Source organism: Macaca fascicularis, chromosome 11 (genome assembly GCF_037993035.2).
Source record: "Macaca fascicularis isolate 582-1 chromosome 11, T2T-MFA8v1.1".
In the NCBI taxonomy this organism is placed as follows: Eukaryota; Metazoa; Chordata; class Mammalia; order Primates; family Cercopithecidae; genus Macaca; species Macaca fascicularis.
Genome location: NC_088385.1, coordinates 132,224,586 through 132,348,983, shown reverse-complemented (window position 1 = coordinate 132,348,983; position 124,398 = coordinate 132,224,586). Strand labels below are relative to the sequence as shown.

The 124,398-nt window shown below is 50.7% G+C and overlaps 1 protein-coding gene across 6 annotated transcripts; it reads right to left on the bottom strand.

Moving 5' to 3' along the window:
* Positions 1–38,123: 38,123 nt before the first annotated feature.
* On the bottom strand, positions 38,124–120,139 carry AACS (acetoacetyl-CoA synthetase). 6 transcript variants are annotated; one of them, XR_012420828.1, is made up of 18 exons: positions 119,875–120,139; positions 111,329–111,432; positions 107,834–107,954; positions 96,737–96,850; positions 90,753–90,850; positions 79,804–79,918; positions 79,215–79,296; positions 75,044–75,191; positions 67,854–67,934; positions 63,695–63,819; positions 57,416–57,480; positions 57,161–57,283; positions 53,724–53,875; positions 52,576–52,701; positions 47,900–47,969; positions 47,141–47,199; positions 45,099–45,301; positions 38,124–39,355 (listed from the first exon to the last, which is right to left on the bottom strand). XR_012420828.1 is itself a non-coding variant. In XM_045366345.2 (18 exons), exons 1-18 carry the CDS (start codon positions 120,005–120,007, stop codon positions 39,218–39,220), a joined length of 2,019 nt encoding a protein of 672 aa, XP_045222280.2. In that variant the 5' UTR covers positions 120,008–120,139; the 3' UTR covers positions 38,124–39,217. The 6 variants fall into 6 exon arrangements, 5 of the variants coding, with proteins under 5 accessions (XP_045222280.2, XP_015286210.2, XP_065381094.1 ...); XM_045366345.2 differs by having other exon boundaries at positions 53,762–53,875; XM_015430724.3 differs by lacking the exon at positions 45,099–45,301 and having other exon boundaries at positions 53,762–53,875.
* Positions 120,140–124,398: the final 4,259 nt, after the last annotated feature.

The following is a 124,398-nucleotide window of genomic DNA, read 5'->3' as shown; positions in this document are numbered from 1 at the left end:
AAAATAAAAAAATAATTAAAAAAAAAAAACATATACACAGAATGAAAGCTATGCAAAGGGATTTATTAGGGGCATCAGCTCACTTGATTGTGGAGGTGGAAAAGTCCCATCAGAGGCCATCCGCAAGCGGGAGACCCAGGGAAGCCCGTGGTGGGGCTCAGTCCCAATCCGAAAGCCTCAGAACCAAGGAAGCCGATGGTGTAACTCTCAGTCCAAGCTGAACATCTGAGAGCCTGCAAGGTTGGGGGCTGGTGTGAGTTCCAGAGTCCAAAAGCTGGAGGACCTGGAGTTCGATGTCAAGGGCAGGAGAAGAAGGCAACCCAGATGTGGAAGAGACCAAGCATTCACCCTCCCCCTACCTTTTTACTGCATCTGGGCCCCCGCCAGTGGAGGAGCTTCCATACTCAGGTCACAGACTCACATGCCAGTCCCCTCTAAAAACATCCTCACAAGCACACCTGGGACAGCCCAATCATCCTAATCAAATACCAAACCACCTGGGCTTCCCTTTCAGCAGAAGAGGGACAGCCCCAGTCCCTGCAGGAGCATTGAGGATAAACAGTGCTTTCCCAGCTATGTGGGCACCCCTTCATCCAGGCAAGTGGACAGCCAAATCAACCATCATGGTGGGTTCAGGAAAAGCCCCAAGTGGACTGTTATATGCATTTCTCCCATCAACAAGACAGCCTGAGACCTTAAGTCAAATGGTTAAAAAAAAAGGTAGAAAATTCTATTTCTTTTAAACTGATTTTGTGAGAGTTAAATTATTATTATTATTATTAGTTCTGATGTGGCATAAATCAATATTTTTCAAATTCTTTGATCCTCACAGAAACTCAAAGATACAAATATTCAAAAAAGCAAAACTGCCATCTTTAAAAGATAAACACTTCTAATATTTTAATGTATTTCTCCAGTCCCTTTCCTATGCATACTTGACATGGTTTTTTTATTAAAAATGGGTTCACATGATATGTACTGTTTCAAATTGCTCTTCATATGTAATTATATATTGTGAACATCTTTCCATGGCATTTAAATGTTTTTCCATATGATAATTTTATGATGTTGTACAGTTATATCATTGGATATGCTGTAATTTGTTTAACCAATTTTTGTGTTGCCAAACATTTGAGGTCATTTACAATTTTTCATTGTCAAAAAGCAACAGTCTTATCCCTGCACCATTATACATGTGCAAGATTAGTTCTTCGGGATGTATTCCTAAAAAATGAATTGTCAAATGAAAAGATACGCAGTTTAGAAATTTCACATTAACTGGCTCTCCAAAAAGTTATGCTGATTCAAATTCCTGTGAATATAAGGCAATGCCATTTGCTCAAATCTTTATTCAAGGTTTACAAACTCCACCTGGTTAATTGATTCATTTAAATCTACACTGTCTGCATTATGCAACTATTAAAAGATTAAAACTTCAGGTATTCATTCTATATCAAGAATTGGCAAATATCAAGATAATTCAATAAAATCTGAAAAATCAGTGAAATCATCACTAGTTGTAATTTTATCATTACTTACTACACTTTTTTTTTTTTTTTTTTTGAGACAGAGTCTCGCTCTGTCACCCAGCCTATAGTGCAGTGGTGCGATCTTGGCTCACTGCAACCTCCACCTCCTGAGTTCAAGCAATTCTCTTGCCTCAGCCTCCTGAGTAGCTGGGACTACAGGCATGCACCACCACACCCAGCTAATTTTTGTATTTTTAGTAGAGATGGTGTTTCGTCATGTTGGCCAGGCTGGTCTCGAACTCCTGACCTCAGGTGATCTACCTGCCTCGGCCTCCCAAGGTGCTGGGATTACACGCGTGAGCCACTGCACCCGGCCTTTAAGTCCACTACCCCTTGTTAAAAATCTGAAGACCTGCCGGGCGCGGTGGCTCAAGCCTGTAATCCCAGCACTTTGGGAGGCCGAGACGGGCGGATCACGAGGTCAGGAGATCGAGACCATCCTGGCTGACACAGTGAAACCCCGTCTCTACTAAAAAATACAAAAAAACTAGCCAGGCGAGGTGGCGGGCGCCTGTAGTCCCAGCTACTCGGGAGGCTGAGGCAGGAGAATGGCGTGAACCCGGGAGGCGGAGCTTGCAGTGAGCCAAGATCATGCCACTGCACTCCAGCCTGGGCGGCAGAGCGAGACTCTGTCTCAAAAAAAAAAAAAAAAATCTGAAGATCTGTCCAGGTGTAAAGGGCCATAATTATGCCATCGTTGAGAAAATCAGTGGCTTGTCACATCTGCATAGCTCTTTCTCTTGACCACATTTGCCTTTGTATGCTTATAAATATTTTTTATTTCTCTTGCAAATTACATTCATTCTTTAGTCCTTTAGGAGAGCTTCCTGTGGGAAAATTAGAGCACATTTAGAACCATACCAGGATTAATGTTAATTAGGGTTCGCAAAGCACTACAGCTCCATGGAGGTACAGGAAGTGATCCCTTCGGCACGGACAGGATGGAGTGGAATTACAGAATTGTCATGGGGAGGTGAGACAGCTGCTTGATGGATGTGGTCCTGCACATCCTCTCAGAGGACTTGCCTTGGAGTTGCCTGACTTGCTAAGTCACTACATTTAGCCTACAAGGGGCCAAGAGTTTTCTTCTTCTCTGGAGCCACAGGGCTCAGAATAGTGTTCTATTTTTATGATGACAAAAAAACCTAAGTCAAAAGGGATTTATTGACTCACATACTCAAAGTCTCATGGCTTCAGGCTTGGCTGGTTCCAGGGGCTCAACAAACTCCCGATTTAATCTCAGCAGGAAAGTGGCAGGAAAGAAATATTATTGGCCACAGTGAGGTCACATGCCTATCCCTGGACCAATCACTGTGCCCAAGGGGATGGACCATAGTAATTGCCCAGGCCTGAGTTACATGTGCAACCTTGGGGCTGGGAGGGGATCAGCCCTGTCTAAACCACACAGCCTGAGAGTGGGGAAGGGTTGCCCTCCCAAAATGCAAGTGTTAGAGCTCAGTAAACCCTGATTTTGTTGTTGTTGGGTTTCTTTTTTTGTTTTGTTTTGAGACCGGGTCTTGCTCTGTTGCCCAGGCTGGAGTGCAGTGATGCAATCTCAGCTCACTGCAACCTCCACCTCCTGGGTTCAAGCAATTCTCCTGCTTCAGCCTCCTGAGTAGCTGGGACTACAGGCACCCACCACCATGCCCGGCTAATTTTTGTATTTTTAGTAGAGACGGGGTTTTGCCATGCTGGCCAGGCTGGCCTCGAACTCCTGACCTCAAGTGATTCACTTGCCTTGGCCTCCCAAAGTCTTGGGATTACAGGCATGAGCCACGGTGCCTGGTCTGGGGTTTTTCTTGTTTTTTTTAAGAAAAAAACAAGCTCTCACTCAGTTGTCCAGGCTGGAATGCAGCAATGCAATCATAGTTCACTGCAGCCTCAACCTACTGGATTCAAGCGATCCTCCCACCCCAGCGTCCCAAGTAGCTGGGATGATGGGCATGCACCACCACACCCAGCTGGTGGATTTTTCTTCCAGCATGTCCAGATCTTGTCGTTATGCTTCTGTGGCTTAGAGGAGGAAACCTCACCATTATCAGTGCAGGCGTCCCACCATGAATACTCTCTTACACCTAATAAAATGACTATGATCACTGCTTAATAAGATCTTCCAAGGTGACAAACCCATTAACCATCCCAGGAACACTGAAGGAAGTATTTTATCCCCATTTTATAGATGAGAAAACTGCAGCTCTAGGGTTTAATCAGTTTGCCCCAGGTCATCCAAATGGCAGAGTCAGGATTTGACCTGAGACCTAGCTGTCCCCAGGACCCTCTCTGAGCCACCACAGTGCTCTTCCTCCATCTCTTGAGAAGGGGATTCCAGATGCCAAGACCCAGAGCCAACTACAGAGGGACAGAGCACTGTCACTGGGTGGCAGTCACCCCTCAGGAGCTGCCTTCACAGGAGCTGTATCCATGGTGTGGCCCACACCATTGTTCAGCACTGAGTATTATGTAACTCCCTCCATCCATGTTGAAAGCAAACAGGGAATAACAACCAGGCTATTAGAGTTGATGATGGAACCTCAGGAACAGAATCAGATTGGCTGGGAAAGCCAGGACCTGCTGAAAACACTGGGATCCCTGCCATGAAAATTCATGTGCATTAAAGATGCCAAGGTGCTCAGGTCTGCATCAGCCCCCAGGCAGACCTCACATCTGTTCTGGAACAAGGGACGCCACTGCATTTATTAAACACAACTGTTGAAGTTCCCCTGGGTACAGCATCCTAGAAACCACACCATCTATATTTCATTGTGATCATCTCCTTGACGTTTATAAATTCATAAGGTATAATGAACTAACCTGAAATGGAAATCTCTTAATTGCATAAAACAGAGAGTGTACATTAAAGATGAATAAATAAAACAAGCAAGATTGAGTCTGTAGACCTCTAATAAACTGGCCATGAAAAGAGCCTTTGTCCACGTGACTCCTTGGGATCTGAGGACTCGGCTGGTGGCTGAGATGGCTCTTGGAGAGGCCAGTGGCTTCCCTCATCATGGAGGAGGTCACACAGGCAGGTGCAAGAGCTCCCACCAAGATTGTGGACGCTGTGAGGTGTGACACCTTTTGCTGATGTCTGCTGCAGATTTCAGAAACACAAGTGAGTCTCCGAGCTGGACATGCTTGCATTGCCTAAATTTCCAAGGCACGTTGAGATGCTCTGGACACTCAAGGACATGCATGCCCCTGGACTCAGCAGTGTGTGCCGTCTCCCAGAGGCCAGCTCCCGCCTCTGCTAACCATCAGCATCATCTCAGGGTCTCCCTAGTATGTACCATCAGCAGGTTCCTGGGCTGGATGGAAACACACCTAGAGCTTTCCTCTACCCTCTGTCTTCCTTTCATGGCCATTGCAAAGGAAGAACATCAGAGTCACATCACACGTGACTTCTTTCCTTTCTAGTCACAAGTCCTGAGAGAATTCAGACAAGAGTGATGTAACTGAGGCAGCAGACAGAAACTCCAGGCCGAGGAGCCCTGGAGTCTGGAAAGTGGGCAGGGTTGTTCTCTGTAACCTTGAGTTTGTGAACAGGAGGGGTGATAAGCAGGGAGAGTTGCTGGGCAGAGGCTCAGGAGCAGTGGGAGGGGAAAATGGAGAGACACTACCATCTAGTTCTACTAAAGGATGAGAGAACACTATCTGCCAGCGATGGCCACAATGATGCTGTGTAACAAACCACCAGGAAATTCAGTGGCTTCCACAATGACTAATTCTTGCTCACACAGCTGCAGTTTGGCTGAGGATCCACTGATCCAGGCCAGGCTCAGCTGGACTTTTCTACAAGCTGTGGGTTGGTTCCAGTGTCCAAGTGTTTCTCCTTCTCTTTGGGCCAGCAGATGAGCCATGGCAGGGTCGTCTCAAAGCAATGATGGAAACACAATAGGGCAAGCCCAACCACACAACCAGATTTCAAGGGTGTGCTTGCATCATGTCTGCTAATATCCCATTGGCCAAAGCATGTCACATGGGCAAGTGCAAAGCCAAGGTGAAGAAGGACCTTATGCCCTTAGTAGGAAAAACAGCAACATCACATGGCAAAGAGTGTGAATACAGAGAGAGATGAAGAATTGGGAACAACAGTACAGTCTACCAGAAACATATCCATACCATCCCTTGCAAATCGCCACCAAGGCTGCAGCAGCTAGGATTTGGTTTAGCTATCAGTAACCAAAACAAAAAAACAAAACAACAACAACAACAACGGCTTAAACAAGGTGCAACTTTGTTTCTCACAAATTCTTAAAGTCCAGAGGTGGCCAGTATAAGTGGGTATGGTGCTGCATGGTGTCAGGAACCCAGATTCCTTCTATTTTGTTGCCTCACTATGACTGGCCTTTATAGTCCAAAGTGGCTGCTGAGCTCCAGCCATCACATTCGGATTCTAGGAACCAGGAAAGCAAGTAGAGAAGGGCATGCTTTCTCCATTTAAAAACACTTCCTGGGAGGGTAACACACACACACTTTCATTTCCATCCCATTGATCAGAACTTAGAACACGGTCGCAATAAACAGCTGGGAAGGCTGAGAGATATACCTTTCTTTATTCTGGGTGGCCAGTTAGAATTAGGTTTCTGTTCATGTGCAAAAAGGAGAAGAGAGATTGGGAGAAAACACAATCTTTGTCACAAAGGCCAGTAAGTAGGGCTGCCCACTCCCGAACCTGCGTCTTGGCCGTTTGTGTTAATTAAAACACTTTGGTCTGCAAGTAGAAGCAGCTCCGTGAAGCGAAAGACAGGAATTTATTCCATGAGCCAGGGCTGCTTCACCAAACCCAAGGGCATGGGCACAGCTGGGTCTCCGAAGTAAGCTGGAAGCCAGGACTGGCTTTGTAAGAAGCACAGAAAGCCCACTCTCTGCTTCTCCTCCGACACCAGTTCGTCTTCCGGCTGGATGCAGATGGCCTTTTTCTATGTCTCCATCCATGTGGCAAAGAAAACGGCCAGCAAGAGGCCAGAGGTAGCCACCCCTCCGGTCAAGAGAAGGCTGAGGCTGCCATCTCCTGGTCCTGGGGAGGCCACTGCAGGGTACATTCATTCCTGGCTAGCCAGTGGCATCCTCCTCATCTCTGTATCAGAGCTAAATCCCTGTGGAGAATCACCTCCCTCGGGACTCCCTGCACGTTCCTAGTCAGGGGTGGGCAGGTAGCCAGGTCAGACCCATGAGACTCTCCCTTTCAAACACATCTATTGTAAGCAGGGATGCAGGAATAGGGCAGGAGGAGCAAGCTTGCCTGGCACCACCCACTTCCAGCCTGGCTCTCGGTTTTACAGATGAGTTTTACAGCAGGTCTCCTGCTGACTCCGTGAGCTTCCCCATAGCTTGCCACCATGATCCATAGTTTGGTTTCTGTCACTTGCAACCAAATTATCCTGTCTGGCACAGATTACGCCACCCTCCCTGAGTCAGGTATGCTGGGGACAGGGTCACTGTTCCAACAGTTTCTGCGGTGACCACAAGGATGGGGGAGGAGGGGCCAGACAAGTCAATGGATGTCACACAGATGTCCCTCTCCATGTCCTTTGATACTGCCTCTTGGGAGGCCTTGGGGTAAAGGGGAAACAACATAGGCTCCCATGTCAGAAACTATCACAGTTCAAATCTCAGCTCTGCCCCTCACTGGCTGTGTGATCTCAGGCAGGCAGTTCAACCTCTCTGAGCCTCAGTTTCACCATTTAGATAATGGGATTGGTGATGACTGTTACGCCTTGAGTTGGGCGGGCTGAGGTTTGGAATATGTCTGTAGATAAAGTGCTTGGCATATACTAGGTGTTGGGAAAGGAGCAGCCATTATTAACTTACTGGGTTTTACAGTGGGGGGCAAGGGATACCCACACTGGAATTTACTTTGGGCCTTACCCTTCCCCCACCAGCCCACCCCCCACTCCCACTGCACTCCATCCTCTAAGGCATCGGTCAGCCAAGTTTTCCGTAAAAGGCCACATAATAGGAAATAGTTTAGGCTTTGCAAACCATACAACATCTCTATTGTAGATTCTTCTCTTTCTTCCATTTAAAAATGCGAAAACCATTCTTAGCTCAAGGGCCTTTACAGAAACGGGATGGGCTGGACTTGGCCCATGAACTGGAGTCTGTTGGCCCCTGCCTAAGAAATGGCTCTGCTCATCCCAAAATAACACCTCCAAGCAAATCCATGAGAGCTCCCTGGACATTAAGGAGCAGCAAGCGCAGCACGAAGAACAGAGAACACCTGGGGGTTTGTCATCAGTCACCCCCTGGGGTATGGGTCTGCCATCCAGTCACCCCCAGGGGCGTGGGTCTGCCATCCAGTCACCCCCAGGGGCTTGGGTCTGCCATCCAGTCACCCCCAGGGGCTTGGGTCTGCCATCCAGTCACCCCCAGGGGCGTGGGTCTGCCATCAGTCACCCACAGGGGCGTGGGTCTGCCATCCAGTCACCCACAGGGGCGTGGGTGTGCCATCCAGTCACCCCCAGGGGCTTGGGTCTGCCATCCAGTCACCCCCAGGGGCGTGGCTCTGCCATCCAGTCACCCCCAGGGGTGTGGGTCTGCCATCAGTCACCCCCCAGGGGCGTGGGTCTGCCATCAGTCACCCCCCAGGGCTGTGGGTCTGCCATCAGTCACCCCCCCAGGGGCGTGGGTCTGCCATCAGTTACCCCCAGGGGCGTGGGTCTGCCATCAGTCACCCCCCAGGGCTGTGGGTCTGCCATCAGTCACCCCCCCAGGGGCGTGGGTCTGCCATCAGTCACCCCCAGGGGTGTGGGTCTGCCATCAGTTACCCCCAGGGGCGTGGGTCTGCCATCAGTCACCCCCCAGGGCTGTGGGTCTGCCATCAGTCACCTCCTGGGGTATGGGTCTGCCATGAGTCACCCCCAGGGGCATGGGTCTGCCATGAGTCACCTCCAGGGGCATGGGTCTGCCATAAGTCACCCCCAGGGGCATGGGTCTGCCATGAGTCACCCCCAGGGGCATGGGTCTGCCATGAGTCACCTCCAGGGTTATGGGTCTGCCATCCAGTCACCACCAGGGGCATCTCAGATGTACCTGCTCCTTCTTCAGAACCAAGCAAGGGGCCTCTTAGAACACAGCTAAAAATAACTGATTGGTGAAGTCCCTATCCTGTGTAAGACACTGCCCATGAATGATTTCACTGAATCAAGATATGCTGTATCTATCCCCATTCTGCAAATGAGGAAGGTGAGGCCCACAGAGGTTAAGTAACTGGACTAAGACCACACAGCTAACGAGTGTCAGAACCAAGATTTGAACGCCAATCAGTCTCTCTACTCCCATCCTTGGTTTCTCCTATCTCTGTGATTTACAGGAGAAATTCACCTTCCATCCTTGGATGTGGATGCTCTGAACCGGACACTGGTCACGGGCTGACCCTGAGGTTAGGGCTGCTTGGCTACTGCCACCAACGAGTGCCCACCAGCCCCCGGGGCCCCCTTGGACTGGGCCAGAAGCCCTCTCTCCCTATTGAAGCAAGGCCTAATTTCCAGAGCTCTTCGGGAGATCTCATGCAGCTAAAAGGAGAGGCTGTAAACACTAAATATAACTGCTTGAAGCGGCGCTGACAGTTCCTTGCAGAACAGGGCCCTGATTATATAACGAGGCTGCCTCGGGAAGGGAGACTTGTGCCTGCTCAGGTTTTTCCAAAAAGAAAAAAGAAAAATCAGATAAAGAAAGTTAAAACTGTGATCCTTAAACCTCATTCATTCATTCCCTGGACTGAAATTTACTAAGCCCTGACTGTGAGCCAGGCACTATCACAGGCACTGGGGATGTGACAGTGAATCTCACAGACAAAATTCCCTGTACTTGTGAAGCCGCCAGCCTAGTGCAGGGAGACAGACCATAACCAAATAAATAAGTAAACTACAGAGCAGGGCGGGTGAAAACACCGCAAAGTCAAACAGGCAAAGGAAGTATTTTTAGAGAGGAAGAGGATGATTTTAAGCAGGGGAGGGAATCTGAAAAGATGACATTTGAGCAAACACAGAGAGTGAGAGAAGGAGCCACTCAGGGGTCTACAGGGAGAGGCTTTCGGGCAGTGGGAGCAGAACGTGCAAAAGCCCTAAGGTGGGACCATGCACCAGTTACAGAGGCACAATTGAAGACCCACTTACACCTGTCATTAGGTTGTTACAGGGTATAGTTGACCCTGAGAAAGGGAGATTAGCCTGGCTGACCCCTTAAAAGACGCTGAACTCTTTCTGAAGTCAGGATTTGAAGTGTGAGAGATTCAAATTGAGGGAGGTTCTCCGCTGCTGGCTTTGAAGATGGAGGAGGCCAATGAGAAGACATGTGGGGGCCTCTCGGAGCTAAAAGTAGCCCTGGCGGACAGCCAGCAAGGAAACGGGGACCCCAGTAGGACCACCACAGAAACTCAACCCCCACATGACACAACTACATGAGCTTAGCAGAGGGTCCCAAGTTCCAGATAAGGACACAGCCCAGCCAACCCCTTGATTACAGCCTCGTGAGACCCTGAGCAGAGAACCCTGCCAATGCCATGCCTGGACTCCTCATCTACAGAACTGGGAACTCATAAGCGGGTTTTGTTTTCAGCTGCTAAGTTTGCAGTAACTTGTTACATAGCAACAGAAAACAAATACATATTCATTAAATATCTTTGAGCACCTACTATATGCCAGGCCCTGTTAGGTGCTGGAGACGTAGCCATGAGCAAGACAGACAAGACTCCTGTCCATACAGAGCTTACATTCAAATTAGGAAAATGGACAATGGGCAAGAAATACATACTGGACACAATAATTCACAAGATAATGTGAGAGGGAGGTAATGCTGGGACAATGGCCTAACGGGCTCTTTCTTTTTCTTTTTAGGGTCTTGCTCTGTCACCCAGGCTGGAGTGCAGTGGCGTGATCATAGCTCCCTGCAGCTTTGAACTCCAGGCTCATGTGATCCTCCCAACTCAAACTCCCAAGTAGCTGGGACTACAGGTACTTGTCACCACTCCCCACTAATTTTTTTTAATTTTTGGTAGAGATAGGGTTTTGCCATCTTGCCTGGGCTGGTCTGGAACTCCTGGGCTCAAGTGATCTGCCCACCTCAGCCTCCCAAAGTGCTGGGATTACAGGTATGAGCCGCCACGCTTGGCCAATGGGTTAAGTTTCAATGGCCCAGGCCAACAAACCAGCCCCCAACAGACAGAATCTTTAGCCCAGTCACCTCTCCAAAGCCCTGTGTGATTTGCCCCACCTATCTCCAACCTCATCTCCTGTTCTTCTGCCCTCTCTCCTTGTGCTGGAGCCTCCTGGATATCCTTCTCTTCCCCAAACATACCATGCTGTTCCCACATCAGGGCCTTTGCACCTGCTGTTCCCTCTGCCCAGAACACCCTTCCCCCAGCTGGCTGCATGGCTAGCTTCCTCTCATCTTTAAGGCTTCTCCTGAAATACCACCTCCTCTGAGACCTTGGCTGACCACCCCATTTAAAGAAGACTTCCCACCCATGAAGCTATTGATCTACCATGTTTTATTGTCTTTATAGCATGTGTCATTCTCGTAAGTTATTTATTAATTCACTTGATGGCTTACTTCCTCCCCTGGAATACAAGCTCCACTGCCGCACAAACTGTCTTTTCATCACTATTTCCCTGGGACCAGAACAGTTCCTGGCCCGGCACAGACACTCAGGAAATATCTGTTGACTGAATGACTGGAAAATTCCTTTGATCAGCCAGTGGTTGTTTTTATTTCTTCCATGGGGAATAAAAAAAGCACTGAAAAAAGGAATAATTCATAGAAAAATGAAAATCCTAAGCAATAGTGAGACATCCATTTGCATAATGACAAGCATCTGATTTTTAATATAATTCCACCTCCAAAGTGAAATGTTCGCTATTCAGATGCAGCCAGGCCCCATGAAAGGGCTCGGATACACAGGAGCGGTAGTTACAAGGGTGGGAGTCAAAATCCTCCAGCGGCTGCTTCCCCTCCATCGCAACAGTCTCAGCTGCTGCCGTCTAGAACTTGCCAGCTCTTCCCCACACTGTCAGCTGTCTAATCCAACACCCGTTCCCAACTTCTTTCTTTCTCCCTTGCCTCCTCGCTCTAGAAGGGGTGGGAAAGCTAAATACCCCCTGCCCCGGACTCTCTTGCAGTCCTACTTCTGTCCCGTGAGATGAAATAAAACAGTCTGGAGATGATCTGGGGTTCTCCGCTCCTGGCTTTGAAGATGGAGGAGGCCAATGAGAAGACATGTGGGGGGCCTCTAGGAGCTAAAAGCAGCCCTGGCAGACAGCCAGCAAGGCTACCTAAAAAAAAGAACAGTGGTGCCTGACCAGGCCCTATCCCTTTTTCTTGCTTAAATGTAACCTGGATGGCTGGAGTCACAGCAATCATTTTGTGACCATGAAGAGAAAGGGCAAGAGAATCACAGAGATTTTTGGTCCTTATGTCACTAAGCAGCTTTATCATTACCCATAAATAACCACCTCTAGAATTCTTGGTATATGAGAAAAATAAATCCTAACTAGGCCACAATGGTGGGGCTTCCTGGTGTTTGCAAGCAAAAACATTTCTTGATAATATGCTGACTGTATGGGTACAAGCAGCTTCATTTAAGTGAATGAAACTTTGTCTTTTGCCCAAAGCAATTGCATACCCATTATCTAACCTCATCATGGCAACATCCCCTGAGAGTCTGCATGGGCAGACTTGAGGTCCCCCACATGTTAGGCAAAAAATCCGAGATTCAGAGAGGTTAAGGGACCTGCCCCAGCATCACACTGCTATGCAATGAAACTTGAAACTCAGAACTAAAACCTGGGCCAGGCACAGGCATTCATGCCTGTTATTCTGGCATTTTGGGAGGCCAAGGTGGGAGGATAACTTGAGTCCAGGAATTCAAGACCAGTCTGGACAATATAGTGAGACCCCATCTTTACAAAAAAATATATAAAAATTGGCTGGGCATGGTGGTGCACGCCTGTGGTCCCAGCTACCTATAAGGCTGAGGCAGAAGGATCACTTGAGCCCGAGAGGTGAAGGCTGCAGTGAACTATATCATGCCACTGCACCCCAGCCTGTGTGACAGAGCAAGACTTCGTCTCAATACATACGTAAATACTAAAACCTGGACTTCCAAATTTCCAGAGTCCAACTTATGGAGAGACAAGAACCCATAATATAAAACAAGGGGCAGCTCTAATAAACCTAAAAACAAAAACTTTCGTCGTAGATTTCTGCTTTAGGCTAAGAGAAAACTGTCATAACCCACTTAGAAACCCAGGACCCAAGTATTCCAGTCTGGAAGTAGTGTTGTGGTCAGTATAACACTGTCCATCAACTACAAGGGAACTCCAATAAAACTTACGGTCCTTATTTGCATTTCTTGAATGCCATAAAGGCAACACATGGTCCACAGAAATATTTCTTAAAATTCTCCTCCCCTTGCTGATCTATGTCCTTCACACTCCATACCTCCTCTCATTTCTCCAAACTCTCCCCAAACCTCTCCTCCCGGCCTCTTGTATCCTTCTTCCCGTTCCACTTGTCAATTTATTGTCCCTCAGCTCCAAACCCACCCTTCTTTGCCATGTTTGGTGATCCTGGAGCTGGGCCCTGGAAACATTTCTCCTTTGCCAGCTGGTGTCATGTTCGGCTTTGTCCGTAGAGGGCATGGGTTACACTGTGCAGCTATACAGCAGGAGAGCCCGTCCACTCTGGGTTCCTGTCCTCCTCTCCTACTGCAAGCAGCTCTTCTACCAGCAGCTCTCAGGTCAGCTTCAGCAACCCTCTCAGGCCACACTCTCCTCACTTGGTGGCCATTTCCACAGTAGCCTTGAGGGACCCTCAGCTACACTCTCCCCACACAGTGGCCACTTCTGCGGGAGGTCCAGCCATCCCCTCAGGCCATCCTCGCCCACCCAGCAAGCAGCTTCAACCAACCATCTTTGACTCTGCCCTTGAACCATGTTCTCCCCACCGGGTGGGCATTTCTTAGAGAACAGCTGTGGCCACTCACATGGTCTGGCAATGGCAGATGGTGTATATGGACCAGCTTCAGGCTTCGTCATCTGACAGTATCTTCATCCAGCAAACTGCATGTTCTCATAGTAGCTACATTCTCTTCAGAGAGGACTGGTTCTTGGCCTCAGGGACTAGAATAGTTCCATATTCTTCACTCTCCATTTCCCTCAGTCTAGAGGGAGTAATAACCCCCTTTTTTTTTTAGACAGAGTCTCGCTCTGTTGCCCAGGCGGGAGTGCAGTGGTGTGATCTCAGCTCACCAAAACCTCCACCTCCCACGTTCAAGCGATTCTCCTGCCTCAACCTCCCTACTAGCTGGGACTACAGGCACACACCACCATGCCCGGCTAGTTTTTGTATTTTTAGTAGAGACAGGGTTTCACTATGTTAGCCAGGCTGGTCTCAAACTCCTGACCTTGTGATCCACCCGCCTCAGCCTCCCAAAGTGCTGGGATTACAGTTGTGAGTCACCACTCCCGGCAATAGTAACATTTTTATACCTGATATTTCTAGACCCCTTAGAGTCCTCTTTGACCCCATTAGTAAGTTAAGCATGTCTTACTAGTTAATAATTCTTTTTTTGTTGTCATGTGTGTGTGCGTGTGTGTGTGTGTGTCAGTCTCTCTTTGTCACACAGGCTGGAGTGCAATGGTGCAATCTCGGCTCATTGCAATCTCTGCCTCCTGGCTTCAAGAGATTTTCCTGCCTCAGCCTCCCCAGTAGCTGGGACTACAGATGGGTGCCACTATGCCCGGCTAATTTTTTTATTTTTAGTAGAGATGAGGTTTCACCATGCTGGCCAGGCTAGTCTCAAACTCCTGACCTCAGGTGATTCACCTGCCTCAGCCTCCCAAAGTGCTGGGATTACATGTGTGAGCTACCATGCCCAGCAATAATTCTGTATATTGGACTTTCCCAGTTCAAATTCCCGACGTGGAATCAGTCAGGGTCTCCTGATTGGACCCTGGCTGATACAGAACTAGTTAAGAAAGTGGTTCTAAATACATACAGATCTCCAGGAGTGGGATTTGGAGACTCGCCATGCCTTTGGAGTTGAGTGTCATGCTGGGATTTTGACCATGTGAAATGGGGCACCAGTGACCCACAGCAATGCAGTCCCATCACAGCGGATCAGTCACACCATCACCTGTGGTTGGTCCTGACAAAGTGCTGACTGAAGCACATGCCTTGGGAAGGCAGGTGGCTGAGGCACTTGACATGATGCCCATGACGATGGCCTCAAGGGCTGTAGTGTGGGGACAGATGCTTCTGTGTGCACTGGAGCACCTACAGGAAAATAAAATGGAATCTCAGGTCCCTTAACTCATATCAAAGCACAGTCCTAGAGCCAAAAAGCTTCCATCATGCCCTCAATGAAAATTCTTATTTATTGTAGCTGGCTTATTTACATTAGCCAGGACTAATGCTACTGAAAATAAAAAACGCAATTGAATTGTATGGGTTATAGAATTCCACCAGGTGGATTCACAGCCTCACTACATTTCTCATGTGAAAGGTAGGACATTAAGGCCAGGCACGGTGGCTCATGCCTGTAATCCCAGCACTTTGGGAGGCCGAGGCAGGCGGATCACCTGAGGTCAGGAGTTCGAGACCAGCCTGGCCAACATGGCAAAACCCCATCTCTACTAAAAATACAAAATTTAGCCAGGCGTGGTGGCAGGCACCTGTAATCCCAGCTACTTGGGAGGCTGAGGCAGGAGAATCACTTGAACCTGGGGGGCGGAGGTTGCAATGAGCTGAGATCACACCACTGCACTCCAGCCTGGGCCATAGAGCAAGACTCCATCTCAAAAAAAAAAAGGTAGGACATTAAAAGGGATGCTGAAGCTTAGAATGGGGACATCTGGTGGGACTCAGATGAAACTGAGAATCTTGAACCCACAAGTCACTCTGAGCCTCTGTTGCCAAAGGAAGGAGCTTTCTCTGTTGTGTCTAAGGAGACTAGCTGTCCTTTTCTTGAAAACTGTATGACAATCTCACATGAGGAGATGCCCATTCTCCTTCAGACCCACCACAACTACTCCCTGTTGGCACCTGACTCATACGTAGAATCTTAGATTTTTAGTACCCACTATGGCCTCAAATGAGATAGCTTTTATACCACGAGAACTGCAAGATTTTGCCAACATATATTGGCAGAGACCTAAGGAGTGTGTGAAGGTGTCAGACCAAGGCAGGCAGAAGAACAGGAGTAGACTGAACTCACTGACCAAGGTGCACTAAGATTTTGGATATCATATGTTAGTTTCCTTAGCTGGAGGTGGCTCTCAAAGCTTATTTGGTTGGTGGCTGGAACTAGGACTCCATGGTGGCCTAAGTTTAGTTAGCATAGATGCCAGAGCTACCCTGGCACGCTATGGCATGCAAAGGCTTAGGGAGATCGGAGTGTTGAAAGGATTTACCATGGCAACCTGCATACCCACCCACCAACTACATACCCCAGGAGACCCCAGAAAATGCTTTCTCTGTGAAACAGCTGAGAAATACATTCATGGGGAAAACAGCTGCATCCTTAGAAGGTCTGTGGCTTTCTCCTTTGTAGGCCAGGTATGATGGATCGGGGGTGTGACCACCATTGATATTGATGGATCGGGGGTGTGACCACCATTGATATGAGCTTCCAAGAGCAGAAGCCAACAGGCAGTGCCCGACCTTCAGGCGCAATGCAAGCATACCCGCCATAAAGGACGGCACCACATGCCTGTGGTCAGCAAGCCCTGGCCTGTAGGAGGTTTGGCAGAGGCTAACTGTCCCAAGGTCCCTGGGACTGAAATAGAGGAGAAGCCCGCTCAGGTATTGCTTGGGGACTCATTTCACAACAAAGGAAGTGGAGCAAGGGGTTCAGGCCCATAGAATTAACTTCAAGGAGAAGGAAAAGAATCAGAGGCACAGACGACAGGAGAGGCAAGAAACCAGCAGTCCCAGAGAAAGCAGCAAAGAGACAGCAGGTGCTGTTGACTGTCTAGTTCCCGGGAGGCTGAGCTGCGTGTCCTGCACTGGGGCCCCATGTGAGACCCCAATATCCTCCTGAGGCTGTGTAGTATCGCGTGGGCTTTGTATTCTTTCCCCTGTCTAGCAGATAATAGATCTGTAATTATTGGCTCGGGGCAGGGATGTGACTTTCACAAAAGCAGATACAAAAGCCTTTAAGGTTTTTTGTTTGTTTGTTTTGTTTTTTGTTTTTTTTGAGATGGAGGCTTGCGCTGTTGCCCAGGCTGGAGTGCAGTGGCACAATCTCAGCTCACTGCAACCTCTGCCTCCCTAGTTCAAGCGATTCTCCTGCCTCAGCCTCCTGACTAGCTGGGATTACAGGCGTATACCACCACGCCCAGCTAATTTTTGTATTTTTACTAGAGACAGGGTTTCACCATGTTGGCCAGGCTGGTCTCGAACTCCTGACCTCAAATGATCCACCCGCCTCGGCCTCCCAAAGTGCTGGGATTATAGGTGTGAGTCACCATGCCCAGCTTCCTTTTTTCTTTGTCTTTCTTTCTTTTTTTTTTTTTTTTTTTTTTTTTTTTTTTTTTTTTTTTTGAGACAGAGTCTTGCTGTCTTGGCCAGGCTGGAGTGCAGTGGCATGATCTCGGCTCACTGCAACCTCCGCCTCCCGGGTTCACACCATTCTCCTGCCTCAGCCTCCCAAGTAGCTGGGACTATAGGCGCCCGCCACTACACCCGACTTTTTAAATATTTTTAGTAAAGACGGGGTTTCACCGTGTTAACCAGGATGGTCTTGATCTCCTAACCTGGTGATCTGCCCACCTTGGCCCCCAAAGTGCTGAGATTACAGGCATGAGCCACCATGTCCGGACTTCTTCCTTTTGTTTTTCAAAGACCCTAGCTCTTAGGTTCTGGAATCATAAAGTGAAATGTCCATGGGAATCAGGCTAAGTACCATGTGTGAGTGAAACAGGGCCGGTGTAGGGCAATAGGGAGTGGACTAGACTGCGGTAAACTGGAGAGTGAACGCTCTGCTTCAAGACGTTCCAATTTAATTTTTTAAAAACAACGCTAGGGAACAGGTATTGGACTCCAGATTGACTGGGATTTTTTGAAATCACAGAGGAATCAGGGCTCAAAACAGAAATAAATCTGAGTGGTAGAAAAAGAAACGGGAATGGCTGTGGTAGACACCTGTCTTGTGTGTACCCCTCCGTACATTTGGAGAATCCCCCACTGTCTGAGTCTTCATGAGAAACGGCAGCTGCCTCGCACAATAAACGCCAAATAATTTTAAAATAATAATGGTAGGCCGGGCACGGTGGCTTACCCCTGTAATCCCAGCACTTTGGGAGGCCAAGGCGGTGGATCACAAGGTCAAGAGATCGAGACCATCCTGGCCAACGTGGTGAAATCCTGTCTCCACTAAAAATACAAAACTTAGCTGGGCGTGGTGGCGTGCTTATAGTCTCAGCTATTCCAGAGGCTGAGGCAGGAGAATCGCTTGAACCCAGGAGGCGGAGGTGTCAGTGAGCCACAATCGTGCCACTGCACTCCAGCCTGGCGACGAAAGAGACTCCATCTCAGAATAATAATCATCATAATGGTAATAGCTGAAACTTAAAATGCTCACTCAGTCACCTCTTCTACATGCTTCACATATATTCTGTTATTTAGTTCACGCAGCCCCCTCCCCCACAGAGGTGGGCATGACTACACTATCCCCATTTTGTAGATGAGCAAGCTGAGGCATGCATGGCGTCCAAGCTCACACAGACATGTGGCAGAGCCTGGATTCAAATCCAGTCTGGATCCAGCATCCACGCACTTAATGCCTTGCCACCCTTCCAATGAGGGTATTAGCTTGTGACAGAGCTCGGCCAACTAGACTTGGAATCTGGAGCAACTGATCTGAAGAAGCAGAGACAGGGAGAAGCTAATCCAGTGGCAGCAACAATGTCGAATATCCAGGGACAGCAGGGCGGCAGTGACGATCGGCTCTGATGTTCTCTGACTCTGTCGCCCATTGCCCGGCAGCAGTGGTAGCGATGGCCTCATCAGGCAAATTCCATGGCATGCTTCCCTTTGTCTGCACGTCCTCTTTGGAGTCTATTTTTGCAGTTTCTCAACAACTCTGTGAGCTCTCCAGGTGTTGTTTCAATAAATTCCTTTTCCACTTGAGTCAGCTGGAGTCCACCTTTGTTGCTCACACCCAGGTATCCCAACTGATGGGCCCCGTTTGATGCACACCTGTGTCTGTGATCCCAGCTCTGTGGCTGCAGCACTTACAATAAGCTCTCTTGTGACTCAAGCTTCTGTGGGAGGGATTCTGGCCTTTGCAGCTCTCCAGCCCTGTATTCAAATAACCCTGACTTTCCAGACTCTGAAGCCACACCAGGAGGGGAGCGAGGCTGCAGGGCTACCAGCTCCAGTACAATCACATCTGTTCAGGTGACAGTGGCCAGGACTGCTGCAGATAGTGCCATTATGGCCAGGTATTGAGCTGACCCAGATGAGGGGTTTTTTTTAATCACATTTCATCATTATTAAGAATTAGCTCTGTGTCATTAGCACACCAAGCTATCAACTCAAATCCGTTCTACCATCTGGAAGAGGCTCACACGAACAGCATGGAGCCCAGATGGATGCTGTTAGGAGAGCTGTGAGCAGAGATCAGCAGAGAAGGAGGGAGGGAGAGACAGAGAAAGAGCAGACACAGAGAGAAATAGAGACAGACAGAAGTAGAGAGACAGAGAGAGAGAAATAGAGAAACAGGGAAAGAAAGGGAGAGACATAGAAAGAGGGGAAGGGAGAAAGAGATAGATGGTGAGAAATAGAGACAGCGATAGAAGAACAGAGAGAGACTTACAGAAAAGGGAAATCAAAGAGGAGAGAGAGATACACAGAGAGAGAGAAGAGTGGGAAAGAGAAACATAGAGACGGGGAGAAGGGGAGAGAGAGACAAAAAGACAAAGAAAGAGATGGAGAGTGAGCAAGAGAGTTGTAAGGAGAGAAACTGAGAAACAGGGACTGTAAGAGAGACAGACAATGTCGAGGAGACCCCGTGACAAGGAGAGATGGGATGTGTCAGGGCACCCTGGGACAAAGTTCCTGGGACAGATAAAGCCACAGCTGTGCTTCCCTCTCTCCCAGGCACCACGCCCAACCTTGCAAAGGAAGGTGGGGCCCTCCTATTAAGGGGTCAAAGGTGAACAAGAATGAGGAACAACCCAAACGTCCATTAATAAGGGAGGGGCATAAATTACACAAGATTCATACAATGGAATACTATAGAGAAACTGAATTTTAAAATATTGTTTTTAAAAACACACAAAAAAACACAAGTTTCAAGGAAGAACTCTCCTTAGGAGATATGTTAGTCTATTCAGGATGCCACAACAAAATGCCTTAGTGGGTTGTTTATAAGCAACAGAAATGTATTCCTCATAGTTCTGGAGGCTGGACAGTCCAAGGTCAACGTGCCAGCAGATTCCATGAGGGCCCACCCTCTGCATCACAGGTGGCCCCTTCTTGCAGCATCTTCGCTTGGTGGAAGGGGTGAACAAGCTCCCTTGGGCCTCCTTTAAGAGGGCACTAATCCCAATCATGACAGTAGGGCCCTCATGACCTCTCACCTCCCAAAGGCCCCACCTCTTGCTACCCCCAAGGTAGGGATTAGGTTTCCACATAAGAATCTTCAGACCATAGCAGGAGACAATAGTCCTAATTATGCACATTTGTTTCAACAGCTTCCCCAGCTCCATCCTCAGCTTGGCATTGCTGGCAGGTGACCTAAGACAACAGAAGAGTGTCACTAAATCACATTTGGGGCTGTCACCATGGTTTCCAGAAGAACATTTGTGAAGCACACCCTTCCGTCTCCCTCAGTTGAAGCTGGCCTTGAATCAGGGGCCTTTGGAGGAAGGCAAAAGGTTCTCATGTAAGGAGGTGAACCCCTTTCCCTCTCACCTGCCCCATCCTCATCTCTACCCACCCCCCAACACACACACACACACATAGCCGTGGCTGGGACAGTTAGCAAGTCCTTCTCCCAGCCTGGTCAGACCCAGAGCAGGAAGAGCACTGTGCCAGAGTCCCCTCCCAGAGCCATGCCTCAGCAGGCTGTTCCCAGGCTGCTCACAAAGGCTCCATGAAGAACCCGGGCAAGAATCCATTTGCCATGTGCCCCATTTTCTAGACGTGAACACTGAGTCCCAGTGATAAGCTGGCCAAGGGCCAGGACTTCTGCACTCACAGTCTGCCAGGGGGGCCAAGGGGGAGCCACGGTTTCTGCCTGCACAGCGGCCGTTCCCTTCCCTGCTGAGAGGAGGAGGCAGCTCTCCTTTGGTGAACTACAAAGGCATGTTGTTGACAAGGGATGCTCCCTACCATGAGTGGTCACATGACCCAAGCCTAGCCAATCAGATTCACAGGGAGGGTTTGGGACAAGCCGGGTACCCTAATTTCCACCGATGAGAGTCAGGCCTGAGAGTTTTGCTGGAATCCCTGGTTCCGAGAAGTCCAGCTTCTTGGAAAAGGCCCCTGGAGTGTTCTTGGGTTGCTGAGAAGCAGGCCCTGGGAGGCCAGGAGGACAAGGGATATTGGGGGTGACTCCTATGAAAGATAAAAGGTGGAGGAAGCAGAACTGGGAAGAAAAGCCTTCAGCCCCTGACACGAATCTCACGGCAGCCATCACAGCAAGGTCCAGTAAATTTATATTTATATTTATATTATTAGATATAATACTCATCATCTAAAATATTTTGAGTACCACACTTAAACGTTTTTGTTTTTCCAAACTTGACCTATATACATCAAAGGAGGCTTCTTTCCACCCTGCACAGCTTGGATGGAGCCAGTGAGCAGAACTAGGCCCAGCCACTGCCTTTGGTTTGTCTTCCTCTGAAGGAAAAATACACCAGCAAAGACGACGTTCTATCACCCAATTTGAGTGTCTCATTACAATTACATAATGCTAATTGCCAGCTTTGTGTTCCATATGGCAACTGGTTTTTTTTTTGTTTGTTTTTGTTTTTGTTTTTGTTTTTGTTTTTCAGACGGAGTCTCGCTCTGTCACCCAGGCTGGAGTGCAGTGGCCGGATCTCAGCTCACTGCAAGCTCCGCCTCCCGGGTTCACGCCATTCTCCGGCCTCAGCCTCCCAAGTAGCTGGGACTACAGGCGCCCGCCACCTCGCCCGGCTAGTTTTTTTTGTATTTCTTAATAGAGACGGGGTTTCACCGTGTTAGCCAGGATGGTCTCGATCTCCTGACCTCGTGATCCGCCCGTCTCGGCCTCCCAAAGTGCTGGGATTACAGGCTTGAGCCACCGCGCCCGGCCGGCAACTTGTTAAAGTAATTGAACAAAATATAACTAATGAACAATTATAATGAAGTTCATAATTAGGTCCTTGAAACACTTGATACAAAAAATATTTCAGATTCTTTTTCAAAAAAACTGTACTCAAGTGAGGTGAGGTGAGGCTGACCCAGGAACTGAAGAAAGCTATGAATGGCTCCTCTGGTTTGAAAGCAATAAAATCCCCCGAATCATTACCCAGGTAACAGCACTGGCCTCCCAGAGCTGATACACTAATTTGAAGGAGATGGTGGATGTGAGTGGCTAACTCGAGGCTTTGGCAGGTAGTAGGTGAACAAGAAATACTTGTTCCTTCCCTCCTGTTGGGCAGGAAGTTCACTGAGGGGAGACAATGCTATCCATTACTGTCTATATTCTGTGGGGCCTTGTCTGGGAGCCTGACACCCAGAGGTTCTTCGAAAGTGGAGCTAAAAAGAGAATATTGAATCTGCTGCTTCCTGAAGACGTCCTCCCCCGCCACTCAAGATGAACAATAACAGAGGAACCACAGGTCACACACTCAGATCAGCAACAGTATAGCGGACTCTGTAGTTGGCAACCCAACAGCCATTACCACAATCGAGGTGGAAAATTCAATATCTAAATAGTAACTTCACAGTGGAGGAGACTGGAAGCCCCACCTTACCCAAGCAGCCAAAGTTAACATCCCCAATAATGGGACTAATGAGCATTAGTCCCATTATTAGTAATGAGCATTAGTCCCCTTATTAGTAATGAGCATTAGTCCCATTAATAATAAGCATTAGTCCCATTACTGGGGCTCTGATGTGTAGCCTCTGATATGACCTACCTCAAGAAGGCCTCAGCACCACCTCCACACAGTCCTGCCAAAAGTTCCTAACTGAATCCAAACATCAGGAGCCATCAGACAACCCAATGTGAAGAGCATGCTGCAAAGTCACTGGCCTGTCCTCTCGAAAACATCAAAGCCATGGAAGGCAAAGAAAGTCCCAGGAAGTTCTTCTGATTCACGGAGAATAAGGAGATGTTTCAATAGAGTGCATTGTGTGATCTGGGCCTTTATTCTGCTATAAAGAACTTTTTTTTTTTTTTTTTTTTTGAGACGGAGTCATCTGGGCTCGCTGCAAGCTCCGCCTCCCGGGTTCACACCATTCTCTTGTCTCAGCCTCCTGAGTAGCTGGGACTACAGGTGCCTGCCACCATGCCCGGCTAATTTTTTGTATTTTTAGTAGAGATGGGGTTTCACTGTGTTAGCCGGGATGGTCTCAATCTCCTGACCTCGTGATCCGCCCGCCTTGGCCTCCCAAAGTGCTGGGATTACAGGCGTGAGTCACCGTGCCCAGCCAAAGGACATTATTAAGACAAAGGCAGGATCTGAAAAAGGTTAGTAGATTAGATAATAGTAGTTTCCATGTTAATTTCCTGATGATTGTGCTATGGCTATGTAAGAGAATATCCTCGTTTTTAGGAATTCACAATGGAGTATTTAGGGACAAAGGGACATTGTGCCTGCAGTTGACTCAAACCACTCAGAAAAAAAAAAACCCACATAAGTGTGTATGTATGCATGTGTGTGTATGTAGGGAGAGGGAAAAAGATTAAACAAATGTCACATGATGCCAACATTTGGGCAGTTTGAGTGAAGAATATCTAGAACTGTTTATGTTATTCTTGAAACTTTAATTTGAAATTATGTCAAAACACAAAAAGGAAAGGAATACTGCTTCCCAGTTTCCTCTAGAGCTAGGGGTGGCCAAGAGACACAGTTCTAGCCAATGAGTTGGGGGAGAAGGCTGCTGAGGCTCTTTCTGGGGATAAATTTGCCTCTGGTAAAATAAGAATGGGCTTCAAAGAGACTTCTCACTGCACTGGCTGGCTCACTGCTTTAAGAATGTGAGGATGTGGTGCCAGAGCTGCGGCAGCCATCTTGTGACCATGAGGAAAAGGCCAAGAAACTCACAAAGCTTTCCCCATGTATGAGTTTCCCTGATACTGTTGCCCCACTTATTAGGTTACATAAGATCATTCAATTCCTGTACTCCTTCAATCCCATTCATCATTCCAGGCCCAATGTCAGAACCTGTATCACTCAGGACCAGGCGGACAGGGCAGCCCCCATGTCAAATATTACCAAAGGGGAAAGACAGCTCCGGAGACCTTACATCGGCAATGAAGTGCTGTGGCCTAGAAACGACACATCCTTTCCAATCACAACTCATTGGCCTTCATAGAATACAGGGCCTGGCACCGATTCCACAATTCTTATTCTTGAGGGGTTTGCATGCCAAAGTTTTGCCCCTTTTCCTCAACTATAAATTCCTCATCGTAAGTTTTTAAAGATAATGATGCCCAGACTTTTCCCCCAAACTATTCAAATCATCACCTGAGGTCAGGAGTCCGAGACAAGCCTGGGCAACATGGTGAAACCCCGTCTCTACTAAAAACACAAAAATTAGCCAGGCGTGGTGGTGCGTGCCTGTAATCCCAGCTACTCGGGAGACTTAGGCACGAGAATCACTTGAACCTGGGAGGCAGAGGGTTGCAGTGAGCCGATATCGTGGCACTGCACTCCAGCCTGAGTGACAAAATGAGGCTCCGTCTAAAAAATTTTTTAAAAATCAGAATCCCTGTGAGTAGGGCCTGGAAATCAGTATTTTACAATTCAGGTATAACATACATTTATAGTCCATAGCAAAAATTTTAACTGTACATCTCAAATATTTTTATTATGGTAAAATATACATAACATAAAACTTGCCACTTTACCCATTTTTAAGTGTACAGTTCAGTGGCATCAAGTACATTCACGGTGTGACACAAAAGTCACCACCATCCATTTATAGAACCTTTTTATCATCCCAAACAAAAACTATGTACCCATCAAACATGCTCTCCCCATTCCTTCTCTCTCCCCATCCCTGAATAATCTCTGGTCTACTTTCTGTCTCTATGAATTTGACCATTCTAGGTATTTCATGTAAGTGGAATCATACAGTATTATTCATTTTGTGACCAGGGTCTGTCACTTATGATAATGTGTTCAAGGTTCATGCACATTGCAGCATATGCCTGTGTGTGTGTGTGCACATGTATGCGTGTGTTCATTCCTTTTCATATAATATCATGAAATAAAATGTGTTCTGGCCGGGCGCGGTGGCTCTAGCCTGTAATCCCAGCACTTTGGGAGACTGAGACGGGCAGATCACGAGGTCAGGAGATCGAGACCATCCTGGCTAACACGGTGAAACCCTGTCTCTACTAAAAATTACAAAAAACTAGCCGGGCGAGGTGGCGGGCGCCTGTAGTCCCAGCTACTCAGGAGGCTGAGGCAGGAGAATGGCATAAACCCAGGAGGCAGAGCTTGCAGTGAGCTGAGATCTGGCCACTGCACTCCAGCCTGGGCGACAGAGCGAGACTCCGTTTCAAAAAAAAAAAAAAGTGTTCTATCCCTACAATAGAATATTATTCAGCCATAAAAAGGAATGAAGTTCCTCTATGTTCTACAGTATTCTATTGCAGGGATCGAACACGTTTTGTTTATCATTCATCAGTGACAAACTCTTGGGTTGCCTCTGCCTTTTGGTGATTGTGAAGAACGCTGCTACAAACATTAGCATACAAGCATCTGTTTGTGTCCTGGCTTTCAGTTCTTTTAGGTATATACCTAGTATATATACCTAGTATATATACCTAGTAGTGCAACTCCTGGCTCACAGAGTAATTATAAGTTTAACTTTCTGAGGAACCACCAGCATGTTTCCACAACAGATGCACAATTTACATTCCCACCAGCAAGGTACCAGGGTTCCAGTTTTTCCACATCCTCATCAAAGCCCAGTTGTTTGGTACACATACATGAACTCAAGTAACCACCATGTAGATAAAGACATCTAACATTTCCTGCACCCCAGAAGGTACCCTCATGAGAACCGGTATTGTTGCAAGCTCCCCGGCAGCCAGGGTCAGGAACCATGCCCTAAACTTTTAGTGGTTCTATCTCTGGCAAGGCTGGCTAACACTCAACCTAAAAATAAACCTCGAGTCTGAAAATGGAACATTAAAAATGACATTGTCACCTTGACAGAGTGGCTAATAATGCTCCAGCGGGCAGGAGTCCATCAATCATGGGCCTCTGCCTTCTGTTTGGAGAGCTGAGGAAGATGCCAAGATGGAAAAGAGGGATGCAGCACAGGACAAGCCAGGGTGGGTGCCTGGGCACGGAAATCCCAGCCCACACCTCCCCAGGCCTCTCCCCAAACTGGGAACAAGAAATCTAGCAGCCAGACAGAAGCACTGCCTTCCCTGAATTCAATTTGCAAGGTCAATCATGTAAGAACCCAGGCCTAATAGAATTGTCACATCTGTGTCACGGTCATTTACAACGCACTCTTGCCACATCTGAACATGAAAGCAATTATGTGATATATACTTTGGCAAGAACCTGAGGTTCCCATCAAGAGGGAGAGAAACACTGTCAAGTCAGGTTATTTAAAGAAATAAAGAACGAAAAGAAGGAAAGCTACAAAGACACATTCATTATGAAAATTTGAAAATTTCCACTTCCCTAGAAATCACATAAGAAGACTTAAGAGTCGGAATCCTTTTGAAAGCTCCATTGTCTTAAGAGTATAAATAGCATCTTTTTAGAAACACACAATTTCAATCAAGCTGGAATAATGGGAAGTACCATTCATGGAACGTTGTCTTTTAAAATTTCATGACACATGAAATGATTCTCACTCCAAATCTAATTAGAGGCTCAGGCATATGAGAGTTTGTGACAACGTCAAAGCGCTTGGAAAACGTACATGTAATTGATCTTCTTCACTGGGGTATGATTTCTTTTAATCAATCTAGAGATTCAGGAAGTACCCAAAGAAAGGACCACGAGAAATCCTTCTCGTGAGCTCTTTCCAAAAGGGCTGGCCCTAGCCCATGGGACCTTGGGCAAGTTCCTTGAACCTGAGCCTTATTCCCCATCTTCAAAATAGGGATAATGATGACACCTACCTCCTAGGGTTATAGTCAGGATCGTGGCCCTGGAACAGCGCCCAGCATACAGTGTGTACTAGAGCAATGTTAGCTATTATTGGCACCAAGTGGCTAAGCCCTAACGGCTCAACAGAACCCAGCCCAAAGCCCACACAACTGTGACTCCAGCCCCTGAAGCCAGTGGTCTCAGGCCCTGTTGCAAAAGGACAGCTCAGCAGACCACACAATAGGAGCCATATCCTTTAGCCACCAGACAGCCCAGGCTGACAAAAATCTTTAGTAACAGGCACAGAGGGGACCCAGTAGTCATTATCAAAACTACAGTTCCCTCTGCCCCAGCCTGGGTGAGACATGAGCACCCACCACCTCCCTCTTCAAATGCCTTCTTTCAAGTGCCAGTTCCCACCAGCAGTCCTTCAGCCCTGCTTGCCTGCAGGCCAGGGACTCCTGCCCCAGGCCACTCAAGGTTTCCATCCTACCTGGGGCCTCTGATGGACCATAGAAGGGCACCGTCTCTGCTCTCCCAGGATATTTTTTGGGGAAATGGGCCATTGACGAAGACAGGTGGCACAGCACGCTGCTCACAGAGTCGGCAGCCAGGATTCCCGGGCTCCAGTTCCCAGTCCACTACTGTTGGCTGGGTGGGTCAAACTCTCTGCACCTCAGTTGTCATCCTGTAAAAACAGAGATCATAAAAGCATCTTCTTTGTGGGACACTTGTGAGGGTTAAACGAGTTGATGCTTTACGTGCTCAGGACAGCCTAAGAGCCCACTGAAGGTTTGCTCAAGGAGTGGTTTCCACTCTGCTCAGCCCACACTGTAGACTTTGCAGAAACATGACTATTTTTCAGTAACCAAAGTTAATTTTTTATGAACTCCCACTCTTGTAGGGATGCTGAATCTGCCATAGGTGAGACTTTCCTTCTTTCCCCAGCATTGTGCCTATATTTGGGCAGGAGTGTGTCTCGCCATAGCAGGGGATGGAGGGGACATGTTCTCACTATCGCCTCCCAACCGCAGTGCCCACTGAGGTGGCCTTATTGCTCTCTGGATCTAATCACTGACCCAGGGAGGCCCTTCTGGCAGAGCCTGGGGATGACGATGATGCAGACCCCGCAGGGCTGTCTGAAGACTAATGAATCAATGCACATGTAGCCCTTAGAACAGGGCCCAGCCCATGCTGGTGGTCATTCCATGTTAGCCACTTTGACCTGGCCATCGGGGACCCAAGGAATGTGGGCCCAGCCTTGCCTCATCTTCCCTTTTATTCCAAGAGAAGCTGAGAAATCTCCCAATTTCTAAATTGGCATTGGATCCAAATAAACAGTGATTGTGAGAAGCAAGCAAGATACAGTTGAGGGCTACATTTGAACCCTTGGCCATTAGTTTGAGATGTCTGTCCCTTGTGGCTAAGTTGGCCATTCATGGCTAGTCCCATTTTACAGATGGAAGAGGTAAGGCCCTGAGTGGTCGAAAAACTTGCAGTATGACGCAGTTGGCTGAGCCAGGACTTTAACCCAGACTGTTGGATCCAGAGTCAGTCCTCTCACACTTGTGCCTTCCATTAACATCCATGGCCTTTAGACAGAGCAGGCTCCTGTTGTCCTCAGCTTCCCTGTGGCTGTACCCGACCTTCTACCTGTATTTACATCACCAAATCCCTGTTCCAATTACGACTGCTGTATAAATATACCGAAATTTAGTAGCATACAACAAAAGTGATCTTATTATATTTCACAGATTCCATGGGTCAGGAATTCAGTCAAGGCTTGACTGGGTGATTCTTCTGTTCCACGTGGTGTCAACTGAGGTTACTCAATGATATGCAGCTGGCAGATGGCCGATCCAGAGGCTGAAAGATGGCTCCATTCATATGCCTGGTGCCTTGGTGGGGATGGCTGGAAGATGGGGCTCTGCTGGGACTTCTGACCACAGCGCCTCCACGTGGCTCTTCCAGCATGGTACCTCAGGGTATGAGACCTCAAATGGTAGCAGACTCCTGCCAATAAGCATCCCCAAAAGAACCAGGCAGAGCTACCTGGTTTTCCTGGTCCAGGCTATAAGTCACTGAGCATCACCTCTGCTATACTTTATAGAACAAACCAGTCACCAGCCCACCTAGATTGGTGGGGAGGGGATATAGACATGCCCCTCACCAAAAGAAGTGTCAAAAATTGTGTGGCCGTTTTTCTTTAACTGCCACAACCCCTGAGGTAACTGTAAAGTTCAAGAGCACAACAATTTTATAAGATGGATTTATCCCGGAAGGGGCTGCTTCTTCTCAAAAGGTGGCCTCCCACTTAAATCCCACGGATCCTCAAAACCCAGTTCTTTCATCTGCATTTTGTGCAAATAAGCCTCATTTGTCTTCATGACCCGTGAGCATGCAGACCTAGAAAAACTTTTTTTTTTTTTTTGGAATTCTGATTGGGAATTCTTCCAGGCCAGAACCAGGCAGTTCTTTAAAACAAGGCCTGGCTTACCGATTTGCATGCATCCACCATCACTGGGGACCTCATTGCCTGAGGCAAAGGTCCCCAACCTTTTTGGCACCAGGGAACTGTTTCGTGGAAGACAGTTTTTCCATGGGGAGAATTGATTGTTGCAGGATGAAACAGTTCCACTCATCAGGCATTAGCTTCTCCTAAGGAGCGCACAACCTAGATCCCTGACATGACTGAAGTTCACAACAGAGTTTGAGCTCCTGAGAGACTCGAATGCCACGGCTGATCTGACAGGAGGCAGAGGTCAGGCGGTAACGCTCTCTCGCCTGCTGCTCACCTCCCACTGTGCGGCGCAGTTCCCAGCAGGCCACGGGCTGGTACTGGTCCACGGCCTGGGGCTTGGGGAACCCTGGTAAGCCATCTAGAGTCAGGCAGAGAATCAAGCAGTGACCTAAGCTCACAACTCAGCCGCGGCACTTCTTCCTCACCTGGAATTCTGCCTCTTCACAAAAGCCCCATGACTGCTATTAGGTGGAGGTGCTTGTCACGCCTGAGATCCATCCTCTCCCGGTTCAGCCTCCAAGCCCTGATCTTTCCCTGAGGCGCCTCCATGCCCCAAGCTCAGGTCACGTGTTTCCAGTTGAACTGGCCCCGCCTCCTGCCGCAGGGCAGTCACATGATCCAGGTGCCACCAATGAGAACCTCCCATTCCCCTGGTCTCCATGATTGGTTCAGAGATGGGCACATGACCTGGGCCAAGCCAATGGGACTCCTCTTCAGGCTTTTGTTGGAACTTCGGCAAAAAGTCAGACTGAAGCCTACGCAGGAGAAAGAAGGAAGGTGAGATTGTAAAAGAATAGGAGATAGCATTTATTGAGCACCTGCTATGTGCCCAGCACTATTTTATTGGCAACATGGTTATTTCACTACCATCACAGCCCCATGAAATACATAGTATTCTCTTTTTTCTCTTTTCTTTTCTTTTTTTCTTTTTTTTTTGGAAACGGAGTCTCACTGTGTCACCCAGGCTGGAGTGCAATGGCACAATCTTGGCTCACTGCAACCTCTGCCTCCTGAGTTCAAGCAATTCTCCTGCCTCAGCCTCCGAGTAGTTGGGATTACAGGTGCCCACCACCACGCCCAGCTAATGTTTGTATTTTTAGTAGAGATGGGGTTTCAGCATGTTGGCCAGGCTGGTCTCGCACTCCTGACCTCAGGTGATCCACCTGCCTCGGCCTCCCAAAGTGCTGGGATTACAGGCATGAACCACCACGCCCAGCTGAGATGCATAGTATTATTAATCGCCACATTTCTAAATGGGAGAAAGGAGGTTCAAAGAGGTTAAGTGAGGTGTGTGGTCACACAGGAAGAGGCAGAGCCATCACTCACATCCAGGCACTTGGTTCCAGAATAGTGTTCCAGATTTAAGAAACCTTCGGGATATTTGGTTACGTTTTAGTTTCTGATTAGCAATAAATACTTTTTGGTATAAACGCATCCTATGCAATATTTGGGACGTTCTTACACTGAAAAACTAGCTATTCATTGTTTTTCTGAAACTTACATTTAACTGGGTGTCCTGTATTTTATCCAGCAACCCAATTCCAGAGCCCATGGTCTTAACCACTATGCCCTACTGCCCATACAGATGTCATGAGAGATGTTGAATCCTGATTACATTGACCCAGCCCTGGATCCTGCTGTGCCTGAAGCCAGTGATGAGAGATGGCTTTCTGTCACTTGCATCTGAAGAGTTCTGACTGACATAGTGCTATGCCAAAGCCAAATGAGCACTTTATTGAGCCCTACTCTGTAGTTGGGACCAAGGGGTGGGAGATACAGAGGAGGTGAAGGAGGAAGATTGCCATCCTCAAGGACCAGAGTGGGGCTGAGAAGACAGAACTCACATGTCTGGAGGTGCTAAGTAGAGTGTGCCGCACACGGAGGCCTGGGCCACTGGCCGAGTGTGTTAGTGCTCTACTGCTGCATGGTAAATTATCACACACTTAGCAGTGGAAAACAGACCGAGACTCTGTTGTGCTGGGGTGGGAGCAGGAGACAGGCACAGGGAGGCTGCAGAGAGAAAGAAGGGGCAAGGGAGGAAAGGAGAGAGGGAGCCAGCACCTGTGAAAAGAGGAAACTAAACAGGGCTGGTTGCTGCCTCCTGCTTCTTAAAGGAAACCACCTGCCCATCCAGGGCCCACCTCCCCAGCCCTCAGTCCTGTTACTGTGTGCAGCGGGTTCCACACCTGAAGGGGCTATATGACCCAGGCCTAATCAATCAGCATATTCCCTCCTCCTGGCCAGTGATTGGCTCAGGTTTGGTCATATGATCCAAATAGCCAATAAGCTTCAAGATGGGGACTCAAGTTGAAACTACTTGGGGGAAATCTTTCTTCCCGTCTTAACACTGTGAGGACATAAGCCTGGAGCTGAAAGAATTCATCTTGCCATCATTAGAGGAGAGTCCATCTGAGAATGTCAACACAGAGGAAGGCAGAGATGAGATGGAGAGAGAGAACACTGATAATGTCATCAGAGCATCTGGATCCAGCCACACCTGAAGCTAATCCTAGCATTGGAGTTTTCAAAATGGTGAGCCAATTACCCCTTTTCTGCTTGAGCCATTTGGTGTTGGGGTTTCTGTTACTAGTAGCCAGCAAAATATTTAGTTATGATTGAAAAAAAAAAAAAGTGGATGCCAAAAACAAGGGGACCAGGCCCCGGAGGTAAATAGTGAGCAGGGTTGGTGAGACTGATAAGCACAGAGCCTACAAAATGGAAACTGGGTCCAAGCCTCGTGGTGCCACTTGACAACCACTCCCTTTTACTCTCCCAAAAACCCAACATGACTTGTGATCTCAGTGTTTGAGCCAGGGAAAGAAAGAAAGAAGTAGGAGGGAGTCCCAAGATGAAATCGTTTGGAAATAGTCCCAGAGCATAATGAATTGACTAACACCTGTTTCTCCCCTGGAAGTCATCTAATGAAATTATTAGACCATCAATTTACCACCGTGATGGCCAAGAGTGCTCTTTAATGGGATAAACCGTGACAACAAAGCCAGAATTCCACTTGTAATATGCCTTACACACCTTTATTTTTTGTTTGTTTTTGTTTTTTCTTCACTGCAACCTCCGCCTCCCGGGTTCAAGCGATTCTCCTGCCTCAGACTCCTGAGTAGCTGGGATTACAGGTGTGCACCACCATGCCCGACTAATTTTTGTGGGTTTTTTGGTTTTTTGGTTTTTTGGTATTTTTAGTAGAGATGGAGTTTTGCCATGTTAACCAGTCTGGTCTCAACCTCCTGACCTCAGGTGATTTGCCTGCCTCAGCCTCCCAAAGTGCTGGGATTACAGGTGTGAGCCGCCATGCCTGGCCATTAAACACCTTCTTTAACAGGCCTTTACTTATGATTCTCTTTAAAGTTTGGACACACATTGGCAGGAAGCTTTTAGAAATCATTTGCACTAATCTAAAATGCAGTCATGGCTCAGAGTAAAAGAATCTCAGCTCCTCAAAGCCAGCTGAAGCTTCTGAGGCCTAATCAGACAGGCTCCTGATCATCTTTGCTGTGTGTTCACTGCCTGTCTGCTGGATGGTCAGAACCCTTCTCATGTTTTGCGCACACATGGTGCTCAGGCACAGTGAGAGAAGAGCAAGAAGGGAAGGAGGAAGCTGGTGAGCCAACGTCCTGTAGTCATTGGGCTTTCACCAGCCAGCGCCCAATGCAGACCCACCTGCCGCCCCTACTGAGCCCAGCAAAAGGAGCTGCCCTCGGCACGATCTTCCAAATCCTCATCCAATGATGTCACTGCTCTGGGCACCCTTAGAATGTGGTCCATGCCCAGCACTGCGATCCCACCTGCTCTCCCACTCTCTTGCCACCTGTATTAGTCAGGGTTCCCCAGAGGGACAGAACTAAGAGGATAGGTAGATATAAGGGGAGTTTATCTTAAAGTATTAACTTACACAATCACAAGGTCCTACAATAGGCTGTCTGCAAGCTTAAGGAGCAGGGAAGCCAGTCTGAGTCTCAAAACTGAAGAACTTGGAGCGTGATGTTCAAGGGCAGGAAGCATCAAGCGCGGGAGAAAGACGTAGGCTGGGAGGCCAGGCGGATCTCACCTTTTCACGTTTTTCTGCCTGGCAACTGATTAGATGGTGCCCACCAGAATAAGGGTGGGTCTGCCTTCCCCAGCCCACTGACTCAAATGTTCCTCTCCTTTGGCGACACCCTCACAAACACACCCAGGATCAATACTTTGCCTCCTTCAATCCAATCAAGTTGACACTCAGTAGTAACCATCACACCCCCATATTCTCCAAATAGCCTTTCTCGTTCCTGTAGTTCAGTTCATTCCCGTCTCAGGACCTCTGGCTGGCTGGTCATCCGACGATCTTCACATGGCAGTGTCAGGCCTCCCAGGCTTCGGCTTCAGTGTCACCTAAAGGAGGCCCCCGACCACTGTGGCTAAAGAGCATCCTGTCCCATCGGACCTCCTCTTGTTTCCTGTTGGCCATCTGTCCGCCTCCATGAGGCATACCCTCTGTGGTGCAAAGAGTTCAACTACCCTGGTGATCACTGGGTCCGAGGATAAGCACAGATATATCCGTTGGACACCTGAGTTAGTACCTGGTCCCCGGGCTCTGCAGAACACTGAAGAAAAGCCACTTGATTGGGACACAGAGCTGTCACTGAACTGAAAACCACTGAGGGCACAGGCTGAGGTCCGGTGGCCATGAGCAGCTGCACTTGGTCAGTGTTCTGTGAGAACAGGGAAATCGCCCTGCTTGCCTGCCTGTCTGAATGGGCATTGGGCTTTCGGGATTCAACTTGGACTAGAATAGAAACTACATTCTGACATCCTCACAGCTCTGTTCTTTGGGGTTTGGGGATTTGGGGTTTGTTTTTTGAGACAGAGTCTTGCTCTGTCACCCAGGCTGGAGTGCAGTGGTGCAATTGCAGCTCGCTGTGGCCTCAACCTCCCAGGCTCAAGGGATCCTCCTGTCTTAGCCTCCTGAGTAGCTAGAACTACAGGTGCACGCCACCACACCCAGCTAATTTTTAAAAAACTGTTTGTAGTCAGGATCTCACCGTGTTGCCCAAGCTGGTGTCAAACTCCTGGACTCAAGCAACCCTCCTGCCTTGGCGTCCTCCCAAAGGGCTAGGATTACAGGCGTGAGCCACCATGCCTGGCTCTTTCGGGTTTTGATAGGCATGCATTCTCAGCTGTAAAGGCACATACACACACTCATATTCACACACATATGTTCACACACGTACACATACATTCACATACACACATAAGGCCAAAGTTGTAAAAACCGACACGTTTGCCTCACAAACCTCACAGTCCACCCTTCAAAATACAGAGATGCAAACACAAGCAGCATCGCCTCTGCACACGTGTACACGCATGCTCCACCCCAGCCGATTTTCCAGCTCCCGGGCAGCAGGACCCAGCGGGGTAACCCCCATCCCAGGTCAAGCGAAGCAGCAGCCACCCAGGAGTCAGGCACAGAAGCAGCCAGATTCCTTCATTCCTGTGGGAGGGGCTGCAACTGTCCCCCATCACCATTCCCCACCCTTCCTTGTCACAGAGCCATCTCTACCCACCACGAGAGTTCTGGGAGGGCACCCATCACCCTGCTGGGCAGCACATCTCCCCGCCTCCTACACAGCTGATTGCAGTCGGGTGACAAGGTTGTGGCCAAGGGGGTGAGGGTTAAGGTTAGGTCACCTCTTCCATGACTGTGATGAGCCAGCATCTTCCAAGTGGACAAGACCTGCACACCAGTGGGGGAAGCAGCCATTTGGAAGCCCAGGTCCTTGGGTGACCTTGCAAAACAAAGCCACCTGCCCACCCCGGCCCACCCATTCACCTGAGTGGTGACAGGAGGGAAGACACGTTCCTGATTGAGCCAGATTTGGGGACACCTGTTAGAGCAGCCCAGCTTGAACCTAGTGACAGATTATCCCCATAAGTCCGCACGTGACAGTCCCTCTGAAGGCTTGAGCCTATCACGGGGTAGGATGCGGCTGGGTCCTCAAAGGCAGTTTTATTCCCCATGAGCCCTTCTCCTGGGCGTTTGCAGACTCGAGGGAAGGGGCTCTTCTGCTCACCTACAGCCATGGTGCCAGGGGTGTTACGACATCAGGAAGATGCCTTTCCTAAGGAGTGTGGGTTTCAGGCCGTCTGTTTGAGAAACAGATGAGTGAGCCAACCGAGGCGCTATCCTAGAGGGCTCAGATGCCACTGCGGGGACAGGTCAGTGGCTGCCTGCAGCTGGAGTTGATCAGTTCAGCTCCAGTTGAGAATCCTCCCAGGCGAGAAGGTGGAGCTGGGCAGCCCGAGCGTGAGAAGGAGGCCTCCAGCCTGGAGAAGTTTCCTGGAGGTGGGCAGGAAGGACCTGGAGGAGGACCAGCTGCTCAGAGACCTGCTGGCCGTGGGAGACAGCAGAATCCTGGCAGCCCCAGCCAGGCTGCGTGGCAGATCCTGATGCCTTTAGAAGCTCCTGATGGGACAGGCCTGGTGGGGAGCTGGAAGAGACGAGAAGGCACGGTGCAGCCCACGGCCATCTCAAAGATGAAAAGGCAGCTGGCTGGCAGGTGGTGGGTTTTTGAGAGTAATGCTCAGGCCAAGGAACGTCAAAAGCAGCCTCAGCACCACGTGCACTCAACTGGCTGTTGTTCCAGACCATCTGTTTCTCATTAATGAAGTTGTCCGGCAGGGCTTATTAATAAGGATGCGTGGGCTTATTCAGCCTGGGCCGTCTTGCTGGAACTAAAGGGCATACTGATTAAGCTGTAATGACTCCTCAGGCACTGTCAACATGAAGGGAATCTCCAAGCACCCGGTGAGAGGAGAGGACCTTGCAGGCCCCAGGCCCGACCTGAACCCTAAGGCCCCCAGGCCACTCACAGGGGAGGATAATCCCAGCCCAAGTGTCATCAACCAGGGTTCCCTGCTGCTCCCAACAACCACCATCCACTTCTTCTTGGCCAACAGGACCAGACTGTGTTTGCAAAGTGAGGTCAGCAGAATAGCAGCCCCCGAAGATACCCACATCCTAATCCCTGGAACCTATGAATGGGTTAGGTTACACGGCACTGCGTTAGGTTACATGGCTCTGTGGGTTAGGTTACATGGCGCTGCATTAGGTTACATGGCGCTGCATTAGGTTACACGGTGCTGTGGGTTAGGTTACACGGCGCTGACTTAGGTTACATGGCACTGTGCGTTAGGTTACACAGCACTGTGGGTTAGGTTACAAGGTGCTATAGGTTAGGTTACATGGTGCTGTGAGTTGGATGTGGCTTGTCCATGCCAAAACTCATGTTGACATTGATACCCAATGTAGCAGTGCTGGGAGGGGTCAGATCCCTCCTGAATACATTAATGCCCTCTGTAGGGGGTGAGTTTTTGTGGTCACTTGTGCCTCGTGAGAACGGATTAGTTCCCAAGGGCGCGGTTGTTGAAGGGTCTGGTTTCCTCTCACCACGTGATCTCTGCATGCACCTGCTCCCCCTCCATGTTATTCCCTGAGTGGAAGCAGAGTGAGGCCCTCACCAGATGCAGCTGCCCACTCTTGGACTTTTCAGCCACCAGAATCATGAACCAAATGAACCCCTTAATAAATTATTAACTTATAAATCACCCAGCTTCAGGTGTTCTGTTGAGCAAAACAAAATGGACTAAGACGTGGTGAGGGGGAATGAGGGCTGCAGATGGAATTACGGTTGTTAATCAGCACATATTAAAATAAGGAGATTATCCTGACTTACTCAAGTGGGCCTGCTGCAACCACAGGGGGTTCTTACATGTGAACATGGCAGGTGGGAGTGTCAGCGTCAGAGAGCTGCAGCGGAAGGAGGGTGTGACCGGCCACTGCTGAAGACTAACAGGACACCACCAGACAAGAAACACAGTGGCCTCTAGAAGCAGGAGAAGGCAAGAAAATGGATTCTCCCCTGCAGATTCCTGAAGGAACACAGCCCTGCTGTCACCCTGATTTCAGCCCAGTGACACCCACAGCCGACTTCTGACCTCCAGGACTGTAATTAGGGCTGTGTTAAGCCACTGCCTTTGTGAAAATTTGTTACAGCAGCTGTCGGAAACTCACAAAAAGGGAACAGGTCCTGTTTGAAATACTCAAGACCCCCAGATGCCCTTGCAGCAAAGGTGGCCTCGTGCCCCCATGCCGGCTGGTGAGCCCCAGCAGATACTGCTGGCTTTCCAGAAAAGCCCTCATTTTGTGGATAAAAAGGGATGCACTCCAGAGCTGCAGCTTTCTGCCTTTACCCAGCCCCCTTCTCACTCCCACCTTCTTCCTGCCTAGAGCACGGATGAAAGACTAGAGGTGGGGCAGCCACCCAGGGCCAAGATGATGACTGCCACATCCTGAGGACAGCAGAGTACGACAGACAGGAGCCAGGACTGCTGCACTGTGGAGTCGCTGCCTGGCCCCAGGAGAATGGACTGCCTCCAACTTCCTGTGACGTGAGAGCCATAAACGCTGCTGGGCTGAGCCTGGATTCCATGGCATGCAGCCAGACACAACCAAGTGACATGCAGCTCTTGCGATGACAAGAAAGGAGCTGGCGTCCAGAAACCTGGCTGGCGCTGGGTGTTGGGGAGTCTCAGGGTGAAGGGGGCCCAGGGTGCTGGCTTCACACGGAGCAGCGCCCGGCCAGTTGGTCACAAGGGAATGTGGGTAAGTACCAGGGCCCTGGGAAGTGCCCCCAACAATTCGAACCACACAACGCCAGGGCATAGCTGTTGGCGGGCGCACAAGCACCACCAGCCTCACACACGCACATGCAGTCTCCCCCATCAGAGAAAACTTTGCACAAGCACACTGCACACGCATTGTGGGTGCACGCGCACATCTGTATATATTTATTGCATAAAATTCATCATAGCACTTTACCCCGTATTTTTATAATCCAAAAGGAAAACGATTCAAGAAAGGATTTCATTGTGCTCAGTTTCAAAAAATATAAAAATGAACATCAGATTACAGATACAAGTTCATATGCTGAACTGAATGGTACCTACCAACTGCCTGGCTATGGAAACCCGTGACTTGACTTAGGGGTGGGGTGCTGATGACATGATCTCGACAGGGACCCCCTAGCGACTCTCAGGCGGAGGCAGCGCAGGGATGCGGTTCCTGGTGAGGAGGACCCTCGGTGACCGCGCTGCCTGGGCTCACGGCTGGAGGGCTCACCCATGAGGGACACAGGTGGACACCCGCTGCGTCACACGCCTAAGTCACATTAGAAACATGTAAAGCCATTCAAAGTCTGTGCAATGAAGAGATCCTGTATGAAATCCACTCGTTCCTCGGAGGGAAGCTGGCCCGGAAGCGCGCGCTCGTTGAAGAGTGACGCACGGTCCTCCAGGGCCTACATTCCATCCGTGACACAGACGCACGAGCACCCAGACCACCGGTCCTAACAGCAGCTGTGAAAAGTTGTGTCAAGTCACGGGGGTTCCTTTGTAACAGCTAAAGCCCAAAGGCATGCTGGACCCTGAGGGAAAACAGGAGAGCCTGAGACGGGAAGGGAAGAAAGGGATTTGCACCTTCACAGAGCAAAATGGGACGACGGGAGGGGGAGGCTGAAGACAAGACCTTGGCTCAGGAGTATGTGTCCTCAGCACCAACCAGCCGCACTGTTCCCACTGCACTGTGTGTGCAAAGACACACACTCTCACCACGGTGCCACACGTGCAGCCCAGACACTCCCTGTCTGAAGGCCAGAATCCCGCTCCAGCGTGCGGAAGATCCCCGTACCCACCAGATTTAACGACAAAACAGAGAAACGATCCCTCCCCAAGCCTACAGAATACTTGGTGCAAACATCCTTTTACAACAGCTGTAGGTTTCTATGTAATTTCTTGAGCACACAAAAGGAACAGTACACACAGGTACAGCTGAGTGACACGCCAGCCAGTCCGACTCAGAAGCCCTGCAGCTCAGGGATGTCCCGGTACAGATCCAGGGTCTCAGGGTTCGAGAAAGCACCTCCTTGCTCCACAGCTTTTCCAGCGATGATCTGTTTGACGGCAACTTCCACTTTCTTGCCATTGAGCGTATACTGAGAGGGAAAGGTAGAAAAACAAGAAACGGCATTTAAACCTGAAGAGGGGAGAATCCACAGCCCTGGGTATATCCAGGCCCCAAAGGCCCGGCTCCACCTGGAGCGCCAAGAGCAAATGGGTCTCAGCTCCCAGATGCCCCTCTTCCCACCAGGTCTGCAAACATGCACCGAAGTACGCTGAACTCTGTGTGTGGGGGATAAAACCTGCTCTGAAAGGCAATTTCGAGGCCCGGTGCTGAAACCCAACGCTAACCCCCTCCAAACCCCGCCCCCCGCCCCCCCGCTGCCACTGGCATGGCTGTTGAGAAAGTGCGGCTATTTCAAAGATGCCCAGAGGTCACCATGAGCATGTTCATTTTTCTAACGCTGCACACTCCACTGGGCCCCGTTGGGACCCGCCACGTGCCACATCCAAGGTGGCCTCGAGAGGGCCCTCCAGACACCCCACTGACCGCGGCAGTGAATATTCCAGATGGGAGTATTAAAAAAGAGTGTCTCTCAGGGTTCAGGGTCTGCCTGACCAGGATAAAAATGCAGGCATAGATCATTCCTAAATCCCAGCAGGCACCCTGGGCAAGAAAGTTTTCAGGGAAGATGTGGCTTCTGCCACCCCATCTGGGGGATGCTGGGTGAATTCCTGAACCTGAGTTCATTTCCTTGAGTGAAAGGGGGAGGTGCCAGCACTGAGGCTGTAGGGCTGTGAGTCAGGGTGAATCAGTCAGGGCACACACAGCTTCACAAGCGCCTAGCTACTACGTTTTATGATTTTACTTTTATTTGTACTTTTTTATACTTCTCTATATATTTTATCACGTTATTCTATGATAAAGACCAGTTATTGCCATTACTTCAGAAGTGGCCCAGCTTCCTAGAACTAGAGGCAAGAGCGTCCTCAAGGTACCAAGAACTCCTTCTCCTCGAAGCCAGCCAGCTGCACGGGACAGCGCATTCCTTCTTCTCACAGTCGGGCCCTTTCCAAACACTCAGGGCTCCCTCTAAGATTCATGGCACATGTATTTCACCTTGAATCCAAATGAGCCCTTGGCAGTGTTGGTGTGTTGTGGGCTAGGAAATCTCAGGAGCAACAGAGCCCAGTAATGCTCCTCTGCCCAAGCCCTCGATCACTGGCGCCTTTTTTTTTTTAACCTGAGATATAATTAAAATTCATTCACTTGAAAAATTCAGTCGACGTGTGAACTAATTAAGGATCTAAGAGCCGACTTCCTCCCAAGGGCCTGCCTGTCACTTCATGTGGTGTCGCTGGCCCTCCCACCGTGAGACGCAAATGTCTTGCCTGCTCTGTGCCCCACTACGCTTCACGCAGGGGTCCACGTGCAGCTCACAGGAGCTAATACCGCCACCTTCCACCCACTGGCCAAATACAGCAGCATCCTCTTAAAAGAAATCCTGCTACCGTTTCCTCTGGGGAGAGAGGAAAGGTAGAGGAAAGGGAAAGAGAAAGGAAGAAGCCGCTGTCCCCCTCTCCCCCTGCCCCCCTCCCCCCAACCAGCTCCTGCACGAGGCCTCCCCAGGTAGACAGGAGCCCAGCAGCCTCCTGTCAGGAAGGGCCAGACATCCCAGCCATGACCCAAGCAAAGGCCAGCTGAACTTGGGACAGCCATGGCTGTCTGAGGGCTACAGGTGGGAAGCCCTCAAATGCCAGGAGTCCATTCCACTTGGCCATGACCCTCCCAGGGTCCCCAGGTCTTTATTCTGGGTGAGCAGAAGGCGGAGCTGACTATGGACACCACTTCCTTGGGCAGGACCCCTCATCTCTCTGGGTTTCCTCATCTGTAAGATGGGTGTGAGGAAGACAAGCTTGTCCCACCTCACCGGGCTCAGAGGACTAGCCTCCCACGCCCCATTCACTCACCAGACACCAAAAGCACCTGCTGTTTGCCAGGCAGTCAGCTGGGCTCCGAAGAAAAGGAGGTAAACCCACAAGGTTCCTGTCCTCAAGTGGCCTCCGCTCCACACAGAAAGATGTGAACATACACAAGAACTCACCCTCAGTCCCCCCATGGCAAACACTGTCAAAGCTAAAGATGGATGCCAGGACATCGTTCAAACAGGAAATGCAGGGAAAGCCTCTCTGACTTTTGCACAGAGGGCAGCTGAGATCAGGTGTGTGGAAGGGCTTTGCAGGGCACGCAGACCTATTCTGAATGAAGGCTGACGGTGAGCAGAGGCAGCACAGAAACCGAGGCATGGGGACTGCATTCTGGGCACCCTGTGGCCCACGGCACCCACCAGAGAGGCTCTGTTGTCAACCCATCTTAGAGATGGGGAAACTGAGGCTTGGATGCTGAGTTGCCCAAAGTCATGCCTCAGGGGTAGAGGGGGGGGCCAGGGCTACGTGACAGAGCCCCTGTGCATAAAGACCCTCAGAGGACCCGCTGTGAAGGCTGGCGGCAAGGACTGTGCCGGCCAGAGCCTCCCGAGTCCCCCGGGGCCGCTCACTCCATTAGTGCCGCATCACCACCCTGAGCTGTGGCGGGTGGGCGAGGGGCTCCTCTCCCTATGTCACAGGCCAGAGACAGGACCGGTCTTACTCAACACGAGGAGTGGGGCTGGCTCTGGGCCCAGATCTCTCCTGAGCACTCGCCAGGAACCCCTTAAATGCTGAAAATGGCACTGGCTTCCCAGGGAACAGAAGCGGCAGTGTCTCTCCATGCAGAGACAGAGATGGGCCGCCACTTATTCCCACCACTCGGATGCGCCCCGGGCTTAGGCTATTCTCGGGGTGGTGAGGGAGGGTAGCCCACTCCCCACAAGCACCATGTGAAGGGTCAGACCCGCAACAGGCTCTCCTGCCTCAGCAAGGCCCTGGGACTTTGCAGATGAGACCTCAGTTGTCCTGTTCTGACCCTGAAGTGGGTCCAGTTCCCGAATGGGCAGACTGGGGCCACGCCATGTCACCTCCCTGTGGATGCTGGGCCCCTCCCTAGCTCGGCAACCAAAGAGGTAAATCCACTCCTAAGCCTGCCACGAGGGCCCGAAAATAAAAGGGCATTCCAAAATCTGGAGGAACCCTCCAAAAGACTTCCCAAATGGACCCAGGAGAAGCCCCTATCTGGGGAGAAAAAGGGCCCAGAGCCCCGCTGGGAGCCCCGGCCGCAAGCCCACAAAAGCCAGGACGACCAGGGAAAGAAACGTGCTGAGTTTTCGCCCTTCATAATAAATCGTCCCACTACCCTCGTGATCAGATATGGTTTGGTAATAATTGTTCTGGCAGCAAAAGACCCAAGTTCTTTTTCAATAATATAAAGCCAAGGGGACAAAGTCAAATTCCAGTTCCCTAAAATGTTCCAGATGAGACAGCACTGATTCACCAAAGGAAAACCTTAGACCCTCATCAGGAAAAGACAGTAAGGGTCACTGATTCAAGAAGTACCTTCTTGGAGAGCACCAATGTCCCCACAGAGAGCCGCCAAGAGTCACCAACCAAAAAAAAAGAGAGAAAGAAAAAGATGAAAAAAGAGAGAAAGAAAAAGATGAAAAAAGAGAGAAAGAAAAAGCCCCAAGCTGCAGGGCTCTTCCCACGCAAAACCAGAACGCAAAGGAAACGTGTGGACACCACAAAAGGGAACCAACACCGCAGATGTGGACAGAAGCCGGGAGGAGGAGGAACAGGGTCCCGAGTGGGAGTCAGCGCAGACGTGGACAGGCGCCGGGAGGAGGAGGAACAGGGTCCCGAGTGGGAGTCAGCACAGACGTGGACAGGCGCCGGGAGGAGGAGGAACAGGGTCCCGAGTGGGAGTCAGCACAGACGTGGACAGGCGCCGGGAGGAGGAGGAACAGGGTCCCGAGTGGGAGTCAGCACAGACGTGGACAGGCGCCGGGAGGAGGAGGAACAGGGTCCCGAGTGGGAGTCAGCACAGACGTGGACAGGCGCCGGGAGGAGGAGGAACAGGGTCCCGAGTGGGAGTCAGCGCAGATGTGGACAGGAGCCGGGAGGAGGAAGAACAGGGTCCCGAGTGGGAGTCAGCGCAGATGTGGACAGGAGCCGGGAGGAGGAAGAACAGGGTCCCGAGTGGGAGTCAGCGCAGATGTGGACAGGCGCCGGGAGGAGGAGGAACAGGGCGCCGGGAGGAGGAGGAACAGGAGTCCCGAGTGGGAGTCAGCGCAGATGTGGACAGGCGCCGGGAGGAGGAGGAACAGGGCGCCGGGAGGAGGAGGAACAGGAGTCCCGAGTGGGAGTCAGCGCAGATGTGGACAGGCGCCGGGAGGAGGAGGAACAGGGTCCCGAGTGGGAGTCAGCGCAGATGTGGACAGGAGCCGGGAGGAGGAGGAACAGGGCGCCGGGAGGAGGAGGAACAGGAGTCCCGAGTGGGAGTCAGCGCAGATGTGGACAGGCGCCGGGAGGAGGAGGAACAGGGCGCCGGGAGGAGGAGGAACAGGAGTCCCGAGTGGGAGTCAGCACAGATGTGGACAGGAGCCGGGAGGAGGAACAGGGGTCCCGAGTGGGAGTCAGTCTTCCAGGGATGGTCAGGGATTGCACACCGTGGCCGTGCTGCAAGCACTCTTCCCAGCCCCCACTCCTGGACAGGTTGTTTTGAAGATGCTGAAATAACTTTTAAGGCAAAGAGAATGATCTATGGGTTTCAAAGTCAACGGCATCGCATATTTCAACATTCCCCAGGAAGCAGCCTCTCCTGGTAAACCCTGTCTCTGGTGATACGTCACAGACTCAGCCCTGCTCCGGCAACCACAAAGTCAGCTTCCCCGGGAACCCAATGAGTGTCTGCTCCCATCTTCTCCTTAATGAACAGCCATTCCGTGGGCTTCACATACAGCCTGCCATTGTCTGTTTAAATTGTTGTGTGCATACACACACACACACACACACACACACACACACAGAGAGAGAGAGAACAGCTTCTGTCAGCTTGCAGGGCACCCGTTTTGTAAGCAATGCAAATGAAAGCTGTGATCCAATCTGGGTGAACCCCCTCCTCCCCGACTTAGAATCGAAGCAGAGTGTACTGGGGCCAGGGGCTGGGGGATGACCACACAGCCTTCAGAAGTCCTGCCTCTAGAAAGAGTCAAGTCTTGTATGTACCGGAAGAACTTAAAAGGCAAGAGCAACGCTTCCCAGCAGCACTTTAAAAAAATTAAAATTGGCTGGGTAGAGTGGCTCATGCCTGTAATCCCAGCGCTTTGGGAGGCTGAGGTGGGCGGATCACCTGAGGTCAGGAGTTTGAAACCAGCCTGGCCAACATGGCAAAATCCCGTCTCTACTAAGAATACAAAAACTAGCCAGGCATGCTGGCATGCGACTGTAGTCCCAGCTACCAGCTACTCAGGAGGCTGAGGCAGGAGAACTGCTTGAACCTGGGAAGCGGAGGTTGCAGTGAGCTGAGATTGAGCCACTGCATTCCAGCCTGGGTGACAGAGACTCAGTCTCAAAAAAATAAAATAAAAAATAAAAAGTTAAAATTAATGTTCTCATTAAAAATTTTGAGAACACACTAAAACCACAGGTTAGCAGGGAGAAGCCAGCTGGACCTGCAGGGCTGGGCCCGCTAACCCTCCGAACATGGGTATTTAGCAGAAGCTGCTTTAAATGCAGTCTTAGGAAGGGTAGGAAAAAGGATGGCAGGGAGAGGGTGGCGTTGCTAGGCAACGTGGACAAACGATATATAAAGCACCAGCAAGCTGCTCAGATGTAAGCGCCCCTCAACATGTGGGCTCGTGGGGCGATGGCTGCGGTCTCCTCGCTGGCGGGAGATGGCCATACCGGGATGCCCTTGGTTTCCAGGATGAGGCTGGGCACGTGTCGCGCAGACAAGCCCACGCGGATGGCGTCACGGATCCTCTTAACCAAGTCAGGCTGGAAGGCGTGCCCGGAGGCCATCTTCAGGAAGAGGATCACCCTCTCCTCCCTGAACTTGTTATACTGGGGGACACACAGGCTGTCCTCCACCTCCTCGAAGGATTCCACTGTGGAGACAGGGGAGGGCGCACATTCACGCAGGGGGCCCCTCAGTGTGGGGTCGGGCCTCACAACAACCTGGCCGAGCAGGTGGGGCAAGCTGGGTGCCCCAGGCCTACCAGGGATGCCTGTGTTCTCCCAGCCCACCCAGGAGGAGTGCCTTGGAGGGACATTTGCTGAGGAAGCCATTTCACGAGCAGAAGAAAACCCATCACTGGGGGGGCAGACACAGCTTCAGCTTTGGCAGGATGGGTGATGTTCTACCAGGAGGCCAGATGTGGGCCTTACTTAATGAGAAGTTAATTCAAGATGAAAAAAAGGACCTGGCTTGGTGGTTCACGCCTGTAATCCCAGCACTCTGGGAGGCTGAGGTGGGACGATCACTTAAGTTCAGGAGATTGAGACCAGCCCGGACAACATAGGGAGACTTTGTCTCTACAAAAAATTAAAAACTAAGTTAGGCATGGTGGCATATGCCTGTAGACAAAGCTACTTGGGAAGCTGAGGCAGGAGGATCGCCTGAGCCCAGGAGGTCGAGGCTGCAGTGAGCTATGGTTGCGCCACTGCCCCCCAGCCTGGACAACAGAGTGAGACCCTGTTGGCCTCCCAAAAATGGAGGCAGGTAGCCGGGCACATTGGCTCACACCTGTAATTCCAGCACTATGGGAGGCCGAAGTGGGTTGATTACTTGAGCTCAGGAGTAGACCAGCCTGGCCAACAGGGCAAAACTTCATCTCTACAAAAAATACAAAAATTAGCTGGGCATAGTGGTGCATGCCTGTAGACCCAGCTACTCAGGAGGCCGAGGTAAGAGGATTGCTTGAGCCCAGGAGGCAGAGGCTGCAGTGAGCTGAGATCACGCCACTGCACTCCAGCCTGTGTAAGAGAGTAAGACTGTCTCAAAAAAAAAAAAAAAAAAATTGAAAAAAAGGAAGCAGGTGCCTGGGGTGGGGACTCCACTGGAGGGAGGAGCAAGGCTGGAATCAGACATCAGGATTTCTTTACCCTGGCCACACAAACGACCTTGACATAAATTTAGGACTCTGACCTAAGCACTAACGTACGAGGCCATCTAACCGACTCTGCGGCCTGGGCTGGGCCTGGGTCCCTGGGCTGGGGAGTTTGAAGGCCCACAGGTGACTCCACTGTGCAGCTGTGAGACCCACAGGCCTACACTCTCTGTGCTTGGTGTCCTGCATGGTGCTGTGTGACCTTCAGCAATCCTGAACCCTCTCTGTGCTTCTGGTTTCTTCAACCATAAAGAGTAGACGCAAGCTGGCCAGGCATAGTGGCTCACGCCTGTAATCCCACCACTTTGGGAGGCTGAGGCAGGCGGATCACTTGAGGTCAGGAGTTCGAGACCAGCCTGGCCAACACGGTGAAACCCCGTCTCTACTAAAAATACAAAAATTAGCTGGGCATGGTGGTGCATGTCTGTAATCCCAGCTACTGAGGAGGCAGAGGTTGCAGTGAGCCAAGATCACATGACTGCATTCCAGCCTGTGTGACAGAGCAAGACTCTGTCTCCCAAAAAAAAAAAAAAAAAAAATAGTATATAGACACAAGTAACCAATCTGGCAGAACTCACCAGGAGGATGAGCTATAATGAGGAAGAGGATGGGCAAAGGGACCTTAAAGACCCCATTCGAGGTTTTATGAGGACAGCAGTGTGGGCAAGGTATGTTCTGGAAAGGAGGTCAGGCTCACAAACATCCACTGTCACACCAGAGACCAAGGGGCCGGAGTTGTGCCAAAGGTGGGGCCTTTGGAAAGGGCCCCTGGGGCTCCCACCAGGACCCTCCTCCTTCCTGGAGACTGGAGAACACTCAGGGAGGGGAAGCACGTACCGATGTTATAGATTTCCGAGCTGCCAAACCGCACCCCGTTGGGGTTGAGTGTGCCGTCACTGGAAAGAGAGAAGAGGTCAGGGCCACACTGCAGCTCTGGAGTGAGGCAAGTCCCAGGGGTCCCACGGGAGGGCGGTCACCCCCTCTCCATTCCACATGGCACCCCCCAGGACTAGTCATGGACACTCCCCTCCCCAGCTCCTTGCCCTGCCACCCAACTCTTTCTCCCTCTCAGGTTAAAGCTCGACATCGAGGGAGGCACCTCTGTGCAGGAACATCTGTCACCTTCTCCCTTCCCACCTGCACACGTGTCCCCCATTGCGGGTGTGGACACTGCTGTGCCTTTGCCGTGGGGCCCCCACCCTGACACCCCCTACCCAAGAACCGCATCACAGGGCAGGGAAACGTAGATCATGCCAAGACCCAGCCCTTGGGAAGGAAGCTGGCACAGGGATGCCCCACCCCAGGAATGACACAGGAAGGGTCCAAGATGGGGGACGGTCAGCCATGTCGCAGACTGAGCAGAAAATGCTTCCTCGGAGGTGGTCTTCAGGCCCAGGGACGGCGTGTGCATGGGCACAGGGGTGGGGAAACATGGCACAGCAGCCGGTGGGTGTGAGAGGTGTGGACACCCTGATGCTGGAGTGGAGTGGGGTGCCCAGGAAGGCACTGACTTTTACAGAAAGCGCCTCCTCCTCCACCCCCATGCCTCCGGAAGGTGAGGCTGCAGAGAAGAGAAGCCGACTCCGCAGCCCTTACCTCCGGCCAAGCATGATGATGCCCCCAGTCTTGGGGTTGATTCTGCAGTAGTCGCCATGAGCCCAGATGCCTGCAAGGACAGCAGAGGTGCCCGGTCACCCCGAGGAGAAGGGGCCGTGACGGGCTGCCTGGACAGACGCTGGGAGCGGGTCCACAGACATAACTGGGGCCCAGACCGCAGGTCTGGCGTGGGGCTGGGGGCAGAAGGGAGCCAGACTGTTCCTGCCCCAAGGAACACGCCCTCTAGGGGGGCTGCTGCCCGGGCAGCTCTGACACAGCTGGTGAGGAGTAACGCAGCTCCTTGGGCACCAGCAGGGACCCGGGAATTCACAGAGTGCGGGACCAAGCTCAGGCAGGCCACTGGGGGTCAACAGGAGTGTCTGGAGACAACCCTGAGTATAGCACAGGAAAGAATGAGCCACGTCTTGGGAAGCAAGAGTGGCCAGGGCAGCGGAGGGCACAGGGTGTGAGAGGTTGGGGCCAGATCTTGGAATGGAATACACAAGCCCATGACCAGGAAGGAGGCTACTGCACCAGTCCCAGTCACGCAGGCTTGAACCAAAGCATTAGCCACATGTGCAGAGAGCTGATTAGCAGGTAAAACCCAGGGGATGAAGGAGGGGGAAGAGGAAAGAGCCAAGGGTGACAGCAACACAGTGTCAGCAGGCCACATGAGTGGCCACGTGTGCAGCTGTTCAGAGAAGGCTTGCGCGCTGGGGTGGCGCCGTGAAGCTGATCGACCAAAGGGATCAAACCCCAGCTTTGGATGCAGCATCTGAGGAGAGAGGTTCCTTTGCCACATCCTCTACCCAGGCGCCAAACAGTGAAGAGAAGCCACGCATCTGAGAGAGTCACCAAGGGAGCAGTTAACCAGCTGGGGGCCTCCTGCTGCTGACACCCACGCCCAGCCCTTGATCAGCCACACTGAGGGGAACTGGTCAAAAGTGCATCTCTGCCGCTTTGCAATGCTGGAAGTCATCTGCCTCAGCAGCAGGCTGGCCTCCTGCATTAACGCCCCGAAGATTCCCTGCGATCCAGGAAGGGAAAACAGTAAAGCGGCCAACTTCCGTGTCTTCACTGATGGGTGGCAGCCTCAAAAGGCATCTCTCACTCCCAAATCTCGACGTGTCTTCACTGACGAGCAGCAGCCTCAGAAGGTATCTCCTCCCCTCCAAATCTCGAGACACTTCCCCAGCACTTCTCCACTCTGAGGCAAGCGCTAACCCAAACAGCTTATGACTCAACAGCTACCTCGTCTATTCACGCGTTCATGTGACATCGTGAAGGAGACACTGCCACAAGCCACAACCGAGCCTTCTACGGGAACAAAGGCCAAGGGGACTGTGTATAGGAAGTGCACGGTCCCTGGGAGGCAGCTGAAGAGAATGAAATGAGCCCTACGCTAGTTATTCCGATGCAAAAAAAGAGAATTGCAGGCCTTCAGGTCTTTCCTCCCACCTCCCAAAGCTAGAGAACGAAACCAACTCTTCTCATTGGACTTTTAAAAGATTCACATACACAAGTAAGGAAAAAAAAAACCCCACTCCTAGGCTTGCAATCGATGTGCCCGGTTTCTGCAGGAACACATCTGCACGGCTACTCAGCAAACTGAGTTTATGAACGGCAGCCCCGGAAGGCGAGAGCTGCAAGCCTGTGCCGCTCACCTGGGAATCCGGCCTCATCCTGGAACTTGGTGCCAGCAGCAACATACAGTCTTGTTTGCCTGGAGTCAGATCTCCCTTGAACTGGATGGGAAATTTCTGGGGTTTAGGGCCATTTGTAGTACTGTGCCCTAATTACTGAGACCCCAGAAATGCAGAGAAAAAGGAAGATGTAAATCCACCCTGAAGAAATGTTCTTTTGTGGAAACTTCGCCCTGACACACTTTGATCCCTTGCAAAGCCGAGCTGAGAGGAGGAATCCACTAGTGGCTGGCTCCAGGGCACCAAAAAGGAAGCGGCTTGATGGCAAAACAAAGCTACAGAAGCTATGTCTTCCTTTCTACAGCAGACTGAACAGATTTAGATCCTTCTCATTCTTCAAGGCACTGACTTCAGCTCTGAGTCTCCTGGGAGCTGAGGCAAAAGTGGAAATACGGTGGGAACAGGTGACTGCCGATAACAGACCAGGCCTGTATGGAATGTGGCATCTGCAACGACCTAAATCTTAAGTCTCCTTTTACTTTCTTTTAAAATATTAAGTTTTTAAAAATAACAAAAAGCGGCCGGGCATGGTGGCTCATGCCTATTAATCCCAGCACTGTGGGAAGCCGAGGTGGATGGATCACAAGATCAAGAGTTCGAGACCAGCCTGGCTAACATAGTGAAACCCCGTCTCTACTAAAAATACAAAAATTAGCCAGGTGTGGTGGCGCACACCTGTAATCCCAGCTACTCAGGAGGCTGAAGGAGAAGCCGAGATCGTGCCACTGCACCCCAGCCCTGGGCAACAAGACACCATCTCAAAAAAATAAAAAGCCCTGAAGAAAACCAAAATGGGCTCATCATCTCACCACTCATATAAGCCCTTATTCACACCTATTATTCATTTATTCACACAATCACACATATATACTTCCCTTTTAAAATTTACACAAGGCTGGGTGTGGTGGCTCATGCTAGTAATCCCAGCACTTGAGGAGGCCGATGCGGGAGGATTGCTTGAGCTCAAGAGTTCGAGACCAGCCTGGGCAACATAGAGAGACCTCATCTCTACAAAAAATACAAAAATTAACCAGGCATGGTAGCACACACCTGTAGTCCCAGCTATTTAGGAGGCTGAGGCAGAAGGATCCTTTGAGCCCTGGAGATCAAGGCTGCAGTGAGCCGAGATCACACCACTGCACTCCAGCCTGGGGCCAGACGGCGACCCTGTCACTTAAAAAAAAAAAAAATTAAAATTTACATCAAAGGGATGCTATGTCCTCTGTTCTTAAACTTTCATTTTCACTTACTAACTTCTTGGGTATCTTTCCATACCAGCACATGGCCTGTTTACATTTTCACCTGGCATCATTTTTTAAGGTAACAATGTCCATAAACCCACTCCCAGTTGTGGAAAGGAAGGCTTGCTCTTGTTGCTTGGTTTTGCCATCACGCCATTTCCTATACAGCCCAGGAATCTCTCAGCGCTGGTGCTTGAGGAATGGTCTGAGTGCAGCCTGTGTTCACCCTGTCCATGATAAACAGCTTCAGATCTCATTATCTGATCTGCCTTTGTCTTTCCATATTTATTCATCTCTCTCACCTACGCCTAGGAAGTATCAGACGAAGCTACCTGTAAAACTGACTTCATGATAGGATTATTTAAAGAGAAGCAAAATCTTACTCTAAAGGTAAGAGGACTACAAAAACAAAGCAATGATTTCAGCTCTGAGTTTCCTGGCAGCCAAGGCAAAAATGGAAATACAACACATCACAAAGTACTTGTCTTCTCCAAGAAGTAATATCAGTTTCAAAGAGATTATCCTGAAATTAATCCTGAGAGACATCTATCACATGAACCCTTGCACATGTGACAAAAAAAAGTGACAGAAAAGAGTTTTCAAAGAGCAATGTTACAGAAGATGAAGGGCAGTCATTTCTTGGATGGATCCTCAAGCTGAGATTCTAATCCTTTTGGCCTCTCCTCCCAAGGCAGGGGTTCCTGCCCTCCTCTTTAGGGTCATCTGAAGAGTGTTTCTCTATATCCACTCTTGCTTTTCTGCATTCGTCTGTCTACACAGCTGCTCACAGCAGGAGCCAAGGTGGGGCACAGGTGCAGCAGGTATGCAGTGGAGGCTGAGCCACCCCTGGGGGGATGCCTCACGCTGCCGCAGAAAGGCGCTATTCCAGGCACAATGGCTTTTACGGTGACACGCAAACACGCAAGGCAGGAAGGATCCCTGGCAAATCCTACCACTTGCCGCTCTCTGATTCTCCATACGTGGTCTGTGCTAAACCAGATTACCTTTTGAGAGACTGCAGAAAGCAAGTACTGAGTATAAATAACTCTGGAACAGAAGGCTTGCTAAACGATGAATTATACAGCAGCAGTAACTCGAGACTGCTTATGAAATAAGATTAGAGGGAGGCAGGAATCAGAGCTTTAAATAAAAGACTTCCCTGCTTTGGGGCAAGGCACCACTCAAAAGATGACACCCAAGGGTGTCAGTCTATGTGAGAGTGACATGTCGGGTTGTAAATCCTTCCACCGCAAGAGCGCTCTTCCTCTAGCATCTCCATGAGGACTGGATGATGGTGAGAGACATGAAGGAAGAGACCCGAGCCAGACACCACTTCCACATGCCATTCCTCTTGAACAGGCAAGCATCACCCTGTTTCAGCGAGTGGGCCCTGCACCCTCCACCCTCCCACATGCAAACCAGAGGCTCCTGCCAGCTCCCAGCAGCAGGGGCTGGAGCCAAGACGCTCTGGGCAGAGGTAGCTGAGATTCAACTAAACCAGATTACAGTTGCACACGATAGCTTCAAGCTGAAGACAACACGATATTGACCAAAAATTCATTATCGCCCCACTGGCAGAATGAGCTATAGGCAGCTTCTCCAAGCCCTGGTGGTGGGGGAAGGAAGACGGGAGGGGCAGGATGGGAGGGGAGGGACAAGGGTACAGAATTAGACATAGAAGGCCCAGCCAAGGCAGAGGCTGGGCAGCTCTTTCTGCATCTCTCCAACCAACCTGGGAATTTGGAGAAATACGCCTTCCTGTACTTGTTGCCATTCTCATCATTCCAGAAGTGTGTGGGCTGGCAAGGGATCGGCTTAGTACACACCAGCTCGCCGCTCTCTCCCCAGACCGCCTTTCCTGGTATGGGAGAATTAAAAATAAGCCCAACGCACACCACAGCCACACACCCTGGCTTGTCTCTCTCTCTTTCTTAAGCTATTACTTATTATGCAACATTTCAGACATATACAAAGGTACAGAGATGGTCCACACCCACACACCTGTCATGGCAGCCTAATAATGCATTCCTCCCAGATGAAGTCCCCTCCCTGTGTGCTCCCCAAAATCGCTGTCTGGGATGTAGTGATTTGTTATTCCCATGTGTGTTAACATTTCTGCTCCATCCACACGCATCCCTGAATAGCATATGTCGTCACTGCATGCCTTTGAACACACACATACTGTCCTTCTACATGTCCCGCGTCTTCCTGTGCTCACTCAGCATGACATCTGGGTGGCTCGTTCGGGCTACTAGGACTCGCTGTGGTTCATTCATATTCACCACTTAGTCATTCTCCACCTGTGATCACGGAGTTTCTTCTTCCCAAGGATGGACATTTCTATTGTTCCCAATTTTGTTTTCCATTACAAATCATGGGGCTACAAACATTCTTGCGTGTATCACAAGTAAGTCTTCTAGGAGTGGAATTCCCAGATCACAGGGCACGTATCCATCTTCAGCTTCACTGACTACTCCCGCATTGCTCTGCGGACCAGCTGCACTGAGCCCTGCTCACCCCTCCTAGCACAGCTGGATTTCTAGCTGCCAGGCCCAGCACACCGGGAGACTATCCCTTTCATGACCAGGTTCTCAGAAGCTCAGAGCTGGCTGCTGCCTGTGTATCCAGCACCAGGGTTCGGATGCAGCGCAGCGACCACCCAGCTGCCCGCCGTGCCCGAGCACACAGGTCTCCACCTGTCCTCCAGCTCAACCCTGACCTCTCAGGGGCTGGGGATCAGGAGCCCGGTGGGTGTTAAGCCAAGCTGCGGGGAAAGGACATCACAATGCAAGTGACAGGGGCCTCCCCTCCGAGGGCTGTTTTGGAGAACTATCACCAAGCAAAGTTACACATCCGAGCGCTCCCAAGCTCCCAACTCACGCCTAATCACAGAAAGAAACAGTTGGCGGAGCCATCACCTTCCTCGTTCCACGCCTCCACGGCCATGCCCAGGTTCCGGGCCTGAATCTCCCCTTTATACACAGGAAGAGAAAAATTGTGGCCCATGAAGCAGGAGATGATGTCGGTGCCTCCTGTAAGCAATGGCAAAGGGAGATTCAAAATTCAGAAGCCCCAGACAAATTGCATTAAATTAGTGAGCAACAAAGGAGAAAGTGCCAAGAGGACAAAGATCTAGTCTCCCAGACACACACTACAACATCCCAGACAGGTGGGGCTTCTCTTCAGGGAGCAGTGGGAGAGGTGATACGGAATTTGGAATGAACCCCCATCTGGTAATTGACGTTTTGGCCGAGCCTTCCTGCTAGAGGATCCACTAAGTAAATGACCTCCTGTGGTCACACTGAAATTCAAGACTCAGGATCGTAGAAAATGGAAGCTTTGCCTGTGATATCCACCTGGCAGGCACTGCCTAGGCGGACCCGTGACATGGGAAGGCTCGAGTGCCGTGGTTTACGTGGACTTAATGGTTGGAAAAACAGAAATGTGGCCGGGCGCAGTGGCTCACGCCTATAATCCTAGCACATTGGGAGGCCAAGGTGGGCGGATTGCCTGAGCTCAGGAGTTCGAGACAAGCCTGGGCGACATGGCGAGACCCCATCTCTACTAAAAATACAAAAAATTAGCCGGGTGTGGTGGCACGTGCCTGTAAATCCAGTTACTTAGGAGGCTGAGGCACAAGAATCACTTGAACCCAGGAGGCAGAGGTTGCAGTGAGCCAAGACTGTACCACTGCACTCCAGCCTGGGCGACAGAGCAAGATTCTATCTCAAAAAAAAAAAAAAAGAAAAAAGAAAAAAAAAGTTCCCAGCTGCAAGACCGTGGAGTGTGATTTTCTTTCTTTCTTCAGGCAGCGAATAAAATGTGATGTCTTCTCTGCCATTTCATGTCACTGACTGACGTGTCCCAAGACAATGAGCGAGTCACGTTCGTTTCTGCCACCATCGAGATCTGAGCAGGGCTCCTGACCTCCTTCCTGCTGCTCTCCCTGCTGGTGGGAATGTCTCAGACCCCCCATCTCAGGCTGAGGAACCAACGGTGGGGAGGAAGGTTGGGGGGTCGGCCTCAGGCTTCGGGCAAATGGCACCTCTTAAAGAGGTGCTTTGAGAGTATGTTTTTAAATCACAAGGAGAAAAATCAGAACTACAAATGTGTAAAAAAATAAAATAAAAGTGACCCAGGCCAGGCACGGTGGCTCATGCCTGTAATCCCATCACTTTGGGAGGCCAAGGTGGGAGGATCACTTGAGCTTAGGAGTTCAACAGCCTGGGCAACATGGTGGAACCCCATCTCTACAAAAAATAAAAAAACACAGCTGAGCATGGTGGCGTACACCTGTGGTCCTAGCTCTTCAGGAGGCTGAGGTGGGAGGATCACTTGAGCCCGGGAGGTGGAGGCTACAGTGAGCCATGATCATGTCACTGTGCACTCCAGCCTGGGCAACAGAGCAAAACCCTGTCTTTAAAAAAAAAAAAAAAAAAAAAAAGTGACCCAAAGATTTCTATGGGCAGCAAAGGAATCAACTCTTAAGTCACATGAAGGGGAATTGAGGTGTGTACCCTAAACTACATCTGTGTAAAAAGGGGGTGCTCTCACCCCATTTACACACACTCACAAACACACACTCAAGCACACACACTCACCTACGCACAGAACATCTCTGAAGGAAACGACATCGGCTTCCTTGGGGAAGGAGGACAGCAGCAATGAGGATACCTTTGTGTACTCTGAATTTTTTTTACCACGTGCATGAACCATGTTCTAAAGCACGATTTTATGTTAAGAAAAAAGTTATGAGAAAAAATGCACTTGGGGGCCAGACACAGTGGCTCACGCCTGTAATCCCAGCACTTTGGGAGGCCAAGGTGGGTGGATCACCTGAGGTCAGGAATTCGAGATCAGCCTGACCAACATGGTGAAACCCCATTTCTATTAAAAATATAGAAAAATTAGCTGAGCATGGTGGCACATGCCTGTAATCCCAGCTACTTGGGAGGTTGGGGCACGAGAACTGCTTGAACCCAGGAGGTGGAGGTTGCAGTGAGCTGAGATCGCACCCACTGCACTCCAACCTGGCTGACAGTGCAAGACTCTGTCTCAAAAAAAAAAATTTTTTTCACTTGGAATCCACATATAATACATTCATATTATACACACACAAGTGTGCATGTACGCATCCATATATTCCTGTTTTTCACCTGCAAAAATGACCGCACCTTGTAATTCTGCAATCTGATTTTTTCACTCATCATGACCATGTTTCAATGTCCATCAGTGTATTTCTTCACTTCTAACGGCTTCATAAATTAAGAATGTGCCCTAAATTATTCAATCAATTTCCTTTTGCTGTGCATACAGGTAGCGTCTATTTTTTACTTATATAAACAATGTTGCAATATTTGTCCTTCCATACAGTGGATTCTCACTATTTGCGGATTCTGTTTTTGGGAATTTGCCTACTCACTAAAATGTATGTGTAACCTCCAGATCTATAATCTGGAGCTTATGCGGTCACTCTCAGACACTGCAGAGCAGTGAAAACCCGAAGTCACCCAGGCACATTCCCACCGAGGTCACACGAGGCGACACGGCCTCCCTGCCTCGCTCTCACACGCAGGAGACTGGGGCAGGGTGGGTTAGGGTGCTCTGTTCCTGGGCTTGGCATCGCAGCTCTGGCATCTGACAGTGGGGTGGCCTTGGGCAAGTCACTGAATGCTTCTGAACTGCATTTTCCCTTTCGCAAGATAAAAAATACAGAACCTGGCCGGGCGCGGTAGCTCAAGCCTGTAATCCCAGCACTTTGGGAGGCCGAGACGGGCAGATCACGAGGTCAGGAGATCGAGACCACCCTGGCTAACACAGTGAAATCCCGTCTCTACTAAAAATACAAAAAAAAAAAAACTAGCCGGGCGAGGTGGCGGGCGCCTATAATCCCAGCTACTCGGGAGGCTGAGGCAGGAGAATGGCGTGAACCCGGGAGGCAGAGCTTGCAGTGAGCTGAGATCCGGCCACTGCACTCCAGCCTGGGCGACAGAGCGAGACTCCGTCTCAAAAAAAAAATATATATATATATATAGAACCTACCAAGATGTATTGTTTTGGATTTTAAGACTATAATCGATGTGAGAGGTGTGTGTATATACATGTATTTCCCCCAGGAGCGAGGGTTCTGTATGGGCTGACTCAGAGTTCACAGTGACTTTGTGAAGCATCACTGCCTCAGATAATGAGAAGGCATTGTGTGTATTGGCTGCCCAGCGGACTGTGTCCTTGGGATGAATCCAAGCACTGGGCAGAGGTGTGCATACTTATGGGGCCGGCGGGGATGGCTGGAAGAACCGTGCCCCCTGGGGCCGTACCTGAGATGGAGCCCAGGAGGATGCTGCTCTTGATGCACCTGTAGACATACTCGTAGCTCTGGGCTTTCAGTGGGGAGCCAGTGGACAGGATCGTGTGGAGCATCTGAAGACCGTGGGTTTCCACTGGGGCGAACAATCACCAAAAGATTAAAACTAAACCCAGTGCCTGAAGCCTCACGCGCAAGCAGAAAATAGGATGGATTTAATTTCCTTGATTGGCAGTATGGGGAATGAATATTAAAGAGGCACACTCACCCGGCTTCATGGCCTTCTCTTCCAGCACCGACAGCCACTTGGCCCCAGTTACCAGGACAGTGATACTAGGGTGCAGGCGGGAAAGAAAACACCAGAAACCCTTCAAGGCTCTTGTACCAAAGCTTTCTAAAGTTAGGGATTTATTTCTGAAAAGTTTGCAAAACCCAAGAGAGAGCAGTTTTCTGGGTTGAACTCATACTTCGTGTTTACTCAAGTCTGAGTCACGGCACCTGCCTTGCTCACAAGCGCACCTGACCGCTCTTTATGCTGATTCCAGCACGCAGGGCCGGTTCCCTTTACCACGAGGCTTCACATACAACAGCAGCTCACCTGAACCCATTACCTTCCCAACTGCAGAGTATTTTATCTTGGGGGGACCAAAGGAAGCCATAAAATCAAGTCCCCTCAAATTCTATCCTCACACATTCATTCACCAATGAAGAGAGGGTTACAGAATTATTATAATTATTTTTTTTAGACAGAACCTCCTTCTGTTGCCCAGCCTGGAGTGCAGTGGTGCAATCACAGCTCACTGCAGCGTCCAACTCCCGGGCTCAAGTGATTCTCCCACCTCAGCCTCCCAAGTAGCTAGAGCTACCAGTGTATGCCACCACGCCCAGCTAAGAGACAGGGTCTTGCTATGTTGCCAGGCTGGTCTTGAACTCCTGGGCTCAAGTGATCCTCCTGCTTTGGCCTCCCAAAGTGCTGGGACAATTTTTCATTTGTTAAAACATGTGCCATACTTGAAACTCTCCACCCATCCCCTTTTTTTTTTTTTTTTTTTGAGACGGAGTCTCGCTCTGTCGCCCAGGCTGGAGTGCAGTGGCCGGATCTCAGCTCACTGCAAGCTCCGCCTCCCGGGTTCAGGCCATTCTCCTGTCTCAGCCTCCTGAGTAGCTGGGACTACAGGCGCCCGCCACCTCGCCCGGCTAGTTTTTTGTATTTTTTAGTAGAGACGGGGTTTCACCGTGTTAGCCAGGACGGTCTCGATCTCCTGACCTAGTGATCCGCCCGTCTCGGCCTCCCAAAGTGCTGGGATTACAGGCCTGAGCCACCGCGCCCGGCCCCCATCCCCTTTTTTTAAACAAGTTCACATTTTTATGAAACTCAGAAAAGTGCAGCTCTTCTTGAATGTTCAGAATCCACAGTTCTATGCATTTGTGCTCACAGAACGACACACGCTGCTGAATATACATCACTGCGTTTTCAAGGGCAGACCTGTCTAACATGCTATTTCCTTCCTCAGCTTTTCTTCCAGCCAGGTGGCCCTTCACATGTAAACTCAGTCGGCCCAACTAAAGAACAATAGAGGAGGCTGTGAGATTCAGACTCTCCTGGGTCACTCTGGGCAGTAGAACCTCACTCCTGCACATCCGGTGGAGAGACTCATCCCAAGGAAGACTGTCATGGCACTTGCTGTCTGAAGCCACGAGGCAACATGGCACAGAACACCCCGGAATGCAGGGCTGGCTGGGCTGGGTGTGGCTAAGGCAATGGCAGGGTGGGTCTCCTTCCACTCAAGGAGGCAGGTTACCATGGTCCTTCCACCTCCCACACCTTCATTCTCTTACTTCCCCAGACCCACCCTGCCACCAACAAAGCCAGCACTGTACCCTAGAGATGGCTGGAGTTTTCGGGGAGGGAGACTAGCTCCTCCCACTGTCCCCCATGCTTCTTTCATAAACTCAGAGTTTGATTAACTACTTCAACATCATAGCCAAGGATTAAGGTGTCACTCCCTTTGCAAGTATCACTAACAGAGGATGGAGACCTCATGACTCTAATGGTGATCACCCGGCCCTGAGCAGCAGTGACCGCCTCCAGCTACAGGTACAAAGCTCTCTAATCAACAGGCACGCCCAAACAACACAGGGGTTTTGTGCAATCCCCCTACTGCCCACCCCCAGAAAACTCGAAGGCTTTCTGTGATTTTAAAGTGCATCTAAGTGCAGGCAAGACTCTGTAAACCCTGATCTTGGTGAGGCTCCGCCAGCACTCGGAGGTGGTGCTCTCCGGCCTGTGAGTCACAGCCCTGCTTGTCTGAAGAAACAGCAAAGTCCTCCATCTATCTCCAGGGTGCACGTAAGAGGGTTAGGAAATTCAATACCATTCAGCTCTTGGAAGCACGGGAGCCCACCTGCAGGCACTCATGCCACGTCTTATTTCTAGCAAGTACTGTAAGGGTCGCTGCACAAAAGCATGAGACACCGTCAGGGCCCTAAACCATTGGGACCCAGTGCCCACGACTGCCCGGAGCCCTGTGCGGAGCCAAGTGTGGATCAGCCCACAGGCAGCCCCTCCAGGGATGCCACTGCGCCTGTGGGCTCAGCAATCTCAGTCTCTCAGCTTCTACCCCTGCCCCTGCCCTGGCAATGCTCTCTTCGCTCAGGCGCTACACCGCCCTTTTCTGTTGGTTTGTTTGTTTTGTTTCTGAGATGGAGTCTCTCTGTGTCACTCAGGCTGGAGTACAGCGGGGCGATCTCAGCTCACTGCAACATCTGCCTCCAGGGTTCAAGTGATCCTCCTGCCTCAGCCTCCCAAGTAGCTGGGATTACAGGCCTGCACCACCACACCTGGCTAATTTTTGTATTTTTTGTATTTTTAGTAGAGATGGGGTTTCACCATGTTGGCCAGGCTGGTCTTGAACTCCTGACATCATGATCCGCCCACCTCAGCCTTCCAAAGTGCTGGGATTACAGGCGTGAGCCACCGCGCCCGGCCTACACTGCCCTTTTAATAACATGAACCAGATCCGTGTTCTCATGATTCAGTGTCCACTGCTCTTCCATTCCACTCGGGGAAAAACTCACCCTTCAAGCAGCCCCAAAAGTCCCTGCCCCTCCGACTCTACCCCGCCCCCCGCCCCGCATCAACTCTTCACACTCGGGCCACAGCAGGCCCCTTCCAGCTTCCACAACACGTGGATCTTAGGCCCACCTCCTGGTGGTTCCCTCTGCCGGAAGCACACGTCCCCACTTGTGCAAAAGTAGTTCCTGAACCTTCCAGCCTCAGCCCAAATGTCAAGACCTCTTGAGGACTCCCTGACCCCAGGTCACTGACGGCACTCCTCAGAGCCCGAGGTTGGCCTCTCTTTTCCTTACCTTCCCCCTCCCAGTACCAGCCCCATGAGGACAGAGCGTGCTGGCCCCTGGTCGCTGCTGTGTAGCTCCCAGGACCCAGCAGGGAGCTTGGCTCACAGCACGCAGTCCAGCACACACTGGGTGTAGATCCTGGCAAAGTGCCGTCCAACCCATGCACTTCCTTAGAAGGACAAGCCTGCTCACCCGCAAGGCCCCTGCCCTCTAGAACCACCTTAGACAATGGCCCCATTCAGAGACAGGCAAAACCGGGCAACCCAGACAACGTCCACGCCTGCCCCGCTACTAGCAAACTGGACAGAGTCCCCAGGGTTCTGGCCCTAATTCCATCCAGAATAGTCCCCTCACTAGAACCCAGAAACACACCCCTGTGAAGAAGAAAATTCACCTTTTAAAATTATCTTGTCTGTGGCTACAAAATAAATGCTCTTTGATCAAAGGTGTCAATAAGGCTGGGAGCTGACATGCCGGTAATCAATAGAGATCTCACCCCACATTTACTAACAGACGTGGGTTTTAAGCAGAGGCACTGAGACAGCACCACGAGGACTGTGCCTGCCCCGCGCACCTCTTGCCACAAAACAGGGTTTGCCGTGACTGCTTTCAACTGCTGCACAGCATTCAGTTTCCAGGAGGTGGACAGAACCGAGCTGAAGTGTCCTTCCCTCCCAGCACTGCTCCCTCTCACTGCTGGTGGCGACCAGTGCAGTGGTTTAAGGCCCGCATCCTTCCAAGAGCCCCTCACCGGCAGCCCCTGCCCAGGTGCCGAGTCACACCTGCCTCGCCAAACTGCACAGGAGGCTCTCCCAGGCAGGGCAAAGGCCACTTCCAGAGGAAGCCCTGTGACAGCATGACCACACCTCAGTCAGCCTCAGTGCTCTGGCCAACCTAGGGCCTGTGATTATGGCACGGAACCAGCCACCATGCTGTGAACACTCGCACATGTACGCGTGCACACAGGCACATGCACACATACACAAGGCACACGTGCATCCACACGTACAGCAAACATTCACAGCTGCATGCACACACACACCCACCTATACATGCACACACATCCATGCGCTCACTTGCACTCTCACATGTATGTGCACACTCATGCACATATGCACTCCCACACTCCCTTCCACATGATCACACTCCATGCACACGCACACACACTTTCACATACACTTGTGCACACATGCAGACTCACACCCATGCATACACAGAGCAGAGTCTCCCTGGGACACTTCATCCCTGGATCTCATTAGCACCAGGCCCCAATGATGTACATTTCCCTCTCCACCCCTCCTCCAGTAACCCCCGACCCAGTGCATGCCTCTCCAACACACCAATAAAAGTTCCTCCACCTGGAGCCTGGCTTGAGGGTAAAAGGGTAAAGATTCTAAAGCCATCTGAAGTTCCCAGGGATTTGATTAACCTTTTGCTGGAAACCATCTCATTAGGAAATAGCCTTCCTCACTAAGATTGTGAGCCAAATGTCAGGATTTAAATATTACCCAGGCCAAGTTATAATTAAAATGTTAATGGCCAAGGATTTAAAAACATGAGTGGCTCCTGTTCGCCCCATGAACAGATTCAGACATGGAGTAATTAGGACACTTCAGAGCATGGTTGTTTCTGGGCCCCTGGAGCTCTGGCGACTTCTATATTCTTATCTCTAGAAACACTGTCATTAGGCCAAGGGTGACCAAGACCACCGTGGCCAGAACACACTCGCCAGTTGTGATTAATTCATCAGCAAAGTGCTGAAGAGACTGGATCTCCTGATGCCTTCTAATGATGATGATGATGGGGGCGGGGGGCAGCAGCAGGGACCCCTGCACCTATCCCCATTTGCATAATTCTCAGGCACCAGGAGGGTACCCAGTGTGTCTCTCCTAACTGGCTCCTGCCACTGCTCATGGGATTCCTGTCTACTGTCCAGCCAGGACCACAGGAAAGAAGTGACCACCTCTAGGGGCCCCAGGAAGCACTCAGTGCAGTTATGATGAGGCGACCCTAGAAGACAGGTGGCTGCCAGCCCCCAGGGATGACTAGGGACAAACAGAGCTCTCCTTCTGCCAATGGGCTCAGGAGAAAGGTGGCAGGAAATCCAAACGCAGCCCCCCCAGTCACAGGTTCGGCACCCACCCCTCACGAACTTATCCACACACCTCCCCTGTGCATTCGGCCTTCACCTCACTTCATCTCTGATACGTTTTAGCTGTCCCCACCCAAATCTCATCTTGAACTGTAGCTCCTATAATCCCTGCGTGTCGTAGGAGGGACCTAGTGGGAGGTAATTGAATCATGGTGGCAGGTTTTTCCCGAGCTGCTCTCTCGATAGTGAGTAAGTCTCACGAGATCTGATGGTTTTATAAAGGACAGTTCTCCTGCACATGCTCTCTTGCCTGTTGCCATGTAAGACATGCCTTTGCTCCTCATTCACTTTCCATCATGATTGTGAGGCCTCCCCAGCCACGTGAAACTCTGAGTCCATTCAACCTCTTTTTCTTTATAAATTACCCACTGTCGGGTATTTCTTCATAGCAGTATGAAAATGGATGAATACAATCTCACTCCTGAGTCTGCAGAACCTGTGTGAAACAGGACTCTAAGCGGCCCTCAGTTTTCCTCCTTTTGCTGGGAAATGCCACAACTAGAGAAATAAGATCAATGCACAGCCCAATGACTGCAGCTGACAACACCGTACTGTGTAAGTGCTGGAACTTTGATAAGAGAGTCCATTTCAGGTGCTCTCCTTGCTAAAAACAAAAAGGTAACTGTGTGAGGAGATGCAAATGCGAATTTGCCTGACTGCAGTACTCATTTCACTACGTGTATACACAGCAAAATACCATCCTGCGTGCCTTACGATACATACAATTTCTACTAAAAAGTAATCCTAAAAATAGAAATAGATTCTTAAAAGAAATGAGATTGCACGCTGCCCATAGGATTTTTCTCAGCCCTCACTCTGAAGGGAAGAGCCCTGGCCCTTGGCGTCCCTCCCTTCTTAACAGTTTCACCTTCTGCTTCTGGCACCTCCCACACCCTCCTCTTGGAGAGGGGGCGTCCACAAAGGCAGAGCATTCCGGAGACTGCCCCGAAGGCAGGCAGGACTCTGCATTTGATCCCAAGGAGCCTTCCCGGTGCTGCCTGTCCCTTGCTTTGAGCACAGCATCTTGGTACCTACCCTATCCTGTCAACCAGGTCCCAGAGCACGTTGGGCGTGGGCACCAGCGGGGAGCCATCATACAAGACCATGGCCGCTCCTGTGGCCAGAATGGACACCATCCAGTTCCACATCATCCAGCCGGCCTGCAAAGACAGGAGAGCTGCGGCTTCAGTGGGCGCTAGGCAGCTCCCCCAAGCGCTGCCCGCTCAGCTTCCCATGTCCCTGGGAAAACGCCTAAGATGGAGCCACAGGTTGGCACTAACTGCCCATTTCAAATGCAGGACATTCTGGCCCAGCAACTCCCCATCTAACAATGGACCGCACAGACATAGTCACACATGTGCATGAAGACGCATCACAGAATGTCTGCTGCAGCCTTACTGGTGACAGAAAAGCAATGTAGGTGTTATCGACACAAGAAAGGTCACAGGAGGTGCACACTTGCTACTGACACTCCTACACAGTCACTGAACCCACATGAGGCGTTCTGAACAGCACCTGGCCCCCAGCAGTATGACAGCAGCCATTGTGCAGCCATGAAACAGAATGAGGTCCGGACTGACACGGAACCATCCCCAAGACATTATTCATCCATGATTAATGGTGTCAGGAACCTACCTCCTGCCTGCCACAGCCTAGGGCTGTCCCCAAATCACATGGGCTATAGTGACCCAAAACCAACGTCCCCCGGAAGGCCCACCTACACCTACTTCCCATGCACAAAGGCAGAGGGCACGAGGACACAGCCAAAGGTCTCCATTTAGTTGAGTTGCTTTCTTCCTTTTTTTTTTTTTCCCCAAGACAAGGTCTCACTCTGTCACCTAGGCTGGAGTGCAGTGGCACAATCAGAGCTCACTGCAGCCTCGACCTCCTAAACTCAAGTGATCCTCCTGCCTCAGCCTCCCATGTAGCTGGGACCACAGATGTGAGCCACCACGCCCAGCTAATTTTTTTATTTTTTGTAGATGAGGTCTCACTTTGTTGTCCAGGCTAGTCTTGAACTCCTGGCCTCAAGGGATCCTCCTGCCTCAGCCTCACAAAGTGCTGGGATTACAGGCATGAGCCACTGCGCCTGGCCATTGAGCTGCCTTCTGAACAGGTCTTAATGTACTTGTTCAGTTTCTTTTATTGAGGAAGCGTTCCCCAAAGAGGAAAGCAGTGCCTGGAAGCCCCAAGCAGCATAGCATTCCCGGCCACCTCATTGTCCAACAAAGCTGCTAAAAGTTGAGTCCAGGCCTGCTGGCTCACACCTGTAATCCCAGCATTTTGCAGGGCAAGATGGGAAGATCACTTGAGCTCAGGAGGTTGAGACCAGCCTGCGTAGCTCAGTGAGACCTGGTATCTATGGAAAAACAACTTTTTTTTTTTTTTTTTTTGAGACGGAGTCTCACTCTGTCACCGAGGCTGGAGTGCAGTGGCACAATCTCAGCTCACTGCAATCTCTGCCTCCTGGGTTCAAGCGATCCTCCCACCCCAGCCTCCCAAGTAGCTGGGATTACAGGTGTCCACCACCACACCTGGCTAACTTTTTTGTATTTTTAGTAGAGACAGGGTTTTACCATGTTGGCCAGGCTGGTCCTGAACTCTGACCTCAAGTGATCCACCTACCTCATCCTCCCAAAGTGTTGGGATTACAGGCATGAGCCACCATGCCTGGCCTCTAGAAAAAAAAAATTTTTTTAATTAGCCAGGCATGGTGGAGTACACCTGTGGTCTCAGCTACTTGGAGGCTGAGGTGGGAGGATTACTTGAGCCCAGGAGTTTGAGGCTGCAGTGAGCCATGATCACCACTGCACGCTAGGCTGAGCAACAGAGTGAGACTCTGTCAAAAGAAAAGAAGAAAGGCAAAGGGAAAAAGGGTGACAAAAGGCAAAGGGAAAATGGGAAAGGAAGGGAGGGGTAGGGAGGGGAAGAGAGGGGAAAGAAAGGAAAGGAAGGGTAAGGAAGGGAGGAGAAGGAAGGGAGGGAGGGAGAGTGGGTCACAGTACAGGCTGGGCCCAGGGCTGCAGGACATGAAACAACTGCCACCGAGGCTGCTGTTAGAACCCAGGTGGGGAGGCCAGGTGCAGTGGGGAGGCCAGGCACGGTGGCTCACGCCTGTAAACCCAGCACTTTGGGAGGCCGAGGCGGGCAGATCACGAGGTCAGGAGATCGAGACCATCCTGGCTAACATGGTGAAACCTTGTCTCTACTAAAAATACAAAAAATTAGCTGGGCGTGGTGGTGGGCGCCTGTAGTCCCAGCTACTCAGGAGGCCGAGGCAGGAGAATGGCATGAACCCGGGAGGTGGAGCTTGCAGTGAGCCAAGAACGCACCACTGTACTTGAGCCTGGGCAACAAAGCAAGACTCCGTCTCCAAAAAAAAAAGAACACAGGTGGGGTCAAGCTGCTCCAAGAAAAATCTAACTGCCTGATTCTTAGTGGGCAGGATCCTTCCAGTAAAAATGAAATGCCTCTGAGAAAACTGCTCCAAATTTTTGAGTTCTTTCCATTGTATCTTTACTCTCAATACAAGACCCTCCCATTTTAAATTGCCGTGTCTCAGGGAAGCAGCTGAATCCTACATCATCGTAGCTGCTGGGAGCTTTCTGCAACTCCTTAAGGACACCGCACTGATGCTGCTGGCCGAGATTCCTGCTCAGAAATATTTGAGAAAGGATGCGGCACACAAGGGACCATTGGTGGGGGTGGGGCTAGCACCAGTATTCTACCTTAGGGACTGGGAACAGGGGTGGGTTGTAGAGCAAATCCCTGCAGCTGAAAGAAACCTGAATCTTTGTCCCAAGCCCCTTATTAATCCACAGCTGGTCACAGAGAGCCGGGAGGGGCCTCTCAATAGTCACACATCAAAAACACATCCAAGGTCACCACTCCTGAGTCTGTGTGAGATCCCAGGGGTCCATCCCCTGCACCGGTGTATGTGTGAGGTCCCAGGAGTCTGTCCCCCCTCCTCCATCTGTGTGAGGTCCCGGGGGTCTGTCCCCACTCCTCCATCTGTGTGAGGTCCCGGGGGTCTGTCCCCCCTCCTCCATCTATGTGAGGTCCCGGTCTGTCCCCCCTCCTCCATCTGTGTGAGGTCCCAGGTGTCCGTCCCTGCTCCTGCATCTGTGGGCAGTCCCGGGGAGTCTCTCACAAGGGGTACAGAAGGGCCCTGGGCATCAACCTCGCAGGTCAGGCATGTGCCTGCTGCATTCCACTCGGCATAAAAACTCAGCATGCCAGGGGCGGTGGCTCACGCCTGTAATCCCAGCACTTTGGGAGGCTGGGGCAGATGAATCATGAGTTCAGGAGTTCGAGACCAGCCTGGTCAACATGGTGAAACCCCATCTCCACTAAAAATACAAAAAATTAGCTGGGCGTGGTGGCACGTGCCTATAGTCCCAGATACTCAAGGCTGAGGCAGAAGAATCCCTTGAACCCAGGAGGCAGAGATTGCAGTGAGCTGAGATCGAGCCACTGCACTCCAGCCTGGGCGACAGAGCTAGACTTCATCTCAAAAACAAACAAAAACAAACAAACAAACTCGGCACAGAAGCACCACTCAGGACCTGTAGCTAGATCATTCTGGAAGCTCTTGATGTTTTCAGTTCTCCTCTGGGGTAAAATACACTTGCTTTAACTTGTCCTAACCTTCTGTCTTTCAGTGCTCAGCAAGGGCAGAAAGTCCTCCAACACCTTGAGTTGAGTTCTGGTTTCATGGCCTGGATTCCACAGCCATGTGAGGTCCCAGTGGTCCCGGGACCTCACACAGATGGAGGAGGGGGGACAGACCCCCGGGACCTCACATAGATGGAGGAGGGGGGACAGACCCCCGGGACCTCACATAGATGGAGGAGTGGGGACAGACCCCCGGGACCTCACACATACACCGGTGCAGGGGACGGACCCCTGGGATCTCACACAGACTCAGGAGTGGTGACCTTGGGTGTGTTTTTGATGTGTGACTGTTGAGACGCCCCTCCCGGCTCTCTGTGACCAGCTGTGGACTCCACGTGGATTCCAAGCTGCTGATTGCAAGCTGTGGAAGAGCAGGCCAACTCGACACCGTGCGCTGGGGGAGCTCTCACCACAGTTCAGCACAGGCCAGCGCCCAGGGAAGCCTTTACCATGTGTCATGGGCTGGTGTCCGGCGAAGTCCCCGCTGTGGTATAGGCCAGCACCTTGGGGAAGCCCTTACCGTGGTGTAGCACAGGAGGATGTCACTGCTGGTCATGTTGCCGTGCAGCAGATGCTCCTTCAGATGCTGGATGAGGGTGCCCTGCAGGGAGACACGAGGAGTGGGTGCTCTCTGTTAGGCGTACAGTACCAGGAACCCGGTACCTGGCCCACGCGCCGCTCAGACGCTGCCAGGAAGAAGCCCCAGCAGATTCCCATTTTCCTTCCTGGGAGAAGCAGACTTGGGAGGCTCCCCGCTCTCCCCTGTGATGAGCCATGCCCCCATATCCCTCTGCCCCGAGAGCTGAGCGTGGCTTGCAGTCTGGAGGGGAAAACCCTGACAATCCTGTCTGCCCTCAAGCTCTCAGTGCCCAGGACATCAAGGGTACCACGGAGGCCCACCAGTTTCAGGCAGAACAGAAGTGACCCTTACTGAGAAGACAGTCAACGAGCAAAAGACCAGGGCCTAACCCTTGCAGGACAGGTGCTAGCCCAGCCTCATGGGGAACAGGGAACACGGGGGTGAGGGGGATGTGGTGGGGGTGGGGCGCCGGCAACAGAGCAAGACTGTAGCTGGGACTCACGTTCAAGATCGGAGTTCAGGAATGCCTCAGCTGAGCGGACAGCACAAGACCCTGCTTCTGGCTAAAACACCCAAGCAGACCCGCTCCCTCCCACCCACTATACACTATTACCTTCAGTTTTGGTGCTTAATCGGCACTACATTTGCACGGTCCAGAACTCTGAAGCAGATACTATGAAAAGCCGTCCTCTCTCCCTGTCCTATACCCAGCTCTCCCCAGAGGCAGCCAGTCCTAGCAGTTTCCTGTGAATGTCTTTCTTGCTGATGCTAGCACATATTTATTAAGGCCATTTTGTTCATTGTGACCCAGTGTCCCACACTTTGCCTTTTCCACCCAACAGCATACCTGGGACATCTTCCTTGGCATGCCAGGAGCTCCCTCATGTCTGTTTACAACTATATAATCTTCCACTGCCCAGAACACACTTGTTCCAAGCAACTCTGTGTGTCCGGCAGGGGCAGGGAGGAGAGGAAGCTTCCCATCGCCAGGCACAACAAAGACAGCAGAGCCAGCAGCCCCTGCACCCGTCACTCCACACTCCCAGCCTCGGTTTTCCTGTCTTTCCAACAGATCTTGTACAAGATCCTGAGGACAGACGGCATGCTGCCCCTTCAGTGACCACTGCCCTTCAGTCTGGTCCACAGATGTGAGCCTCTGGCTCATGACCAAGGTGCTTCTGGTCGTGGAGGGGCTAGAGGGTTGAAGCAAGGACTTGTATATTAAAACCCAGTCATGAAGGCCCTCATCATACCCAAGGAAAAAGCTTCCAAAAGCCAGTTGCAGGAGACGATCCCTTTAAGAGCTCAACAGGAACAATCCTATCCAACACAGGCTCCCATTCAGGAGCCAAAATTCTTATTCCAGAGTCCATCCCAAACAGGCAACCGCCACCTGGCCCACAAACAGCTACAACTGAAGCCTCCAGAGACTGCCAGGCAGATGAGTAGATGCTGCCTGATACGGTTTGGCTCCACATCCCCATCCAAATCTCATCTTGAATTGTATTTCCATAATTCCCACATGTTGTGGGAGGGACAAAGTGGGAGATAATTGAATCATGGGGGCAGTTTCTCCCATACTATTCTCACAGTAGTGAATCAGTCTCATGAGAGCTGATGGTCTCATAAGGGGAAACCCATTTCATTTGGTTCTCATTCTCTCTCTTTGCCTGCTGCCATCCATGTAAAACGTGACTTGCTCCTCCCCGCCTTCTGCCATGATTGTGAGGGCTCCCCAGCCACGTGGAACTGTTAAGTCCATTAAACCTTTCTTTTGTAAATTGCCCAGTCTCAGTATGTCTTTTTTTTTTTAGAGAGTTTTGCTCTATCACCACGCTGGAGTGTGGCAGTGCAATCTCGGCTCACTGCAAACTCCCAGGTTCAAGCGATTCTCCAGCCTCAGCCTCCCGAGTAGCTGGGACTACAGGCGCACACCACCACACCCAGCTAATTTTTCATTTCCAGTAGAGACGGGGTTTCACCATGTTGGCCAGGCTGGTCTTGATCTCTTGACCTCGTGATCTGCCCACCTTGGCCTCCCAAAGTGCTGGGATTACAAGCGTGAGCCACCGCGCCCGGCCCTCAGTATGTCTTCATCAGCAGCATGAAAACAGACTAATGCACTGCCCTTTTCTGCAGTCCCCCGAGACCACCTCCAGGCTCTGGAAGCTGAGCTGCAGGGTGGAGTTTAACAAGAATCCCCAGTGAGGGTCAAGAGACAGCCTCCCCTTCCCTTCCCCAGGCACTCAAAAGCTTCTTAGAAAGTTCCATGACACTCTGTTCTCATGGGCAGTGGGTAGGCAATAATTTGGGGGTGACAAACTTTTCAGGAACTGTCTCCACGAACTAAATCTTTCCACGAATCCACTTAAAGGACAGGGAACTCTGATTCTACGAGCCTGTGGCAAATCCCTCTCCCATTTTCTTTTTCACTTGAAATTAGCATTTAACTCTGCAGCTTCACCCACGTGGTCTGCTGAGAGCACAGCGGAGCTACAAGCCCGCGTTCGTTCAGTGGTTCATTAGCCTCATTCTCTCAGACGGCACAAAACGAACAATGGGCCCTCCTCCTCTCCCAATAATTTCTCTGTGTGAATCTTAACAAGTTACATCCATTGTTTTTCCCTTAATTCTTAAATATTTATGGTCAAGTCTGAATGCTTTCCCTGAGGGTAAGGCAGCATAAACGGCATGGTTTCCTGGGTCTCAGCGCCAGAGAGTAATTTCATGTAAAGGAAGAGAACCGGGAACCACTTTCTGACACCCTTCATGGACTTAGGAAACACAAACCAACAAACCAGTAAAATAACCCCCACCCCACTAAATCGGGAAGATTATCAGCCCCTGGGACTCTGGCCTGTGTTGCCTCACTGTTTTCAAGTTTGTGGTCAAGATAACTCTAGAAAACGAGCAAGACGCTTAGTCACTTCTCCAGAGATGCAAGAGCCCAGTGAAGATGGGGTACATATAGTTGTTCCTGATTTTTCCACACTCTAAATATATCAGGCATGATCATTTTATGAGCAAGCTATATTATATCTAATACATTTTATGCCCCTCTTTAAAAAAATGACATGCACTATGCAAAGAGCACTAAAAAGAAAAGTACAGTTATACATTTCCATTTATCCTAAAATGTCTTGTTTGGCCACATATACCTGCCCCCGCCCTTGTCTGCAAGATTTCTAAAAATGCTCATCTCGGTGGCTTATTAACAGACCTGCGCCCAGGTGCACGAGGGCTGCCCTTTCACAGGGAAAATGCGATTCCAACTACACCTCATACTGTGAACACACCCCAGCTGGCTTTCATAAAATCAGATTATTTGAGTGACAGGACAGCTCTCGGCCTACAGAGGCAACTCAGTTGAGCCAGTGTAACTGCCAGAAATAAGGCCTTTGCCCCCCACCACTAACATCAGCCCCTTGCTCCCACTCCCGGGTTTCTTGAGAATTAACCTGTGTGGACAGGCTCTTGGACCTTCAGATCTATTTCACAGCCTGCAACAAGACCCTCAGTGAATCCAGATCTAGGTGATGATGAAGCCACATTGACTCCTTTCCACATTCTGATGAAAAGACTCTGTAAAAAGCCTAATAGGGCTTTCAAATGATTCCAGTGTAAATGTTTCCTTTTTACAGAAGGGATTCGAACTGCTTCTAGGTAGAGGGAACATCTGTAAAAGCTAAATGAGCTAGAATAAAGGAACTTGTATATCTCCTTTTCAAATGCCACTGTCTTATCAAGCAAAGGTTTCTCCACTTGGAGAATTCTCTTCTTCTGAGTTTGGGGGAAAAAGTGGTGATCAGAAGGTTTGACCAAGATATGGTGGATTTTTCTCCTCCCTGTGGGCTGAGCCAACTGAAAGGGAAACGGGGAAATGAGCTACGGGGAGAGCTGAAGAGCTGGCCCAGAGGAGAGCTAGAGCAGTGTGAAGGTGAGAGCCACAGCATGGAGCGAGCATCCTGACTCTCACAGACTGCCCCAGGAGAAGTCTGAGTGCAAGGTAAGGATTCAACAAGAAGCTCTCTTATCAAGCCCAGGGGCAGAGGAGGATCAGAGAAAGTAAGATGTGATAGCAGTTACTAGAAAAGAACTACATTCAACTGGGCACGGTGGCCCACACCTGTAAACCCAGCACTTTGGGAGGCCGAGGAGGGCGGATCACAAGGTCAGGAGTTGGAGACCAGCCTGGCCAACATAGTGAAACCCTCTCTCTACTAAAAATACAAAAAAAAAAAAACTTAGCCAGCCATGGTGGTGGGCACCTGTAATCCTAGCTACTCAGGACACTGAGGTAGGAGAATCACTTGAACCCGGGGGCAGAGGTTGCAGTGAGCCAAGATTGTGCCACTTCACTCCAGCCCAGGTGACAATGCTGGGACTCCATCTCAAAAAAAAAAAAAAAAAAGCAAAGCACCACATTGACCCAGGCATTTCATTTCTGAAGACTGGCCTAATGAAATCACAAAAATGAAATACACTGACGTTGTGTCCCCCCACCCCCCGATAGATGCACGGAGAAGAAAACAATACCCATTTCCAGGGTATTCCCACCAAAGCTGCATAACCTGGACCTAACCACGAGGAGACACCAGTCAGACCCAAAGAGAGCCATTCTGCCAAACCAGGAGCCTGGGCTCTTCGAAAATGTCAGTGTCACGAAAGACGAAGAAGCCCGAGGAACTGTTCCAGACCCAAGGACGTGCAGGAGACCTGACGACTGACGTGCCACCACCTGAGCTGCTAGCACACTACTGGGAAACTGGCGACCTGAGTGTGGACCGTAGATTAGAGGACGGCACTGCACCAACGTCAACCTTCCTGAATTTGATGAGCATGTTACACTTCTGTAAGAGAACGTTTTTGTTCTTGGGAGATACGTGCTGAAATATTAAAGAGTGAAAGATCATTACGGCTCTGACGTACTCCAACTAGTTCAGCAAAAAGCAAACTAACAACATGTGTATATATGCTGAGAGAGAGAAAGAAGGCAAAAGAAGCTGTTAGGACATGTTAAAAATTGATGTTGACATCAGGCACAGTGGCTCATGCCTATAATTCCAGCACTCAAGAGGCCAAGGCGAGAGGATCACTTGAGCCCAAGAGTTCATGACCAGCCTGGAGAACATAGCAAGACCCCATCTCCACAAAAATGAAAAAGTAGCATGTGCCTGTAGTTCTACGTACTTGGAAGACTGAGGTGGGAGATTGCTTGGGCCCAGGAGGTAGAGGTTGCAGTGAGCCATGATCACACCACTGCACTACAGTCTGGGCAACAAAGTGAGAAACTGTCTCAAAAAAAAAAAAATGACATTGAAAATGTTAAAAACAGAATGTTAACAATGGAATAATCCAGCTGAAGGGTGCCATGGAGCTTACTATTCTTGCAACTTTTCTATAGGTTCTCTAGGTATTTTATTTTTTTCAAAAATAAAAGGTTTGTTTGAGCCTGGTGGCTCACATCTGTAATCCCAGCACTTTCGGAGGCCAAAGCAAGTGGATTACATGAGCCCAGAGGTTTGAGACCAGCCTGGGTAACATGGCAAAACCCGATCTCTACAAAAAAAAAAAAAAAAAAAGTAGGGCATAGTGGTACATGCCTATGGTCCCAGCTGCGTGGGAGGCTGGGTGGGGAGGATTGCTTAAGCCCAGGAGGCGAAGGTTGCAGTGAGCCAAGGTCGCACCACTGCACTCCAGCTGGGTGACAGATCAAGACTCCATCTCAAAAAAGTAAATAAACAAATAAATAAAAGGTTAAAAGTCACTAACCTATACGTATAAATTCTATTGCATAGTATTAACATATTATTTCAGGTGCTTTATAAAAGTTAGACTTTTGGCGAAATAAGAAATATTAAAAGCATGTGTCATGGGCTGAACTATGTACCCCCAAAATTCATATATTGAAGCTCTAATCCCCAGTATCTCAGAATGTGACTAAATGGGCCTTTAAAAGGTGACGGAATTTAAATGAGGCTGTCAGAGCAGGCCCAGATCCGATCTGACTGGGGTCCTCAGGAGAAGCAGCTTGGACACATACAGGGAGATACCAGGGGTGTCACGTGAAACACCACATGAGGACACAAGCCAAGGAGCGAGGCCTCAGACAAGAACACCTGTGTTGCACCTTGGTGTTGAAGCCACACGGCCTGTGGTACTTTGTCATGGCAGCTCTAACAGACTCACAGCACAGGTAGGCTCTTTCTCAGTTAATTAGACTCTAATAATAACCTGATAACCTAGTAACCTAGCCTTCTAATAACCTAACCAGTGGCTTTCAAATATTTTACCACAACCCACGGTCAGATGTAAGTTTTACAAGGCCCCCGGCACGTGCACACATCCACTCCACATAATGACAGCTTCACAAAACAACACCCATACCTCTTATGAGCCTATTCTGTGCTAACATTTTATTTTACTTTTATTTTTTGAGACAGGGTCTGGCTCTGTTGCCAGCTGGAGTGCAGTGGCACGATCTCAGCTCATTGCAACCTCTGCCTCCTGGGTTCAGGCAATTGTCCCACTTCGGCCTCTCGAGTAGCTCAGACTACAGGCATGTGCCACCATGTCCAGCCAATTTTTGCATTTTTTAGTAGAAATGGGGTTTTGCCATATTGGCCAGGATGGTCTCAAACTCCTGGGCTCAAAGCAATATGCCCGCCTCAGGTTCTCAAAGTGCTGGGGTTATGGGCATGGGCCACTGCACCTGGCACTGTGCAAATATTATCTATTCTTGTCTATTCTGATTCGTTCTTTTTAAAATAGGTGGCAGGGCCCACCTACTGAGTTCACAATCCTCCAGCTGGTCTGGACCTGCAGGGTGAATGTAGCTGGTTCAGCCAGCGCACCCCCTGCCCCCAAGGCACACTGCACTGTACAGTGACCTCCAAGCCTGTCACCATGGTGGTAGGTGCCATCCCAGTCCCTGAAGTAGCAGCTCTCCACTGCCCTGGGCCCAGTGCCGGATCTCCGCACAGCACCCCACTTGGAGAGAAGCTGCACGTTGGACTCTCTGGGGATGGGGTGCAGTCTGACAACCCCAACGCTGCCATCATCAGCTGGGAGGCCCTGTTGGAGCAAACAGACAACAGGAGGCCCCTGCAGAGCTTTCCCCAGAGACCTACCCCAGCGGAATGCACCATGCATTTGGGTGCGCCCGTGGTGCCCGATGAAAACATGATGAACAGTGGGTGGCTGAAGGGCAGCTGCTCAAACTCCAGCTGCGGGACCTGCTCGCTGGTGCCGGTGGCAAGAAAGTCGTCCAGAAACACACTGTGGGCCGAAAAGCAGGGAAACACACCATGAACGTCCCAGAATGCTGGACCGGACCCGCTGATTCCACCCATGCACTGCCCTCTGTTTCTACCCCAGAAAAGCCAGGATTCCAGGGGGATGGTGGCCTGATTTGGAAACTTTCTGGGACCAGCAGAGGAAGTGAGATCTCAGAGATTCAAGCTAATTGAAGGAAAACTCATTGATCGAGTAAAGGTTTCAAGTTGCTTAATCAGCACTGCTGACAGGGCCAAGGGCTGTCTTTTAGAGAATCTTTTGTTTTCATAACCACCATGGAGAAGGATCACTTACAATGAACAAGCCATGTGTGTACCAACACTGCTGAAGGAGGCTTTGGAAATGGCCTTGAAGTCTTCTGAGCTCATGTCCCTTGTTTGCTGTTCATCACCTGATTGGCAAATGCTTTGTTTCCAACGATCGACCAAAAGGAAGCACTTACCAAGTGGGTCTGAATTAAGATGCTTCCCCCGTGGGGAGAAGGGAGAGGAGGAGATGCTAGATTAATGAGCCCTTCCTACAGATGTGGCACCAATTTCCTAAACCACAGCTCCATGACAGAGAACCGCTCAGCAAATACCATGTGTTATCACTAACTTACTAGATCCTGAGGTTTACAATAGCAAGATACAAATATCTGTCCAAGAGCAAATAAAATTCATCCCAGCTATTGACTGTCACCCAGGAAGTGTGCCTGGGCTTACCCCCAAAGCTGACATGCAGCATTGCTGTAGGTGGCCAAGAACCATCAAAGGGGCAACACAAACAGGAGATTTGTTTTCTGCACTAGAAACAGCTGCAGAAGCCACAAGCCATCTTGGGAAAAGGTGGTTTTCTGTTTTGAGATGAGCAGCACCACCCATCTGAACACACTGGCCCTATACTCAAATGACAAATGGAACTGTCTTTCAGGGAAGGAGGTGGGAATCAGTTAAACGCAGCCTGCAACCATTTGCTAGGGATAGTTACTCTGAAATACAAATGCCATACATCCTAAAATGAAGAATTTTGCTGTGCATCCTTAAAAGATAAAGGTTTCTCCTGGGGAAGACATGGTGGTTTAAAAAGGGCATCCAAAGTAATTCAGCTCTAAGCAAGAAACAAACAAAGCCGTCTGCTCCAGCGTGTCAGGAAAACTATTCACTGAGGAACTTTACGGCCAATGAAAACTCCATCCCACCTCTACCTCCTGTAAGAATCCCATTATAAAGTGCCCAAACTAATCAGACACTTCCCATGGAGAAAAGCCTTTTCTTTCAAATGGCCCATAAATCACAGCACACAACGATTACCTTTGTTAAAGCTCTTCTAAGAATGAAAAGCCCACAGGGTGGTTCCCCCGACCCCCGTCAGTTCTCCACAGACGGACACGTACCCTATTCTGCTTTATCTGTGGCATCCACAATCAAAGGACGGACTGCAGTGGGAGTCCAGCCCCTGGGGTGTCAATAGGGGGCTTCTGCATTGTATCGGACTAAATGAAGTGGCTAACACGATTCTGCCGGATGCCCTCATTTTATATCAACTGCTGATGAATATTATTCAGAAAAAAATAAAAGCCGGGCCAACCAGGGGGCTGGTAAACCCTGTCTGGTTTTCCTCCTACCCTCCGTGCGTCATGGCCTCCATCCATACAGCTGGGGCGCTAAATCCGAGGTTGCATGAAATAAAGCCGGGCTCTGGTACCTGACTGTAATTTATTAAGGTCGGCAGGGTCCCACAGTCCACAGGGACGGACACCTGGGCCTGCCTGTGAAGGATCCGCCCATCCTGACTCAGGTGCTTCAGGGGACAGAGCCCACCGCAGCCGCACAATGACAGGCGGGATCACTCGGAGCTGACTGTGCACGCTTTGCAGAGCAGCGGCTTATTTAATCCTCCCAGCCAGCCTGAGAGGATGGTGCTGACAGAGTGTGGATGTTTGTCCCCACCCTCATCTCATGCTGAAATGTAATCCCCAATCTGCAGGTGAGGCCTGGTGGGAGGCGTCTGCATCATGAGGGTGGATTCCTCGTGAATGGCACGAACTATCTCCTTGGTGATGAGTGGGTTCTCACTGTGAGTTCACAGGAGATCTGGTCATTGAAAAGTGTGTGGCACCCCGCCCCCCGCCCCCCTCCACTCCTGCTTTCCCATGTAAAGTGCCCGCTCCACTTCCCTTCCGCCATGATCACAAGCTCCATATGGCCTCCCTAGAAGCAGATGCCGGCACGATGCCTCTCGCACAGCCTGTAGAACCGTGAGCCAATTAAACCTCTTTTTTTTACAAATTACCCAGTCTCAGGTATTTCTTTATAGCAAGGCAAGAACCATCTCATATCCATTTTACAGATGGAGACACAAGGCTCAGAGAGATTTCTTGCACAGGGTCACACAGCTGAGAGCTGAGCCTGACAAGTCGGATCTGAAGACCATGGCCCTCACCAACCACCACTTCGCCTGCAGCACCCTTCAGGCTCCGGAATGTGCCCTGCACACACAGCTGTCCCTAGACCCTGCTCATACCTCAAAGCCACCCCCAGATGCCACCTCCCCAGATCCTACAGAGAAAACAACCAGGCCCTGCTGTCAACTCCTGGGCACATCTTGTCCCTCCCACTCCCAGTGGTCACAGCTCATCCTTCCTGCAGGTGGGTCTCACCTCTCCACCTAGACTGCAACTCCTGGAGGACAGGACACATGCTTTGTACCTCCTGGTGCCCCTGGGAACACCCTGACAGATGGTAATAGGCCACGCACCAACTACCACTTGCTGGAACAAAAAGGCCTCCGCCATCTCCTCCTCTCTTCCACCTCTGGTCCCCGTGGCGGGCATGAAGCCACCCTGCCATGTCTACGCAGCCCCTCCTCACCAGGCCTCGAGGAGCCACGTACGAGGTGCCCTCCAGTGGCCCAGACCCAAGGTTCAAGGGAAAGCTTACCCCGTGGGGGCAAATGCCTGAGCTCAGAACCCTCTCCCCTCAACTGTTTCAAGAAAAAATAAAGGAAGATAACTCTAAGAACTTTGGGACAGGCCGGGCGCGGTGGCTCAAGCCTGTAATCCCAGCACTTTGGGAGGCCGAGACGGGCGGATCACGAGGCCAGGAGATCGAGACCATCCTGGCTAACACGGTGAAACCCCGTCTCTACTAAAAATACGAAAAACTAGCCGGGCGAGGTGGCGGGCGCCTGTAGTCCCAGCTACTCGGGAGGCTGAGGCAGGAGAATGACGTAAACCCGGGAGGCGGAGCTTGCAGTGAGCCGAGATCCGGCCACTGCACTCCAGCCCGGGCGACAGAGTCAGACTCCGTCTCAAAACAAAAAAAAAAAAAAAAAAAAAAAGAACTTTGGGACAAATTCAACTTTGACTAAACCATAATCCATTTCCTTAATCTCTATTCAAAATTAAGATTCTTACAATTCTATTTGGTACACAAAACATGTGGTTTATCTTTTCTAAATGTCAGAAAAGCCAAGGAAGAAAGATGTTATCAGCAATGGGGAACACATGCGTGTCCTAAAGGGTGAAAAATACCTATATCAGTGTTCATGTATGCATAGCCATACATACACATGTACACATGCCTGTGCACCTGTACGCATATGTGCATGTGTAAATGCATAGACATGTGTACACATGTAGATATGCATGTGTCCGTGTCATGTGCATTGCATGCACCCACATGTGCACACACATGTACACATGATTTCCAGTGCAGAATTTCTGTGGCCAATCTGGGAAGGTGGGCTTGGCCCCATCAGAGCCCCCTACACGAGGGACACCAGATCGGAAGAGTGAGGGTCCCTGGGACCTCTCTCTTCCGCCACTCATTCACTGTGTGGCCTTGGGGGATTTCCTCTGGGGCCGGCCTCAGGTGCCTCATCTACAAAATGACGCTTTTAACTAAAACTTCCTCCACTTCTAAAATCCTGAGTGACCCCCAGTGGGAGATCCAGGGGCCTACTTCCCCGCGGGGGCTCCAGTGGGTTCCACACGGACCTGTGGGTCAGAATGCGGTACATTACCTGTTGGGAATCTTTGAAAGGTCTATCTTCTCTCTGGAGGACACGTAAGGAATCACCACCACTTTCTTCAAGTCTGGTAGGCCTGGAAGGAGCGGGAGGAGAAAACACAAGGTTACAGGACAAAGATGCTTGGCTGCTGCTTTTTTTCTCCCCCCCACAAAATATAACACCATCGGCCGGGCGCGGTGGCTCAAGCCTGTAATCCCAGCACTTTGGGAGGCCGAGACGGGTGGATCACGAGGTCAGGAGATCGAGACCATCCTGGCTAACACGGTGAAACCCCATCTCTACTAAAAAATACAAAAAACTAGCGGGGCGAGGTGGCGGGCGCCTGTAGTCCCAGCTACTCGGGAGGCTGGGGCAGGAGAATGCGTAAACCCGGGAGGCGGAGCTTGCAGTGAGCCGAGATCCGGCCACGGCACTCCAGCCCGGGCTACAGAGCAAGACTCCGTCTCAAAAAAAAAAAAAAATATATATATATATATAACACCATCTGGGGCAGAGACTACCCAGGCTGACTCCTGGCAGACTCTGATGTGCCGGCACACACACCCGGCCGTGCCGGCTGGGAGCTGGAAGGGCCACACACCTTTAACCACCTGCTGCAGCTTTTCCATGTGGCTGTGCTCTTTGCCGTTATAGACAACGGCCTCCACAGAGAAGATGAGCTTCGGCTGAATTTGAGAAAACCGGTCCAGCACACCCTGAAAGCAGGAGGAGAAAGTCATCATTGATCATCCAAAAGGCAAAACCCAGCAAGTGTGGTGGTGGGTGCCTGTAGTCCCAGCTACTCTGGAGGCTGAGGTGGGAGGATTGCTTGAGCCCAGGAGTTCAAGGTTGGAGTGAGCTATGCTTGCACCACTGCATTCCAGCCTGGGCACAGAGTGAGATCCTGTCTCTAAAACAACAAAATGGCAAAAACCTTCGGTAGCCAATAGGACCGCTGCATTTCACAGGCGAGAAAGGGCAACATCATCAGGTTGCATGGCCAGGCCCCTGTGTCCGCAGCACCCGCAGCCAATAAAGAAAGTAGATGAGGCCGGGCGCACTGGCTCACACCTGTAATCCAAGCACTTTGAGAGGCCGAGGCAGGTGAATCACTTGAGGTCAGGAGTTCAAGACCAGCCTGGCCACTGTGGTGAAACCCCATCTCTACTAAAAATACAAAACTTAGCCAGGCATGGTGGCACACGCCTGTGGCCCCAGCCACTTGGGAGGCTGAGGCAGGAGAATCGCTTGAACCTAGGAGACGGAGGTTGCAGTGAGCCGAGATTGTGCCATTGCACTCCAGCCTGGGAACAGAGTGAGACTCTGGTTTTTAAAAAAAAAAAAAAAAAAAAAGGCAGGCACGGTGGCTCACGCCTGTAATCCCAGCACTTTGGGAGGCCAAGGCAGGCGGATCATGAGGTCAGGAGTTTGAGACCAGCCTGACCAACATGGTGAAACCCCATCTCTACTAAAAATACAAAAATTACCCAGGCATGGTGGTGCATGCCTGTAGTCCCAGCTACTCAGGAGGCTAAGGCAGGAGAATCGCTTGAACCCGGGGAGGCAGAGTTTGCAGTGAACTGAGATAGTGCCACTGCACTCCAGCCTGGGCAACAAAGCGAGACTCCATCTCAAAAAAAAAGTTGATCAAAGCACATCTTATATCTGAGAACAACCATCATGCCAAGGAAGGCATCAATATCAAGAAATACCAGAAGTATTTACAGACATATACTGAAATAGGAAGAGTATAGAGTGTGTATTGCACTACCAAAAAGATTCCCCACTTCACAGAAAGAGCCTGTTAGCACAGCTCCACTAGTGTATACAAAAGAAGATTCATCTTCCAAACAGGCAACAACAGCAAAGCAAAGTGGTCCCATATTTTTGTTCTCGGAATCTTCAATTAAAGAGGAACCTGAATCCTCCAAGCAGTGCATTTATGCCAACCAATGGCATAAGCCTACATGTGCACACACTAGTTAACGAGCCCCATCTTCAAAGGCAGGATCGCCACACCCATGTCTCCGGTCTGTACTGCACGTGGCGTCTGCAGTCCAGCCAACGGCACTGCTTTCCTGAAAGACGCGATTCCTCCCATGCAGGCATGGGCTTGTTCCTGGAACTCGTAACATTCACTGATACTCCCTGAGTGTTAGTCCAGATTATTAGTTAGTAACAGATTAAAGCACTCTCAGACAAGGCTTCTATTCACTTCCCTCCTAGCCATCCTCCAGGTTACACTGTGTTAACAGACTGCCATCCACAAACATGGGTAGGCATCGCCCAGATGGCTGCTATTCCCTCACACATGAGCCTGATACAAGCGGTTCAAGACCAACACCTGGGGCTGCCCCCCAGGGCACACACAGTGGCCCCAGAACCTCTGAGTAAGGACTTCACAGGACAGGGCTATCCACCCTGGCTGCCTGGTAGCACCACCTATGGTGGGACTATTAAGTTAATTATGCTCATTAGGATAACTAATTAACGGGTCAGGAGCGGCGGGCATTTGTTTTCAGAGCTGGCCCGTGACTCTTAGCAGGGAAGCAGGGAAGCAGAAGCGCTGACTCTGCGGGAGTCTAAGGGGCAGAGTGTTGAGGGAGGGAGGCTGGTCCCCAGGGCAGCCAGCGTCAGCCGCACCTGGAGCCCCAGACCTAATGAACTGGAAACTCTGCAGGGGGCCCAGCAATCTCTTCTCACCAGCCGTCCAGATGATCCTGAGGTGGGATAAGATTTGAGAATCTCTGGGCAAAGAGTTCTAGGATGGAGAGTTTATTCAACACTGTCCAGTTTCCCAAACTAGAAGCTGAATTAACAGAGAAGCGTAGGGAGTAGAAAGCATTTATTTATTCCATGTGCTAGGTGCCAGGCACCATGCCAGGGAACCAGACAGACATGGTTCCCACTCCCCGGAACATACGATCTATCAGAAACACAACAAGAAAACAATTGCAAATGTTATTGTTTTCCATTTCCAATGTTTTCAGTAAACTACACTCAAAATTAGGTAGCCAGGGAAAGAAAAGGAGAGAAGAAATTAAAACCATAGGAAAAACTAATGATGGACTCGATCAGCAAAATCAAAAATCATTTTTCCAAAACAACCAATAACATAAGCCTCTTAGTAGGCACGGTGGCTCACGCCTGTAATCCCAACACTTTGGGAGACGAGCTTGGCCAGCTACAAAAAAATTTTTTTATTAAATTAGCAGGGCACCTGTAATCCCAGCTACGTGGGAAGCTGAGGTGGGAGGACTGCTTGAGCCCAGGAGTTCGAGGCTGCAGTGAACTATGTTCACATTCACTGTACTCCAGCCTGGGCAACAGAGAAAGACCCTGTCTTAAAACAAAATAAAAGTAAGCTTCTTGAAACACAAGATCAAGAAAAAACCTAGTATTTTGGCCGGGCGCAGTGGCTCCTGCCTGTAATCCCAGCACTTTGGGAGGCCAAGGCAGGCAGATCACTTGAGGTCAGGAGTTTGAGACCAGCCTAACCAAAACTGAGAAACTCTGTCTCTACTGAAAATACAAAAATTAGCCGGACACGGTGGCCCATGCCTATAATCCCAGCTACTCGGGAGGCTGAGGCAGGAGAATTGCTTGAGCCTGGGAGGCAGAGGTTGCAGTGAGCTGAGATCACACCACTAACTGCACTCTGGCTTAGATGACAGAGCAGGACTCCATCTCAAACAAAAAAAAAAAAAAAAAAAGGAAACCTAACATTTCCAGTTACCGCTTGCAGAACACTTACTGTGTGTCAGGTGCTGCCCTAAGTGCTGGACCGATACTTGCTCATTTACTGCTCAGACTAACCTTGGACATGGGTGCCCTCATCACCCTCATATTGCAGATGAATAAACTGAAGCATGTGGCCTCTCAAAATTAGAAATCACACTTGACTACAGAAAAGATTCATGAGCCAGAAAACAATATTTAATATATTTTGAAACCCAGATAGAATGGATGACTTCTCAAGAAAATATAAATTACCAAAATTTATTCAAAAAGCAGCACGACAGCTGAAGTGACAAAGATCTACCTCCTCCAGGGACACCAGGGTGGGCAGCTCTGCAGGCGAGCACCACGTCTCTGTAAGCTACAGCATCCCTTCTGCGTAAGCCATTACAGAAGGCAGAGAAAGACAGGAAATACACAAAAGAGGGAGAGATTACAGACCAATGGTATCGACTACAGCAAGAGGCTAATGGAGGGGGAAATCGCAGGATTATCTTGGAAGCTTCTGATAAAAGGCAACGTGCTTTCCACCCATGCTTTAATCAGCTGGAAACTGAAGGAAACTTCCTCACTGACAATAGGTATCTGGCAGACACCTGATGGCACATATCGCACTTGGTAAAAGATGAGATGTCCAGTGAGAAAAGAACACGCAAGACACCCACCCCTAGCCCACCTGTACCTGTGCCAAACAACCCCACCTACGTCCCGGGGTGAGAACTAGAAATAGTTTGCCCCCTGCACACAACGGGAACAGTTGCATACAAAATCTGTGAAAATCTCCAGAAGAATCACTAGAACAAATCAAAGTTAGGCAAGATGGCCACATTTAACTCAATCCAGCAAAATAAATAGTGGTGTTAAACCCCAGCAATACAGTTTGAAAAGGTAATGAGGGCCAGGCGCCGTGGAAAGCCAAGGCGGGTGAATCCACTTGAGGATCAGGAGTTCAAGACCAGCCTGGCCAACATAGTGAAACCCCATCTCTACTAAAAATACAAAAATTGGCCAGGTGTGGTGCGCATGCCTGTAGTCTCAGCTACTTGGAAGGCAGAGGCAGGAGAATGACTTGAACCTGGGAGGCAGAGGTTGCGGCGAGCTGAGAGCGTGCCACTGCACTCCAGCCTGGGTGACAGAGTGAGACTCTGTCTCAGGGAGAAAAAAAAAAAAAGGTAATGAGAAAAACAGAACAAAAGAATATGAGAAAGTCACTAAAGGATTTTTTTTTTTTTTTTTTTTGGAGACTGTCACCCTGGCTAGAGTATAGTAGACAGATCACAACTCACTCAGACTCAACCTCCCAGGCTCAGGATCAGGCTGTGCGTCACCACACCCAGCTAATTTATTTGTTTTTTGTAGAGATGGAGTCTCGCCATGTTGCCCAGGCTGGTCTCAAACTCCTGAACTCAAGTGATCCTATCAGGCTCAGCCTCCCAAAGTGCTGGGATTACAGGTGTGAGCTACCGGGCCCAGCCCTCTAAAGAATATTTAATCCGGGAGAGAGACAGAAGCAAACACTGGTTCAGAGCCACTTGTTGAAGGGTGTATACTGGATAGTAGAAAGGTGACTAAAGTTAAAAAAGAAAGAAAAGTAAAAGATAAAAAGGTGTATAGTGGAGAGAAGCAGAAACGAGACTGGTCTGAAGCTACTGCGACAGCAGGCGTGAGCGACGGCAGTGCCTAGCCGGGGTCACGGAGGAACCGAGGAACCGCTCGATCAAACATATGACGGAGGACAGTGGAGAGGCGGCAAGAACAGCCAACGGTAGGGAAGGGAGTGAAAGGATGTGGGGCACAGCTCGGGCTCCTGGCTTGGTGGGGATTACTGAGATGGGGCTCCCCCTGGGGACTTGTGAGCTCATCTGGGGCTCTCTGAGTCTTGAGAACTTCTGGCAGCCCCCGCCAGTGCCGACTGGACAGGAGGACGGAAGGCTGCAAGTGCTCTCAGGATGCATGGTCATGACAAGAACGAGGGGTCTTCCTCCAGCCGAACACGTTGGCCACCGCAGAAGGCACAGGAGGAGGCGCAGATCGAGTCAAGCCTCTCTCTCTACTCTCGCCACTTCCTCTGCCCTTCAGCAAAGCTCAAGGCGGGCAGGTGGGCGGCAAGGGAATGAATGTGACGTTATTACAGAGACGCCCTTGGAGCTGCCCCAATGCACCTTTTTTTGTTTTGTTTTGTTTTGATTTGTTTTTAAGTGAAACATTGGCCAACTTCAGCATCAGTTTAAAAAAAGTGCATGGGACATGCAATTAACAGGGACTTGGCCCCTGGCCTCAGGACATCAGGCTTTCGGTCATCATCTACCTCCTCCCTCCTCCATTTCAAGGGTACCCCCAGTACCCCATCCTCGGTGACACTCTTGGTGGACAAAGACTATTTCCTACTTCTTCTTCTTCTACTCTAAACTGCTACACAGAGGTGGTGCAGAAAGCCCCAAAATGGTGCCCCCCAGGAGCCCAGCAGCACCCGGGCGAGTCTGCAGGCAGGTGGCACCCCAGTCCCACCAGCATTTACTCCACAGGCCACAGGGCTGGCCCTCCTTGGGCCTGATGCTAACATACACCCTGCCCAAAACCACCAGAAGGCAAGTGATAATGTCCAGAAATGGCTCTTCCTGACACTAAGCCCTCCTGGACTGAGAATGCTACCCCTTCCTCCTCCCCAGCCACCTCTAATGGGCAGGAGACCGGGACAGAAGCATCTGGGAGAGAAGCCTCCACCCCCTAGACCAGCACCTGGGCACTGGCACTGGAACAAGGCATCCAAACAGAAGCTCACCCCCAGCCAGGTGAGCCCCTCTTCCCCATTCTCAGTACCCAGATGCATCCCCCGAGAGCAAGTGCCTGCCCTTCCTGGAAAGATACCACACCCACTTACCTAAGTGCATGCACAGCGATTTCTCAGACTCTTTCATGTCCTGCTGGGACTTGGGTGTCCCTCTGTTTACTTCTGAGGCTAGCTCTATGCAAATATCAAGGTAACACATTCAACCTACTCTAAGTCCATGGTCCTTACTCCTCCCTTTCCTGGCCACATGGCCCTGGACAAGGCATCCCTGCACCTGGCTCCCTCCAGCCCGTCACCCCTTATGCAAAGTGAGTCCCAACACCCCTGACACCCAAGCTCCCTCACCCACAGGTACGGGGCCTGTCCAGACCTTAGCTGTAGCAAACACACAATCCACGAATGGCATATCTACACTGGTGCCCTCTCTGTGCCCAAGATTCTAAGATAGACTGAGAATCCTTGGTTTCGTGGGGAATAAATGATTGCCAGTAAAACATATTGAGCATTTACTGAATGCTTACTATGTGCCAGGCCCCAGTTTGAGCTTATTAGAGGCACTCACTGCCCTTCACAGCCTTAGGAGAGGGGCAATAAGGCCGGGCGTGGTGGCTCACGCCTGTAATCCCAGCACTTGGGGAGGACGGGCAGGTGGATCACGAGGTCAGGAGATCTAGACCATCCTGGCTAACACAGTGAAACCTCATCTCTACTAAAAATACAAAAATTTAGCCAGGCCTGGTGGCGGGCGCCTGTAGTCCCAGCTGCTCAGGAAGCTGAGGCAGGAGAATGGCGTGGATCCGGGAGGCAGAGCTTGCAGTGAGCTGAGATCACGCCCCTGCACTCCAGCCTGGGCGAAAGAGTGAGACTCCGTCTCAAAAAAAAAAAAAAAAAAAAAAAAAAAAGAATAAGCAGGTCCCACAGGGTAGGCGGGAGGAAGAAGAGGCTGTTCTGAATAGAGGACACAGAGATCAACACCCAGGAGCAGGTGGAGTGGGGCCCAGAGGAAGACCAGCCAGGAAGCCCGAGGCCAGGAAAGAAACAGAGGGAGCCAGCCTGGGAGAGCCCCGGAGGGCAGCAGAACATTTCCACAAGGAAGCTGGGATCTCAGAGAACTAGCCCAGTACAGGGCAACCAGGATCTCAGGGTGAAAGGACTGAGCCTGCCAGTGATCTGGGGCTCAAATGCCATAGGACCCCAGGCACAGTGACAGTGATCAGGCTACAAAGACAAGTGTTTCCGAATCAGAGGTCTGGCCCCCAGCCCCGTGAAATGACTCAGGAATCACAGCCTCCCTGAGGCTGTGTCCTCTGACACAGCTGAAGTTTTCCTGGCTGGACCAGCAGGGGTCAAGATCTTGAGCATCCAAAACCAGCTGTCAGCCTGTCCTGGCCCAGGAGAGCTGTTTAAGGATGGCTTTCATGTTGCAACAAAACAAACACACCTATGAACATGTGCCTGACCCGAATACGGTGCTTAGCAACCCATCAAGCATTGAAACCAACAGCCGGTGTTGAATCACGCTGACAGCCATCCAGAGCGAGCGAGAATGACTGTCCTATTTACACACATACACACACACACACACACACACACACACACGGCCACCTGATGGCACTTCAGGAGGACAAGGCCTGCAGGCTACAGGCTGGGCTCTCTGGTGTGCGGGGATCAGAGGGTGGCCTTCCCTGACATCTCTGAAAATGGCAAAGGCTCAAAGGTAAACAGTGAAACAAAAAACCCAAAGCCATCAGAAGACTCAGGATCTAGAGATCTTGCTGGGGCGGGAAAGGTTGGGAACGCTGAGAACAGAGCACTTCTCCAACCTGGCAATGCCCTCTGAGCCCAAAAGCATTAATAAGGCAAACTGAGATGCCCAGGCAGCCAGCAGAGAGCGGGCAGAGGGAGGTGGGCAGTGGTGGGAGAGAGCCCGGAATGGGTGGAAATAAAGCACAGGGAGTGACGGAGGCCAGAAATGCGTTCCCCCAATGTCATCGAGGAAAGATGATGCCCCAGGACTCCCTGGACAGCCCACTGCAGTCTGTGGCTCTGCAGCAGACCACAGCCAGCCGAGGAGCTCTCAGCGGACAGGCGCGTGAACCCACGAGTCCAGTGGTGCGACTCCAGCAACAGAGACCAGAAGTCAATACAGGATTTGTAGGAGAGTGGCAATTTCCCTTTACAATATTCTCTGAGATTCAAAGAAACATAATTTCAAAGCAAGAGAAAACATGATTCCAAAGGGAAGACATTCACGTTTCATTGTAGTTTCTGAAGAGCGCCCCTTACTGAAAATGGGGCACCGTCTGAAGTTTAACATGGTGATGCTGGAAATTAAAAATGGGACCTCCTTTTTAAGTAAACCGATGCAGGGAACTGTCCACGAGCCCAGAACCCATCAGCCTCGGCTCAGTTCCAGCCCCACCTCGTCAGCAACTCCAGGAATTCATTCCTGTTAGTTTTAGCCCCTGAACAAGGATAGTAAACAGAGAGTGAGCAGAGGCTTTGGCACGATCGACCTGTGCCAGGTCCTTACTCAGCTCCGACAGCGGGTGTCCAGGTGTCTGTGGGACCAAGCGCTGTGCCACATGGCATCCACGCAGGGCCTCCCACGCTGGGTGCATGCGGCCAGGAGTGCTGCCCAATAATGCCTGCCATGAAGTCGCCAAATGCCGACAGACTCCCTGCCAACCAGCTAGATCTCAGTTCGAGTGCGAGTAACGCATGTCACACACACCCCCATCTCCGGCAGGATGGAGTCTATACCTTGGACACTAGCAAAATGAGGGACAGAGAGAAGCATCTCAGCAGGAGGGCGGGTGGCCCTGTTTTCTAACCTGAGACATAGCCACGACGCCTGGGACTATTCTTTTCCCAGAAGCTGCGGGACCCATGGGGCGAGCAGAGCCATGCTGCCATCTAGTGCGCCCAGCAGCTCGGCCAGCACTTCCCACTCCAGAGGCGGCTCGGGGAGGCTGTGATTCCAGAAAATCCTGGACCAACCCCGGCCAGGAAGCAGTGTCCCAGAGACCACATTTGCTACAGAGCCATGCATCCCTCCTGGGTCCTGCCAGGATGGGCAGATCCTACTGGACTGGAGTCTGCAGGGAGTGACATGCACAGAACAATGACCCAGCAAGGCTGGATGAGGCCGTGAGACAGGCTGGGGTCCAGCCCTGCCACTGCAGCCATGCAGAGTCAGAGGCTCTCCCTCCCTCCGCGCCCTGGCCTCAGACACACCACCAAAGGCACCATTCCAGGAGCTCTGATATCACCTCTCCAGGCAGAGGGGGCTACACTCCAGCCCTGCGAGGCCATGATCACTCCCCTGCCACACACGGCTCTCCCAGCCTCTTACAACCCATTTATAAAACGTCAGTCATAATTGAACTAAAAACACACCCATCTCCCAACTAGCTAATAGTAGCTAACACTTACTGGGCTGGCCTGGAGGGTCACACCCTGTCCCCAGCTCCACACAAACGTGGCCCCTGCCATCTGCACGGGCTCTCCGCACTTGCACTAACATTGCTGCCGTTCACCCTCTGGGGACACCAGGGCGCTTGCCCAAGGACACTGATCAAGGAAGCTGCGTGGAGCAGAGGCGGCCAGCCTGCCCGGCTTTGAGCACACCCGGCCATCTGTCGTCTCGCCCTGGGGCCCTTCCCTCTGCCCTGGACAGCCTGGCTCAAGGTCGGCTGAGGGGTCTGAGTGTCCAGGAACCCCACCCCTCCAGACCCTCCCACAAGGACACCACTGGCCCCAGCAGCCCAGGCAGCCCCCACAGAGGGCCCTGCGGACAAGAAAGGCCACAGGTTGAGTTTCTGTCTCAGGTCAGTCCCTGCTGACCTGGGGAGGTCCTGGGTGAGATGGCCTGGGAAAGAACACAGAAAGTTCCAGAAGGCAGGGCACGGCCATCCAGCCAAAGTCCGGATCTACAAGGTGGCCACGCCCTCCCTGAACCCAGCAGGTGCCGCAGCCTGACGCATGGCCAGCCAGTCTCACTCCTCCAGGCCTGTGTCTGATCTCTCCTTCCACGGTGTGGAGAAAGGAGACTCCTCCTCCAAAATCTTACTGAAAAAGCAAGCCTCTAAGTGGACATGATTTCTAAGCTCACACCCAAAAGCCTCCCCTGTGGACAAGCACAGACACCAACTCCACGCACTGGGCTCTAAAGGGCCAGCAGCCATACTTGCGGCTGGTGCTGCTGACTGACGCACAGCACAGGGCCTGGCCCGGAACAGGGGCAGCTGGCACCAGGAGAAGCGGTCAGGGACCCGGACGCTGCATGTCCTGTAACAGGGTCTCATGGCTCCTGAAGGTCCCTGACGTCCAAGGCTCTGCAGCCAGGAGAGGGCCCTGGCTGGGGAGTAGGGGCCCCAGGAAGACCCGCTCTGCGGCTACTTCATTTGTCCCATGGAGGGATTTAGAGGCCAGGGGGCGACAGTGGGGATCAGCACATGCTTCCGGCCCTGCCTGGGCCACTCTGGGCAGCTGGACACACCCTGGGGCGGTTTGGGGACAGAGAGGCCGCCCTCCCAGAGTGCACACCCACACAGCACGGGCACAGGTCCAGAGGAAGGGGCCGGAAACAGCAGAAACCAACACAAGGAGGTCCCAGGGAACTTCTGCAAGTAAGACTTTGAGAACAAAAATCTAAAAAACTGTCCTCAGAGGACACAGACTTAGCAAACCTCACATGGTCACTAAGTCCCAGGTGAGGAAGACAGGGCTAGACCTCACTAGCCCTTAACAACACTGGCTGCTGCATACGCCACCTGCCCAGGTCTTCCATGAGCATGGCGGGGGGCGGGGGCCGGGGCGGGGCACGTCAGGACTGCTTGAAAGGAAGACCGAGACACAAGTCTTTCTGGCTTCGTTCCCCACAGAGGCCGCCGTGACGCGTCCTCCTCCTGCCAGGCTCACGCTGCTATCGGGCTCCCCTGGGAATTCAGCCCCTACAGCCGCTACCCAGGAAGCTCACAGGGCAAGGGGTGCCCCCTCTGCCACAGACCCTGACTCACATTCACACCGAAGTCTGGGGACGTGGAGCTCCAGATGGCGCCAATGCTTGCGGCAGCCAGCATCGCCTCAACAGCGTGCTCACTGTTGGGTAAATAACCTGTGGAGAAAACACAGGAAGAAGCCTTGGGTTCAGGGTATGGGAGGCAGCAGACATCCAAAAGGTTCCTCTGAGAGCCAGGGTCAGAGTGGACAGGGGGCTGGCCTTGAACTGCCTGAGGATCCTGACCACCATCCCCACCCAGCTAAATCGCCTGCTGCCAGCCTGTCCACTCCCCACCATCCCCCTGCAATCCATTCTCCATGCTCTGATGACAGTGACCCTGCGGCCTCTCCTCCCTCTGCTCCCCCTCTCTCCCTGGGATCTGGTCACAGCAGCCTTCTTCCAACTCCTCAGTTGTCCTAATCGCCTCCTGCCTCAGGGCCTTTGCACAGCTGTCTGATCTGAACACTCCCCCATGCACACCAGCAGTCTCCACTCAGTGTGCGCTCATCCTGCAGCTCTTCACTCAAATGAAACTTCCTCAGACCAGCCTTCTCCAAGGCCGTCTTGCCCCCAACCTGGTGAACTCAGGTCCCCCAACTAGTAAACTTCGAAGCACACTGTATTTCTCCTTCACCAAACTTAGCATAACTGCAAATGAATAATCACCTGTGTAACTGGCTGTTTAGTATCTGGTTCTCACATGAGGGCTGGGACTTTGCATGTCTTGTTCTTTGCTTTACCAAATGCCTTTTACCATGCCCTGCACATCAAGGGTCCTCAGATATTTGCTGGCTGGCAGATGGATGGATGGACAGATGAATGGATGGATGGAAAGAAGAAAGGATGGATGGATGGATGGATGATGGATGATGAATGGAGGATGGATGGATGAATGAATGGACGGATGACAGATGGAGAACAGATAAATGGATGGACAGATGGATGATGGGTGAATGGGTACGTAGAGAGAAGAATGTATAGACAGTTGGATAGTTGGATGGATGATGTATGAGGGATGATGAATGGAAGATGAATGGATGAATGGGTAGATAATGGGTGGAGGATAGATGAGTGGATGGAGAGATGGATGATAGGTGAATGGGTAGGTAGAGAGAAGAATGTATAGACAGTTGGATGGATGGACGGATGGATAGTTGGATGGATGGATAAGTGATGGATGATAAATGGAAGATGGATGGATGAATGGGTAGATAATGGGTGGAGAGATGAGTGGATGGATAGATGGATGATGGATGGATGGGTAGGTGGAGAGAAGAATGTATAGACGGATGGATGGATAGTTGGATGGATGATGTATGAGGGATGATGAATGGAGGATGGGTAGATGAATGGATAGATGACGAGTGGAGGATAGATATATGGATGGATAGATGGATAATGGGTAAATGGGTAGACGGAGAGAAGAATGTATAGACGGATAGATGGATGGATAGACGGATGGTTAGATAAATGATGGAGGAGGGATGACAAATGGGAGACAGATGGATGAATGGGTAGATGATAGGTGGAGGACAGATGAATGGATGGATACATGGATGGATGATGGATGGATGGGTAGGTGGAGAGAAGGATGATCTTAGATGCATGGGCAGATGGATGGGTTGATGGATGGCTGCACAGACAGGTGGACTGGTGGATCGTTGGTTGGATGGATAGAGAGGAGAGGGAATGAAGAACACAAGCAGTACTGTCAAGAGCCATATTCAAGCCCATAGAGGGCAGAGGTCCTCAGGCCCTCCACCTCCTAGCTGGTCGGCTTTCATGACAACAGAGGCAGGGAATCCTCATGGCCACAGAAACGATGATCAATTAACCAGATCACTCTACACATTCCAGAGGAAAGGACCTGTATAGTCAGGCAGAAGGCAGTCGCGAGACAAAGGGCCATGGCCAAGGCCTCATCAGAGCAAAGTGCAGCTGCCCAGGTGCGCCCCCAGGGGTCCCTGGTCGGCTGGCTCCCTTTGTCCCCGCTTCTCCCCCCTGCAGTGGGTATTTCTGTTTGTCCAGATTCACACAAACAGAAATATTCACTGGTATCCCCTGCTGGGCCATAAGCATCCAAGGGGCAGGGGTCACACCACCATGGGGTTCCATGCACATCTGGCAGATGGATGGCATTTACTGAGTTTGCCACAAAGATGAGACTTGGCTGTGAGTGTAAACTGAAGCATCTCAACACTGTCACCCCCAGGGGCAGGGCAGGACTCGGTGCCCAGGGGAGGCTGCTTAACCAGCTGACTCCGTGTGACTGACAAGTGAGGAGGAGCTGGCCCTTCTCCCATGGCACATCAGACACCAACCCTGGGGACCACTTCACAGACAAAGGAAAACGGAGCTACGCACAGCTTTAACTCCATCTTTCCAAGACTCTAAAGCATCCAACCCCATTTAATCCGCAGAATCATTTTCTAGTGTTTTCTGGGAAACTCAAAGTCCCAAATCCTAGTAACTGTGATCAGGTCAAACTGGTATCCAACTGAGACCCACGAAACGGCTGGGGCACAAGGGATCAGCTCAACTCTGAAGAGTCCAGGGCGTCGGGGCCAGGTGTCTCCTCAAAGAAAGCACAGCCCAGAGGAACCCTGACTGTCCCCAATATAACCTGTTCTGTCTCTCCTTCACTCAGAAATGTTTGCTTCAAAAGATTTTTTTTTTTTTTTTTTGAGACGGAGTCTTGCTCTGTAGCCCAGGCTGGAGTGCAGTGGCCAGATCTCAGCTCACTGCAAGCTCCGCCTCCCGGGTTCACGCCATTCTCCTGCCTCAGCCTCCCGAGTAGCTGGGACTACAGGCGCCCGCCACCTCGCCTGGCTAGTTTTTTTTGTATTTTTTTTAGTAGAGACGGGGTTTCACCGTGTTAGCCAGGATGGTCTCGATCTCCTGACCTCGTGATCCACCCGTCTCGGCCTCCCAAAGTGCTGGGATTACAGGCTTGAGCCACCGCGCCCGGCCCAAAAGAAAATTTTTTTTAAATGAGAATTGGAAGGAAAAAAAAAAAAAAACTGGAGTTAGAACATTTTGCATTCCTTTGCAAGACCTTAAAAGTGTACAGATCGGCCGGGCGCGGTGGCTCAAGCCTGTAATCCCAGCACTTTGGGAGGCCAAGACGGGCGGATCACGAGGTCAGGAGATCGAGACCATCCTGGCTAACACGGTGAAACCCCGTCTCTACTAAGAAATACAAAAAACTAGCCGGGCGAGGTGGCGGGCGCCTGTAGTCCCAGCTACTCGGGAGGCTGAGGCCGGAGAATGGCGTGAACCCGGGAGGCGGAGCTTGCAGTGAGCTGAGATCCGGCCACTGCACTCCAGCCTGGGCGACAGAGCGAGACTCCGTCTCAAAAAAAAAAAAAAAAAAAAAAAAGTGTACAGATGGCCGGGCGCGGTGGCTCAAGCCTGTAATCCCAGCACTTTGGGAGGCCGAGACGGGCAGATCACGAGGTCAGGAGATCAAGACCATCCTGGCTAACACGGTGAAACCCCATCTCTACTAAAAAATACAAAAAACTAGCCGGGCGAAGTGGCGGGCGCCTGTGGTCCCAGCTACTCGGGAGGCTGAGGCAGGAGAATGGCGTAAACCCGGGAGGCGGAGCTTGCAGTGAGCTGAGATCCGGCCACTGCACTCCAGCCTGGGCGACAGAGCCAGACTCAGTCTCAAAAAAAAAAAAAAAAAAAGTGTACAGATTAAATCAGACCAAGAAGAACCCAAAAAGTGAGGTTTCAGCCTCAAAAATGCCTGCTCTGTGACTAGACACAGCGGCTCACACCTGTAATCCCAACACTTTAGGAGGCCAAGGCAGGAGGATCTCTTGAGCCCAGAAGTTTGAGACCAGCCTGGACAACATAGTGAGACCCTGTCTCTACGACAAATACAAAAATTAGCCAGGCACGGTGGCATGTACCTGTAGTCCCAGCTACGCAGGAGGCTGAGGTGGGAGGATCCCTTGAGCCCAGGAGTTCAAGGCTGCAGTGAACCATGATCATGCCACTGCAGTCCAGCCTGGGCAACAGAGTGAGACCCTGTCTTAAAAAGAACAAAAAAAACAAGCCTGCTCTGATGATCAGCCCAATACCCATAGTCATTCATTCAATAAACACTTCTTAGATGCTGCTGGGTGCCAGGCACTCTCTATGAAGTAAGATACAGCAGTGAGGAGAAAACAGAGCCCCTGCCCTCTAGCACCGAGGACACATGCGCACAAACACACCAAGATCCCTGCAGTTTCAGGTCAGCCATGAGGACTACGATGAAAGCAGGTGCAGGAAGAGTGGGATGCATTTTTCGAAAGCTAACCAGGAACGGCCTCTGAGGAGGTAACGTGTGAGCGGCAATCCCGACGAACCAGGGTGAACCCTGAGGATAGGCCAAAGGAGAACAGGCCGCCGAGGGCTGAGACAGGAGGCAGCCGGCATGCCCATCACTGGATTCCTTTCTAGTCAGCTACCAAAGGCTAAGCACTAACTCCATGCCCAGCCCTGTTACTCAAGGGGGAGGCGGGGCAGGGTAGTGGGGCCTGGTGCACAGGATTCTTGGTCCAGTCGCTTACTGCACTTATAGACGACAAGGCTGCCCAGCTCCTTCTGCCTCTTTGCAAACAAGCTGAACAGCAATCTGCAGTAAGTTCCCTCGGGAGAGGCACCCCCATGCCAAACACCAAGGCTCCAAAGCCCAAGCCCCTCCCCAGTGGCTTTTCCTGCCACCCAACTCCTGTGGTCCTTGTCCCATGATACGGAGGGGAAAGGGAGGGAGGTTGGGAGCCCTGACCACCAGGGCTGCACTGGAAGATAAATCTCCTTTGTCTACACCTGCTCATCCCCATGTACACACCTACCTGCATCTCAATTAACTAACAAGTTGCTTGGGGTAAAGAACGGGTCCATGCACAGGCCTTTACATTTTTTCCAGAAGTCAAGGTGAAAGGAAAATTGTAAGAAAAATACCTAAGTAGGGCTGGGCGTGGTGGCTCACGCCTGTAATCGCAGCACTCTGGGAGGCCGGCAGGCGGATCACAAGGTCAGGAGATCGAGCCCATCCTGGCTAACACAGTGAAATCCCATCTCTACTAAAAATACCAAAAAAAAAAAAAATTAGCCGGGCATGGTGGCGGGCGCCTGTAATCCCAGCTACTCAGGAGGCTGAGGCAGGAGAATGGCATGAACCCAGGAGGCGGAGGTTGCAGTGAGCCGAGATCACGCCACTGCACTCCAGCCTGGGCAACAGAGCGAGACTCCATTTCAGAAAAAAAAAAAAAAGAAAAGAAAAATACCTAAGTAGTTCTCAGTGGGAAATCCTCAGTTGCTATCCCAGGGAAAAAAGGAGGGCCCCGGCCCAGAGCAGGAGGACAAGCCACACCTCAAGGTCTACAGATTCCAGCCCCTGCTCCTTCTAGAACAATCCCCAAATGGGGCCTGCTTTTCCGTCCTACTTCCCCTGCTTTATGGCTCAAGGCAGGAAGGGCAGTCAGAACGGACCAGCACCTCAGGAAACTCTAGGCAGAGCAGAAGAAGGTGGACGAGGCCTTTGGGATCTTTGGCACCTGCCCCACCTCCTGCCCTCGATGTTCCACCCCACAGAGCTCATGTAGACACCTCCTGTTCACTGCCTCCAGGCCTTTCACAGGCCATTTCTGCTGCCCGGACTGCCCTTTCCTGCCCTGCCCCACTGCAGGGCTAACTCCTAAATGCACCTTCATTCCTCCAGCAAGCCCATATTGAATGCACTCCCTTGATGTTCCTGGAATTGTTTCAGGCTCTGGGACAAAGCAGGGAACAAAGCAAAGCAAATTCCTGACTTCGCAGAGCAGCATATTCTTTCAGCAATTTTCCTTCATCTCTTTTTTTGCCTCGCATTTAGAGTCCAAGTCCCACAAGGTTCCACGTAATACGACATGACTCCACCTCACTCAAAAGTTGTCTTGACCTTCACACCACCCATTCTAGCTTGGTCTCCTCTCTCAAACCATCACCAGCACCCAAAATACTTACCAACGACCCGATCTCCTTTCTTCACACCCATTTTCCTCATTGCTGCTGCAAACAAAGCCACTTCTTGCCTCAGCTCTTCAAAAGTCACCTTCACAATTTCCTCTTTGCCTTCCCCTGGGAAGAGAAAAAGAGTAAATTGAACACAGACCACCGCAAAAAGAAAAGTTGCAAGCCAGACACTGAATGAAAAATCCCACCTGTTTCAATGCAGTTTATTAATCCACACCCAGGGAAAACAGACACAGGGAACACAAGCAAGATACAGGTCAACTTAACTTCATGCAGAAGAAAGGCTGTGTGAGAGCCAGCCGAGTAAATACACTACCACCATGCGCTGCACAAAGATTCTCTATTGGGCTGGGTGCAGGGGCTCATGCCTATGATCCCAGCACTTTGGGAGGCTGAGGTGGGAGGATTGCCTGAGCCGGGGAGTTCAAGACCAGCCCTGACAACAGAGTGAGACGACCTCCATCTCTACCGAAAATGTAAAAATGAGCCAGGCATGGTGGCACGCGTCTGTAGTCCCAGCTACTCAGGAGGCTGAGGTGAAGGATCACGTGAGCCATGATCACACCGCTGACCTCCAGCCTGGGCGACAATGCAAGAACCTGTCTCTAAATAAATAAATAAATAAGATTTTCTACTGGGAATGCTTTTATTAACTGAAGAATCTTTTGATTATAATTGTAGGGTTTTTTTTTAATAATTACAGATTCACACGAAGTTTCAAAGAAAGTACAGAGAGGTCCCATGAACCCTCACCCAGCTTCCCCAGTGGTTATATCCTCCACAGTTAGAGTACAACAGCAAAGACAGGAAACAGAAATGGATGCAACATGCGTGTGGTTCCACGAAACGGACGTGGATACAATGTGTATGTGTGTGGTTCCACAAAACAGACGTGGATGCAACGTGCATGTGTGTGGTTCCACAAAACAGACGTGGATGTAACATGCATGTGTGTGGTTTCACAAAACACATGTGGATGCAATGTGCATGTGTGTTTCCAGGAAACAGACGTGGATGCAACATACATGTGCATGGTTCCACAAAATAGACGTGGATGCAGCGTACATGTGCATGGTTCCATGAAATAGATGTGGATGCAATGTGCATGCGTGTGGTTTCACGAAACAGATGTGGATGCAATGTGCATGTGTGTGGTTCCAGGAAATAGACACGGATGCAAAATGTATGTGCGAGGTTCTTTGTCACCTTACAGAATTTCCTGCAACCACCACAACTGAGACATAGGACACTTCCACCACCCCAAGCCCTTCCCTCCTGTTGCCCCTGTATAGTCATCCCTGACCCCTACACCACCCTCACCCCGGGCAATCACTTACATATTCTCTAGCTCTATAATTCTATCATTTCAAGAACGTTATATAGGCTGACAGAAGGGGCTCATGTCTATCATCCCTGCTCTCTGAAAGGTTAAGGCAGGAAGATCACGTGAGGTTAGGAGTTCAAGACCAGCCTGGGTAAGACAGACTCTACAAAAAATGTTAAAACTAAGGCTAGGCAGGGTGGCGAATGCCTGTAATGCCAGCACTTTGGGAAGCCAAGGTGGGCAGGTTGCTTGAGTTCAGGAGTTCGAGACCAACCTGGGCAACATAGTAAAACCTTGTCTCTACAAAAAATGTTTTTAAAACATTAGCCGAACATGGTGGTGCGCACCTGTAGTCCTAGCTACTCGGGGTACTGAAGTGGGAGGACCACCTGAGCTCAGGAGGTTGAGGCTGCCATGAGCTGAGATCATACCACTGCACTCCAGCCTGGGTGACAGAGTAAGACCCTGTCTTGGAAAAAACAAAAAAATTAAAACCAGCCAGGCGTGGTGGTGTACACCTGTAGCCCTAGCTACTTGGGAGGTTGAGATAGGAGGATCACTTGAGCCCAGAAGTTTTAAGGCTGCAGTGATCTATGTTCATACCACTGCACTCCAGCCTGAGCAACAGAGTGAGACCCTATCAAAAAGAAAGAAAGGAAAGGAGGGAAGGAAGGGAGGGAGAAATGTTACATGAAATACAGAAAGTGGGCCGGGCGCGGTGGCTCATGCCTGTAATCCCAGCACTCTGGGAGGCCGAGGTGGGTGGATCACGAGGTCAGGAGATCGAGACCATCCTGGCTAACACCGTGAAACCCCGTCTCTACTAAAAAATACAAAAAATTAGCCAGGCTTGGTGGTGGGCACCTGTAGTCCCAGGTAACCGGGAGGCTGAGGCAGGAGAATGGCGTGAACCCGGGAGGCGGAGCTTGCAGTGAGCCGAGATGGCGCCACTGCACTCCAGCCTGGGCGACAGAGCGAGACTCCGTCTCAAAAAAAAAAAAAAAAAAAAAAGAAATACAGAAAATTATCCTTTTTTTTTTTTTTTGAGACGGAGTCTCGCTCTGTCGCCCAGGCTGGCATGCAATGGTGTGATCTCGGCTCACTGCAACCTCTGCCTCCCAGGTTCAAGTAATTCTCCTGCCTCAGCTTCCCAGGTAGCTGGGATTACAGGCACCTGCACCTAATTTTTGTATTTTTAATAGAGACGGGCTTTCACCATGTTGGTCAGGCTTATCTCAAACTCCTGACCTCAGATGATCCACCCACCTCGAACTCCCAATGTGCTGGGATTATAGGCGTGAGCCACCACACCCAGCCACAAGGTGATCTTCTAAGATTGGCATTTTTCATTTGGTGCAATGCCACTAAAATTCACTTAAGTTATTGCATGCATCAGTAATTTACTTCTAGGCCGGGCACAGTAGCTCACGCCTGTAATCCCAGCACTTTGGGAGGCTGAGGCGGGGGAATCACCTGAGGTCAGGAGTTCAAGACCAGCCTGGCCAACATGGTAAAACCCCATCTCTACTAAAAATATAAAAATTAGCTGGCCGTGGTAGTGGATGCCTGTAATCCACTTCAGGAGGCTGAAGCAGGAGAATTGCTTGAACCCAGCAGACGGAGGTTGCAGTGAGCCAACACAGTGCCACTGCACTCCAGCCTCAGCAACAGAGTAAGACTCTGTCTCAAAAAAAAAAAAAAAAACTTATTTTTATTGCTCAGTAGAATAATTTTTTAGAAGATTAAAAGTGACACAAGCTCACTGTCAAAAACTTTGATACTGCAGAAAAAAATAAATAAAATGATCGATGACCCTAGTTATCAAAGAAATATATGTTAAAACAGGAAGATACCAATTTTTGCCCAACGGACTGTACAAATAGGAAGGGACAGTGTGTAGCCAGCCTCCACGATGGCCCCCCAGGGACCCCTGCCCGCTGGTATTCACACCTGACCTGGGGAATCGATGGGTTACTGTGGAAATGACAGTGACTTCTGAGCTGTGGTCATAAGAGACTGCAGTTCCCATCTGGCTCACTCTGGGAGATGCCAGCTGCCATGCTGTGAGGTCACTGAGGCAGCCTCTGGAGAGGCCCACACGAGGAGGAACGAGGCCTCCCACCAACAGCCATGTGAGCACATCATCTCGGACGTGGTTCCTCTAGCCTCAGTCGAGCCTTCAGATGGCTGGAGCACCTGCCAACATCCTCACTGCAACTTGATGAGTGATCACCCAGCTAAGCCACTGCAGGATTTGTAACCCACAGAAACCGGGAGGTAAGGAATGTCTGTTCTAAGCTATGGCTTTCAGGTAACCTTCGACACGGGAAGATAACTAATACAAGTAAGACTCAGTGTTGTGAAGGTACAGGAAAATGATCTGAAGACAATTTCTACAGTATAGAAGTTAATCTTTTGACCATCACCCTTAATGCAAATATTTTGCTCCTGACTGATCATCGCTTTTCAATTCTATAACATGAATTATCTCTTTGTGTGTGTGGGTTTTTTTTGTTGTTTTTTTTTTTTGAGACAGAGTCTCACTCTGTCGCCCAGGCTGGAATGCAGTGGCACTATCTCAGCTCACTGCAACCTCCACCTCTCAGGTTCAAGTGATTCTCCTGCCTCAGCCTCCTAAGTAGCTGGGATTACAGGCATGCACCACCACACCAAGCTAATTTTTGTATTTTTAGTACAGACGGGTTTTTACCATGTTGGCCAGGCTGGTCTCGAACTCCTGACCTTGTGATCCGCCCGCCTCGGGCTCCCAAAGTGCTGGGATTACAGGCATGAGCCACCGCGCTGGCGAATTATCTCTTTTAGAAAGTGAATAAACATCCTAATTTCCCTTTGGCATAAATCTGGCTTTTTCCAGCCAGGTATTATAGCTCACACCTGTAATCCCAGCACTTTGGGAGGCTGAGATGGGAGGATCACTTGAGCCCAGGAGTTCGAGACTAGCCTAGACAACATGGGGAGGAACTGCTTGAGCCCAGGAGGTCAAGGCTGCAGTGAGTCGTGACTGCACCACTGCACTTCAGTCTGGGCAACAGATCAAGATCCTGCCTCAAAAACAAAACAAAACAAAACAAAAAAATCAGGCTGGGCGCAATAGCTCATGCCTGTAATCTCAGCACTTTGGGAGGCGGGAAGAGCACTTGAGGTCAGGAGTTCAAGACAAGCCTGGCCAATATGGTGGAACCCTTCTCTACTAAAAATACAAAAATGAGCTGGGCATGGTGGCATGTGCCTATAATTCCTGCTACCTGGGAGGCTGAGGCAGAAGAATATCTTGAACCCAGGAGGCGGAGGCTGCAGTGAGCCAAGATGACACCATTGCACTTCAGCCTGGGCAACAAGAGTGAAACTCCATCTCAAAAAAAAAAAAAAAGACTCTTTTTTTTTTTTTTTTTTTTTTTGCCTATTTGCCTAGAGTTGTAGGCATTTGCCCTTTATCCTTTCTTTGCTCCCCTGGGGTAGCCTTTTCGTTACCTCTCCCACATTCCCAGCCCAGAAAACTTTCTATCGTGTGAAAACACTTGGTAAGCTGATAGCTACTCTTCAAAAGCAAAATGTGCTGCGCAGGCAGCTGTTCTAACAATCTCAACACGGATGGGCTAATGCATGTCATTTGCTCCACTCGCTGGAGCATGAAGGCAATTGTGCACATATATGTATCTTTTTAAGTAGGGCACTGCATGGCCTCGACGGGGATTACCCATAGGAGAGATGAGTTCTGCTGAGAACGGCTGAGTGCGGAGCAGAGCTCTGTGAGCACCTGTACCCAGCTGGGTGAGTGAGGAACAAGTCAGGAAAACACACAGAAAACAAAACACAATGATCTTAAAGCCCCCGAGCCAATAATCGGCTGCTCAGGCCCCTGCTTAAGTAAGGGATGCGATTTGTAAACTAACTGTGATCACTGGCTTGAGGGTCCTTATTCCCACTGCAATTATAAGGAAGGGAAGAGTTCATTAAAAGAAGGGGCTCTCCCAGGCGTGGTGGCTCGCGCCTGTAATCCCAACACTTTTGGAGGCTGAGGCGGGTGGATAATTTGAGGTCAGGAGTTAAAGACCAACCTGGCCAACATGGGGAGAAACCCCATCTCTACTAAAAATACAAAAATTAGCCGGTGTGGTGGCGCACGCGTGCAACCCTAACTACTCGGGAGGCTAAGGTGGAAGGATCACTTGAACTGGGGAGGTGGAGATTGCAGTGAACCGTGATCACGACACTGCACTCCAGCCTGGGTGACAGAGCAAGACTCCATCTTAAAAAAAATAAAATAGCCTGTAATCCCAGCACTTTGGGAGGCCGAGACGGGCGGATCACGAGGTCAGGAGATCGAGACCATCCTGGCTAACACGGTGAAACCCCGTCTCTACTAAAAAATACAAAAAAATTAGCCGGGCGAGGTGGCGGGTGCCTGTAGTCCCAGCTACTCGGGAGGCTGAGGCAGGAGAATGGCGTAAACCCGGGAGGCGGAGCTTGCAGTGAGCAGAGATCGCACCACTGCACTCCAGCCTGGGTGACAGAGCCAGACTCCGTCTCAAAAAAAATAAAAATAAAATAAAATAAAATAAAATAAAATAAAATAAAATAAAAAGGCCGTGCGCAGTGGCTTACGCCTGTAATCCCAACACTGTGGGAGGCCGAGGTGGGCGGATCACGAGGTCAGGAGATCAAAACCATCCTGGCTAACACGGTGAAACCCCATCTCTACTAAAAATACAAAAAATTAGCCAGGCTTGGTGGTGGGCACCTGTAGTCCCAGCTACTCCGGAGGCTGAGACAGGAGAATGGTGTGAACCCAGGAGGCGGAGCTTGCAGTGAGCCGAGATCGTGCCACTGCACTCCAGCCTGGGCGACAGAGCGAGACTCCATCTCAAAATAAATAAATAAATAATAAATTAAAAATAATTTTTAAAGGAGGGGGGCTCAAATATTTAAAAGGGAAGAGACGGTGGAAGTGAAGAGGAGAGAGGCTAATGTAAAGGGGTAGGGGGTGTGAAACGGACACAGAATTATAACCCTGCCTCCTTAACCCACCCTCAAGACAGGGCTGGGTTTAAAAAAATAAAAGGCAACTGGCTGGGTTCAGCCAATACTGTATATAACTGAGAGGGAGAGACACCCCGCCCAGTTCAGGCTCCACCCAGACACCCGTATTACCAGTTCTGGGAAGACTGGCTTATTTCATCACTGGGAATCAAGTATATTTTTAGTTTTTTAGTGTGGGGTTTACATTTTTAGTTTTGGGTTTTGGGGCTTTTTCTAAAGAAGATTCACATTTGACTGTTCCCACTTTCCAGGAGAAACCGGGACCTCATGAAGTGTTTGAGACATTGGGTTAAAGCACATGCATTTAAAAGGACCAGGAAAAGAAAAGAGACGCAGCATCCTCGTTCTCCTCCTCAGGATTACGAAATAGGTGACTGGGTTGGCACCCTAGGGAGGTTCCCACGTGCACTGCAGGGCCTGGGGCAGGCCAGGCTCATAGGAGCCTCTTAGGGATCAATGAAATGTGGTCTGTCCGTACTGTGGAAGATTATTAGGACATAAAAGGAATGAAGTACGGATGCACGCTACGATGTGGATGAACCTTGGTAACACTGTGCTGAGCGAAAGCAGCCAATCACAAAAGGCCACATATCGTATGATCCAATTATACAAAATGTCCAGAACGGGGAAACCCATGAAAGAAAGCAGAGAGGTGGGTGCCAGGAGCTGGCGGAGGCAGGAACAGGGAGTGACTGCTAATTGCTATGGGGTTTCCTTTCGGAAAATGGAAATGTTCTGGAACTAGGGGTGGTGGCTGCACAACCTCTTGAAAATGCTAAACACCACTGAGCTGTGTGCTTTAAAAGGGTATTTCCGTGGTATATGAATTATATGCCAATTGGAAGAAAAGAGCTGGCTGGGCGTGGTGGCTAATGCCTGTAATCCCAGCACTTTGGGAGACCAAAGCGGGCGGATTGCCTGAGCCCAGGAGTTCGAAACCAGCCTGAGCAACATGGCAAAGCTTCATTTCTACAAAAAAACTTAAAAAAAAAAATTTAGCCAGACACAGTGGTGCATGCCTGTGATCCCATCTACTCAGAAGGCTAAGGTGGATCACTTGAGCCTGGGAAGTCGAGGCTGCAGTGAGCCACGATCGTGCCACTGTACTCCAGCCTAGGCAAGAGAATAAGACCCTGTCTCAAAAGAAAAAAGAAAAAAAGGGGAAAAAAATCTCTAACTCCTACCATTCCCCTTCCCAGAGCCTGGGTCCACTGACTCTCCCACCTGGGTCTGCCCTAGACTAATGTTTGAAGATTCACATGGACACGCTGAGGGCCTGCCTAGTTACACAGCCAGCACACTTCTGAAACACTGGTGTAAACCAAGTCTTCCGAAACAGTGAGGGAACGCATTCGACTTAAAGAATTTAAAGAAATCCTGGAGGCAATGTTCTCACTCATCCATCTTTATGAAGCTGGGACTTAATATCATGGTTTTCCTAAAAGCCTGGTACCACTGGTGGACACATCCACAAGCCCCAGAATCTTGCCTCTAACCCACCTCTGCCACTGTCAGAGGTGACCCTGGGGACACAGAGATGGAGCACGGAGCAGTCTCCAAAGTCTCGTTTCCCATGATGCAACCCCTTCCCGTTCTCCACCCAGCAGCCAGGTCACCACAGGATCACCCAGCCCTTGCTCAGAACCCTGAGGATGGCCCACTCCCTCTCACACCTCCCCACGCTCCTGGACCCACAACCGAGGCCCCCCAGCTCAGCCTTCCTGGCTGTTCCCCACAGCCATAGAGCCTCCTCCAGCCCAGGGCCTTCTTCTGGCTGTTCCCTGTGCCTGGGAACATGACTTCTGCAGAGGCAGGAGGAGGAGATTCCAGGTACAGGGGTCAGCCAGAGGAAGGCTGCTGCTTCTTCAAGTTCCGTCAACTCCTCCAAACAGGCCTTCCCTGGTAGCCCTGTCTAAAACAGCCCTGCACCCCACCCCATCATACCTTTTCCATCACGATGCTTATTCTTCCAAGCATATGTTTTCTTTTTTTTTTTTTTTTTTTTTTTGAGACGGAGTCTCGCTCTGTCACCCAGGCTGGAGTGCAGTGGCCGGATCTCAGCTCACTGCAAGCTCTGCCTCCCGGGTTCACGCCATTCTCCTGCCTCAGCCCCCGGAGTAGCTGGGACTACAGGCGCCCGCCACCTCGCCCGGCTAGTTTTTTTGTATTTTTTTAGTAGAGACGGGGTTTCACTGGGTTAGCCAGGATGGTCTCAATCTCCTGACCTCGTGATCCGCCCGTCTCGGCCTCCCAAAGTGCTGGGATTACAGGCGTGAGCCACCGCGCCCGGCCACGTTTTCTTATTTATGGTTAAACCACCATGCTTTCCCCTCAGAACATGGGCCCCTCCCAGGGCAGGGAGCTTGTCTATCTCATTCAAGGTGCTGTCTTCCCGGCACCTTTCACAGAGGCTTTTTTTTTTTGAGACGGAGTCTCGCTCTGTCGCCCAGGCTGGAGTGCAATGTCACAATCTCAGCTCACTGCAACCTCCGCCTCCCGGATTCAAATGATTCTCCTGCCACAGCCTCCCGAGTAGCTGGGATTATGGGCGCCCACCACCACACTTGGCTAATTTTTTGTATTTTTAGTAGAAACGGTTTCACTATGTTGGCCAGGCTGGTCTTGAACTCCTGACTTCAGGTGATCTGCCCGCCTCGGCCTCCCAAAGTGCTGGGATTACAGATGTGAGCCACTGCACCCAGCCCTCAGGAGGCATTTAATACAGGTTTGAGGAACGAATGGATGAACAGACAGGTGGGCACACAAAGGGCAAGGGAGAGCCAGTCGGAGCCCTGACCCCAGACCACCCATCTACTCTTCCCTGACTGTGTCAAGGCTGAGAACCAAGGAAAACAGCAGTGGAACACTGACCAGCCCAAATGGTATGTCAAGACTTTGCTCCATGGCTCTTCCCCAGGAATGCACATCAGAAGTGCCCATGGGCTTTGAAAATACATGGAAGCCTGGGCCCCAACCCTGGAAGATGTGTTCCAGCAAGTCTCGGTGGGAACTGGACTGCCATGAACTTTAACAACTGCACAGGGTCTTTTGGTCCTTCCCACAATGGCAGAAGGGAGGCCCTGCTCTGTAACCTGGGCAGGGCCACTCACTGCCTGTTTCCAGTGGTTTGGTTTTTTATGCTGATCTAGGGAGTGAGTGAAGTTTCTTGGAAATATAAGAAAATGGAAATTCATTTTCTGATGAGTATTTTACACCATGGTGTATTAATCTTTCTCTGGCTTCTAATAAAAATTGCCAACTCAGGCCGGGCATAGTGGCTGATACCTGTAATCCCAGCACTTTGGGAGGCCGAGGCGGCCGGATCACCTGAGGTCAGAAGTTTGAGACCAGCCTGGCCAACATGGTGAAACCCTGTCTCTACTAAAAATACAAAAATTAGCCAGGCCTGGTGGTAGGCACCTGTAATCCCAGCTACTCGGGAGGCTGAGGCAGAAGAATCACCTGAACCCAGGAAGCAGAGGTTGCAGCAAACCTAGATCACTGCACTCCAGCCTGGGCAACAGAGGAAGACTCCATCTCAAAAAAAAAAAAAAAAAATTGCCAACTCGGAGACTCATTTTGGCATTTAATATAGACTGTCAACTGTTTCTGTGTACGTTGGCCTTATTTCCATGATTAGAATGTAATATTCTGGAGGCAGAACACGACTTCAGTTTATTTTTGAGTCTTACATCTCAAGATGTCTTAGACACAATGAGGGTCCAATAAGCTCTTGCTGAACATACAATTTAAAAATAATAATAAATTGTTAAAAGCCGCACAGGGGCCGAGTACAGTGGCTCATGTCTGAAATGCCAACAGTCTGGGAAACCAAGATGAGAGCACTGCTTGAGCCCAAGATTTCAAGACCTGCCTGGGCACCATAGCAAGACCCTGTCTCTACTAAAAAAAAAAAACAAAAAAAAAAACAGGCCGGGCGCGGTGGCTCAAGCCTGTAATCCCAGCACTTTGGGAGGCCGAGACGGGCAGATCACAAGGTCAGGAGATCGAGACCATCCTGGCCTACACGGTGAAACCCCGTCTCTACTAAAAAATACAAAAAACTAGCCGGGCGAGGTAGCGGGCACCTGTAGTCCCAGCTACTCGGGAGGCTGAGGCAGGAGAATGGCGTAAACTCAGGAGGCGGAGCTTGCAGTGAGCTGAGATCCGGTCACTGCACTCCAACCTGGGCGACAGAGCGAGACTCCGTCTCAAAAATAAAACAAAAAAACAAAAAAACAGAAAATCAGCCAGGCATAGTGGTGTGTGTCTATAGTCCCAGCTACTCAGGAAGCTGAGGTGGGAGGATTGCTTGAGCCTGGGAGACTGAGGTTGCAGGGAGCCATCCATGACCATGCCAATGTACTCCAGCCTGGGCCACCACACCGGCCCTCTGTGCCCAGCCTCAACTTTATTTTAAAAGGAAAAGCCAATGGGAAGAGAGTCTAGTTACAGTTTCATCACTAACTTTCTCTGTGACACAAGCTAGTTACTTGAGTATCTCCATTTTGCCCATAAAGCATGACCACACACTGGCCCTCTCCCCTCCACAGCAAAAATAAAGTCCACAGAAATCTTCATTAGGTCAGAAAGGTGCCAACATATGGTTTGGAAATCCTGTCTCTCCAACTACGTGGCACCGCATGCACGCACCATCTAGACCTTCCACGGAGGAAACCCGGGGTCTCGCCATCGGGACTCACTTGCAACGTAAAGGGCAACTCTGTCATCGTCTTTGTGCCGCAGGAGGTTTTCCGCATAGTTAAGCCGACTGCCTTTGAACCACTCGGGGACATCTGCGATCCCTTTCGATGTGTCCACAACCTATAGAGAACGACAACACACCAAGACGCACACAACATGAGTCCTCCGCCACAAATCAGCAAAAGTGATTCTGCTTCCCGGGGAGCCAGCTCACTCATGGCCCAGAGCATTTTTTTTTTTTTTTTTTTTTTTTTTCTGGAGACGGAGTCTCGCTCTGTCACCCAGGCTGGAGTGCAGTGGCCGGATCTCGGCTCACTGCAAGCTCTGTCTCCCGGGTTCACGCCATTCTCCTGCCTCAGCCTTCCCGAGTAGCTGGGACTACAGGCGCCCACAACCGCGCCCGGCTAGTTTTTTGTATTTTTTAGTAGAGACGGGGTTTCACTGTGTTAGCCAGGATGGTCTCGATCTCCTGACCTGGCCCAGAGCATTTTTAAATCATGTTATGGACTGAACTCTGAACCGGCCTAAAGGCTAGACACTGAAAGTAGGGATTAATGCCAAGGGAAGACAACCATCCCCAGTAAAGTATGTGTTCCACAAATATTCATTAAGCACCTACACAACGAGAGATCCTGAAGACAAAGAGGACGCCCAACATGTCAGGCTCTGCCCAGACACACGGAAACCAGGAGAGCAAGCTCCGGGACCAGCTGCCCCTTGCCCACAACTTTTGGGAGTTTCAGCCTTTGCTTCCTTCCTTGGGGTGCTGGAACCTTGATTTTTATTGTCAAAGTCCCAAAAGATCAACATTTCAAAATGGTTTGCCCCAAAGAGACAATAAATTCGACTTTGAACGGCAGGACTCCCTTTTCTCAGATATTTATTGATTTACAATGTAAAGAGCCGAAAAGTTTTCTCTAAACTGCAGGTTAAAAAAATAACAAAACTCCAGCCGGGTGCAGTGGCTCATGCCTGTAATCCCAGCACTTTGGGAGGCTGAGGCAGGCAGATCACCCGAGGTCAGGAGTTTAAGACCAGCCTGGCCAACATGGTGAAACCCCGCCTCTACTAAAAATACAAAAATTAGCCAGGCGTGATGGCGGGCGCTTGTAATTCCAGCTACTTGGAGGCTGAGGCAAGAGAATCACCTGAACCTGGGAGGTGGAGGTTGCAGTGAGCCGAGATACGCTCCAGCCTGGGTGACAATGCAAGATGCGGTCTCAAAAAAAAAAAAAAAAAGAAAGAAAGAAAGAACGAAACTCCTAATAGTTTAAAAAAACGGCCGGGGCCGGGCGCGGTGGCTCAAGCCTGTAATCCCAGCACTTTGGGAGGCCGAGACGGGCGGATCACGAGGTCAGGAGATCGAGACCATCCTGGCTGACACGGTGAAACCCCGTCTCTACTAAAAAATACAAAAAACTAGACGGGCGAGGTGGCGGGCGCCTGTAGTCCCAGATACTCGGGAGGCTGAGGCAGGAGAATGGCGTGAACCCGGGATGTGGAGCTTGCAGTGAGCCAAGATGTGGCCACTGCACTCCAGCCTGGGCGGCAGAGCGAGACTCCGTCTCAAAAAAAAAATAAAAAAATAAAAAAATAAAAAAACGGCCGGGCGCAGTGGCTCAAGCCTATAATCCCAGCACTTTGGGAGGCCGAGATGGGCGGATCACGAGGTCAGGAGATCGAGACCATCCTGGCTAACACCGTGAAACCCCATCTGTACTAAAAAATACAAAAAACTAGCCGGGAGAGGTGGCGGGCGCCTGTAGTCCCAGCTACTCGAGAGGCTGAGGCAGGAGAATGGCGTGAACCCGGGAGGCGGAGCTTGCAGTGAGCTGAGATCCGGCCACTGCACTCCAGGCTGGGTGACAGAGCGAGACTCCGTCTCAAAAAAAAAAAAAAAAACTATGGCCAGGTGCAGTGGCTCATGCCTGTAATCCCAGCACTTTGGGAGGCTGAGGTGGGCGGATCACAAGGTCAGGAGATTGAGACCATCCTGGCCAACATGGTAAAACCCCATCTCTACTAAAAATACAAAAATTAGCTGGGCGTGGTGGTGCGTGCCTGTAATCCCAGCTACTTGGGAGGGTGAGGCAGGAGAATCACTTGAACCAGGGAGTTGAAGGTTGCAGTGAGCTGAGATCACGCCACTGCACTCCAGCCTGGCGACAGAGCAAGACTCCGTCTCAAAAAAGCAAAACAAAACAAAAAAAACTATGACAATGTGGCCAGGCATGGTGGCTCATGCCTGTAATCCCAGCACTTTGAAAGGCTGAGGTGGGTGGATCACCCGAGGTTGGAAGTTTGAGGCCAGCCTGGGCAACATGACAAAACCCTGTCTCTACTAAAAATACAAAAATTAGCCGGGTGTGGTGGCGCATGACTGTAATCCCAGCTACTCGGGAGGCTGAGGCAGGAGAATTGCTAGAACCCGGGAGGCAGAGGTTGCACTAAGCTAAGATGGCCCCACTGCACTCCAGCCTGGGCAATAGAGCAAGACTCCATCTCAAAAAAAAAAAAAAAAACCTACAACAATGTAAATGTACTTAACATCACTGAAGTGTACAGTTTAAAATAGTTAAGATGGTTACATAAAAATTTATGATATATGTACTTTAACATAATTAAATATTGGTTTTTTTTTTTTTTTTTTTTTGAGACGGAGTCTGGCTCTGTTGTCCAGGCTGGAGTGCAGTGGCCAGATCTCAGCTCACTGCAAGCTCCGCCTCCCGGGTTTACGCCATTCTCCTGCCTCAGCCTCCCGAGTAGCTGTGACTACAGGCGCCCGCCACCTCGCCCGTCTAGTTTTTTGTATTTTTTAGTAGAGACGGGGTTTCACCGTGTTAGCCAGGATGGTCTCGATCTCCTGACCTCGTGATCCGCCCATCTCGGCCTCCCAAAGTGCTGGGATTACAGGCTTGAGCCACCGCGCCCGGCCTAAATATTGTTTTTTGAGACAGGGTCTGTCTCTGTTACCCAGGCTGGAGTGTGGCGCAATCACCGCTCACTGCAGCCTCGACCTCCTGACTCTTCCACCTCAGCCTCCTGAGTAGGTGGGATCACAGGCATGCACCACCTTGCCCAGTTAATTTATTTTTTTGGAGACAGGATCTCGCTATATTGCCTAGCCTGCACTCAAACTCCTGGGCTCAAGGTATCCTCCCATCCTAGTCTGTCAACTGCTGGGATTACAGGTGTGAACCACTGCACCCAGTCCAAAATATTCAAAAATTAAAAAAAAACAAAAAAACTACTATTTAGGATCACTCAAGTTCCCAGGACAGGGCCTGGGGTCCCCACACAACAGAGGATTAACAGGCTGAAAAGTTCTCAACGAGGTCTGTGATAATTTAATGCCAGTTCTCTAGGGCAATGACTTTTTCCTATCCGCATGAGGTTGTAAAAAGAAGATACGATTCAGTATTCCCCAAAATTAGTATTTCACTTTGAAGCACGACCTCAATAAGAGACCACGTCCATGGAAAATCTCTACTTACCTCATCGTACGCGCGTGAGAAGACAATTCCACTGAACTTCCAGAACTCTGCCCAGAAGTCTGAATACGACTCAACGGACCAACGGTACAAGTCATCGTAATTCTCTAAAAATGAAATAGCTCAGATTAACCTTAAAAGGGAAATCTTGGCGATGGACACACCTCAGGAGCCTGGGGCGTGTCCAAGCGAGCCAAATTCATCTGAGGAGAAACGGTCTGTGGGAGGAAGGAGCTTAATTTTTATTGATGCAAACCCAATACCTCTAGTCCCCAAAAAGAACAAAAGCTGAGGCGGTGATGTTTTGAGTCATCTTCAGTGATTTTATATCTTAACCACCATGCCTAAGAACACAGATTCTATAGCCCGAATGCCCGGGTTCAAATCCTGATTCGGCCACTTATTTAGCTTTGTGACCTCAGGGGATAATTAATAGCCCCCCAATCCCCACAGGGCTGCTGTGAGGATTTAAACGAGCACATGTAGAAAGTCCTTAGAATGGGGCCTTGGAAATGACCACAGTGGCATTAGGAGTTCGCCATTATGATACCACACAACCTTAGGAAATGTATAGTCAATACAACGGAAAACCCAGAAGTTCAAAACTGGTAGTCTGCTGATGACTTCTCAAGGCCAGTATAATGTTGGGGGGTGTTATTACTTATTTTGATTTTTGAATATGCAATATGTTCACAAGACTCAAAATTACAAAAGTGTAAAAAGTTATATGGAGGCCGGGCGCAGTGGCTCATGCCTGTAATCCCAGCACTTTGGGAGGCTGAGGCAGGTGGATCACGAGGTCAGGAGCTCAAGATCAGCCGGGCCAAGATAGTAACACCCTGTCTCTACTGAAAATACGAAAAAAACTAGCCGAGCATGGTGGCGGGCGCCTGTAATCCCAGCTACTTGGGAGGCAGAGGCAGAGCTTAAACCTGGGAGGCGGGAGGATGAAGTGAGCCAAGATCGCACCACTGCACTCCAGTCTGAGCGACACAGCGAAACTCCATCTCAAAAAAAAAATTGTCGGGCATGGTGGCTCATGCCTGTAATCCCAGCACTTTGGGAGGCCGAGGCTGGCGGATCACCTGAGGTCAGGAGTTCAAGGCCAGCCTGACCAACATGGAGAAACCCTGTCTCTACTAAAAATACAAAATTGGCCGGGCGTGGTGGCACATGCCTGTAATACCAGCTACTAAGGAGGCTGAGGCGGGAGATTCACTTGAACCTGGGAGGTGGAGGTTGTGGTGAGCTGAGATCGTGCCATTGCACTCCAGCCTGGGCGACAAGAGCAAAACTCTGTCTCAAAAAAAAAAAAAGTTATATGGTAAAAGGTCTCCCTCCTTTTATTCCACAACAATCTAACTTCTTATGCCCAGGGGAGTTCCCCCTTGCAGATTCCACTCAGTTATACTCAAAACAGCTTTTCCCCACCATCAAGACATGAGTTGGAAACTTGATACAAAGAGATGTATTTAACTCCTAAAGGAAATGTGACTTCACTGCAAAACTGACCCCAGCCTAGCTAAGGACTTTTTACCCTCTCAACTGCATAGGATCCAAGTGGACTGGCCACAGTGAGCCAATCAGTCCTCAGGGATAGCAGAAATTTATCCTATCAGGGACCAAGGGAAGTCATACAGTGCTTCTGTTTCAAAGCACAGCCTTGCTGGGGCTCCAGGAAGGCAGAGACTGGCAGGGATATAATAACATATCAGGAAGATGGCCAATGAAGTATCACGAATGGGGGAAAAGGCATACTACAACCGCTGAGCTGAACTACCTCACTGCCATCAGTCAAGTCAAGCGTGCCCATCCTCACTGTTCCCAGCCCCGGCGGGGGAGAGAGAAGAGACACGATGCTTCCTTCAGCAGTGTCCCCTCTGACTGTGGTATCCAGGAATGGTCCTCAGTTATGCTGGACTCCGACGGATGACAAGAACTGGGGCAGAGACAGCTGAGGATCGCTTTAGCCCAGAAGCTTGAAGCTGCAGTGAGCTATGATCCTGCCACTGCACTCCAGCCTGGGTGGGTGACAGAGTGAGACACCATTAAAAAAAAAAAAAAAAAAGGCTAGGAGCAGTGGCTCATGCCTGTAATCCCAGTCCTTTAGGAGGCCCAGGTGGGCGGATCGCTTGAGGTCAGGAGTTTGAGACCAGCCGGACCAACATGTCGAAACCCCATCTCTACTAAATACAAAAAATTAGCTGGGTGTGGTGGCACATGCCTGTAATCCCAGCTACCCGGGAGGCTGAGGCAGGAGAATCTCTTGAACTCAGGTGGAGGTTGCAGTGAGCCGAGATCATGCCACTGGACTCCAGCCTGGGCAACAAGAGCGAAACTCAGTCAACAGCAGCAACAACAACAACAACAAAGCCTATCACAAAAGTTCATTCACCAACAGCATCACTAAGGAAGTCAGACACGACCAGCCCCATGAATCTGGAAGGATGCAGCCACAATGGCATCTTGACACCACAAGGACCCTGGGAGACGACAGCGAAAGTGGCCGACTTCATGTGGAAACTTTCCCAGTCAGCAACTCAGCCCTCTCATCAAATATGACTCTTGAGAAACACTCTTCCGCTCCCACGCTCCCCGCCTCTACTGGGGAGGACGCTGCAACCACAAGCCCAGGTCTGATTTAGCCTGTGCGAGCTGTTCACACTTAAAAGCCTGTTCTTGCTTTTTGATGGACTACTTCGTGAATTTGCATCTCCACCTTGTGCAAGGATCATGCTAATTTTTCTACCTAGTATATGTGCTGCCAAAGCAAGCACATAAATCCATTTTTAAATGAAATTCTGGCTTCTCTGAGAAGAGTGAGTACCTGACTGTGGTCGTCAGCCAATAATTGTCACCTCCAGGCATTCATGGCCCTCCATGGTCGTCCCCTTCCCAACCTGAGAGGGCTGATCTGTGTCACCAACAGGGTACTGTGGAAGTGGTCAAATGTGACTTCCAAAGCCAGGTTGTAAGGGTCACTGCAGCCAGGTGGCTCTCTTGGGTCACCTGCTCCGGGAGAAGCCAGTGAGGATGCTCATGCAGTCCTAGGTGGCATATGGCAGACGCCTCCTGCACTACCTTGCTGTCACCACCAGCACTAACTTACCGCCGTGTGAGTGAGCTCTCAGCTCTCGGGGATGGCTGCATTCCCACTGCAGCTCCTCGGGGATCCTGAGCCAGAACCACCCAAATAGCCACTCCCCAATCCTGACCCACAGAAACTGAGAGGTAATAAAGGTTTATTCTTGTTTTAAGTCGCCAACTTTTGGGCTGATTTGTCACCAGCAATGGGTAACAAATGCATTGTCCACACCAAACAGTGACCGATTAGCTAGAACTGGGAACTGCTGCCTCATCAGGCCCTCAAGCAAATGCCAGAGGCAACAACTAACCAGATGGCAGACTACAGCTCCACCGCCTACAGCTACAAAGTCTTAACTGAGACTTCGTGCCTTGGTTTGTTCAGCTGTGAAATGGGGCTACTACTACTACCCACTTGGTAGGATTACCAAGAGGATGACATTAGTTGATACATATCAGGTGCCAGATGGAGCCTGGCATATAGGGAGAGCTCACTAAATAGTAACTATTATTATATTGGGCACCTGTCTGGTCCCCACAGGCTTCTGAATTTTCAGCCCTTCTTCCTCTCCACCTAGGAGAATCTTAGCCAGTCTACACCTTCAAATCTTAGCTGAAGATTTTATCTGCCCTTTTTTTAATTATTAATTTTTTTAGAGACAGGGTCTTACTCTTCTGCCCAGGCTGGAGTGCAGTGGCATGATCATAGCTTACTGCATCCTCTAAGTCCTGGACTCAAGCAATCCTCCTGCCCCTGCTGCCCAAGTCGCTGAGATAACAGGCTATCTGCCCTTCTAAACCACATTCTCTGCTACACCCAGCACACTGCTGTTGTGCTGGACCCCCATTAACTCCAATAGATGGCACCAGATTCCAGAGATCTGGAAGCAGTGAGCCAGACACGGGGTTTATTGGAAACTTACCTACAGGGATGGTCCGGGGGCAGCAGGCTGGACGGAGAACCGCAACTGCTTGTAAAATGCACGCAGTTTATACAGCACCTTCACTTAGCACGCTCTCCTAGCAACTTCCACCTGGTAACCTTCACTTATTTCAAAAGAAAGGGCCTCAATCCCCCTGTAGAGCTTGCGTTCTATGGGGTGGGCCAGGGCTTCAGATGTTCCTCATAGACAAGGAATAAATCCGGGTTGGCCACTCCCAGATTCCTTAGCTTGGAACTCTGAACATACGTTCTTCTGAAGTTTCAGCCGTCAGGTGCATCTGCCATACAACAGTGCAATACTCAGAACGTCAACACCAGTGCCCCATTCGTGGAATGCCCAGCGTCCACTAACTTGTGGCACTATCTTCACATGAGCTCTCTCCCCTAGCACCCGGAGCTATTTGAGAACAGGGCCCAAGCCTTCTATTTGTTGGCAAACTCCATCCCAGCTGCTTGCACAGAGAGCCGACGTGCAGCTTGTGGTACACAGAAGGACACTTGGCATAGTCCTCCAAAAGAGCATGCCTTTGAAACCGGTGCCACCTCTCTGCCCCCTAATTACAGAGGGCTAGTACATGCAGCATGTCTGCCAGAGCTTGCTAGAGGCCTGGAATCACAGGCACATATGCCAGGCTGGAGCTGCACCCGACCCCAAGGAAGCCTGCGTCAGAGGACCCCAGAGCCCCAGGGGGGTGTGCAGGGAGTGCACAGGTGGGCTCAGCTGGAAGCAGTGACAGGAACCAACCAACCTGTGGCTCTGGTAGTGGAAAAGAGGGTAGGTAACCCTACCAGAGCCTCCCAAAATGCAGGGATAGAAACTTCCTGCCAACCTTGGTCTGGAAAGACCGGCTCACGGAGAGGCGGCCGGAGTGGGGAACGCCCCTCCCTTCCTCCATGAAGGCTGCAGGGCTGGAGCAATGCCGCTGAGGATGTGTGCCTTGCTCTCTACTGACATCCAGTCCAAAGCATGGCCCCGTACTGTATACAGGCTACAAGACAGCCCCTGCTGGGACACAGAGGAGAGGATACAAGTTCACGGGCACTGTCTTTAAGCAATAAGAATGCTCACAAATACACAAAACAGCAGGGCAGAATGAAAGCCCAAATTACATGCGCTTGGAGAGAAGAGGGAAGGCAGAAATCTTCAAAGAGAATAATCAAAAAGAAGATTGAATTTAAGCTGGATCTTCAAGCGAAGCCCAAAGCGTCCAGGACCAGGAATAAGAAAGGGGAGAGAGGTGGAAATCACCATCAAGAGTGGTAAGAGGAGAAAAGGACAAAACCTGAGCTCTAAATGCCCTCCTCCAGACTAAAGGGATGGGCCTCGCTCAGCTCGGACAATGCTCCGGACAATGCTGCCATGTTGGGAATGCAGACCCAGCATGACAGGCCCTGGAATTCTCAGAGGTTGGAAAGCTTGCTTTTCATATGTGGTCTCCCAACTTTTATTTATTTGAGACAGACTCTTACTCTGTCACCCAGGCTGCAGTGCAGTGGCGAGATCTCGGGCTCACTGCAACCTCCACCTCCTGGGCTCCAGCGACCCTGCCTTAGTTCCAGAGTAGCTGGGATTACAGGCGCCTGCCACAATGCCCAGATAATTTTTTGTATTTTTTGTAGAGATGGGGGTTTCACCATGTTGCCCAGGCTGGTCTCAAACTCCTAGGCTCAAAAGATCCACCCAGGCCGGGCGCGGCGGCTCACACCTGTAATCCCGGCACTTTGGGAGGCTGAGGTGGGCGGATCACGAGGTCAGGAGATCGAGACTATCCTGGCTAACACGGTGAAACTCCGTCTCTACTAAAAATACAAAAAATTAGCCGGCGTGATGGTGGGCACCTATAGTCCCAGATACTCAGGAGGCTGAGGCAGGAGAATGCTGGAAGGATGGCATGAACCTGGGAGGCAGAGCTTGCAGTGAGCCGAGATGGCACCACTGCACTCCAGCTGGGTGACAGAGCAAGACTCCGTCTCAAAAAAAAAAAAAAGGAAAAAAAAGATCCACCCACCTCAGCCTCCCCAAGTGCTAGGACTACAGGTGTGAGCCACCACGCCCAGCCCCCTCTCCTAACTTTTAAATGCAGGCAACTCAATAGTGTGTCTGCTGATGAGACCTGGCCCATGGGCCACCAGTCTGAGAGCCCTGAAGGACGGAAAGGAGCTCCGCAGCCATGCTTGGGCCCTCCCAGCACTTGCTCATGTTTACTCCACAACCCCAGGGGCCCAGGGCAGAGCTGAGCACTGGATGTGACCATCTCCTGTCACCCGCACACCCACTCAATGACTCAGGTCCCGTTATGCCCATTTTACAGATGAGGAAACGAGGCATGGGGAGATCCAATGACTTCCTCCTGATCACAAAGCTGGTAAGCAGCAGAGCTGGTTCAAAATCCAGGTAGTCGGCCAGGCACAGTGGCTGACACCTGTAATCCCAGCACTTTGGGAGGCTGAGGCAGGTGGATCGCCTGAGGTCAGGAGTTCTAGACCAGCCTGGCCAACATGGTGAAACCCCGTCTCTACTAAAAATGCAAAAATTAGCCAGGCGTAGTGGCAGGCACCTGTAATCCCAGCTACTCAGGAGGCTGAGGCAGGAGAATTGCTTGAACCCAGGAGGCAGAGGTTTCAGTGAGCCGAGATCGCACCATCGCACTTCAGCCTGGGGGAGAAGAAATCTTTTTTCTTAAAAAAAAAAAAAAAAGAAATCCAGGTAGATTACAAATCCCTTCTCTTCAACACTTCCCATGGAGGAAGGTGGTTTCACCCATCTAACAGGGCTGCCCGTATCTGAAATTATTCCATAACATCAGGGCTGGACAGGCACCAGACCAGCATTCTGTTATTGCTGGCAGAGGAAACAGATGGAATCAAGGCAAGGTGACACAGAGGAAGAACATCATCCCACATGGCAGCCTCCTGCTTCTTCCAGGGGTCTCCAGGCTGCCCTAATCCAACACACAGTCATTTACCAACTGCTGGGGGGGGAAGCCCCCAGGGCAACAGACTACACCTGTCTCCAAGGGAGAGCAAGGGAAGGAGAGGAACGGCCCGGGTTAGCCTAAGAAACGACTCCGTGGAAGCTCCCCCCTGCTGTGGAGGGCCTGGAAGCTGCCAGGCAGCAGTCTGCAATTCTGTGGTCAACAAGGAACCACTGAGAACTTCTGAGCCAAGGAGTGACAAAGAAAGACCTGTGTGCTTCAAGATTACTCTGGTAAAGCAAGCAGGATGCAAATGGGGGGAAAAGCAAGAAGCAAGAAAACCAACCACTGTTGGGAGAGGAGGAAAGGAGGCCCCAGAACCCCTGGCACGGGGCTGTAAAGCAGGAGATGTGAGAAAGACATGGAGCCGTGGCAGAAGACTTCTGGTGTGGGCCATGTGACTGGGTGTCCATTCCTGTGAGCCTGAGCAAGAACAGGACGCCACCAACAGAAACAAGGGAGGCCCTGCGCTGGCGGAGGGGGTGAGGAGAGACCATGAGTTAAACATCCCCTAGGGAGGCTGGTGGCCGTTGCTCACGCCTGTAATCCCTGCACTTTGGGAGGCCGAGGCGGTCAGATCACCTGAGGTCAGGAGTTCGAGACCAGCCTGACCAACACGGAGAAACTCCATCTCTACTAAAAATACAAAATTAGCCAGGCGTGGTGGCGCATGCCTGTAATCCCAGCTACTCGGGAGGCTGAGGGAGGAGAATCGCTTGAACCCGGGAGGTGGAGGTTGCAGTGAGCCGAGATCACGCCACTGCATTCCAGCCTGGGCAATAAGAGCAAAACTCCTCCTCAAAAAAAAAAAAAAATCCCCTAGGAACACCCGGCTGAGACAGGTGTGGAGGGGTGGAGCTGGTAGTTGGGCAAGCCAGCTAGAGCTCAGGAAGAGCACCCTGAACGGTCACCCCACGGAGAAGGGGCCTCTGCCCCACCCACACCCAGAGAGGCGGTTTCTGAAGTTCAAGGTGATGGGTGGAAAGAGAGTCTTTTACTAGGTTCTGTTTGGGGGCTGGGAGTGTAGACATGTGGACAGGGCCTCCTACCTGGCCATCCTTCTAGGTGCTGGCCTCTAGGAGGGGCAGCTGGAGATGGGGGAGGTCAGGGGGGCAGAGTGCACGGCACTGAGGACTGGCAAGGGACCACCACAAACAGGAAGAGCTGCAAGTCAAACAGGCCCTATGTCCGGGGGAAGCCCCCACAGGCTGGAGGTCAAGACTCCAGCGAGCACCTCATAGGTAGGAAAGCCTAGCAGGGGACCACCCAGTCAACAGGCAGCTGGCCCTCGCGAGGGGTGACACTCCTGGGGAGAGGGTGACGCCCACATGCAGAGGAGACGCTGCAGAGTCGGGAAGTGCCAGGAGGTGCTGTGGAGGGGTGATGTTCCCCAAGAGAGGGGGGAACCCCGCAGCCAGAAGGCCTCCCCGCCATCAAGTGGCTCCTCCAGCCCCAGAAGCATGAAACTAGCAATGGGGAGACCACCCAACCACCCTGCACGGTCCCCGCCCATCCCCCGCAGGCCCGGCCCCGCGCCCGGCTCTCACCCAGCGCCAGGCCGCACGCGGCGCCCACAGCCGCCCGGAAGCGGTCCATCTGCGTGTTCTTCTTACTGTCAGGCTCCCACATCACCTGGCACTCCAGAATCTCTTCCCGCCCGGCGCGCTCCTCCTTGGACATGGCGGCGGCGGGCCGCCGGGGCTGCGATGAGGGCTGGGGACCAGGGGCCGGGGACCTGGGTCCGGGGGAGGCGACGGTCTGGAGCGCCTGGCGGGCTGAGACGGACACGGCAGCGGCGGAAAGCAACGGACTGAATCGCAGCCGCCGCCGCCGGCGGGCCACTTGGCCCAGGCCCCGCCTCGCAGGCCCCGCCCCGAATCCCCGCCCCTTCCAGGCCCCGCCCCTTCCAGGCCCCGCCCTCCCGCCTGTAACCCTCCGCCGAGTGCAGCGCCGCGCAAAGTAGTGCTCGCAGCCGCCGACTCCAGCGCCCGCGGCCGGGGGTCGTGCGAGTGAGGGGCGGGCACCCCCGCCTTCACCTGGGGCCAAGGGCGCTGCCTTGGCCCCAGCTCCCCGACCTCACCTGGAGCTGGAGGACATTAGGGCAGCCGCAGGAGCCAGGCGTCCGAGTCCGCTGGTTCCTACACGTGTACATCATTCATTCGCTATTTCTTCCTGCAGGTCCTTACTGAGCGCCTGCGGCATTCCGGGCACTTTGGGAGCTTTGCGGATACAGCAGCGAACGAAGCAAAATTCTTGCCGTCTGTCAACAGGAGAGGAGGGGTACAGATGTGAGGAGGACGGGAGACGATTAACAAATAAATACATCGTGTATTTACACCAGATAATGTCACAGTATAATACAATAATATACATAGTATGCCAATGGGTATCAAAATATACATTTGTGAAAGGAAAATAAATCTTGAGGCCCCACTACTAATCTACAGGGAAAGGTCTACCTGGGAACTGCCTAGGACCAACCCGCCTCCCATTCTATCAGTCACCCCCGGGCTGAGATAAATGCATACCTGATTGCCTCCTTTGAGAGGCTAATTAAAAACTCAAAAGAATGCAACCATTTGTCTCTTATCTACCTACGACCTGGAAGGCCCCCTCCCGCCTTTGTTTTTTTTGTTTGTTTGTTTGTTTGTTTGTTTGTTTTTTGAGACGGAGTCTCGCTCTGCCGCCCAGGCTGGAGTGCAGTGGCCGGATCTCAGCTCACTGCAAGCTCCGCCTCCCGGGTTCACGCCATTCTCCTGCCTCAGCCTCCCGAGTAGCTGGGACTACAGGCGCCGCCACCTCGCCCGGCTAGTTTTTTGTATTTTTAAAGTAGAGACGGGGTTTCACTGTGTCAGCCAGGATGGTCTCGATCTCCTGACCTCGTGATCCGCCCGTCTCGGCCTCCCAAAGTGCTGGGATTACAGGCTTGAGCCACCGCGCCCGGCCTGTTTTTTTTTTTTTTTTAACCTTTTTTTTTTTTTTTTGAGTCTCACTCAGTCGCCCAGGCTGGAGTGCAATGGCCCAATCTCAGCTCACTGTAACCTCTGCTTCCCGGGTTCAAGCGATTCTCCTGCCTCAGCCTCCTGAGTAGCTGGGATTACAGGCACGCGCCATCGTGCCCAGCTACTTTTTGTTTTTTGGTTTTTGGGGGTTTTTTTGTTTTTTTGAGACGGAGTTTCGCTCTTGTTACCCAGGCTGGAGTGCAATTGCGAGATCTCGGCACACCGCAACCTCCGCCTCCCGGGTTAAAGCAATTCACCTGCCCCAGCCTCTCGAGTAGCTGGGATTACGGGCATGCGCCACCACGCCTGGCTAGTTTTGTATTTATAGTAGAAACGGGGTTTCTGCATGTTGGTCAGGCAGATCTCCAACTCCCGGCCCCCAGGTGATCCCCCGTCCTCAGCCTCCCAAAGTGCTGGAATTACAGGCGTGAGATACCGAACCCGGCTAATTTTTGCATTTTTGTAGAGATGGGATTTCACCATGTTGACCAGGCTGGTCTTGAAGTCCTGACCTCAGGTGATCCGCCTGCCTTGGCCTCCCAAAGCGCTGGGATTACAGAAGTGAGCCTAGGTCTGAGAGCACCCCCTCCAGAGACTCCCTGATCTCCCAAAATTTGGTGGAGATCTACAGTTTATTTTGCTGTACAACTCCTCTTTTCTTTGCAGTTTTACTTGCTTCCAACAAGGAAGGCAAGATTTCCTGTTTCCATGACAATGGAAGGCAGGTAACTCCTTTATGGAGTTTGAGCTCGCTTCCAACAGGGAAGATGAGGCCTTTTTTCCTGCTTCTAGGATGGTAGAGAGCAGTCTACAGCCTAAGACCCATCCCCAGGTAAGTAACTGAATTCGGGTTTGTCTTGGCTGAAGTTACGGTTAACAACCAGCTGGTCTTAATGTCAGAGGCATTTGAACCAGAGCAGCTCCATCTTGAGTAGGGACTGGGTAAAACGAGACTGAGATCTACTGGACTCCATTCCCAGACAGTTAAAGCGTTCTAAGCCACATGATGAGATGGGAGGTTGGCACAAAATACAAGTCATAAACACATTGCTGATAAAACAGGTTGCAGTAAAAAAGCCAGCCAAAACCCTCCAAAACCAAGATGGTGATGAAAGTGACCTCTGCCTGACCTCGCTGCTACACTCCCATCAGTGCCCTGACAGTTTACAAATGCCATGGCAACATCCGGAAGTTACTCTATATGGTCTAAAAAGGGGAGGCATGAATAGCCCACCCCTTGTTTAGCATATCATCAAGAAATAACCATGAAAATGGGCAACCAGCAGCCCTCAGGGCTGCTCTGTCTATGGACAGAGCATTCTTTTATTCCTCTACTTTCCTAATAAACTTGCTTTTGCTTTAGTCTACAGACTCGCCTTGAATTCTTTCTTGCATGAGATCCAAAAACCCTCTCTTGGGGTCTGGATCGGGACCCCTTTCCTCTAACATTAATTTATCCTTACCATTAGAGTGCGCTCAGTGATCATATACATTGTGCCATTTTTTGTTTGCCTTAAATGCTTTTTTTGTTGTTTGTTTGTCTCTGTTTTTGTTGTTGTTTTGGTCTTTTTCCCATTGGGTTTGATCAACTATCTGACTTGATCAAATCAAAAGGAAAGTTCCAAATTGTGGGGAACAAGGACTCTAAAGTGGCTAAATTCACACACACACACACACACAGCCTTGTAGGGGAGGAAAACAACTAGCAAAAGAAAAAAATTAAAAGAGGAAAGATGTGGCCGGGCGCGGTGGCTCAAGCCTGTAATCCCAGCACTTTGGGAGGCCGAGGCGGGTGGATCACGAGGTCAGGAGATCGAAACCATCCTGGCTAACACGGTGAAACCCCGTCTCTACTAAAAATACAAAAAAAAAAAAACTAAGGCCGGGCGAGGTGGCTCAAGCCTGTAATCCCAGCACTTTGGGAGGCCGAGACGGGCGGATCACAAGGTCAGGAGATCGAGACCATCCTGGCTAACACGGCGAAACCCCGTCTCTACTAAAAACACAAAAAATTAGCCGGGCGAGGTGGCGGCGCCTGTGGTCCCAGCTACTCGGGAGGCTGAGGCAGGAGAATGGCGGGAACCCGGGAGGCGGAGCTTGCAGTGAGCTGAGATCCGGCCACTGCACTCCAGCCTGGGCGACAGAGCGAGACTCCGTCTCAAAAAAAAAAAAAAAAAAAAAAAAAAAAAAAAAAAAAAAAAAAAAAAAGAAAGATGTTTGATTTTAACTACTAAAGGGGCTTTATTTACATAATAAGGCCACCTTTTCGCTAGCCAGGCAAAGTGAAAGCAATGACTGTTGCCCCAAGTAGCAGTTCCATAGCTAAGGCTCTGCCTGTTTTTTCCAACTATGACAGCCTAGATTTGGTTCCTAAATCAAGCCCTTTCTAGTTTGATTCTTGGTACTTCTGAAATAGCAGCAACTTCTCCTAACAGAAATATAGTAATGAGATTTTTTTTTTTTTTTTTTTTTTTTTTTTTTTTTTTTTTTTGAGACGGAGTCTCGCTCTGTCACCCAGGCTGGAGTGCAGTGGCCGGATCTCAGCTCCCTGCAAGCTCCGCCTCCCGGGTTCACGCCATTCTCCTGCCTCAGCCTCCCGAGTAGCTGGGACTACAGGCGCCCGCCACCTCGCCCGGCTAAGTTTTTGTATTTTTAGTAGAGACGGGGTTTCACTGTGTTAGCCAGGATGGTCTCGATCTCCTGACCTCGTGATCCGCCCGTCTCGGCCTCCCAAAGTGCTGGGATTACAGGCTTGAGCCACCGCGCCCGGCCTGTAATGAGATTTTAAAAGATTTTTTTAAAGGAGCTCAATGGTTAAAAGTTAGCTTAATTAAAAGTTAACATCCAGGCCGGGCTCGGTGGCTCAAGCCTGTAATCCCAGCACTTTGGGAGGCCGAGACGGGCGGATCACGAGGTCAGGAGATCGAGACCATCCTGGCTAACACCGTGAAACCCCATCTCTACTAAAAATACAAAAAACTAGCCGGGCGAGGTGGCGGGCGCCTGTAGTCCCAGCTACTCCGGAGGCTGAGGCAGGAGAATGGCGTAAACCCGGGAGGCGGAGCTTGC

Bases quoted from the DNA above. Each gene is read 5' to 3' on its own strand.
- AACS (XM_045366345.2), bottom strand. From the start codon at position 120,007: ATGTCCAAGGAGGAGCGCGCCGGGCGGGAAGAGATTCTGGAGTGCCAG. The intron at 52,702-53,761 runs GTGATGGCTCCG...CTCCCATACCAG, and splicing joins GGAGGCGTGGAACGAGGAAG to GAAAGGCGGTCTGGGGAGAG. The intron at 45,302-47,140 runs GTACGTGCTTCC...CTGTCTCCACAG, and splicing joins CTCGGAAATCTATAACATCG to TGGAATCCTTCGAGGAGGTG.